Source organism: Thalassophryne amazonica, chromosome 10, assembly GCF_902500255.1.
Source record: "Thalassophryne amazonica chromosome 10, fThaAma1.1, whole genome shotgun sequence".
NCBI classification, from domain to species: Eukaryota; Metazoa; Chordata; class Actinopteri; order Batrachoidiformes; family Batrachoididae; genus Thalassophryne; species Thalassophryne amazonica.
In genome coordinates this window covers 69,105,723-69,249,901 of record NC_047112.1, presented here as the reverse complement: position 1 = coordinate 69,249,901, position 144,179 = coordinate 69,105,723, and the positions used below count along the sequence as shown (strand labels likewise).

The 144,179-nt window shown below is 42.0% G+C and overlaps 4 protein-coding genes across 5 annotated transcripts; 2 read left to right on the top strand and 2 right to left on the bottom strand.

Annotated features, from left to right (window-relative positions):
• Window positions 1-22,344: 22,344 nt before the first annotated feature.
• Window positions 22,345-64,193, bottom strand: tmem59l (transmembrane protein 59-like). Its single transcript, XM_034180214.1, is given in 9 exon segments — window positions 22,345-22,679; window positions 24,576-24,708; window positions 25,671-25,753; window positions 25,755-25,786; window positions 25,999-26,104; window positions 35,538-35,690; window positions 35,901-35,995; window positions 62,952-63,057; window positions 63,967-64,193. Coding segments are annotated over 9 exon segments (972 nt in total). The 5' UTR covers window positions 64,135-64,193; the 3' UTR covers window positions 22,345-22,583.
• Window positions 64,194-72,099: 7,906 nt separating this feature from the next.
• crlf1b (cytokine receptor-like factor 1b) lies at window positions 72,100-111,973 on the top strand. 2 transcript variants are annotated; one of them, XM_034180211.1, is made up of 8 exons: window positions 72,100-72,249; window positions 81,778-82,056; window positions 86,134-86,263; window positions 86,349-86,521; window positions 92,290-92,447; window positions 109,064-109,226; window positions 111,241-111,419; window positions 111,891-111,973. In XM_034180211.1, exons 1-8 carry the CDS (start codon window positions 72,159-72,161, stop codon window positions 111,912-111,914), a joined length of 1,197 nt encoding a protein of 398 aa, XP_034036102.1. In that variant the 5' UTR covers window positions 72,100-72,158; the 3' UTR covers window positions 111,915-111,973. The 2 variants fall into 2 exon arrangements, with proteins under 2 accessions (XP_034036102.1, XP_034036103.1); XM_034180212.1 differs by having other exon boundaries at window positions 111,241-111,423.
• Window positions 111,974-112,953: 980 nt separating this feature from the next.
• On the bottom strand, window positions 112,954-121,076 carry rex1bd (required for excision 1-B domain containing). Its single transcript, XM_034180213.1, has 5 exons — window positions 120,941-121,076; window positions 117,531-117,613; window positions 115,167-115,371; window positions 113,780-113,868; window positions 112,954-113,627 (listed from the first exon to the last, which is right to left on the bottom strand). Exons 1-5 carry the CDS (start codon window positions 120,941-120,943, stop codon window positions 113,555-113,557), a joined length of 453 nt encoding a protein of 150 aa, XP_034036104.1. The 5' UTR covers window positions 120,944-121,076; the 3' UTR covers window positions 112,954-113,554.
• Window positions 121,077-137,271: 16,195 nt separating this feature from the next.
• LOC117519543 (protein FAM78B-like) lies at window positions 137,272-143,935 on the top strand. The gene is made up of 2 exons (XM_034180840.1): window positions 137,272-137,627; window positions 142,859-143,935. Exons 1-2 carry the CDS (start codon window positions 137,362-137,364, stop codon window positions 143,379-143,381), a joined length of 789 nt encoding a protein of 262 aa, XP_034036731.1. The 5' UTR covers window positions 137,272-137,361; the 3' UTR covers window positions 143,382-143,935.
• The last annotated feature ends 244 nt before the right edge of the window (window positions 143,936-144,179 follow it).

Sequence of the window (144,179 nt, the reverse complement as noted above, 5' to 3'; positions counted from 1 at the left end):
AAGAGAACAGGGAAAAATATATAAAACTAAGGATACAACCCTAAGTAAAATAACTACTTTAATATCAAAACAAGTAAAGAAAGCAAATAAAGAAAGCAATAATTAAACACACAAATATATCGAACAGTGCCCAAGGGATGCTATATAAAGGGGGAAAAACAGGGGGCCTATGACAGACCCCTGTGGAACCCCAAATTCATGTCACTAAGGTTAGAGGTAGTGTTATTGTACAAAACACCGTGAGATGATGGTATGAGGTATGATGTCAACTATGCAAGAGCATTCCCAGTAATTCCAAAATGATTCTCCAGGTTAATGAGAGATTAATAATGTTGGTCCATATGGGCAAAAAATATTTTCTCATTTTTTTTTTAATGTTCTTTGACATCATTTACACATAACCCACATGGCAAATGTATTTCTTAGATGGGGTTAGTTCTGGTGTAACCTTCCATATTTCTGTTGTGTTGGTTATAATTTAGCTGAACCGGAACATAAATGAGTTGAATAATTTGATGGCATATAGGGGGGAAACATATTTATTGGATTTAACTATTTTGCCTTTCTCTCCATCATATTGAGCCTGCACACTGCTATATAATTCCTTCTTATCGGCCAGAGGCTTTAGTTATTTACTTTAAAATGTACTAATTTCTTATTCCAGCGGAGGGAGGACCAGCCGCTGACTTCAATAGCTGCTTCATGACCCAAAAAACTGTCAGTCTTTCCCTGGAATAAATTGTGGAACGTACCATTTGTCGGTGCAGGGGAAACGGACACAGGAGAGACTTCGACACTGGCTGAAAAAAATAGCTATCCCTCTGTTTTGTTAAAATTATACTAATTAATTTCATCTCAAATCACGTCCAGTTGTGCTTTTATCAGACATGTTGCTGGACGGAGCCTCGGGGGGCTCGGAGTTGTTTCGCTCTCACCCCCTCCTGAGAACAGCGCTTCATGTGGGCTCATAGTAGAATCAATTCACAGAAAGGGCAGCTTGAAACCGTCCGTCCTGTGCCCGTGCGCGCTTATAGTGTGGAGAGCGTGTCGGGAGTTTAACAGTCCGCGAGGCGTCCGCGTCCGTGTCCGTGCGATACCGACACGGCTGTCTGCCCGCGTGGACGTGCACGGCCGTAAAAGAGAGGAGACATGTGCTCGGAATTTCGATTTGGCATGTTTTAAAGGTCTGACTGAATCTGTGTTCATGCGCACGCGGAGGTTTATGACATGTGGAGAAATAAACTGACTGTCTCTCTTAGCTTTCTAACGCGCGCGCGCGCTCCCTCTGTGCGACTGTTTTCAGTTTCCCTCCACAGACACAAAACTTTTTATCACGTCGATCTGAAACAGAGAAACATTCATGTTGACGTTTGTCACACGAAGTTGGCATGACTTCGAGGGCACACACATACACACACACTATATATGTGTGTACAATAATATTTAATGAGTTTGTTTGTTAAAAATTATCACGTCATAAACCCTTTTTATATTTAAAAAAATGACGATTTCTTTGCTCTTCTGCTTCCTGGTACATGACAGCACAAAGATACTTGACAATACACTTAAGAATTAAAAGAATATCAAAAATATTGTGAATTACAAACAGGTTTTATGAAAAATTGCAGAAAATGACCCAACAAATCATTTCTATGGTGAAAAGTGGTCACACACACAGACACTCACACGTGACATAAATAGTGAAGTCAGGAAAAAAAAAACTAAATGATTGATTATCAAAAAGAAATCCAATTTGATTCAAATTTAGATCATTTGTCAAAACGTGATTTGTCAAAAACAATAATTTGTCAAAACACAATTTGTCAAAACATCCAAGTGATTTTATTTAATAAGTCAAATTAACAATCAAAATATATTGGAAGCGTTTTAATTAGAAGGTTATGATATGGTTAAACTTCTTCAAAGATTCTCTTTAAACCAGCTCCAGAGTTGTAAATGCTCACATATGTCTGTCTGTGTAAGAAATAAATTGCAAATGAATGACCAGCTTTTTCTCAAACTTGGTAGGAATATTCCTTGGGTGAGTGTGTTCCAGTGATTAACTTCTGGAGCTCATCAGTCAAAGTTTTACATCAAGATCATCAAAAAATATAGTCAAGAAAAAAAACTTTGTTTTTCACTTCAAATGTTAAAGCTTTGCTTATTTTATTTTATTCAACTAGGCCTATTGACTCAGTATCTCATGTCTTCTTAGGAAGTTGTATTTTAAATTTACCATCTCATATTTTTGCTTGAAAAAAAAAAATCATTCAGTGCTTTAAGAATCACCATTTTTATCATTTTCAGTTAAGCTTTAGACATAATTGTGAAGATTTTTTAAAAGTAACCTTGGTGGAAATGTTCTTCGATGTTCTCTGTCTTATGAGAGAAAGACTATATTGTCAACACCTTAACCCTTTCTCCTGATTCTTATACATTTTATTTCTCATCACCAAAATAAATAAAAACTTTCATAGTTTAATCTTAATTCTTTGAGATTAAATTTTTCATTCGATTGAATTATTCACAAATATACAGTGTGGCAGACTGTCTAATCAGTGGCAGTGATGAGCCGTCTGTGAGTGTGGCTCTTATTATTCTGTTCATTTCCACAGTCAAGACTGCAGTCACACTGTGTGTGTGTGTGTGTGTGTGTGTGTGTGTGTGTGTGTGTGTGTGTGTGTGTGTGTGTGTGTGTGTGTGTGTGTGTGTGTGTGTGGTGTGTGTGGTGTGTGTGGTGGCTTGTTTAATGCACTGCAGGTTTGGCTCCTGCAGCAGGTCTGGTCAGATAAGAGGAGCAACTCAGAGAGAGAGAGAGAGAGAGAGAGAGAGAGAGAGAGAGCGAGCGAGAGAGAGAGAGAGAGAGAGAGAGAGAGAGAGAGAGAGAGAGAGAGATAGAGAGAGAGAGAGAGGAGAGAGAGAGAGAGGAGAGAGGAGAGAGAGAGAGGAGAGAGAGAGACATTCTTTCCCTCACATAAACCATTAAATTCTAATAATGGGGTTTCCAGCATTTAAATCTGGATGAACAGCGCCCCCCCTTTGGGTGAAAAGCTGCTGTACAACCACAGTGGCAGGGCTGTGGTTGCTGCTGAATTAGCCCACCGGTGACAAACCATTGGGCTTTAACATTCAGCACCTTTATTGCAGCATCACGTCCAAGCAGTGACCGCCTCACCGTCCTCATGGTGTGCAGTACGTACATGGCCACGGTCTGCTCGGTCTTCCTTGCGGCGTGCCGTACGTACAGGCCACGGTCTGCTCGGTCTTCCTTGCGGCGTGCAGTACGTACAGGCCACGGTCTGCTCACCGTCCTCATGGTGTGCAGTACGTACAGGCCACGGTCTGGTCGGTCGTCCTCGCGGCGTGCAGTACGTACAGGCCACGGTCTGGTCGGTCGTCCTCGCGGCGTGCAGTACGTACAGGCCACGGTCTGCTCACCGTCCTCATGGTGTGCAGTACGTACAGGCCACGGTCTGTTCACCGTCCTCATGGTGTGCAGTACGTACAGGCCACGGTCTGGTCGGTCGTCCTCGCGGCGTGCAGTACGTACAGGCCACGGTCTGTTCACCGTCCTCATGGTGTGCAGTACGTACAGGCCACGGTCTGGTCGGTCGTCCTCGCGGCGTGCAGTACGTACAGGCCACGGTCTGTTCACCGTCCTCATGGTGTGCAGTACGTACAGGCCATGGTCTGCTCGGCCGTCCTCACGGCGTGCCGTACGTACAGGCCACGGTCTGGTCGGTCATCCTCATGGCATGCCGTACGTACAGGCCACGGTCTGCTTGGCCATCCTCGCGGTGTGCAGTATGTACAGGCCACGGTCTGGTCGGTCGTCCTCGCGGCGTGCCGTACGTACAGGCCACGGTCTGGTCGGTCGTCCTCGTGGCATGCCGTACGTACAGGCCACGGTCTGGTCGGTCGTCCTCGCGGCGTGCCGTATGTACAGGCCACGGTCTGCTTGGCCATCCTCACGGCGTACCGTACGTACAGGCCATGGTCTGCCCGGTCGTCCCCGTGGCATGCCGTACGTACAGGCCACGGTCTGCTCAGGTCATAAATGTCAGCTGGCATGTGTTGACTGAGGCTGCAAAGGCAGTAAAATCTCACTTTATCTTCTCTGTGTCAACGCAGGAAGACAGACTGAGGGGAGAGCGAGACAAACAATGCCCAAAAGCATTAAATGAGTTGACGTGTCAGTGCGAAAAGTACAATCTGTGTCTGATACTGAAACACGGAGTGTATTTTTAGCCTGATCACAGGCCTCCCCTTCGGTCTCACTGTTGTTATTAATGGAGGCCAGTCGGGTGCCAACAGAGTGTAAGCCGACGGTTCACGTTACTGAAGTGTCACTATACCAAACAGGTTTTCTCTCTCCATCTGAAGTGTCTGAATGTATGGGACACCATTCGACCGGTGATCAAACTCATAGTGCTGATGAAAGAGAAAAGTCAGACACACACACACACACACACACACACACACACACACACACACACACACACACACACACACACTAGTCAGCAGAAGACTAATCATCATTTCAGGGAAAATGCTTGCTGGAAAATTCCCCAGACTCCTGGACTTACCTGCTGTGGTGAGTGTCACATTTCAGACTCCACGATGGCAGGTTGGATTGGCACGGCGTCCCCGAGGCTGCAGACAAAGACCTTGTCTCGGCTCTTGACTGATTTCTCAGTGATGAATGAGATTTCAGTTCCATACACATAGAAGTGAAACCTGTCCAGCACTTTCTGTCTTCTTCAGCAGCCTAGAGAGGTTGTCCCCAGAATCTCTGATGGGGCTGTCGCATGTCAGACTTGGACAGAGGGCCTGGCCCCGGTTTCTGCTGTCTTGATGACCGTATTCATGGTAGTTGCTCCGAGAATATCTGAGATAATGAGCCCCGCTATAATCCCCTATTTAAGGCAGGACCAGTCTGATGCTTTGCTGCCAGAAGTGACCCAAATCCTGAAATTCCTGTTGTAGTTCAAGATGACATCCTTGATCTTTTTGGGCCCATCATGGTGGTCCAAGTCTGTGGGGAATTGAGCCATATGAATAGTCAAGGTTAAGCCAAAGCACTACTAACTCTCCATTCCTTTGATAAGTTTCCCAATCAGCTGAAGGACAACTCCATCGTGACCAAAGCAACAAGGATCTCCAGGAACGTCACCTCTCTGCACTAAAGTGATAATATAAATATTCCTCTGTGGGTGTCTGTCATCGTTTCTGGCTGGGACACTGAAGATCTCTCCCTCCACACTCTGCTCCAACTTCAGTGAGTTGTCTTCTTTTTGGTATCTAAACGTCTCCCACCTGACTGTGGTTGTCTGCTCTCACACCCTCACCTGCAATCACTTGCAATCCATGGACGGCACCAGGGGGGGCGATAGAGCTCCCCCTGGATTTGTCAAATAATTCCTCATTTATTATTTAAATTTAATTTCATCCCATATTTTTAAAGCCTTGTCAACACTGAAACTGAACGTCTACTATACAATCATTTCTTTGGCATTTTGAAAAAGTGTTCCATCCACAGGGTTTTTCAGAGCTCATATATTAATAATTTATTAGTATTAGCTGGTTTCCACCCTATACTCGGGCTCGCACATTATAATTATTTTGTAATCAATTAACCCAACAATTTTTTTTCATTCATTCAGTCTGTTGATCTGGTGTTTGATCATAAATATGTCAGGTTTGTGTGAAACCTGGTTGAGGCCCGGTGTTCTCTTTTGAATAAGTTTGGGAGTCGAGGTTAGGTGGACGGCGGCAGTGATATACGAGTTGGCCAGATTTTAGTTTAAAATTAAATGTAGGTTTTAAATTTCATTCTTTTGACTCACTGATTGTAGGTTGTTTTATTCTGAATAAAAGTGCTCATTTTAGAAGTAATCACATGTCATTTCTGTTTGTGGTTTTGTATCAGCCCCCTCAGTCTTTCTTTCATGATTTTAGTGATTTATTAATGATTTAAACACCCATACTGACAGTTTTAATTGTTGTGGATTTCAGTGATGCCGTTGTCCTGTCCAAGAGCCAATGAAACGGTTCTCTCCTCAGCTCCATTTATTGGACCCACAGCCTGAATAGAACTTGGTGTTGTGGAATGCTGGAGGTTTTTGGGCACATTTGTAGTGAGGGTGATTGTGTGGACGGTGTTGCTGATGATTTGAATTCAGCATTGTGTGGCTGCTGGACATGGCTGCACCTTTGAAGCCCAGATGATCAATCAATCAATCAATTTTTTTATATAGCGCCAAATCACAACAAACAGTTGCCCCAAGGCGCTTTATATTGTAAGGTAAGGCCATACAATAATTATGTAAAACCCCAACGGTCAAAACGACCCCCTGTAAGCAAGCACTTGGCTACAGTGGGAAGGAAAAACTCCCTTTTAACAGGAAGAAACCTCCAGCAGAACCAGGCTCAGGGAGGGGCAGTCTTCTGCTGGGACTGGTTGGGGCTGAGGGAGAGAACCAGGAAAAAGACATGCTGTGGAGGGGAGCAGAGATCGATAACTAATGATTAAATGCAGAGTGGTGCATACAGAGCAAAAAGAGAAAGAAACAATGCATCATGGGAACCCCCCAGCAGTCTACGTCTATAGCAGCATAACTAAGGGATGGTTCAGGGTCACCTGATCCAGCCCTAACTATAAGCTTTAGCAAAAAGGAAAGTTTTAAGCCTAATCTTAAAAGTAGAGAGGGTGTCTGTCTCCCTGATCTGAATTGGGAGCTGGTTCCACAGGAGAGGAGCCTGAAAGCTGAAGGCTCTGCCTCCCATTCTTCTCTTACAAACCCTAGGAACTACAAGTAAGCCTGCAGTCTGAGAGCAAAGCGCTCTATTGGGGTGATATGGTACTACGAGGTCCCTAAGATAAGATGGGACCTGATTATTCAAAACCTTATAAGTAAGAAGAAGAATTTTAAATTCTATTCTAGAATTAACAGGAAGCCAATGAAGAGAGGCCAATATGGGTGAGATATGCTCTCTCCTTCTAGACCCCGTCAGTACTCTAGCTGCAGCATTTGAATTAACTGAAGGCTTTTTAGGGAACTTTTAGGACAACCTGATAATAATGAATTACAATAGTCCAGCCTAGAGGAAATAAATGCATGAATTAGTTTTTCAGCATCACTCTGAGACAAGACCTTTCTGATTTTAGAGATATTGCGTAAATGCAAAAAGCAGTCCTACATATTTGTTTAATATGCGCTTTGAATGACATATCCTGATCAAAAATGACTCCAAGATTTCTCACAGTATTACTAGAGCTCAGGGTAATGCCATCCAGAGTAAGGATCTGGTTAGACACATGTATCTAAGATTTGTGGGGCCAAGTACAATAACTTCAGTTTTATCTGAGTTTAAAAGCAGGAAATTAGAGGTCATCCATGTCTTTATGTCTGTAAGACAATCCTGCAGTTAGCTAATTGGTGTGTGTCCTCTGGCTTCATGGATAGATAAAGCTGGGTATCATCTGCGTAACAATGAAAATTTAAGCAATACCGTCTAATAATACTGCCTAAGGGAAGCATGTATAAAGTGAATAAAATTGGTCCTAGCACAGAACCTTGTGGAAACTCATAATTAACTTTAGTCTGTGAAGAAGATTCCCCATTTACATGAACAAATTGTAATCTATTAGACAAATATGATTCAAACCACCGCAACGCAGTGCCTTTAATACCTATGGCATGCTCTAATCTCTGTAATAAAATTTTATGGTCAACAGTATCAAAAGCAGCACTGAGGTCTAACAGAACAAGCACAGAGATGAGTCCACTGTCCGAGGCCATAAGAAGATCATTTGTAACCTTCACTAATGCTGTTTCTGTACTATGATGAATTCTAAAACCTGACTGAAAACTCTTCAAATAGACCATTCCTCTGCAGATGATCAGTTAGCTGTTTTACAACTACCCTTTCAAGAATTTTTGAGAGAAAAGGAAGGTTGGAGATTGGCCTATAATAGCTAAGATAGCTGGGTCAAGTGATGGCTTTTTAAGTATTGGTTTAATTACTGCCACCTTAAAAGCCTGTGGTACATAGCCAACTAACAAAGATAGATGATCATATTTAAGATCGAAGCATTAAATAATGGTAGGGCTTCCTTGAGCAGCCTGGTAGGAATGGGGTCTAATAAACATGTTGATGGTTTGGATGAAGTAACTAATGAAAATAACTCAGGACAGAACAATCGGAGAGAAAGAGTCTAACCAAAAACCGGCATCACTGAAAGCAGCCAAAGATAACGATACGTCTTTGGGATGGTTATGAGTAATTTTTTCTCTAATAGTTAAAATTTTGTTAGCAAAGAAAGTCATGAAGTCATTACTAGTTAAAGTTAATGGAATACTCAGCTCAATAGAGCTCTGACTCTTTGTCAGCCTGGCTACAGTGCTGAAAAGAAACCTGGGGTTGTTCTTATTTTCTTCAATTAGTGATGAGTAGAAAGATGTCCTAGCTTTACGGAGGGCTTTTTTTATAGAGCAACAGACTCTTTTTCCAGGCTAAGTGAAGATCTTCTAACTTAGTGAGACGCCATTTCCTCTCCAACTTACGGGTTATCTGCTTTAAGCTACGAGTTTGTGAGTTATACCACGGAGTCAGGCACTTCTGATTTAAAGCTCTCTTTTTCAGAGGAGCTACAGCATCCAAAGTGTCTTCAATGAGGATGTAAAACTATTGACGAGATACTCTATCTCACTTACAGAGTTTAGGTAGCTACTCTGCACGTGTGTGGTATATGGCATTAGAGAACATAAAGAAGGAATCCTATCCTTAAACCTAGTTACAGCGCTTTCTGAAAGACTTCTAGTGTAATGAAAACTTATTCCCCACTGCTGGGGTAGTCCATCAGAGTAAATGTAAATGTTATTAAGAAATGATCAGACAGAAGGGAGTTTTCAGGAATACTGTTAAGTCTTCTATTTCCATACCATAAGTCAGAACAAGATCTAAGATATGATTAAAGTGGTGGGTGGACTCATTTACTTTTTGAGCAAAGCCAATAGAGTCTAATAATAGATTAAATGCAGTGTGAGGCTGTCATATCAGCATCTGTGTGGATGTTAAAATCGCCCACTATAATTATCTTATCTGAGCTAAGCACTAAATCAGACAAAAGGTCTGAAAATTCACAGAGAAACTCACAGTAACGACCAGGTGGACGATAGATAATAACAAATAAAACTGTTTTTTGGGACTTCCAATTTGGATGGACAAGACTAAGAGTCAAGCCTTTCAAATGAATTAAAGCTCTGTCTGGGTTTTTGATTAATTAATAAGCTGGAATGGAAGATTGCTGCTAATCCTCCGCCCCGGCCCGTGCTACGAGCATTCTGACAGTTAGTGTGACTCGGGGGTGTTGACTCATTTAAACTAACATATTCATCCTGCTGTAACCAGGTTCTGTAAGGCAGAATAAATCAATATGTTGATCAATTATTATATCATTTACAACAGGGACTTAGAAGAGAGAGACCTAATGTTTAATAGACCACATTTAACTGTTTTAGTCTGTGGTGCAGTTGAAGGTGCTATATTATTTTTTCTTTTTTGAATTTTTATGCTTAAATAGATTTTTGCTGGTTATTGGTAGTCTGTGAGCAGGCACCGTCTCTACGGGGATGGGGTAATGAGGGGATGGCAGGGGGAGACAGTTAACCAGGTTAATCACTGGTTAACTGATTCCATCTGCTCAAGTGATATTAATCAGTGAAATCACCTGGTGGAGTCAGTGGCTGCAAGAAAACCTGCACCCTCTTGGCCCTTTCTGGAACAAGTTGCCCACCCCTGATTTTGACCCCTGTGTAATTCTTCAGTTGACCCCTACTTGACTGCCTATTGAAAATTCAAGTGGCCAGTCAGTTTTTTTTTTTTTTTTTAAAGAGTTCATGTCTAAGGATTATTTGTGCCAGATTTGATGCTTGTATCACCATTTGCAGGATTCCACTCTAAATATTCTCATATCTGCTGCACTATATATGAGATGTAAGATGCTGCTCCTCAGTGTTTCTCAATTGCCCTCAAAAGTATTGGAACACTTGGTATTTCACACAGTTAATTTGTTTATTCCATTTCAAGTACATTTTTTTCTAAAATTATCTTCCATACCTCAAACTGAAAGCAAATCTCTACAACTTGATTAAAAATGTAAAATCCAGCTTCCTGATGAAGTGGTGTAGAGGAGGATTTTCTTAAAAAGAAGACCTGAAAGTTCAGCTACAATTTGACAGAAAGTACATTTGAGATGAAAGCCTAGATTTGATGTTTTGGTGAAATAAACTTTTGTATTTCTTCATAATTAATGTAAATAAAGTTCAAGACATGTTTCCATCCCCTGACTTGTCTAAAGAAAACTGGCAATAAAACTGATTATTATTTACAGGTTTTATCAAGTTTTAGAGATTTGCTTTCAGTTTGAGTTTGAGGAAGATACTTTTAGAAAATGTATTTATTTATTTATTTATTTATTTATTTATTTATTGTATTTGTAGTATTTAAAATGGGATAAACAAATTAAATGTGTGAAATTCCAAGTGTTCCCATACTTTTGGAGGGCACAGTATCCTAACCTTATGATGAGTGCAAAATGAGTGTGGTATTATTACTGTTTTGTTTAAGAATGTTTCATTTTCACTGTTGCTGCACTTTGTGTAAAATCACAGTCATATCGTATATTGATATGAAAATTCAGTAAGGTATGTCTTCTATATACATTCCAACCTAAGGTGGAACTCTACTAGAGTTTACTAAGGTACACCGAAATATCTTTAAAAAAAAAATAGAGTAGAGCCACTTAGGTGGGTATAGTTGAGCAGCAGAGTTGGCATAAGTTTTGAGGTACCCAAACCCGAAAATTAACATTTGTTCATGTATTGGATTTTGATCATGGGTATGTCTGGGCATAGAAAATCTAATTTTCCAATGCAGGAACTGTGTACTAGCTGAAACGTTTGATATTTTACAGCCTAACCCCCCTGAAAAATAACAATTTGAAGTTATTGCAAATCTATTACAGAAAAAAGCATTAACTTTACCCCAGTTGGGGTTTTTAGCAAACATGATATGATATGAAGTACATCAAATGAGTTTTTAAAGTAAATAATACCAAAATATTGGAAAATTGTACTTTTAATCTTAAAATTATGCTAAAATTGACCCTCGTTTTGAATTTGATTTAACACAAAAAATTGTCTCTAGCAAAAACGAATAGAGATAGAACCTTCAGAAAGGTTTTATTTTTTTCTCAGACATCTACAACAGGCTACATAACCATGTAAAGTTAACAGAAAGCTCAAAGATTTCCTACAGACCTTCAAGGTCACCCCTCCCCCCTAAATCCAAAGAAATGTCAAATCATGGATTTGGATGTAATCTTAACTTTAACATATTGCTGTTTTTTAGTAGACAACAAAATGCAATAAATAATTCAAAAGGTGATTTAAACTTTATTTAAGTTTTATAATTATAATAATTATGTTCATGACCAAAAGAATATATCTCTAAACTTAGTCACATTTCAATAATCAATCAATCAATTTTTTTATATAGCGCCAAATCACAACAAACAGTTGCCCCAAGGCGCTTTATATTGTAAGGCAAGGCCATACAATAATTATGTAAAACCCCAATGGTCAAAACGACCCCCTGTGAGCAAGCACTTGGCTACAGTGGGAAGGAAAACTCCCTTTTAACAGGAAGAAACCTCCAGCAGAACCAGGCTCAGGGAGGGGCAGTCTCTGCTGGGACTGGTTGGGGCTGAGGAGAGAACCAGGAAAAAGACATGCTGTGGAGGGGAGCAGAGATCGATCACTAATGATTAAATGCAGAGTGGTGCATACAGAGCAAAAGAGAAAGAAAACAGTGCATCATGGGAACCCCCCAGCAGTCTACGTCTATAGCAGCATAACTAAGGGATGGTTCAGGGTCACCTGATCCAGCCCTAACTATAAGCTTTAGCAAAAGGAAAGTTTTAAGCCTAATCTTAAAAGTAGAGAGGGTTGTCTGTCTCCCTGATCTGAATTGGGAGCTGGTTCCACAGGAGAGGAGCCTGAAAGCTGAAGGCTCTGCCTCCCATTCTACTCTTACAAACCCTAGGAACTACAAGTAAGCCTGCAGTCTGAGAGCGAAGCGCTCTATTGGGGTGATATGGTACTACGAGGTCCCTAAGATAAGATGGGACCTGATTATTCAAAACCTTATAAGTAAGAAGAAGAATTTTAAATTCTATTCTAGAATTAACAGGAAGCCAATGAAGAGAGGCCAATATGGGTGAGATATGCTCTCTCCTTCTAGTCCCCGTCAGTACTCTAGCTGCAGCATTTTGAATTAACTGAAGGCTTTTTAGGGAACTTTTAGGACAACCTGATAATAATGAATTACAATAGTCCAGCCTAGAGGAATAAATGCATGAATTAGTTTTTCAGCATCACTCTGAGACAAGACCTTTCTGATTTTAGAGATATTGCGTAAATGCAAAAAAGCAGTCCTACATATTTGTTTAATATGCGCTTTGAATGACATATCCTGATCAAAAATGACTCCAAGATTTCTCACAGTATTACTAGAGGTCAGGGTAATGCCATCCAGAGTAAGGATCTGGTTAGACACCATGTTTCTAAGATTTGTGGGGCCAAGTACAATAACTTCAGTTTTATCTGAGTTTAAAAGCAGGAAATTAGAGGTCATCCATGTCTTTATGTCTGTAAGACAATCCTGCAGTTTAGCTAATTGGTGTGTGTCCTCTGGCTTCATGGATAGATAAAGCTGGGTATCATCTGCGTAACAATGAAAATTTAAGCAATACCGTCTAATAATACTGCCTAAGGGAAGCATGTATAAAGTGAATAAATTGGTCCTAGCACAGAACCTTGTGGAACTCCATAATTAACTTTAGTCTGTGAAGAAGATTCCCCATTACATGAACAATTGTAATCTATTAGACAAATATGAGTCAAACCACCGCAGCACAGTGCCTTTAATACCTATGGCATGCTCTAATCTCTGTAATAAAATTTTATGGTCAACAGTATCCAAAAGCAGCACTGAGGTCTAACAGAACAAGCATAGAGATGAGTCCACTGTCCGAGGCCATAAGAAGATCATTTGTAACCTTCACTAATGCTGTTTCTGTACTATGATGAATTCTAAAACCTGACTGAAACTCTTCAAATAGACCATTCCTCTGCAGATGATCAGTTAGCTGTTTTACAACTACCCTTTCAAGAATTTTTGAGAGAAAAGGAAGGTTGGAGATTGGCCTATAATTAGCTAAGATAGCTGGGTCAAGTGATGGCTTTTTAAGTAATGGTTTAATTACTGCACCTTAAAAGCCTGTGGTACATAGCCAACTAACAAAGATAGATGATCATATTTAAGATCGAAGCATTAAATAATGGTAGGGCTTCCTTGAGCAGCCTGGTAGGAATGGGGTCTAATAAACATGTTAATGGTTTGGATGAAGTAACTAATGAAAATAACTCAGACAGAACAATCGGAGAGAAAGAGTCTAACCAAATACCGGCATCACTGAAAGCAGCCAAGATAACGATATGTCTTTGGGATGGTTATGAGTAATTTTTTCTCTAATAGTTAAAATTTTGTTAGCAAAGAAAGTCATGAAGTCATTACTAGTTAAAGTTAATGGAATACTCAGCTCAATAGAGCTCTGACTCTTTGTCAGCCTGGCTACAGTGCTGAAAAGAAACCTGGGGTTGTTCTTATTTTCTTCAATTAGTGATGAGTAGAAAGATGTCCTAGCTTTACGGAGGGCTTTTTTATAGAGCAACAGACTCTTTTTCCAGGCTAAGTGAAGATCTTCTAAATTAGTGAGACGCCATTTCCCCTCCAACTTACGGGTTATCTGCTTTAAGTACGAGTTTGTGAGTTATACCACGGAGTCAGACACTTCTGATTTAAAGCTCTCTTTTTCAGAGGAGCTACAGCATCCAAAGTTGTTTTCAATGAGGATGTAAAACTATTGACGAGATACTCTATCTCCCTTACAGAGTTTAGGTAGCTACTCTGCACTGTGTTGGTATATGGCATTAGAGAACATAAAGAAGGAATCATATCCTTAAACCTAGTTACACAGTATATTCGCACTTAAACTTAACATTCATCTGGCTCTTCAGTGTTGTCAGTGTCACTGTTTGTGAATGCTCCAAATGCTCCAAATGTAAATCATTTGTGCATGGTTCCTCACATCAAGTGAGCCTTCACAGTTGCATGCTGCAGTACATGGCTGATTGTGTTGCAAGCAGGAGCATGTTGCATCACAAGTATCACATTCGCATACTACCAGGTTCAGCAGTTCTGGAGCTGCAACAGCTTGTGTGTCATCTTGGGTACTAGTGCTCCTGTTTGTGATAGTTGCTCATATCCATACTGTGTAGGAGATGGCAAATCAAGGATGGGGCATGTGCATGCTTCCATTTGAACAATGGTACACACACCGCTGCAGGTGGAGCCCAAAGCTATCATCTGTGGAGGAAGCTTCTTTGCAGCCACACCTTCATTAGCTTCCAGACATCGAAATGAGTTCAGTGTTTCACATTCAGTTCCATACAATGTACTGATAAACCTGGTCGCTGAAGACACATGGTGGCTCTGAAGTTGTAGGTCATCTCCCATAGTTGCCATTTCTTGGAACTGCTTGCTTTCTTCTTTACTAAGTTGAAGGCCTTCTTTTTCCCCCATGTTAAACATCGCACTCACGGTATCGCAGCCAGTTAGACAGTATACTGGAAGTAGAATGTTGCGCTGAGGTTGGGACAGACATATGTACAGTGAATGCACAGGGATGAATCTGGTAAGGGTAGTGTGTTTGCCTTCTTTACCAGTCAGAAAGAACAATGTGTATTGAGAAGTGGCCAGTGGCAGAAAAGAAGAGGAAGGACATCAGTGTCTGGGCTACAGACAACTATAACTTTGGCACCAGCATTTGCAGCTGCACAAGCATGAAGGACAAGTCTAGTATCAGCTTCCTCGTGATCGGATATGATATCCCTTGCAGGCACCACAGATGTCTTTTGTAATTATCACACCATCCTTCTCTTCTCCTCCACTTACAAACAGTGTGATGTTTCCAAAACGTGCTTCTCTCATGTCCTTGAAGTACTGAGTGTAACTCAGTGCTAGTGAGACTTATTCTGCGGTACACTAAGGAATTGTTTCCAGTTTGGTGGAACTTTGGTTTCAGGTCTGAACTGTATGTGCGACCACTGGTTGCTGATGTCCTCTTTCTTTGTTTGTGACTATGTGGTATCTTCCTTGTAGATATTGAATGCTATGTGGATCTGGGCAACATCCTGGGAGATTTCTACAGCATTACGCATGATGTATGAAAGGAATCGATTTGCCCATGTCTTGAAATGTCAAGGGGAGTGGTGTGCTTGGGGGTGGCAAGGCCTGAACAACTGCATGTCCATCATAGATCACAGCATTTACTGGGCAGTAGCATAAAGCATAAAGTAACATAAAGCAAATAAAGATCAATAAATAAATAAAAAACAAAGAACCAAACTTGAAAACTTACTGAAGTGCATAATGTCATCTAGAATACATCAATAGCCAATGACAGAAGCAGAGGTCAATAGGCCAAATCAGCAATCGCAGATACTGGCATACCCTAAAACTTATTCATTGTTGTCCTTTCAAACAAATATTGTTATGTCCCCAAGAAAACTTGGATATATTATAATGGCATCAATAATGATGACATGCTTATAATACAATAATTATAAATGTTGATCCTGATAGAAATGTAAAACATCTGAGAACATTTAGCTGACTTTTAATGCCTCAGTATGATGCAATAAAGTTCTTGGAATATTTTAGAACTTACAGGAGTGTAATATATTAAAGAAAAATAACAAAAAAAAATAACAACAAAAAACAAACCAACCAAACAAAATTTCTTTAAGGAAGGAGTCAGATTTTTTTGTTTCACCAAAACCAAAGCGATGGTCAATTTGGGGCATATTTTTCACTATTTTATGGTTTTAATTCATAAAATTAAACAGCTTAAAATATTAACCTTGTAAGTATCTCTATAATACAAGTCAGTATAATATAGAACCATAATAGGATATATTTCTAATAGAGAACTAAACATATGATGTTCTTAATGATCCCTCAGCAACGATTTGTTGATATTTGAAGTTTAGGGGGGAGGGGTAACCTTGTGCAATATCTAAAACATCTGAGAATACTTAGCTGGCTTTTAATGGCTCAGTATGATGCAATAGATGTCTGGGCATATTCTAAATCTATTTGAAAGTGATATTCTAAATCAATATTGCTGGAGACAGATTTTTGTGCTTCACCCAAAACCAAAATGAGGGTTAATTTGGGGCCTGTTTTTCACCATTTTATTCATATAATTTACAAATTTGACCATCTTTAAATGATTAAACCCTATGGATGTCTCTATCATACCAGTCTACATGGTTTAAAACCATACTGGGATATATTTTGTCAATCCATATCTCTGAGGAATGCAATATCTCAAAATAGACTATTTTAAATAAGCTGTGGTCACAAATTGTCAAATTTCTCGGCTCGTACACCTATCCTGCACTGGCAAAACATGTTTCCTTTGTCCAGACATACCTGTGAACAAAATCAGATATAGCAACAAATGTTAATTTTCGGGTTTGGGTAACTTCTAAAATAGAAGGCTGCAGCCCACTGCTGCAATGCTAGTAGGGAGAGTTCCTATGGGATAAAAAAGCTTTTCAACCTACCAACCCTGGTTCTCAAGACGAGGCACCGAAGTGACTCAAGAATATAGACAGCATGTATATAAGTGACATTTAATGTGACAATATTGAGATATGATAATTTGGCCATATTGTACAGCCCTACTATCAACTAGCTGAAAACTTAACTGAATAAACTGAATATTAATTTACTTCTACATTTAAAAAAATGCTTCAAGTGGCAGGGGGCTAAGAGGGCTGTAATTGGGGGGCCAGCTGAAAAGCAAAAAAGAAAAATGCTTAAAAAGGTGGGGAGTATGGGGGGGGGGGGGGCAGAGCTCCTCCAGAAGCTGAAAGGCAAAATAAGGAAAATGCTTAAAAAGGCAGAGCTTCTGGGGGGCTCCTGAAAGGTTTTAGTCATGCTCATGCTCCCAAGAACAAGTTTACTGAAAAAAGTCTGAAGGACCTAAAGTACACGGTTAGATGGTGAGGAGCCTTTCCAGGCATGTGAGAGGCAAATAAAGAAAAATGCTTAAAAAGGCGGGGGGTCTGGGGGGCAGATCCCCTCCAGAAGCTGAAAGGTTTTTTGCCATGCTAATGTTCCCCTGAAGCATTTACTCAAATAAAGTCTGAAGGACCTAAATGACATGGTGAGATGCTGACGAGCTTCGCCCATTCATGTCCACGATATATGCATATTATAAATATAACACAATGCTAAATTAATTAGCATTGTGTAACTAGAAGTGTTCAATTTATTTCAATTTAATTTATTTTTAATTATATAGCACCAAACCACAACAACGTTGCCCCAAGGTCTGTCACATGGGTAAGGTCTAACATTACCAATATACACCTCCTCCCCCAAGCAAGCCCCCTGCCTGAGGAAGAAACCTCAAGCAGATCGGACCTCAGAGGGGGGACCCACTGTTTGGCCATTCTAACAAGTGCAATGTTTTACAAAAGATGGTGAAAAAACAGAACAGAAACAGAAACGAACCCCCAGAAGAACAACAAAAACAGAGTCACTTAATGAGATACAAATGGTCCATCTTTATTTTATTTATTTTATTTTATTTATTTATTTATTTATTTCATTTAAAAGAAAAAAAAAAACAGAAAAGCAGAAATAAAGCATCTCCATTACCAGAATGAAAAGGAGCAGAGAGAAGAACAAGTCTTATATTTTCTGCCCCTTTTAACAATACAATCTTTCAATATCCAGCGTCATTTTTCAACATTATTTAACAGATTGTATTTCTTTAACTTGTCACATACCACTGACTTATTTCATAATTATGACCATTATTAAATAGATTACATCTCTGACAGGTTACATTTTTAAACTTAAACATTTTATACATTATTAACAAATTACATTTTTTTTTTTTTACCTTCCTTACAGCCCACTAACTATTTTATAGTTTCATACTTACTTAATACATCTAGTTTAATATGTTTTTTAAATAATTTAAGCGACCTTAATTCTTTAATTTCTTTGTTGAGATTGTTCCATAATTTTACACCATTACTGCAATACTCCGTTCTTTTACTTTGGTTCTGTATCTTGGTTTTCTAAAGACTTCTATTCCTTTCAGTTTATAACTACTTACTCTTTTCTCAAACATATTTTGAATGTTTGTTGGTAAAGCATTTTTATTAGCTTGGTACATTGTTTGTAATATTTTCAAATCGACCAAATCACGAAATTTAAGTACCCTGTACTTAATGAACAATGGATTAGATGGATCTCTAAAACCACTGTTGCTAATCACCCTTAAAGCCCTTTTCTGCAGAATAAACAAAGGTTGTATATAAGTTGTATATGTTGATCCCCAGATTTCTACACAATAAGTTAAATATGGGAAAATCAATGAATTGTACAATGTTAATAAACCATAACTATTTAATGAATATTTTACTTTATGCAAAACAGCAATGGCTTTCGCTATTTTTTCCTTTTATGTAATTTATGTGTGACTTCCATGTAAGATCTCATCAATTATGACTCCTAAAATTTCATTTTCTTTTACCCTTTGTATATCCATTCCATCTATTTGTAATGACACGTTATTTTTTTTGCTCTGTCATTAAACAATATGAAATTTGTCTTATTCATATTGTTTAATGACAGTCTGTTTATATCAAACCAATGCTTAACCTTTTCCAATTCTGTTTTTATCACTTGTGCTACTTCCTGTATATCTGATCCAGAGTAAAACAGCGTTGTATCATCAGCAAATAAAATGCTACCAAGCACATAGATACATTCACAAAATCATTGATATACAAAATAAATCTTGGTGCTTAGTCTCTGTATTCAGGTCTTGAAGACGTCTGGTAGCAGAATTAAATTGTCCTCCTACCTCTGCCAGGCTGGTTCTATGAATCTATAATAAGAATACTGAAAAAAAATCAAATTGATAAGTAAATTATCTTTTCTCTTATTCAGACAGATCAGTTAGCTGAAACAAGTAAATGAAAACACCCTGAAAACCTCTTAAAAATAAAAGAAAGAACAACTATGATTTTTTTTCAACTATTAACTGCCAGTTCATTCTCTGATCTTTAGCTTCTATGATGCCAACATTAAAATGTTGTAAGTATAATGACAGGTTGGACTTTGACTGGCAGTAACAGTACTACAATCAACTTCAGTTACATAAATAAATTCTCTGCCTAAACTCTGCTGCCACCAAGTGGACACAAATGGTTACTACAGGTTGGATTTTATGGACCTAGACAGAACATTAATTTAAGAAAATGATGAGCAAAACAACACAGTGAGACAGAAAGAATGAACGCTTTATAAGTGCACATTTGTTCATATGTGTCTTCCTGAGATTTCAGCAATAATTCCACACCTTAATGTGTTTTGGGGTTTTAAAATGAATTATTCAGTCTATTCAGCTGTCTTGCTATTAAATTAGGGGCCTGACAACACAATTTTTCTTTCTGTTATTATTTATACACAGTTCATGCTAATGGACAGAAATGAACATTTACAAATTTGAACCATCGGTCTCTGTCACTTTTACTCCAGCTGATTAATATTATTCTTTCATTAAAAACACAGGAAAGTCTAATTTATTTACAATGAAAACATTTTATTCATAATATTGAATCATTTCACTGAAAACAAAGAGCCCAGTAAAAATGAAACAACACAGGTTTCAATATTCCTGCTGATTACCTTCTATGGAACCAGCACAGATACTGAATTGCTTTTTAAATGAAGTCATTCTTATTCATTAAACATTCTGTTCAATGCTTACAGTAAATAGTAACACAAAAATGAAAATAAATAAATCACACACAGCTACAGGCGGGTTTGCCACACTGGCTGAGCGGTTAAGAAGAACTAGAGAAGCATCACGTGCATGCGCGGTTTACTGTCCACATATCCTGGATTAAGATAAAGAGAGAGCGTTACATGACATCAAAAGCACTGGTAGGAAATAAAAACACATCTAGAAGGAAATCTTCTTCTAAATCTGTGCCACTTTGTTCGTGAACAAATAACTGTGTTAAATCTTTGCATTACACAATGCCACAGAGGTTTTCCTTCAGCAGTGGTGGGCACAGGTCAGCTAACTGCTAATTAGCAAAGCAAGGCTAACTTTTCTGTTAGCAGATGAGCTTTTTGGCTGACTTTGGAAAAAACCATCAATGGACTGATGAGCTTCTGCTAAATTTAGTTCCGCTAACTTTAAGTCAGCTATGTATTTTTAAGATAAAGTTTAACAGTCAAGAATATTTGAAAACTGTAAAATCATATGTTTGTTCCTGTTGGACACAAATCGTCCAGTAAGCAAAATTAACACGCGTGATATGCATGTAAATAAAAAGGTTAGCAGTTAGTGGTTTATCGTTTACATGATCACAATTAACTTTTTAGTTTATGGATTAGTGGTCATTAGAGAAAAGTTAACTTTGCCCACCACTGTCCTTCAGTCTGTGCTGCTAGAACGTACAAAACAGTCAGCGATTAGAAAGCATACGGCACATTTAACAGCTAAGAATGCTTTAAGTGCTATAAGAGCAGTAATAATCAGAACATGTTAGTAGGAATGCAGCCATCTGTGTGTTTCCTAGTTATGTTACAATGCAAACGGGTGACTTATTAAAGGAAAAAACGGTCAAAATGTGTGGAAACATACAATGAATGCCCCCATCCAGAGTGTGCGAGGGGTCACCGAGTGGTTTGCTGAGTATGAAATCATATCTGGTGACCTCTGTAGTCACCACATCTGAACTCAGCTCAACAACTACTGGAGATTTTCCACCATCATCTACAAAGCACCAAAGAAAGTGCATATGTTTGTTTCATCCCTCCAGCAGAAATCCAGGACTATTGGAATCAGTACCAAGGTGCACTGAAGCTGTTCAGGTGGCACATGTTGGTCCGACACCTCAGTAAAACACACGAATCATTTCTCCTTTAATTACTCACCCGTCTGCATTTTACACCTACAGATGTTGAGGATGCATTAACTGTACATGGCACTTCAAAAGCATGATTTAGCAGATAACTTGTGGTAATATGAATGAATGAATGGTGACTTTATTGTCATTACAAGTGCAACAAAATTATCTTCATCACAGAAAGAAGGAAGTAAACATCATGTCTTTGCTCAGTCAGGCAGATCGTCCTGTTTTAAATCCATTTCCAATTTCATCTGTTTCAAACCCCTGTTTCTTATTGTGTGCTGCTGCAGACAGACAGGAGGCACTTTCTATTTTTCACAGCTAATATGCTTGTGTGTCACTCAGAACTTTAATACTTTTAAAAGAGGAAGTGATTTGTGGTGTCTAAATGGTTTTAGTATTTCCAGACAACTGTTTAATATATTAAAATCAAAGAGCTCACCATGCTGATTATCTTAAATTGTGACATTATTCTTATTATTTAATAATAAAAACTTCATTATTATCATTAATACTGTTATTATTGTTGTTGCAGTAGTAGTTGCTGTTGTACTACATTATGTGAGTATACCATAAACCAGTGATTCCTAAGCTAGGAGGCTCAATGTGAACAACTTGGAGAAGACACGAATTTTTAAAATTCTGGTGGTGTTTGCAAGTTTGCAAGATTTATTCAGATATAATAACAAAATGAAAACAGACACATTTTTGATAGTGAAGACCTGTTTATGGTTAATTAATTAATTTAACTGATCATACCATGATGGTGAATCCATGATCTTAGCTTCCCAGTCAGTGATGTCAGAATCAGAGTTTGTTATACAATCTCACTTCATGTTTGACAAGTTAACCTTTTAATTTTTCAACAGCATCTTGTCCAAAAGTCCAAAATGACAGTCTGGGAACCACTGTCATGCTGTGCCATGTATTTATCTTTTATTCATCTCTTTTTCCTGCCTTCCTCTTTCCTGACCCCGTTATCATCCCTCCCTTAATTGATCCAAATGTGTCTATACAGCTAACAAAGGCTATAATCCACATTTTGCTGTTACTCTGAGCCATCAGTATCCAGTCGTTTCAGATGACTCAGCTCTGGAGATCAACCTCTAAAAGCATTGTTGTGCAAGGAAACGAATGAAACAACAACTGATGAAGAAGATGCAATGGAAAAAGATTTTTGAAAAGACTGTGAGTGAGTGGGTGGTGTGTTATGTTGGCATCACTGCTTTCACTAACAGTCCACTGTAGACACGGTGACTGTGGGAAACCAGACAGCTGTTCTCCCTCTCATCCTTTCTAAACACGCGTGTTGTTCAGGTCAACTTTGACAGGCAGCATCCCCGCCTCCTCCCTCTCATCCGCTTGTAACATGGTGAAAGCAGCCATAAGGTTCTGGTAGTCCGGGTTGTCTTTCGAGATGTTACTCTTATAATAGTAATTACATCATCCATTGTCAGGTTTTTTTCGGGTGACATCATCCAGAAATGGGTTGGCTTTAACGGTGGACAGGAGAAACTTTTTGTCGTCTTGCTTACTCATCTAAAAAGACAAGAAGAATTGGTTGATAGCAGGTATCATGTAGACTGATGTACATGACTTATTCTAGGACAGACGTTAGGCATTACAGTGGTCACACTGTGCAAAAACCTTTCTTGTTAAACATTTGTTGGTGGTTTCATGTCACATTTACACAAAATTTCAGAAGTCTGGAATCTACACTGCTGTAAGCAGATAATTTGGTAACTGTTTAGATTTCTCAGACGTCAGTCACACAGAGTGGGCGTGGCCAGCAGTAGTATTCTTCCATTTAAAGAAACAGGCACATGAAGAGATACCGCTGGGTACTTGATATCTGTTTTTAAGACAACTATAATTTACCGTCTGCTACATCTGTATTTGGACAGTGGCAATTTTTGTAATTTTTCCTCTTTAGCAGCACAGTGGAGTCAGCAATCAAGAAGAAACTGTGGCACAGAATAGTGCAGGTTTTATCTGTTGCAGTATCAGTCACGGCTTCATGATGGAGTGGAACAGAGAAAGAGCTTAATCCAAGAAAACAGACCAAATCTATGCTCATGAATCCCATGTGCCTTCTGGCAAACTGTAGCTGAAAGTTTGTCTTTGTTTGAAGAAAACTCCTTCTCTGGTCCACTCCACCATGAAGCTGTATAACCACTGATGCACAGATGAAGTTAAGATACACACAGTTCCTCCAATCACAGCCACAGAAATTTATAACTCAATTCAATTAATGTTTTTATTGTATTGCGCCAAATTGCAATGCTGCCTCACTAGGTCTAACCTTACCAACCCCTCTGAGCAAGAACACAGGTGACAGTGGCAAAGAAAAACTTCCTGAGGAAGAAACTGTCAAGGACTGAGGTGGCGTGGCACAGAAGATGGTTCAATACATATGCAGAACTCATAGCTCAGAGGTAGGAGTAAAAGGCTTCATCTAAAAAATCAGGCTGGGGTTCGGTACACAGGAAGACAGTCAGAGAGGCGGTGGTATAGGCAGGAGTCGAGCAGAGGCGTGGTCAAAAAACAAGCACAGTTCCAAAACACCAGGAGACTAAGTACATGGGCTGAGGCAGGTACGAGGTCAAAAACAAAACACAAACACAGCAAGGCAGAACAGAGCAAAGACAAAGGCTGGAACGTGGACAACAAATCACAACGAACTGGCGGGGAAGTGGTGAACTCAAAGGGCTTAATAGGGCAGGTGGTGAAGACCAGACAAGAGAGTGCAGTCAGACAAAAAGCAAGTGAACAGGACCCAACTAAAAGATTAACCTAAAGCTATAGTGATCAAAACCAAAGACGAACAAAATCCAAAACCTAATAAAAATAAGAAATAAAATAAAGACCCAACAGCAAGGAAAGGTCGTCCTGCACTGCAATTTTGAGGTCATTTTCTCTGACAGCCTTCAGAAAGCATAATAAGCATGAAGCTGTTGCACAGAAAACCTCCTTTCTTTGGATGACGCAGAGCGGAAATGGTGGGAACGGACTGATTTCTCTGATGTGAAGAAGAAAAGTTTTTCATTGTGAGATGATTTTTACCAAATATGGTAAATGAGCTGTGTTTATTCAGCACGTTTGTGCTCAGCGATGATTCATGTTGGACACTGATGTCAGGGTGCTGCCACGTGAGGCACTCGACTGCACAAGGAGAACAACTTGGAGATGAAGGATCCTGCCCAAGGTCCTTCAGTGAATTTCTGATTGGAAGGATTTGAACAGAGGGTTTTCTGGTCACAAGCCCACTTCTTTAACCTCTGGATCACGATCTCCCTACAGATGGTCACTTGTGTAAATTATGTCATCTGGTTGAGGGTAAGACCCACAGAGAAAGTCAGTTCTCCAACTGGCTCCAGATAAACTAGGACAGGGTGAGGTCTACTAGTTTGTGCATGTGTGTGTGCATGTGCTCACATGTCTGTAGGCACCGTATGAACTGTAGTGGTCCGGGGGTGCAGTGACTAAGGTGGCACAGGTGAGCCACAGCATGGCCATAATGGACAGGAAGAGACACACGGCTAAAATCCAGCGTGGAAGACCAGAACGTCTGAGGAACAAAAGGGTGAAGGAAGGAGAACAAAGGAAGAAGGAGACAAGCAAGAGGAGAGAGGGATTCAGAAAGACAACAAAATAAACTGCCATTAATAGACTGGATCGGACAGGTGGTGGCTTGATGTGATGTAATGTGGACCAAACACACCGCATGTCAGTGAGAATGTCAGTCCAGCTTTCTCACACATTGTCACCATGTCACACGACCTTAAAACCTTGTGGCCGTGAGCCGACTGCAGCGCCCCCATGATGACACAACCCTTCCCTGACTGGCTTAAGGCTTCACTGACTATTTATATTTGATTTATTTAGTATATTTTAATATGTTTTCCACATTCCAATTCCAATGTGTGCATATTTTTAAGAATTAAACGTTTATTATTGTTATAAAAGGTTGTATTTGTATTTTCAGATGCATAAAACAGTATTAAAATGGCAAGAATACAGTTTATCAAAATTCATTCCAGGCCAATATATTGGCCAAAAAAAAAAAAAGTTATAACTACATAAATTCCAGAAGACAATTTTTTTCTGTATCTTGCAATATTATTTTGGAGCATCGACTGTGTTTTACTGATCATCCGGATTACTGTGCGTGTAAAAGTCAACCTGCAGAGACATGAACACTTCATTGTGGCAGTAAATCTGCCCACGTTTTGGTCAGTTATATGTTTGGTGTGATGGAGCTGATGGCATTCCACTGTAATACCAAAAAAACAAACAAACAAACAAACTACCTTTGAAACTTGATGAGCACTAACCGTAACACTACCTTTGCCAAAACTGAACAATTTCCGACGGGTCTTTGTTGCTCATATAGGAACAAAAAGGAAATGAAGACATCAGAGGTTGACCCGCTATGAATATGTATCCTGGTCCACTGATTCTGGCTCATCTCCCAGAAGGTATATTATGGTTCATTGATGAGTGATTTACTGCCTGTGCTGTGACTCTTACCTGGACATACAGCCGAGAAAGTCATTCTCCTCCGTTGGGTCGTCTGCGTGCTGCACAGGGTGCTTCCCTTTGCCTCCTACTTTGGGACGCTCCCCTGTCTCCATGACCTTTAACTCCTGGCAAACAATTCATGTTAAGTGGTGAAATAACATTAAACCAACATGAGCTGAATGATGATCACTATGACAACAGGCGGCACAACATTATGAAGCGCAGAATCTGATGACGGTGTGAGTAACACCATCAAGGTGAAACCGACGTATCTGTCCATGTGTCGGTGTGTGTATGAGTGTGCACACATGTGATCTGTCAGTGGTGTGCGTCTCACCATGGGGTCTCTGAGTGTGAGAGTTGACGTGAGGCAAAGGGTCATCATCCACACTGGATGGAGGAGCCTGCAGCTCGGGCAGAGAGTTTTCCATCTCCGGCTGACTCTAAGGAGTAAAATAAAAACCCGTCAGCCATCGTGGTTACGGCAGAGTGTGTGGCTCAGTCATTCAGAGGCAGAAGTGTTCCAACGACAAAAACAGTCTGGAAAACTGGAACTGAATAGAAGCATTTATCAAATCTAGATATAGTTTAACTCGCTGCACAGTAGGTGGTTGAAGTTGAGCGGTAGACAGTGAATGTTCAGCTACTTCATTAAACCCATACCTGATATTTGCCACTGCAGAGCTGTTTGACTACCTCCAGGGAAACTGACTATACACCCCCTATCAGCTTCCAGCTCTGTCCCTACTATAGAGGGCGCTCTGGTCTGTTGCAGGACTTCCTCAAAGTGGTCCTTCCAGTGGTGGATTACATCCTCAGCTGAGGTCAACAGAGTCCCATCTTTACTGTAGACAGCTTGGATGGTTCACCGTTGTCCTCTCCTGAGGTGCCTCACGGTCCACTAGAAACACCTTGGTGCAGACAGACAGTCCTTCTCCATGGATGCTCCGAACTCCTCCCACACTCGCTGCTTTGCCTCCCCCACAGCAGAGTCTGCTGGCCTTCGGGCCTGTCGGTACCTTACAACTGCCTTCAGAGTCCTCTGAGATAACATATCCTGAAAAGACTCCTTCTTCAGTCAGACGGCTTCCCTGACCGCCAGTGTCCACCACAGTGTTCCAGGGTTGCCGCCCCTTGAGGCACGTAAGACCTTCAGGCCACAGCTCCCCGCTGCAGCTTCAGCAATGGAAGCTTTGAACATTGCCCATTCTGGTTCAATGTCCCCAACCGCCACAGGGATGCTAGAAAAGCTCCACCAGAGGTGTGAGTGAAATATTTGTCGGACAGTGGGCTCCTCCAGATGTTCCCAGTTCACCCGCACTATCTGTTTGGGCTTACCAGATCTGTCCAAAGTCCCTCCCCCATCCTCTGATCCAACTCACCACCAGATGGTGATCAGTTGACAGCTCTGCCCCTCTCTTCACCCGAGTGTCCAGAACATGCAGCCTCAGATCAGATGATACGATCACAAAATCGATCATCGATCTTTGACCTAGGCTGCTCTGGTACCATGTATACTTATGAGCATCCTTATGTTCAAACACGGTGTTTGTTATGGACAGTCCGTGACTAGCACTTAAGTCCAATAACAAATGATCGCACGGGTTTAGATCGGGGAGGCTGCTCCTCCCAATTATACCTCTCCAGGTGTCTCTGTCCTTGCCCATATGTGAGTTGAAGTCCCCCAGCAGAACAATGGAGTCCCCTACCGGAGCCCCATACAGGACTCCAGTCGGGGACCCGCAGAAGGCCGAATACTCCAAACTGCTGTTCGGTGCATACGCATAAACAACAGTGAGGGAAGGAGATCAGAGTCTGTGAGACAGCAAGGCAATCTTTTCCCTGTCTCACTGCTGTTGTGGTTCTGAATTGGTTCAATGTTTGTCTGCCCTCTGGGGCCCCCTGGTGGGCTGGAGGCCCCAAGCAACTGCCTGGCCTGTCTATTGGCACCCAGTGCCCCTGATGGCAACCACTCAGACAGACTGGTGGTCTATATCCCCAAGTCTCTAAAGGAACCATCTGTCTGCTGCAACCCAGGTGAAACATCAGTGAACCCTTGGCTGCAGATGTATTTTATTTGTTTAATTTTTTTTTTTTTTTTTTTTTTTTTTGCTGTGTTGCAATGCATTATTATGTATTGTATGAACTATGTGTTATGTGTGTGCCTGCTGGGCATGGTGTTATTCTAACTCTTGTTGTTGGCAGTTGGTGGCCACACGGGCACTTCAGCTGCCAAAAAACATGTTACAAAAAAGAAGAGCTCTCGATTCTGCACTCTGTGGAAGCAGTTCTCCAGCTGTCTTCCATTGGAGGGCAGAATGTTCCATGAAAGGGAAAGCAGGATGGAGCCTCATCTCTGAAACAGACAAAACCACAGCAGAGCACCAAGAGGATCATCTTTGGAAAATGGCGACTGGTGCAAAAGTTCTGAGATTGTTCAGTGCATCACCGTTCCCAGATCCCAACTCAAGGCGGTTCATGTGGGCAGACACCTGGAACATCCCTTCTATGAGCAAGGACAGCATCTTCCTCTCATAATACAGGACATAAATAATCATTATTCTTAATTGTTGAGACATGATTAGAGCTTGGCAGGCTGACAAACCCACTCAGAAAGTGCTGGCTACATGTCTGGTCCTCTATCCAAAAAACAAAAATAACAATGTGTAAGTTGATTCACTGACGCTCATGATTTTATTTTATTTTTTCATTCCTGGTTTCCAGCCTGTTTAAGATGCTGCGTGTCTCTGACACCCAAATACGTTTCAGTGGAAGTGAAGTCATTTCAAAAAGATGGCTTTTTCACAAGCACGCGCGCACACACACACACACACACACACACACACACACACACACACACACACACACACACACACACACACACACACACACAGCATTCAGTGCAGGTATCAACTCAGATACTTAAATGGATCACAGGGATTGAAATATTTGACCACATTACCACAAATTCGAGTCTTAATTTCAGACTTTCCAATCATTCATTTTTCAGTATTTAACAAATGATTTATGTGTTAGATTTTTTTTGGTTGGTTGGTTTACTTCGTACAACAAACTAAAAACTAAACACATCGAATGTTTTAGCAAAGGTACTTCACAACCTAATCAGTTTGATTTCCTCCAGCGAGTGAAGTTTTCTCTCAGACTTCATTGAAACCATATGTTATGGCCGTGTAAAGATTTTTGGGGCGGGTGGGGGCTCTGGCCAGGGGTGGCTCATAGGCACGTACATGCGAGCGCCTCATTCTCATTGGCTGCAGTCTGAAGTGATCTGCATCTGTCCTGCATTATGACAGGGATCCCAAGGCACGGTCTGGTTTTGAGGGAGCAGGACAGGGTGATGGGGGTGACGGGGGTAATGGGGTCATAAAGAGACATTAAGGTGGAGGAACAGACACACAGATACAATAACATGTCACTTAAATATGGATTCAAACACAGTGTCGGGTGATTGTGCTTGTACTACTGAGTAACAACATAATTATTTAACTGACAACACATTCAAAAAATACTCAAATAAAAATGCTAATCGTAATTTTAGATTATTTATGTTGTGACACCTTTGTTTGAGTCCCCGTCAGATAAAAACAAAAAAACATCCAAGTTGTTCCCAGTGTGCAGTTAGTGATGTGTGTGTGTGTGTGTGGGGGGGTGTTTGGTGTTGGAGTGTCTCAGCAGTGTTGGAGGTCTGAAGACCAGCTTCCAGGCAGATTTTTTGATGCCTTAGTCTTGGCCTTCTTTTTGCTTATTATTTGCTCTTCTCACCACACAAAATGACGTCTTCACGGTAACTTTAGGCATACGATGGTGGATGCACGCAGTGCCTGAATGCATTGTTTTCTCATCACCAGAGTCCTACATGCAGACACATGCTACACTACGCCGTGTCTGACAGCAGTAAGGTGTAAAAATCTTCTGAAACAGCCTTGTTGCTACCCAAGAATGACTATATTCCTTCACACAGGTAACATAATAATTCAATACAATTTATTTTATTTGTACAGCGCCAAATCACAACAATGCTGCCTCAAGGTACTTCACACGAGTGAGTACAGTCTAACCTCACCAACCCCACATTAATGTCTGTATAATCTTTAGCATGCTTGTATGATGCAGCGTGTTGGGATCACAAAGTCGTGTCTGACTCACAACTACAATAGACTTTGTTTAATACTCGAGTGGTTGTGACTCGGTCTTGGTCTTGACCTCGGAGACCCAGGATTCAGACTCAAGAAAGGCAATGGAATGGCATAGAGGAGGAGTTTCTTAAAAAGAAGACCTGAAAGTTCAGCTACAATTTACTAGAAGGTACATCTGAGATGCAAGCCTGGATTTGATCTGTTTTAGTGAAAGAAATCCTCCTCTGTACTCTGTACTACTTTATACTTTCATCATGAAGCTGTATAACTGGTGAAACTGTGCACAATAAAAAACATCACAGCCACAGAAGACTATAACTTCTGGGTTGTCTGGGTGTCTTGGTGGCTTTCCTCACTCTTCTCCTTCTTGCACAGTTACTCAGTTTTTGAGAACTGTCTATTCCACACAGATTTATCATAGAGTGCCATAATGTTTGTATTTAAAGTTCAAGACATATTCATTGACTTGGAAATGTTCATGTATCCATCCCCTGACTTGTTTGAAGAAAACTGGCAATAAAGCTGATTATTTACAGGTATTCTACCAAAGCGTGCCATTACCCAGACAGCAAATACATCCTGGCCGGATGTAGTCCAACATCTGGTACCAATCCTGAAAACAGATCCGGTCCCAGACAGTTTTTTGCACCCTGGCCCAGATCCGGCACGGCTCCGCTTTACAGTTCTGGAACAGATTCGGACCAGATCTGAACTGGATCCGCAAAAAAACAGCCGTTTACAGACCATATCTGGCATGGATCTGGGACAGATGTGGTCCGCATCACAGCACCATGGCAGGAACATGGGGCATAACGATAAGCAATTTTATCTGCACTCGCAGAAACTATCCATTAGCGGTTATAAACTCTGTACTCTGTAATCGTGATCGTCACTGAGGCTTTTTTAAATGCTTATTTCAAAGCGGTTTGTTTCTTTACGACAATTAAGTTTTATAAGTCCAGGGACACTGATCTGTGTGTTATAGATACAAATCAGTTTCCTCGGATCCACGAAACTTACCCCTGTAAAACTTGTTCCTGCCACGGTGCTGTGATGCGGTCCACATCTGCCCCAGATCCGTGCCAGATATGGTCTGTACATGGTTGGTCTTTTGCGGGATTCCAGTTCAGATCTGGTCCGGATCTGTTCCAGAACTGTAAAGCGGAGCCGTGCCGGATCTGGGCCAGGGTGCAAAAACTGTCTGGACCGGATCTGTTTTCAGGATTGGTACCAGATGCTGGACTACATCCGGCCTGGATCTATTTGCTGTCTGGGTACTTATGCAACCCATCATCTTGGCTTTTATTATTTTAATTAATTTATAAGTTGTAGAGATTTGCTTTCAGTTTGAATTTAAGGAAGGTAATTTTATATTTTTTTATATTTTTTATATTTGAAATGGCATAAGAAATTAAAATGTGTGAAATACCAAGTGTTCCAATGCTGTTGGAGGGCACAGTGTATGTGGCATTGGCTTCAATCATTCATTATTTTGAACATGTGTATTACAACATTATGAGTCCCGGCTGTGATCTGTGCAGTGCACCAGTAAAGTCGTCCCTGATATGATCTCCTCCTGCAGTCAGCATGTGCTGTGGTGACTCAGATTAAAAACCACAGCAGACACAAGGTAACATTTTTCCACTTAGCCAAAATGGACAAATTTGGCAAATTTGGCAAATCTGGCTAATCAAAATGGACAAATTGGAGCTAAAAGGCCTCATTCAGAGTACATGGACAAAATTAAGGATGCCAAAAATAAAAATGGAGAGAATCTTATGACAAACAGATTCCTTTTTCACTTGTTACACTGCCGACACTCTCTGTTCCCCCAAAGATGATTTTGTTTCTATGAAATGTTTTCCAACTGAATGACTCATGAAATTAGAAAATAAAGAAGCAGGGTGGAGATCTTTGCACACCACATTCATTTGACTCTGCAGTCCGGTACATAAAACACAGAGTGGAACTCATCTGGAGGACGTCTGTGATCAGCTGCACTTTCTGCTTTAACAATGTTAAACTCTGACAGACTGATTTGTCTGAACAAGGCGTTGGTGAGACAAGAACCAGCAGCTAAAAGGGCCATCTTTACCATGTTACATTTTCATGAGGAATTTCAGCGGCATTTAGTCACTGGCAGCTTCCCTCATGGAGACTGAGTCTGAATGTAACTCGTTATTGTGACTGATGAGTGTAAACTAACAGCTTGTTATGGAAACCCACAGCTGCACTGTTCTAACTTAGGCCTCGTCAGCCACTCTGTCCCGTTTCTAAACTCAGCTTCTCAGCAACGTCCTTTAATAAACTTATGTTTCGTATCTCTGCACATCTTCTTAAAGCACTGCTGGATGGACCGACTCAAACCCACGATGGAAGTCATGCTGCACTGAGGTGGTTAGTCAGGGACTGAGCCAACTGGTGAGCAATAATCCACATGGGAGTGGAAGTCTTCAAAAAAAACAGCACTGAGGGGGAGAGGGGAAAGAGGAAGGAGGGAGAGAAAGATCCTGACCGGGAGACGCTTCCTACAGCAACCACATGTAACGTCAGTCAGAAACAGTGCACTCTGAGGCTGGACCTGTCCACTGTCTCCCATCTGGGAATTCACTAAGAGACCACCTTACCACGGAGGGAACGCCACAATGACGAAAACTGTGTTTTCTGATCAAAGGTCAGCAATCACGATCAGACACCAGCAATCAAAATCAAAGTTTATTGATGAATATCAAAGGTCAGAGACATGATCATATAAACAAAGACAAGCGACAGAGGCCAAACATCAGGATCAAAGATGAGTGGCCGTGACCAAATATCAGGATCAAAGACGAGTGACCGTGACCAAACATCAGGATCAAAGAAGAGTGACCGTGACCAAACATCAGGACCACAGGTCAGGAGTCAGACATCAAGGTGAGTGATCAGGACAAAGGTCACAATCAAGATCAAAGGTGTCCAGGATCCCAAGATCACCTATCCATAAATGTTTGGTGTGGCTCCAGATAATGATCCAAAATGTCATTTTTGGGACAGGGTTGGCTCATTACAGTGGACAAGGATTGGGAATTAGTTTGATCTTTTTTTTCTATTTTTTTTTTATTGAATTTATTTATTTTGGCACACAAACTCGACAATAACAAAAACTGATACACAAGACAATTCCACAGTGACATGTGTGACCAAAAAGGGGGTGAGCAGAAGCAAAGCTTATAAACGCCCACCCCATATATACATACATCTTAACTTAAAGGTGAATGCCGGGCCTTGGTACAGCAGAGCAAACTAGGTGGCTCTGTGGGATAGGACTTGAACATCCACTTTATAGACCAGGGGTTCGGTTCCAGAACCCATCTGTGTCCTTGGACAAGAGCCTTCATCATCTGCATTGTCTCATTCCACCCAGCTGTAAATGAGTACTGGTCAGCTGGGGAAGTAGCCTGCAACGGACGGGCATTCCTTCCTGAGGGTCTTGTAGTATCTTTTCCACCTCACGGTATCAGGGGATAAGAACCGGCTCAATGTTAGTATCGACCTGTAGTGGACTTACTTCTTTTGTGGTATGGAGGCAGCAGGATGAGCTCTACCAAAGGCTCTTCTAATTTAAAAGAAATAATCTGACTGAGATGGATGAACATTTAAAAGTTGGATGATAGAACTGGGGAGTCTAGCAGTCAGCTCCATCATATTTTCATGATATATTTTCCATCAAATCCTTGTGCACAATCCAATGCTTCCTGCTGCATTCCAGATGAAATGGGAAGCCCAAATGTCACAATTCAGAATTCCCATTATTGGTCTCAAAGCTCCTCGACATCAAACGGAAGAATGGGCAATGGCCAAAAGAGTGTTGTGACTTTAGAAAGAAATGCTTGTGTATAAGAGTTGATGTTTTAAAATTTCTTACACTGAGGCTCTTATTTTCCACAGTGGTTTACGCTGCTAATGTCACCGACGGTCATCAGCTTTGACTGAGGAAAACAAGGGAAACAAATACAAGCCGTGGAAATTAGGGTCCTCCATAGGACATCTGTGGCCTATGGGTCAAGTCTGGGAGCATGTGCTGGTGCCGCGTTTCACGACATCCATGATACCACGGAACCACCTTGGTTCCTGGATGACAACCACCCAGACACAACAACACGGTCCATCCCTGTATCTCTAAAATAACTATCTTCTGCAACCAGGTGCAGTATGAGCATCCCCTTGCCCTCCTCCAGCCCTGTGGTCTTGAACACTCAGGCACCTGTGTACTGGTCCTGCATGGGAAACATGTCACATATAATAATCATGTTTTTAAAATGAGAGATTAACATGAATAAACAGTATTTTTAAGTTGTCTGACATAGTGCAAAACAAATATAGTGTCACAGGTATTTTGAGTTTCATATTTTATATTCAGCCATAATCAGAATTACCAGCACTCCTGTGTTTAAGTTCATATTTTAAAATATGTTCAGAAATAAATGCAAAGTTATTGAACAAAAATAACAAACAAAATGTTTTTCATGACGAAATAAAAAATACAATATATCCTGGACAAGTAATATTTATAAATTGAAAGAATGCCACTAACTATGTCCAGCAAACATTATCTACAGTTTTTATTTTATTTTATCAAAGCATTTTAGCTTTGTTGTTTCTGTTCAATAACACTATGTAACACAATTTTTTGTTCCTGGCTTCTAAGTGTTATATTTAAACTGCTTATGTCTAAAGTCTATGGAAAAATGACTACATTCAGCACAAACTTGATTTTATTTTTATAACGTTCGAGAAAGTTCTGAAAGTTTCTTGAAATTTCTAGATTATTCTGGAAACTTCTAGAAAATTCTGGACAGTTCTAGCAGTTCAAGAATATTCTAGAAGACTACTCAGTATAGTGAAGGTGAATCGAGATATTCTTGAAAACAGACAAATTTCAAAATATCATTGTCCTGATCACAGAAGCAAAGTTTCTGTGGAATATCAGCTATTTTCTATTTATTTAAGGCATAACAGGTTAGGAAAACACACTGTGTACCCAGGAACAAACAAAAATAAAAATTTGTTACATAGTGTAATTTTGGAATCTTGTTTCTTTTTTAAAATTTCATTAAATCTCAAATTGGTTTGTTTGCATTTATTTCTGACACATATTAAAATGTGTACTTAGAAGTAGCGTGGCGGTAATCCTGCCCATGATGGTATGTTGTGCAAAAGAAGGAAAAAAAAGACACTTTTTGAGGTTCTCTGAGGTAGTGAAAAAAAATCCTCAAAAACAATGTATTTATGTGTTCCATGTAAGACAACAAGCTTTAATATGTTACCGTGTGCTTCCATATTGTTTTATGAGTTCATTCAGTGAATGCAGTTTTTGAAAGTTTCCAACATGGAATTTCCAAGTCATCATGAACACAGCATTAGTGGTGACGCTCTCAGTGGAGCTGGAAGTCGCAGCTTCCACAGGACGCAGCTCTTAAACACATCTGAGGGTTAACTGAATGAGGAAAAATATCAATGTGGTAAATGAGTATCTTATCAGATATCAATTTTTAGTATCGCTTATAGTATCCGAGTACCAAATGTTTGGACAAACCAAACACCACAGCTTGGGGTTTGCTCATCTGACTTTAGTGATTTTCTTGCCTGGAGGGGAATCGGGGTCTCTGGTCTTGAATCCAGTGCTTAACCTCAAGACAATCACCTGCCCTTTGCCATACAAAGGCAACACTGCTCATACCTGAAAAACAACAACTTTTCCATCATCAGCCTGCAGGTAGAAGGTCCAGGTGGAAGAGATGAAGCTCTGAGCAGAGCTGACGATGTCATTGCACCAACTGGACACTGCCTCCATGACAGTGGGATGCTTTGGGCGGAGCGTCATGGCCTTCAGCTGCAGAACAGGCATCACAAGGATCAGTATAAGTATGCGTGTGTGTGTGTGTGTGTGTGTGTGTGTGTGTGTGTGTGTGTGTGTGTGTGTGTGTGTGTGGTGTGTGTGTGTGTGTGTGTGTGTGTGTGTGTGTGTAACACAAGTGTCTAAACACTCATTCACATTGTTGCTTCTGGTTGTTGTTTGTGTGTGCAGCTGCTGAGTTCTCACCTTCCTCCTCTGGATCTCGGGTTCGGACGGTTGGCTGGCACAGCCAGTGCTGCAGGCCTCCTGCTCCAGCAGCTTCATGTAGGCCTCCTGGCAGGCTGGGGGAGTCGGAGTTCGATCCACGGGAGAGGAGCAACAATAAATAAATCAATAAAAATGAACAACCCCCCAGCAACACCAAGCACATAACAAGACACTTCTGTAGAGAGAAATGAAATAGATGCCAGATGTTTCGGGAGATATTCTATTTGTTCGCGCCCTCCTGTGGGAGATGATTTCACTGCGTGTTATCGATATTAAAATAAGCATAAGTCGATTATCTGCTGTCTGGCCAACAAATCACACCAGTGATTTTCAATAAGGTGATCGAAGCCAAGCCAGCAGCGTCATGTGCCCAGAAAATACCCAGCAGGTCTGCCAGCCTTCAGCGACACCAGTGACAACATTCAACACATGTCATTTAACATCTCTGCAAAGACGTCAGAGGAGCATCTGCCACAGTTTATTCTGTAAGTTCTACCAAGAAAGTGAAGTGTAGCGGTTTGCACTCAAACCAAGAAGGTCTTGGGTTCAAACCCTGCTTCCTATGCAACAGCATTCTGCATGTTCTCTGCAGATTTTCTCTGTTTAAATAACTGCAGATGAGCGTGAATGTCTTTCTTTCCACAAACGTTAGCGCCGTGAAAGGCTGCTGACCTTTCCAGGTTTCCACCCTTATCAGGACACGTACAACTAGGAATGATGGGAAAACTAATGATGGATCATCCCAGCAGGGTGAATCGACACCCCCCCCCCCCCCCCCCCCCCCAAAAAAAAAATCAGAGAGCGACCTTTTGAATTAGAAGCATGACTATTTGAAGGGAAAGTGGAGGGATTTATTCTGAATACTCACACAGTCTTTGTCTTCATAATTTTACTAAAATTAATTTTATCCTTAGAGAGATGGTGTTTCTCCCCCAAACTGAAAGGGGTACATAGCAGAAGACGTATCTCCACAAGTGGGCATCAGACTTCAAACCATACATCCAACCATCCGAAAGTATTCACAGCACTTCACTTTTGCTATGTTACAACCTTATTCCAAAATGGATGGAATTTTTTTCCCTTAAAATTCAACTCACAGTCCCCCATAATGACAATGTAAAAGAGTTTTTTTTAGATTTTTGCAAATTTATTAAAAATGAAAAACAAACCCTTAAGAATTCACACGTACATAAGTATTCACAGTCTTTCTTATGAAGCTCAAAGTTGAGCTCAAATGCCTCCTGTTTCCACTGATCATCCTTGAGATGTTTCTACAGCTTAATTGGAGTCCACCTGGAGTAAATTCAGTTGATTGGACATGATTTGGAAAGACACACACCTGTCCACATATAAGGTCCCACAGTTGACAGTCAGAGCACAAACCAAGGATAAAGTCAAAGGAATTGTCTGTAGACCTCAGACACAGGATTGTCTGGAGGCACAAATCTGGGGAAGGGAACAGAAACATTTCTGCTGCTTTGAACATCCAATGAGCACAGTGGCCTCCATCATCTGTGAATGGATAATGGAGGTCTTTTTTATTTATATTTATTTGCTTATTTGCCTTTTGCACATTGATTTATGCTGGAGGTATTTTAGTGGTTTCTCTTGATGCCTGTTTGATTTTATGCTGGAGGTATTTTAGTGGTTTCGCTTGATGCCTGTTTTTAGTCCTTTAGTAAGCTTGTGAGTGCCCGGTTGTGTCTGTGTCACATTTTTGTTTTGCATATATTCTTTGTTTGTGTTTTTAGTGTTTTTGTTGTTATTGTTGTGCCTGACTAACACAGACAACCTTTTGTGTTAGCTGCTAGACAAATCGACCTACGGGTACAAAATAAAGTCACCCAAACCTGATGGAAGAAGTTCAGATCCACCAGGACTTTTCCCAGAGCTGGCCACCCATCTAAACTGAGCAATCTGGGGAGAAGGACCTTAGTCAGGGAGGTGACCAAAAACCCCGATGGTCACTCTGTCAGAGCTCCAGCATTCCTCTGTGTACAGAGGAGAACCTTCCAGAAGGACAACCATCTCTGTAGCAATCCACCAATCAAGCGTGTGTGGTAGAGTGTCCAGACGGAAGCCACTCCTGAGCAGTGTTGCCACAGTTACTTTGAAAAAGTAATCCAATTACTGATTACTGATTACTCCTTGAAAAAGTAACTTAGTTACTTTACTGATTACTCAATTGTAAAAGTAACTAAGTTAGATTACTAGTTACTTTTTTAGTTACTTTCCCAGCTGTCGACAACAACCCTCTGCCACCTCAACATGACAATGATACCTGTTTTGCCAAAATTCACTTTATAGTCACCCTTTCTTGACTTCAATGAAAATAAATACTTGTTTTATAAAAAGTAAAATAAAGACGTCTTTCTTGACCTCATATTTAACTGTTGACAGCACTGTAACAGTAAAACTTGCAATTTCGAACCTACATTTTTTATAAATGTAACTATTAAATTCTAACATTTTTCTAACATTTAAATTCTCTCTAACATTTTACTTGTCGAAATTATTATTATTTTAAGCAATATTAGTAGTTGTAGTAAAAACGGCTTCAAAACTGGACCTTTAATCTAGGGGTGTTGTGAGGGGGGCACATCCTTGCCCCACACCCCCATCCCATCTGGATTCGCCCCTGCTTTGGCGTTTGAGCACAAAGAATGGATTAGATTTATTTATGCAGAAAACATGACCAGATTTACAGGTAAGAAAGTTTTGTTGCGTTTTCACATCATGTGGTCCTCAGAAAGAGAGTTTAGGTGCATTTGAGTGGAGAATAGTGTTAGTTGTTGACGCGTCGCGGAGGATCAGCTGTTTTTAACGACCAGATACAGAGCGGCTCAGCTCAGAATTCGAGCAGCTGCAAAAAACGCGGATGAAAAGTTCACAGCTCACTTAAAGTGGGACGTTCAGTCGAACCCCGACCTCCTGCCCACAGACCAAGTTTAATGCTGCTATCGACCCACAATGAAAAATAATAGTAACGCACAGTGACTTGGAGAAGTAACTTTAATCTGATTACTGATTTGGAAAGATTAACGCGTTAGATTACTCGTTACTAAAAAAAGTGGTCAGATTAGAGTAACGCGTTACGCGTTACCGGCATCACTGCTCCTGAGTAAAAGGCACATGGCAGTCCACCTGGACTTTGACAAAAGGCACCTGAAGGACTCTCAGACCAGGAGAAACAAAATTCTCTGGTCTGATGAGACAAAGATTGAACTCTTTGGTGTATGTTTGGAGGAAACCAGGCACCATCCCTACAGTGAAGCATGGTGGTGGCAGCATCATGCTGTGGGGCTGTTTTTCAGCAGCAGGAACTGGGAGACTAGTCAGGATTGAGGGGAAAGTATGTAGCAATGCAGCAATGTACAGAGACATCCTGGATGAAAACCTGCTCCAGAGTGCTCTTTTCCTTAGACTGGGGCGACGGTTCATCTTTCAGCAGGACAATTACCCTAAGCACACAGCCAAGATAACAAAGGAGTGGCTTCAGAACAACTGTGAATGTCCTTGAATGGCCCAGCCAGAGCCCAGACCTGAATCCTATTGAATATCTCTGGAGAGATCTGAAAATGGCTTTGCACCGACGCTCCTCATCCAACCTGATGGAGCTTGAGAGGTGCTGCAAAGAGGAATGGGCCAAACTGCCCAAAGATAGTTGCACCAAGCTTGTGGCATCATATTCAAGAAGACTTGACGCTGTAATTGCTACCAAAGCTGCATCAACAAAGTATTGAGCAAAGGCTGTGAATACTTATGTAGACGTGATTTTTTAGTTTTGTTTGTTTTTAATAAATTGCAAAATAAAAAAAAGTTTTCATTTTATCATTATGGGATGTTGTGTGTAGAATTTTGAGTGAAAAACTGAATTTACTCCATTTTGGAATAAGGCTGTAACATAACAAAATGTGGAAACAATGAAGCGCTGTAAATACTTTCCGGTTGCTCTGTATATGAACTCTTTGATTTACAGACGTGTCACAAAGCAGAAACAGACTATTTTAATGGCCACATTGATCTGTTTATCTTGTTCTTCATTTATTTATGTATTTTTGTCCATCTGCACCAACATCTTCAAACAAAACAAATAAATTCCGATGAACTTGTTGGATAAACTCAGTGGTCTGTCCTCTCACAACACAGATCATTTGAAGGCCAGGTCAAGGCCAAGGTCAAGGTTCATCATCTGTTGTCTGTGATGATAGTTTCAAAACACAACAAGAAGTTTCAATCCAATTTGGTGCATAAACTCAGTGGACTTTCCTCTTGTAATATGGGTTATGTCAAGGTCATAGATCAAAGGTCCTGGTCAAATCAGAGGTCTTCATTTTCTGGCTAAGGCGGAATCATCGAAGTGCAAAGAGCAACTGCTTAAGGAGAAAGAGGCTGGCGAAAGATTTTTAGGATAGTCGATGAGATGAAAGTAGACAGGAGTACAAGGAGATGCAGCGTAAGGCAAAAAGAGAAGTGGCAAAAGCTAAAGAAAAGGCGTTTAGTGAGCTGTACAAGAAGTTGAATTGTAAGGAAGGAGAAAAGGACTTGCACCGATTGGCCAGACAAAGGGTTAGGGTGGTAAAAGATGCACATGGTAATGTGCTGACATGCGAGGAGAATGTGTTGAGAAGGCGGAGGGGATATTTTGAGGAGCTGATGAATGAAGAAAATGAGAGCGAGAAAAGGCCTGATGATGTGAAGAGAGTAAATCAGCAAGTACAAGAGATTAGTAAGGATGAAGAAGTGAGGGCAGCTATGAAGAGGAAGAAAAGTGAAAAGGCAGTTGGTCCACATTCAGGTGGAGGCATGGAATTGTCTTTGGAGAGATGGCAGTGGAGTTTCTAAACAAATTGTTTAATACCATCTTGGAAAGTGAGAGGATGCCTGAGGAGTGGAGACAAAGTGTGTTGGTTCCTATTTTTAAGAAGAAGGGTGATGTGCAGAGCTGCACTAACTACAGACACATAAATCTGATCAGCAACAGCATAAAGTTATGGGAAAGAGTAGTAGAAGCTAGGCTTAGAAAAGAGGTGAAGATCTGTGAGCAGCAATATGGTTTCCTGCTGAGAAAGAGCACTGCAAATGCAATGTTTGCTCTGTGAATACTGGTGGAGACGTATAGCGAAGACCATAAAGTTACATTTTGTGTTTATGGATTTAGACAAAGTTTATTACAGGGTGCCAAGAGAAGAGTCGTGGTATTGTATGAAGAAGTCTGGAGTGGCAGAGAAGTATGTGAGGGTGGTACAGGACATGTACAAGGACAGTGTGGCAGTGGTTGACAGGCTGGAATGGGTGGACACAAATGCAGGGCTCACACAGACAGCTCTGGTTGCAGACGGGTTTTAATGTGTGAAGCAGTGGTCGGTACACGGGAAGGCAGTCCAAAATACGCAGCAGCAGTACAATGATCATCAGGCTAGTCGTAGTCGTAACAGGCAGGCAGGAGGTCGAGAACACACAAAAGCAGGCAGGACTAGATAACACGAACTCGAGAGCTGGAAAGAAGGCACAGGGCACATCAGTTTGGCGAGGAACAGACACAAGCAGTGAGCATATATACTCCCGGGAGCTAATCAGTAAATCCAGGACAGGTGTGCATGGACAGGACCGGAAACAGGGCGTGGCCAGAGACTGAGTGCAAGAAAGCAGCAGACACCCCACAAGAAAAGGAACACAAAGAAAGCATACATGAACAAAGAGGAAAAAGGCAAAGCTAAGCAGAAACAAAGCAGAAAACCAAACCCCCCATCAGACCCTGACAGTAACCCCCCCCGCTATGGCCGGTGGCCCAGGGGAAGAGGGATGAGCAGCATGGAAGTCGCGGACCAGACCAGGGTCCAAAACAAAACGGGAAGGAATCCACGACCGCTCCTCGGGGCCGTACCCCTCCCAATCTACCAAATACTGGAACCGCGATGGCGAGAAGCCAAAAGCCGGCGCACCGAAAAAATGGGGCCACCATCCACATACCGGGCGGGTGGCGGGAGGACGGCCAGGAGGGCACAATGCACTGGATCTGGACGGGTTTAACCTGACTGACATGAAACCTAGGGTGAACACGCATGGACCGGGAGAGGCGGAGATGAACAGAAACGGATTAATGACCTTGGACACAGGGAAGGGACCAACAAACCTGGGGCCCAGCTTTTTCGGCATGCCCCTAAGGGCAAGGTGGCGCGTCGATAGCCAAACCCTCTGTCCCGGAGAGTAAGACGGGGCTGCTGACCGACGACGATCAGCTGCGGACTTGTACGCCATCAAGGAATGTAACAAAGCCGCACGAGCCCGGTCCCAGGTCTGCTGGCAACGAAGAATCAAACTAAGGGTGGAGGGAACCGTGGAATTGAGGTTAATAGCGGTAAACAGCATGGGTTGGTGACCAAAATGACATGTAACGGGGCGTAACCGGTGGAACGTGAAGGCAAACTATTATGAGCCAGTTCAATCCACGGAAGCTGTTTAGACCATGATGCGGGATGGCGAGACGCGAGAATTCGGGGCCCCTTTTCTAGCTCTTGGTTAAGCCGTTCCATTTACCCATTGGCCTGTGGATAGCCCGAAGTTATACTACTCGTCACCCCGAGGAGACGGCAGAACTCCCTCCAAAAATGAGATACAAACTGTGGACCCCCGGTCAGAAACTATATCTTGCTGCAAATTGTGTAATTTAAAAACTTGGTTAAGCATAACTTCAGCCGTTTCCTTGACGGATGGTAATTTTTTCAACGGTATGAAATGAATCATCTTGGAAAGATGATCTACCACAGTCAGCACAACAGTGTACCCCACTGAAGGTGGAAAACCGGTTATAAAGTCTAACGTGATGTGGGTCCATGGGCGAGTCGGAACCAGCAACGGAAATAAGGCACCAGCCGGCGGATGGTTAGACGATTTGTGCATGGCACATATTTGGCAGGCAGAGACATAATCAGTGACATCCCTCATGAGCCCAGGCCACCAGAATCTTTGTTGTACTACGTACAGGGTCTTTTTAAGACCAGGATGACAATATATGCGGTTGTCATGGCACCACCTAATAGTCTCCCCTCTAAGGGAAAACGGAACGAAGAGCTTATCTTGTGGACAACCTGCGGGAACCGGTGCATCACGGACCGTATTTTAGATTCAATATACCAGGTGAGCACCGCAATAAAACATATTTTGGGAAGAATGGTATCCGGATCCGAGGTCTCTTTTACTGAGTCCCCCTGACGGGAAAGTGCATCCGGCTTACCGTTCTTTGTGCCTGGATGATAGGACAGGATAAAATTAAAACAACTAAAAAATATGGCCCAACGAGCTTGGCACGAATTGAGTCGTCTAGCGGTTTTAAGGTATTCCAGATTCTTGTGGTCGGTGTAGACGATGAAAGGTAGCTGTGCCCCCTCCAACCAGTGCTGCCACTCCTCCAAGGCCACTTTTACCGCCAACAGTTCGCGGTCAGCCGATGCCATAATTGCGCTCTGATGCGGACAGCTTCTTTTGACAAGAAGGCACACGTATGAAGCCTTATCAGAGATGCCTCTCTGGACAGGACCGCCCCTACTCCCCCATTAGAGACATCGACCTCAACCACGAACTGTCGAGTGGGGTCAGGGAGGAGCAGCACGGGGGCCGTGGTAAATCGATTTTTTAGGTGTTTGAATGCCATCGTCACACTACCGGTGGTCCACGCAAACGGCCTGTGTGACGAGGTGGTGTTATGGCAAAGGAGCTGCGATCATACTGAAGTTCCAAACAAATTTTCAATAAAAATTTGCGAACCCCAAAAAACCGTTGTAAATCCTTGCGGGTTGTGGGTACAGCCCAGTCACGTACTGCAGAGATCTTCTCTGGGTCCATCCTGATTTTCCCTTTCGAAATTATGAATCCTAAAAAGGATACAGTAGGCTTATGGAACTCACATTTCTCGGCTTTCACATAAAGATTATTCTGGAGCACCGTCTGCAAGATGGAGCGAACGTGTTGGGTGTGAGTAAGCCAATCAGGAAAAAAAATAGGATGTCATCAAGGTACACAAACACATACCTGTCAGAAATCCCCGCAACACATCGTTAACAAGATTTGGAACATGGCGGGTGCATTTGTCAGTCAGAATTGGCATTACTAAGTATCGTAGTGTCCGGATGGAGTATTAAAAGCTGTCCTTCCCACTCGTCCCCTTCTCTAATCCGGACTAGATGATATGCGTTCCGGAGGTCGAGTTTGGTAAAGATGGCCTGCACCTTCTAATAATTCAAAGGCAGATGAGATTAGAGGCAATGGATAGTGGTTTTTCACAGTAATGTTATTCAGACCGCAATAATCAGTGCAAGGATGAAGAGTCTTATCTTTCTTTTTTACAAAAAGAACCTTGCCCCTGCGGGTGAAGATGCGGGACGAATCAGACCGGCCGCCAAGGACTCCTGGATGAACGTATTCATTGCGTGACGTTCTGGTGCTGACAAAGAGAAGAGTTTTCCCCGTGGGCGGACTTGGCACCGGGAGAAGCTCTATAGTGCAGTCGTATTCACGGTGTGGCGGCAATGATTTGGCCCTAGCTTTGCTAAACACTGCGGCAAGGTCATGATAGTCCTCAGGTACCCCAATGAGATCCAGATTAGAACCCCACGGGGTGCCTTCGGTGCTTTGCAACAATGGTCATACAAGCCGGGCTCCATGAAATTATTTCAGCTTTAACCCAGTCAAAATTAGGGCCCATGCCTTAGTAGCCAGGGGTGCCCCAGAATGATTGAGTGAGTCATATTTTCCATAATATGAAAACTGAGTGATTCTGTGTGAGTTTGAAAGATTTGCAATTTAACAGATTGCGTGCCGTGAGTTAATTGGCCCAGTACATGGCCGTCCACAGCAGTACCAACAGGTGGACGAGGTATCTTATGCGTTTTTAAGTGTAGGTCCCTGGCGAGAGAAAATAAAATTAGATTTGCATCAGAACCTGAATCAACAAAAGCCGAAACATCAATGGCGGTGTGTTCAGTAATTATTTTGGCTGGAATTATGTTCTGTGCTGAAACTGAAGAAATGGAATTGAGATTCCACCCGCAACTCCGTTCTTGACCGCGCGGTGGCACCCCTGCTTGACAATCAGCAATCAAGTGTCCTGACTGTCTGCAGTAACAGCAGAGGTAGTCTACACTGCGGCGCAGTCACTCTGCTGGAGTCAGGCGCATGCACCCCAACTGCATTGGCATGTCGGTGTTGTGTGGAGGAGGGTCGGGTCGGGAGTGAGTGAAGGAGGTGGTGCGGCTGGAGGAGCGGTGATCCGGTAATCTGGATGACTTCCCGTGGCGAGGTCGGTCCTGCAGCCTTCGGTCGGTGTGGATGGCCAGGGTGATCAATTCATCCAGATCTTCTGGCAAGTCAACGGCGATCAACGTGATCCTGGATTTCTGCCAATAGGCCCCTGGAAAAACACGTCAAGTAGCGCAGCTGGATTCCACTCACTTTTTGCCGCCAGGATTCGAAGTCTAGGCGTAGTCTCTAACCCGGCGGCTGCCCTGCCTCAGCTTCATTAAGGAGCGCGCCTCCTCTCGTCCCGGAGCCGTGTACTGGAACACTTGCTTGAGGGCTGTGGTGAACGCCGAGAGTGAAGAACAGGATGGTGACTGATGCTCCCACTCGGCTGTGGCCCAGGCAGCGGCTCGTCCAGACAGGTGAGTTATGATGTAAGCGATCTTTGTTCTATCGGTCGGGAACATGGCTGACATTAATTTTTCAATTTCAATTTATTTTCATTTATATAGCGCCAAATCACAAAGAGTTGCCTCAAAGCGCTTCACACAGGTAAGGTCTAACCTTACCAACCCCCCAGAGCAACAGTGGTAAGGAAAACTCCCTCTGAGGAAGAAACCTCAAGCAGACCAGACTCAAAGGGGTGACCCTCTGCTTGGACCATGCTACAAACATACATTACAGAACAATTCAGAGAACAATTCACGGACGAATATACAAGAAATGCTATTGGTGCACAGGACAGGAGGATCGCCAACACGAATACAACTCCCATCTCTGGATGGAGCTGCACCTTAAACAGAGAGAAAAAACAGAATCAGGCATCAGAAAGACAAAAAAATACTGTATAATTTGCCAGCATTAAACAAGAAAAACAGAGAAATACTAAGGTGATCGCCGGCCACTAGCGCTAAACTTCACTAAAAGACCCAGAATTTAGGTAAAGTTGAGGCCGCAGCCCGCTCCAATTACTAATAAATGAATTAAAAGAGTAAAAAGCATAAAACAAAACTGTACCAGTATGCTAGCCATACGAAAGGGAAAATAAGTGCGTCTTAAGTCTGGACTTGAAAATCTCCACAGAATCTGACTGTTTTATTGACGCAGGGAGATCATTCCACAGAACAGAGGCACGATAAGAGAAAGCTCTGTGACCCGCAGACTTCTTATTCACCTTAGGGACACAAAGTAGTCCTGCACCCTGAGAACGTAAAGCCCGGGCCGGCATGTAAGGTGTAATTAGGTCAGCTAGGTAGGTATAGACAGGATGGGACAAATCTTCGCTATATTTCGCAGGTGGAAGAAAGCAGTCCTAGTAATATTTCTAATGTGCAGGCCAAAGGACAATGAAGGATAAAAAATTACCCCAAGGTTCCTCACTTTGTCAGTGTGATGTATGACACACGAGCCGAGGCTGAGCGTTAACTGGTCAAATTGATGCCGATGTCTCACTGGACCAAGAAAATCATTTCAGTCTTATCAGAGTTTCAAAGTATGAAGTTTCTAGACATCCAACTTGTCACTGCTGCAAGGCAATCTTCTAAGGATTTTATGTGAACAAGATTACCAACAGTTATCTGCATGTATAACTGAGTATCATCTGCATAGCAGTGAAAGGTAATCCCAAAACGCCGCAATATGTGCCCAAGGGGTGATATATAAAGGGAGAAAAGCAGGGGGGCTAGACAGACCCCTGTGGAACCCCAAATTTCATGTCACTAAGGTAGAGGTAGTGTTACTGTACAAAACACTGTGAGAACAACTGGTCAAGTATGACTTCAGCCATGCAAGGGTACTCCCAGTTATCCCAAAATGATTTTCCAGCCTATCAAGTAGAATATGATGATCCACTGTATCAAATGCAGCACTGAGATCTAACAGCAACAGAACCGTAGTGGTGTCCGAATCCATTGTAAGCAGAAGATCATTCACTACTTTAGTGATAGCCGTCTCTGTGGAATTATATTTTCTAAAAGCAGACTGATTGATTATTTTTTTTCTGTCATTTCAAATCTTTGAGCAAATATTGATGTCAAAAATTTACTGACTTTGGAAATATCCTGTGTTTACTTAAGTTTTTAACTTGCATTTCAACTAGGGATGGGTATCGAGAACCGGTTCCTTTTGGGTATCGTTAAGAAATGATTCACCACCAACATCAATAAGCTTTTTGCTTAACGATTCTGTTATCTGTCCTTCAGAGTGGCCGTTGTTTTGGGGGTGTTTGTCAGGAAAATTATAATTTCTCTACATTGAATACAGACCCTGCAGCGGGTCCGTAATCAACTTTTCTGCAGCGCGGCTTTGCTTTGAACCTTGAACCAATCAAAGCAGTGGTTCGCAGATTGAAGCAGTGCTTCAATCTATTGCTTCTTTACTAAAACCCTAAAGAGCATACGTCTGTGAGTATTATTTACCTTTTTCTCAGTAAGATAGTCTATGAGCTGCTGTGACACCACTTTTTCCGGAATTTTAGAGAAAAATTATAGATTTGATATCGGCCGATTTGTCACAAGATTAGGTTTCTTAAGTAATGGTTTAATCACTGCAGATTTGAAACATTTAGGAACAGATCCAGAAGTTAAAGAAGGATTAATCATTTCCAGCCCAGTCAGCCCAAGAATGGGCCACAGGTCCTTAAACAGTTTTGTTGGTATAGGATCAAATAAACAGATTGTGCTTTTTGTTGACATTACGAGTTTTGTCAGCATCCCTAGTGAGATACTATCAAATTATGTAAATCTAGAATTTCTGATTTACTTCTGTAAATCTAGAATTTTACTGAGGTAAATCTACCTCAGTAGTGGCACCCACCTCAATAGCAGGGTGTAGTGGCTGATTTAAGGCATGCTGGGATATGTTTAACCTGATGTCTTCTATTTTATTCCCAAAGTAATCCAGGAAATCTTGTGCTGTAAAAGGACAGTAAACTACAGGTGGTTGTCCATGCATAAGTGCTGCCACCGTGTCGAACAAGAACTTTGAGTTATGCTTGTTTTTGTTGATCAAATCAGAGTAGTAAGTCCACTTTGTAGCCAATAATGCATGCTTATAGTCTAAGATAGCATCACGCCACGCAAGGTGAAATACTTCTAATTTTGAACGACACCATTTCCGTTCAGGACCTCTTGCTTTATGCTTGAGGTCACGCAGATAATCATTGAACCAAGGTGACTGTGATTTGGGGGAGCGTGGTTTAACACAGGTGGTGCAATCATGTCGAGTGCAGTTTTGAGCACTGAGTTTAAACTATCCACAAGTCTGTCTACTGACTGGGTATTTGTCAAATGTGAAACTAAGACATCAGGCAGTCTAGCTTCAAGTTCAGTCTTAGTTGAGGAGTTGATGCATCGCCATAATGATATATAAGGGTGTTGTTCCACTAAACACGGCAGTGAAACTGTAAACTTTATAAGTGAGTGATCAGACACCACTGATGTAAGATGCATGATGTCAATATTCGTGACAGCAATACCACGTGCGAGAACCAGATCCAGGGTATTTCCACTAATGTGCGTCGAATCCCGAATGCATTGCCGAAATCCTAATGCATACACAATTTCCATAAATGATTTGCAGAGGGGATCAGAAGGCTTATTTATATGAATGTTAAGTCACCAATGATCAAATGTTATCTACACTAGTTGACAAGTTAGAGATGAATGCACCAAATTCATCTAAGAATTCAGAATATGGGCCAGGAAGCCTATATACAGTGACAAAGTAATACGACTGATTTTTATTCTTCTGACCTTGGCAATGTGTAATATCCTGAGCAGAGCAATATCCTGAGAATCAGATGCTCAAACGAGTGATATTTGTAACCCCCTACAGCTAATAGGCTAAACCTAGATTTATAAATAAGAGCAACACCCCCGCCTTGCTTCGCATCACGAGGGACGTAACTAAATGTATATGCTGGTGGGCAGGCCTCATTTAAGGGGAGGACAGCTGTAGGTTTAAGCCAGGTTTCACATAGCCCAATCATATCTAAGTAAAAGTAAGTCCCTTCGGCTGCTCCCTTGTTTGCACTCGGGGTTGCCACAGCAAATCCAAGGTGGATCTGCATGTTGAATTGGTACAAGTTTTACGCCAGATGCCCTTCCTGATGCAACTCCACATTACATGGAGAAATGTGGCAGGGGTGGATTTGAACCCGGAACCTTCTGAACTGAAAACCAAGCGCATTAACCACTTGGCCACCACCCCTACTCCCAATCATATCTAAGTGATGATCAATAATTAGATCATTGATCACAATGATTTGAGGACAGTGATCTTATGTTCATGAGACCCCGTCTAAGGACCTCAGTGAGGTTGACAGTTGAACTGTTTGGGTTTAGGGGTGGTTCAAGAGTAGCATATATAAGATGCCTAGAAGTAGGTTTAGGTTTGAGACATTCCACGCGCATTGTAGGTAGCAGACACGAAATCTTTGCTATTGCTGGAACAACCACTGGGCCATCCTCAATTTCAACATCATCCAATATAGTAATGGGTATTAAGTTTGGAAAGCATATCTCTCTATGATTTTTATCACATTACTTCAAAATGTAACTCACACTGAGTAATAAATGGTCTTACGTCTCCTGATTCGCCTGAAAAGTGTTCTGGGCGCGACAACTGGTTACACACAAAAGGGGAGAGTACAGGAGCCGACAAGACAGCTGGCGGCTCCGGCAGGGTGTTTGGACTCCTGGTGGCGACGTCTGACATAGCCTGAGGATCCAGCCGGGACAGTATTTGGTTCATCTGGGCGCTCAATGAAGACATAAACACGTCCTGGCGTTTAGAAAGTTCACTAATCCCGGCGCTGAGCAAAGAAAGCTGGTCTTCCTGTTGGGCAAGCTGCTGACTATGGTGGCGTACCGCCAACTGAAATGGATCTGAGCCCGAAGTGTCCATCGTTTGCAAGACTGATCTGACAGGCTGGAATGGGTGGACACAAATGCAGGGCTCACACAGACAGCTCTGGTTGCAGACGGGTTTTAATGTGGGAAGCAGTGGTCAGTACACAGGAAGGCAGTCCAAAATACACAGCAGCAGTACAATGATCATCAGGCTTAGTCGTAGTCGTAACAGGCAGGCAGGAGGTCGAGAACACACAAAAGCAGGCAGGACTAGATAACACGAACTCGAGAGCTGGAAAGAAGGCACAGGGCACATCAGTTTGGCGAGGAACAGACACAAGCAGTGAGCATATATACTCCCGGGAGCTAATCAGTAAATCCAGGACAGGTGTGCATGGAGAGGACCGGAAACAGGGCGTGGCCAGAGACTGAGTGCAAGAAAGCAGCAGACACACCCCACAAGAAAAGGACACAAAGAAAAGCATACATGAACAAAGAGGAAAAAGGCAAAGCTAAGCAGAAACAAAGCAGAAAACCAAACCCCCCGTCAGACCCTAACAGTGGTGAGATGTGCAGTAGGAATGACAGACTCATTCAAGGTGGAGGTGGGATTACACCAAAGAATCAGCTCTGAGGCCCAGTGGAATAGTGCGGTTACAAGGAGTAGAGGTGGTGAAAGTAGATGAGTTTAAATACTTGGGGTCAACTGTCCAAAGTAATGGAGAGTGTGGTAGAGAGGTGAAGAAGAGAGTGTAGACAGGGTGGAGTGGGTAGAGAAAGATGGCAGGAGTGATTTGTGACTGAAGAATATCTACAAAAGTGAAGAGGAAAGTCTACAAGACAGTAGCGAGACCAGCTATGTTGGATGGCTTAGAGATGGTGGCACTCTTTGGGAGTGATGAGGATGGACAGGATTATAAGATGAGATGAGATGAGATATACTTTATTGATCTCACAATGAAGCAATTAGTCCACAATTATTACTTGTTACCGTAATAATGGCACACATCGGAATTAAAGACAGCACATACACATTTGACATTGTTTATGTGCACTAAGTTTGAAGAAGTCCGTTATTCGAATTGAGGCAAGTGGGTGAAGGTCACACAGCAACCCTGAGTTGTGCCACCGTCAGCTTGGGGGGGTGGGGGTTGTTGTAGCTAAAACTGCACCGCCCCTGCAGAAGGGAAGGGATGATGTGAGCAGAAGCCGGAGTGGGGAGTGTGTGCTGGGGGTAGGAGGGGGTGGGGAGAGGGAGTGGAGCATGCTTCAGTCCTATGAAAACAGTTTATTGTCTTTGTGAGTTGAGATAAGAAAACAGCCAAATGTTCACCAAGGCCGAAGACATTCCTCTAGAGGAAAACAGCAGGGTAATTTGTCCTTCAGGCTGATAACCCTGCCGTGTTGTGGTTTGAGCAGTGAAAAAAAACACTTTTTACAGCTTCACTTGAATAACCAAATCCCAATTATGAATTAAGAATATTCCCAATTATGAATTAAGAATATTTCCGGCCTCCGAAATCTTCATCTTCTTCTGCAAGATGTCATCCAATTTGCGTCTGAGTTCAAGAGTCATCGCAGTCTGAGAATGCACTGCCTTGCCCACCTCGTTAATCATGATGGACAAGCGAGGGGCCGTGGTTCTTGATGCCACCGTCTTGCCAATTTCCGGTAGATCAGGGCAGCACATAAGCCAGAAAGTACCAGCCCTGCTACCATAAGACCAAATATGAATAAATCCTTTACGTCCTCAACAGAGAAAGGCGCAAAGCATGCAACATGCCACTACCCCCAAGAGTCAAGGGCATAGCCCGCAGGATACATTCCATCTGGGCAGGTAGGATCCCCCGGTCCTAACCTTCTTGTAGAAAAGATGGTGTCAATAGCATTCAGAGACCAGCTGATCAATTCCATGGTTAATCCAGTAGTAGTCCAATAGATCCAGTATCCAATATACACTTTTGGTTTTGCTCCCATTTTGTATGAGATGAACTCAAAGATCTAAAACTTTTTCCACATACACAATATCACCATTTCTCTCAAATATTGTTCACAAACCAGTCTAAATCTGTGATAGTGAGCACTTCTCCTTTGCTGAGATAATCCATCCCACCTCACAGGTGTGCCATACCAAGATGCTGATTAGACACCATGATTAGTGCACAGGTGTGCCTTAGACTGCCCACAATAAAAGGCCACTCTGAAAGGTGCAGTTTTATCACACAGCACAATGCCACAGATGTCGCAAGATTTGAGGGAGCATGCAATTGGCATGCTGACAGCAGGAATGTCAACCAGAGCTGTTGCTCGTGTATTGAATGTTCATTTCTCTACCATAAGCCGTCTCCAAAGTCGTTTCAGAGAATTTGGCAGTACATCCAACCAGCCTCACAACTGCAGACCACGTGTAACCACACCAGCCCAGGACCTCCACTCCAGCATGTTCACCTCCAAGATCGTCTGAGACCAGCCACTCGGACCAGCTGCTGAAACAATCGGTTTGCATAACCAAGAATTTCTGCACAAACTGTCAGAAACCGTCTCAGGGAAGCTCATCTGCATGCTCGCCGTCCTCATCGGGTCTCGACCTGACTCCAGTTCGTCGTCGTAACCGACTTGAGTGGGCAAATGCTCACATTCGCTGGCGTTTGGCACGTTGGAGAGGTGTTCTCTTCACGGATGATGCGAAGGAGATGTGTTGCACTGCATGAGGCAAATGGTGGTCACACCAGGATACTGATGGTATCCCCCCCAATAAAACAAAACTGCACCTTTCAGAGTGGCCCTTTTATTGTGGGCAGTCTAAGGCACACCTGTGCACTAATCATGGTGTCTAATCAGCATCTTGATATGGCACACCTGTGAGGTGGGATGGATTATTTCAGCAAAGGAGAAGTGCTCACTATCACAGATTTAGACTGGTTTGTGAACAATATTTGAGGGAAATTGGTGATATTGTGTATGTGGAAAAGTTTTAGATCTTTGAGTTCATCTCATACAAAATTGGAGCAAAACCAAAAGTGTTGCGTTTATATTTTTGTTGAGTATAATTTGAGGAATTCACAGTCTGGTGAAGAAGGGACTTGAAGGTTAAAGCAGAGAGCAGCGATAAGGGAGAGTGGAGGAGATGCGACCGCCCTCGTCGGAGTCCCAAGCTGATTAGGAATGAACATATCAGAGGAACAGCTCAGGTGGGACAGTTTGGAGACAAAGTCAGAGAGGTGAGACTGAGATGGTTTGGACATGTGCAGAGGAGGGACCCAAGGTATATAGGGAGAAGGATTTTTTTTTCAATTTCAATTTCAATTTATTTTCATTTATATAGCGCCAAATCACAACAGAGTTGCCTCAAAGCGCTTCACACAGGTAAGGTCTAACCTTACTAACCCCCAGAGCAACAGTGGTAAGGAAAAACTCCCTCTGAGGATGGAGCCACCAGGCAGGAGGAGAAGATGGAGGACAAAGAGGAGGTTTATGGATGTGCTGAGGGAGGACATGCAGGTGGTTGGTGAGATAGAGAAAGATACAGAGGACAGGGTGAGATGGAAACCATTGATCTGCTGTGGCGCCCCCTAAGGGAGCAGCTGAAGAAAGAAGAAGAAGCAAATAGCAATTTCAGTCCAATTTGGTGGATAAACTCTGGACCGTCCCCTTGCAAGATGGGTCATGTTGAGGTCGTAGGTCAAACAATAAGGGAAGTCTGACCCCAAGTATTTGAAGTTGCCTTGAGGCAACTCTGTTGTGATTTGGTGCTCTATAAATGAAAATAAATTGAAACTGAAGTCCTATGCAAGCCATGAGGCCCGTTAGTGCCAGTGGTTATCCCAGGATTCCACAGCATGGGCTAATTTCCCGGCCATGGCAGCTATCTCTTTATAATGGGGTGGACTGGGACATTGCAGCTGCACTGTCTTACAGGTGGCATGACTGGGACTCAAATCCGTGTCTACATATTGATTGCCCAAGTCCTTACCCCACTGAGCTCCCTGCTCTACACTGGTAATATGTCTGATGTCACTGACATTAATGAGTGAAGCTTTTCACTATCGGAGTATTTATCATCAAATAATAATTTAAAATGTAATAATTGTTGTAGAACCTCAAAGTAATGATAGGCTACTTCCCAAATGTCTTTATGATTCTTTTTATGACAATATTGTAATAATGTAAAGAAAGAAGTTTGTGCCATTTCTGGTTTGTGGCTTCGTCTACCATTGAGCCAGCTCGTGAGATTTTCTGTGCCATTTCTGCTCAACGTGATTTCATCTAGTGGGCAGATTTTTTGTACCATTTCCGGTTTGTGCCTTCGTCTACCATTGAGCAAGCTCTTGATGTTAGCTGTGCCACCGCTTTGCTCATATAAGGCTAAGGCACACACATCTGCTCTTCTGGAGTTAACAAATGTATCAGACCTCTGATGATAATGACGTCATGTGACATCAAGCCAAACTGAAAATTTAGCTGACAGTGGTGATCCATTGCAATCATCTTGATGCCTTGTTTCATGACTGGGGTCAGTGCACATACAGACCCTATACTGACTGTAGCTTTTCAATAAATCATTCAGTTTTTACTTATTCTTCATAGTTATTGGATTTACGAGGTCTGTGAGAAAAGTATCGGACCTTTTTATTTTTTCAAAAACCACATGGATTTGAATCACATGTGATTGCATCAGCCAAGCTTTGTTGGGAAAGTGTAGTGACACGGACCCACAACAGGGGGCGTAAATGAACGGACGATAGAAGGAGTTAAATTTGAACACTTTACTGTTGTGAATGCCACAACCAAACACAGCAGATTACAGAATGAATACAATTCAATCAATAAAGGTGTCGTGTGGGCAGGCTCGACGATAGGAGACGCCCGTCTGGAGACAAACCAGAACCACACGATTTCCACTGCCACCGAACCCGAGGGATACTGGAGCCGCCAAGTCCCGAAGTCCCCAGTTGGCCACCATCTCAGCGTGTCGGATCTGGTACTGCTGGCGGAAAACAAAGACAGTCAAGTGTGGGTGTGTGTACACCCTGTAACAATAATGGTGGGAATTCCACCTCCACCTCTCATCCACACGTGCAGCTCCTGTCACAAAGTACTTATCTGGCAGGGTGTGAAGCGAAGCTGTCGCCGGTCACGCCAATCTTCAGACAATGCACTCCACAGGAAAAAACAGCTGCAAAAATGAGTTCAGACTAAACACAGTTAGTTACTCGGCTGAGAATATTACCTCTCACTGAAGTCGATATCTCGGCGATGTGGTGGAGGTGTCTTCCTGCTTTTATTCCAGGTGAGATGCAGATGATCGGTGACAGCTGTCATGGTTGATGAGTGACAGCTGTCACCTCGGCTGTTCCTGTAGGCGGCAGTGCCCTCTCGTGCCTGAAGCCCGCACTTCAGGCAGGGCGCCCTCTGGTGGTGGGCCAAGCAGTACCTCCTCTTCTGGCGGCCCACACACAGGACCCCCCCCCTCAACGGGCGCCTCCTGGCGCTCCGACCAGGCTTGTTTGGGTGGCGACGGTAGAAATTGGCCAGGAGGGCCGGGTCCAGGATGAAGCTCCTCTTCACCCAGGAGCGTTCTTCGGGTCCATACCCTTCCCAGTCCACCAAATATTGAAAGCCCCGGCCCATTCGACGGACGTCCAAGAGCCGGCGTACTGTCCAAGCCGGCTCCCCGTCGATAATACGGGCAGGAGGCGGCGCCGGACCGGGTGCACAGAGGGGTGAGGTGTGATGTGGTTTTACCCTGGAGACGTGAAAGACTGGATGGATCCGCAGTGAGACCGGGAGTTGGAGCCTCACTGCGGTGGGACTGAGGACCTTGAGAATGCGGAATGGCCCTATGTAATGGTCTTTCAACTTTGGAGAAGCCACTTGGAGGGGTATGTCCTTGGTTGATAGTCATACCTCCTGCCCGGGCTGGTATGCGGGGGCCGGGGACCGTTGACGAACGGGCGGTGCGCCACACCCGACGGCATCTCCGCAGGTGGGCCTGGACCGAGGGCACACCGACCTCTCCCTCCACCACAGGAAACAAAGGGGGTTGGTACCCAAGACACACTCAAACGGGAGAGGCCGGTGCAGAGGACACTTGGCTGTTTATGCGCGTACTCGATCCAGGCCAGGTGTTCACTCCAAGCCGTCGGGTGTGCGGATGTAGTACAACGTAGGGCCTGCTCCAACTCTTGATTGGCCCGTTCGGCCTGTCCGTTAGTCTGAGGGTATACCCAGACGAGAGGCTCACGGTGGCCCCCAGTTCCCGGCAGAAGAAACTCCTCCACACCTGCGAGGAGAACTGGGGACCGCGATCCGAAACAATGTCTGTAGGTATCCCATGCAGCCGGACGACATGGTGGACCAGGAGATCCGCCGTCTCCTGGGCCGATGGGAGCTTCGGGGAGGGCCACGAAGTGGGCCGCCTTGGAGAACCGGTCCCCTATCGTGAGGATGGTGGTGTGCCCCGGGACGGTGGGAGGCCCGTGACGAAATCCAGACCGATGTGGGACCAGGGGCGATGAGGCACAGGAAGTGCTGCAGGAGTCCCTGTGCCTTCTGGTGGTCCGCCTTGCCCCTGGCGCAGGTGGTGCAGGCCTGATGTAAGCCCGGACGTCAGCCTCCAGAGACGCCCACCAGAAGCGCTGCCGGACCACTGCCACGGTCCTACGCACCCCTGGGTGGCAGGAGAGCTTGGGACCCTTGACAGAAGTCCAGGACGGGCAGCTCTGGCCTCTGGTGGGACGTACAGTCTGTTTCTCCGGTCCTGTTCCGGGATCCGGGCTCCGTGCCAGGGCCTCCCGGACGGTCTTCTCCACGTCCCAGGTTAGGGTAGCCACGATAGTGGACTCTGGTAAGATGGGTTCCGGTGGATCCAACAGCTTGGTCTTGACTTCTTGTTCGTGCACCCAGGACAGGGCATCCGACCTCTGGTTTTTGGTCCCGGGGCGGTAGTGATCCGGAAGTCAAAACGGCCGAAAAAACAGTGACCAGCGGGCTTGCCTGGGGTTCAGTCGCTTGGCGGTCCTGATATACTCCAGGTTCCGGTGGTCAGTAAAACCGTGAAAGGCACTGACGCTCCCTCCAGCAGGTGTCTCCACTCCTCAAGAGCCTCTTTCACCGCAAGGGAGCTCTCGACTGCCCACGTCATAGTTCCCCTCTGCTGGGGTCAACCTGCGGGAAAAATAGGCACACGGGTGAAGAAACTTTATCGGTCTCTCCGCTCTGGGATAGCACGGCTCCTATCCCTGAGTCAGATGCGTCCACTTCAACCACAAACTGGCGACTAGGATCGGGCTGCACCAAGACAGGTGCAGTCGAGAAGGCTGTTTCAACTCCCTGAACGCGGCATTGCACCGATCCGACCAGGTGAAGGGAACTTTTGGTGAGGTCAGGGCTGTCAGGGGGGCTAACTATCTGACTATACCCCTTAATGAACCTCCTGTAAAAATTTGCGAAGCCGAGGAACTGTTGCAGCTTCCTACGGCTCGTAGGTTGGGGCCAGTCTCTCACCGCTGCGACCTTGGCCAGATCCGGAGCGACAGAGTTGGAGGAGATGATAAACCCCAGGAAGGACAAAGAGGTGCGGTGAAACTCACACTTCTCGCCCTTCACCAACAAGCCGGTTCTCCAACAACCGCTGCAGGACCTGACATACATGCCCGTACATGGGTCTCAGGATCTGGAGAAAAGATGAGTATATCGTCCAGATATACGAAGACGAATCGGTGCAGGAAGTCCCGCAAGACATCATAACCAAAGCTTGGAACGTTGCGGGGGCGTTTGTGAGGCCGAACGGCATGACCAGGTACTCAAATGACCTAACGGGGTTGTTGAATGCCGTCTTCCATCGTCTCCCTTCCGGACCAACTAGGTGGTATGCGTTCCTAAGATCCAGCTTTGTGAAGATTTTGGCTCCATGCAGGGGGTGAACACCGAATCCAACAAAGGCAAAGGTATCGGTTGCGAACCATGATCTCGTTCAGCCCCCGGTAATCAATACATGGACGAAGACCGCACATCTTTTTTCCCCACAAAAAAGAAACCTGCTCCCATCGGAGAGGTGGAGTTACGGATCAGCCCCGGCAGCTAGGATTCCCGGAATGTAGGTCTCCATCGATTCGCACTCAGGTCGGGAGAGGTTGTACAGCCTGCTGGACGGGAATTCACGCCTGGCAAACAAATCGATGGCACAATCGTACGGACGGTGCGGGGACGTATGAGTGCCCGATCCTTGCTAAAATCGTGGTACTCAACCGGCACCACCAACAGATTGGGGGGAACTTTGACCTGCTCCTTAGCCTGGGAACCGGGAGGAACCGAGGATCCCAAACACACACGATGGCAGGTCTCGCTCCACTGTACCACCACCCCGGACGGCCAATCAATCCGGGGATTGTGTTTTAGCATCCAGGGGAACCCCAGAATCACACGGGAGGTAGAGGGAGTCACAAGAAACTCAATCTCCTCCCTATGATTCCCTGACACTACCAGAGTTACTGGTAGTGTCCTGTGTGTGATTAAAGGGAGTAGGGTGCCATCTAGTGCTCGCACCTGCAATGGTGAAGGAAGCGCCACCAGAGGGATCCCTACCTCCCTGGCCCATCTGCTGTCTAGCAGATTCCCTTCTGACCCTGTGTCTACCAGTGCTGGGGCCTGAAGGGTTAAATCCCCGCTAAGGATTGTAACTGGGAGCCGTGTGGAAATGTGTGTGTGTCCCACGTGAATTTCTTGGCCCACCCTAAGCCCAGTTTCTAGGGGCGGGCGTTGGTGTTTAACCGTTCGGGGCAGTTACTCAATTGGTGCTCAATTGAGCCGCAAACAAAACACGCCCCGCGGGGAAGCCTCCTCTGTCTATTCGGTGGTCTGAATGTGGCCCTGCTTGTGTCCATAGCTTCGTCAGCAGGGGAGCTGTCGCCCCACGGGACGTAGAGGCCAGGGAGCGTGGGAAGGGCGGACCTTTTTCGGACCCGGAAGGAAGAGGGACGGCGCGTGCCCGGCCATGCCCTTCGTCTCGTTCCCGACGGCGTTCTTCCAACCGATTGTCTAACCGTATAACAAGATCGATAAGCCCATCTAATTCCCGCGGTTCATCCTTGGCCACCAGGTGCTCCTTCAGGACCGATGACAGTCCGTTTACGAAGGCAGCGCGGAGCGCAGCATTATTCCAGCCGGACCTCGCAGCCGCGATGCGGAAGTCGACTGCATAAGCGGCTGCGCTCCGGCGTCCCTGTCTCATTGACAGCAGCACAGTTGAAGCGGTCTCTCCCCTGTTAGGGTGATCAAACACTGTTCTGAACTCCCTCACAAACCCAGTGTACGTGTGAAGGAGCCGTGAATTTTGCTCCCAAAGTGCCAAAGCCCAAGCGTGTGCCTCTCCCCGAAGCAGAGTAATCACATAAGCTATTTTACTAGCGTCTGACGCGTACATGACGGGACGTTGTGCGAAGACGAGCGAACACTGCATTAGAAAGTCCGCGCACGTCTCCACACAACCTACGTACGGCTCAGGAGGGCTTATGTATGCTTCAGGGGATGGTGGGAGGGGTTGTTGAACCACCACTGGAACATTCATATCCTGCACAGGGTCGGCAGGAGGAGGAGCTGCAGCAGCGCCCTGAGCGCTCGCCGCCACCTGCGCGGAGAGAGCCTCCACCCTGCGGTTCAGGAGGATGTTTTGCTCGGTCATTTGATCCAACCGAGCCGTAAAGGCGGTGAGAATGTGCTGCAGCTCACCAATCACGCCTCCTGCAGACGCCTGCGCTCCCTGCTCTCCCATTGGTCGTTCAACAGCCGGGTGACGCCCCTCGGAGTCCATGACGCTGGCCGAGATATCCTGTTGGGAAAGTGTAGTGACACGGACCCACAACAGGGGGCGTAAATGAACGGACAATAGAAGGAGTTAAATTTGAACACTTTACTGTTGTGAATGCCACAACCAAACACAGCAGATTACAGAATTAAAATACAAGTCAATCAATAAAGGTGTCGTGTGGGCAGGCTCGACGATAGGAGATGCCCGTCTGGAGACGAACCGGAACCACACGATTTCCACCGCCACCGAACCCGAGGGATACTGGAGCCGCCAAGTCCCGAAGTCCCCAGGTGGCCACCGTCTCAGCGTGTCGGATCTGGTACTGCTGGCGGAAAACAAAGACAGTCAAGTGTGGGTGTGTGTACACCCTGTAACAATAATGGTGGGAATTCCACCTCCACCTCTCATCCACACGTGCAGCTCCTGTCACAAAGTACTTATCTGGCGGGGTGTGTTGAGAATGCTCTGATCTGCTTGGAAGGACGTCAGGAGCGCTCCGATCGTAAATCGGGGATATTCAACATTTTGGATTTTCTTGGCCTGATATCACAGCGTGTGTTGTGTTCTCCGACCAAAACAAGTACGCAGCCTGCTGAATGTGACGTTCAGCCAATCAGAAAGCGAGGTGATGGATGCACGGAGCGGAAAATAAAATCAAAACAGCTGTTCTGACTTACCAGAAAGTCTGGTGGTCGCGCTGTCCCCACTCCTTTAAAGAATGCCTTTTCTTTTTCTTTTTGTATCATTTTTCCCTCTGTTTTAAATAGTCCACAAAGTACCTCCGTTTGTTTACTCTGAGGTCACGTTTAATCTCGAGAGATTTTGCGAGATTTCCTGTCTGACCTGTGAATGTCCGTGCGTGAAATCTGTTCGTGTGTGGTGTTGTTGTCCTTACCATGTGGCTGAACACCACACACTGTACGACCAAACCTGTTAGAGCTATGATTTTTTATCTTCACGTGTGTGGTCTCTCAGGTTTTGGAAACCTAAGATAATTTTAAAATCCTGTTGTGTGAATCAGGCTTAAGAGAAGATAAGTTCCAAATTAAGCCTACAGTTGTAAGTGCTTGAAACTGAAGTGTAGCCTATGTTCCTTGACTGTAGGCATTAATGATTATCAAGATTCCTAGTACTTTTTTTTTTTTTAGGAAAAAAAAAACAGATTCAGCATTCAATAGGCTATCACATTTTTGTTTGAAAATAAAGTTTAGGTGTATCCAAGAGTTGTAAATGTGCTAAATGTGCTATGTTTTAATTTGTAAATGCACTATGTTTTGCTGTATTCTTTTACTTTTTTTTTTGATCAGCAAAGAGCACTTTATCAATGGCTCACTGTTACTGACAGGCCTTATTCCTTTAGCAATAATGGTACTTTTTGCTCTCTTTCTTTGTTCTTTGGAATGAACAGAACACTAAGCCTGTACACTGAATGGCTTTAAGCTTAACATTTCAGTGGTGTCCTCTAAGTGTGACTATATTCAGATAAAAAAAATAATGGTAGAAGTTATTGCCTATGTTTTATCTTACTGTTAAGGAAAGGAAATACACTGTGCAATGGTTTTCACTGCATTATAATGTACAAGCTGATGATCAGAGTAGGATTCAGTATTTGGTTTCGGATTCGGCCAAATCTTAAGCAGTGGATTCGGTATTCGGCAGAACCTTAAAAATCAGGATTCGGTACATCTCAAGAGTGATGTCAAGAGTGGCGTTATGTCCTGGGTTTGGGAGCTTTAACGAATACCCTACATTATGGATTAAACTGAATTTTTATCGGAAAGCTTCCAAAGGATCACGGTGCCCATGGAGGAGCAGCGCCATCTAATGGAATAAAGTTTAAATGTGTGGACAGACTGTGCACACATACTGGACGTGTACTGTTTGGCCACAAAGGAGCCGATCCATCCAATAGAATTCTGTTGGCCACAGAGTTGTCGCACGAACCGGATTTATTGTACTTTTCTCTTTTAATGTATTTATTTATCTGGGGACCGCTGTGGAAATAAGTCTAATGCTGCCGGGCCTGTGACACCCCCCCATGCATGCAGCCACCGCGGCCTTCACCTGTGTGGAGAGTTTTCTGGGAAATGCGGGTATCCGCTTTTTTTTTAAATTTTCCCCAAGAAATCTGATCACTAGATCTCTGCTCTATGGCTCCACCATGAATGACTACCTTTGTGCTCTTCATCAGCCAGTGTGGCATGGATCAATAGCAGCGCTGGCTCTCTTGGGTGTCTAAAAGCTGCATTGGCATGTTCACATGTAGACTGCGACATTTACTCAGCGCTGCGCATGTGCACTCAGAATGTAACAACAGTCCATTTAAAGTTTCCAATTCACCTAATCTGACTGTCTCTGGACAGTGGGAGGAAGCTGGAGCACCCAGAGGGAACCCAGGGAAAAACATGGGGACAAACATGCAAACTCCACACAGAAAGGCCCCAGGTGGGAAGTGAGCCCACGACCTTCTTGCTGTGAGGTAAGAGTGCTAGCCACCATGCCGTCCCAGTCCTTTGGGCTACCACAAAGTTGCTTTTGGAATTCTTTTGGTGCATCAAAGTTCACCACAAACTAATCAGTTCATCCTCATTATGTGCTTTTAATTTGGTGAGTTACAAGATGAGAGTTTTTATTGATTTTGAGTTATTGTATAAGCAAACTGGCTGGTATTGACTCACTCACTCACTCACTCATCTATGCATTTGCAGTCCAAAGTCTATGCTGCAACCAACACTAAGTCCCCTTCAGCTGCTCCCTCGTTTCATCACTCAGTGTCACCTCAGCAGATCAAGTTGCCATGTTGAATTGGCACAAGTTTTACGCCGGACGCCCTTACTGACGCAACTCCACATTACGTGGAGAAATGTGCCAGGGGTGGGGTGAGAACCAGAAACCTTCTGCACTGAAACCAAGTGCACTAACCACGTGGTCTGCAAAACTCTATGTTGCAGCAACAAGTCCTGAGAAACTGATAAACCTGCAGGAAAACAGGCATGTGCCAGTGCTGGTGCGGGCAAAGATCAGAGTGAATGTTGGTTCTTTCTTCACCCATGTGTGTCCCACCCCTTCGTCACCTTTGTCACCCATTTAATCCAAACAAAATAAACCTCCTCCAGTCCAGCGGTCCTGACTCACCTCCCTGACACTCCTGCCTGCTGCTGTTGAAGCCGGCGTCACCATTGACAAACTGGCAGATGGAGTAGAGACGGCAGCCGCGGTGACAGGCGTTCATGATAGAGTCCTGCAGAAAGGGACAGCACATAGGGGCATGCTCTTAAACAGCCTGAGAGGACTTAATCACTGCAAAACAATCCCACAGAACATGTGCATTCATGCACATTTTGTTCACACACACTGGCCTAATCAGAAAATGACGAAATAGCGCCTACTAGTGACCGGTAAGAGAATAGAGACAAAGAAATGTCCTTTTTTACTTTTAAAATGTGTCGCTCCAATTTTCGTTTAATGGGGCTCAGAAAAAGAAACTGCCTCTCTGTGAATGTTTGACGTGAGCAGATAAATCCAGTAAAACTGGGCTATAGGAGCCTAAACGCACTGCGCTCTTTTTCCATCATCATCTCCATCATCACCTCCATCATCACCTCCATCATCATCTCCATCATCACCTCCATCAGCAGCCGGTGATGCTGCAGATCTGCAGGATGTCCGGCACACCTGAAGACAGCAGAGGGGAGTTGTTGGGGGCTCTCGTGTGCACGAGGCCGCTGCATGAAGCGTCTCGAACAATAATCTGATTTAATTCAGTTCCATCACATGTCGCATGACGCGCGCGCGCTAGGCCCGGCGGCCCACGGATTAAACTATTCAGAGCAGATTATTTCGAGACGAAACGATCTGATGCATTTCAAGACTTGTGTGAGTATATACCTTGCAAGCATTTGTTTTTTTATGCGCCCATTTTTCTTCTTCATTGTTGCCGCATCCGAACACGAGGATGCAGGGCGCGCGCGCGCGTCATGACGCGCAGGCCCAGACGTTTATCTCATCCTCTCCGAGCCACATTAAAGAGCTGTTTTGAGCGCAGGATGGATCGCATTAGCTCGGGTTCTGTATTTTCCTGCAGGATGTCTATCTGTCAGCTGTGCGCACACACGCACACGCACGGTGCTCCGGCTGCAGGATGACTTACTTTGGCGGGGCTTTTGTTTTTGATGGTCAGCTGGCATTGCTTTTTGCAGTAATTGATGTCGCCCAGTTGGTTGTCAAACACGTCCGAAGAGGTCGACGCGAACCCGGCGAGGAGCACCGAGAGCAGGACCGAGGAGGCGGCGCGCATGGTGCCGCCGAGCACGAGCATGTGAAGGCGCGGACGCAGGAACCGAGAGGAGAGCAGAGATCCTTTGTGGCGGCGCTGCTGCTGCTGAGGTCCGGGGCTGTGGCGTGACGTCACATACGGCATCATCACGCACACACCTGCAGAGCGGCTCACTGCTGCGCAAAATGTCCCAGCAACAGCGCGGAGGAAAGTGGGTAGGAAAAAGCACAATATTTGCAAGCTTTAGCCACAGATTATATATTTAACATTTCAGAAATTTCATCATTATTATAACATTATCCACAAAGTGTGATACAAAGTAAGTCATTTTTTTCTGCACAAAATGCTTTGCAGAAAATATTAAAAAATAGTAAATAAAACATACATCATAAAACATTGTTTAGTCATTCATTTACTTTCTGCAACTTCTCTGGGTCCAGGTCACAGAGGCAGGAGACCAAGCAGCTCAGTCCACACTTCCCTATATCCTCTAACTCTTCCTGGGGAATCCTGAGGCCTTCCCAAAACAGCTGGAAAATATAATGGCTCCAGCATGCCTCTAGGTCTTCCCCGGGGCCTCTGATCAGCTAGACATACCTGGAAGACCTCCCTAGCAAGACAACGGGGTGGGGGGATGATGACATCCTTGGTCGATGCCGAACCACCTCGGGGGGGTCCTTTCGACTCGGAGGAGAGTCACTGCTTCTTTGCAGGTGAGGAGGCAACAAAGGGTGACTCAAAAAGACCCTTTATCATGTACAGATGGAGTCAAGTCATCGATTTAGGGAATCTGGGGTCTACTGGAGCTAGGCCTGAGGGGGCAAGTGCGTGGTGGTTGGGTCTACAACCCTGGGGCTCTGTCGGGTTCAGCTGGAAAAAACAAAGTAGTGTCACCTCCATATGGGCTCACCACCTACAAGGAGAGCATAAAATGTCAGGTGCACTGTCCAACTACTAATGAACAGGGACAAATATCCACACAGAATCAGAAAACAGAATAAAAAGTAGCTGAAATAAATAACACAAATGCAAGCTTCAGCAAGCAGGTGTTGAGCACAAAATGTGCCAGCAGCAGCACAGAGAGAAACTGGGTCAGAAAAGGCAAAATATTTAAAGGCTTTGGTCATTGTTTAGTCAGATTATATCCTTAACATTGTACAATTTTACAATTTGATTACCTTTTAAGAACATCATTATAACAACATGCACAAAATGTGGTATAAAGTAAGTAATTTATTTGTGCAAAAAGTGTGTCACAGAAAAATAATAAATAAAACAAACATAATAAAAAATAAAGTAGCGTGTTGTCCGTGGGGATCCATGGGCTCTAGATTGGGTCATTTTATGAAATAGGTTGCTGACATTTTTCAAGGGTGGTAATAAATTATGCAAAGTTTCTATAATGAGTTGGAATGGTGTGTGAGTCCAGAATGTTTTTAGAACCTTAGACCGCAACAGTTTTTAGAAGAAGAACTCAACCCTTTAATTTTCTGTTAATTACATCAATTTTTAATGTTACTACTGTCTTAATGTATTTACAAAATTGTTTAGGTTCTTGCTATCATAAACACACCATTATGATGATTATTATTATCAATCAATCAATCAATCAACTTTTTTCTTGTATAGCGCCAAATCACAACAAACAGTTGCCCCAAGGCGCTCCACATTGCAAGGCAAGGCCATACAATAATTATGAAACACAGTCTACATCTAAAGCAACATAACCAAGGGATGGTCCAGGGTCACCCGATCCAGCCCTAACTATAAGCCTTAGCGAAAAGGAAAGTTTAAGCCTAATCTTAAAAGTAGAGAGGGTATCTGTCTCCCTGATCTGAATTGGGAGCTGGTTCCACAGGAGAGGAGCCTGAAAGCTGAAGGCTCTGCCTCCCATTCTACTCTTACAAACCCTAGGAACTACAAGTAAGCCCGCAGTCTGAGAGCGAAGCGCTCTAATGGGGTAATATGGTACTACGAGGTCCCTAAGATAAGATGGGACCTGATTATTCAAAACCTTATAAGTAAGAAGAAGAATTTTAAATTCTATTCTAGCATTAACAGGAAGCCAATGAAGGGAGGCCAAACACGGGTGAGATATGCTCTCTCCTGCTAGTCCCCGTCAGTACTCTAGCTGCAGCATTCTGAACCAACTGAAGGCTTTTTAGGGAACTTTTAGGACAACCTGATAATAATGAATTACAATAGTCCAGCCTAGAGGAAATAAATGCTATGAATTAGTTTTTCAGCATCACTCTGAGACAAGACCCTTTCTGATTTTAGAGATATTGCGTAAATGCAAAAAGGCAGTCCTACATATTTGTTTAATATGCACTTTGAATGACATATCCTGATCAAAAATAACTCCAAGATTTCTCACAGTATTACTAGAGATCAGGGAAATGCCATCCAGAGTAACGATCTGGTTAGACACCATGCTTCTAAGATTTGTGGGGCCAAGTACAATAACTTCAGTTTTATCTGAGTTTAAAGCAGGAAATTAGAGGTCATCCATGTCTTTATGTCTGTAAGACAATCCTGCAGTTTAGCTAATTGGTGCGTATCCTCTGGCTTCATGGATAGATAAAGCTGGGTATCATCTGCGTAACAATGAAAATTTAAGCAATACCGTCTAATAATACTGCCCAAGGGAAGCATGTATAAAGTGAATAAAATTGGTCCTAGCACAGAACCCTGTGGAACTCCACAATTAACTTTAGTCTGTGAAGAAGATTCCCCATTTACATGAACAAACTGTAATCTATTAGACAAATATGATTCAAACCACCGCAGCGCAATGCCTTTAATACCTATGACATGCTCTAATCTCTGTAATAAATTTTATGGTCAACAGTATCAAAAGCAGCACTGAGGTCCAACAGAACAAGCACAGAGATAAGTCCACTGTCCGAAGCCATAAGAAGATCATTTGTAACCTTCACTAATGCTGTTTCTGTACTATGATGAATTCTAAAACCTGACTGAAACTCTTCAAATAGACCATTCCTCTGCAGGTGATCAGTTAGCTGTTTTACAACTACCCTCTCAAGAATCTTTGAGAGAAAAGGAAGGTTGGAGATTGGCCTATAATTAGCTAAGATAGCTGGGTCAAGTGATGGCTTTTTAAGTAATGGTTTAATTACTGCCACCTTAAAGGCCTGTGGTACATAACCAACTAACAAAGATAGATTGATCATATTTAAGATTGAAGCATTAAATAATGGTAGGACTTCCTTGAGCAGCCTGGCAGGAATGGGGTCTAATAAGCATGTTGATGGTTTGGATGAAGTAACTAATGAAAATAACTCAGACAGAACAATCGGAGAGAAAGAGTCTAACCAAATACGGCATCACTGAAAGCAGCCAAAGATAACGATACATCTTTGGGATGGTTATGAGTAATTTTTTCTCTAATAGTCAAAATTTTGTTAGCAAAGAAAGTCATGAAGTCATTACTAGTTAAGTTAATGGAATACTCAGCTCAATAGAGCTCTGACTCTTTGGCAGCCTGGCTACAGTGCTGAAAGAAACCTGGGGTTGTTCTTATTTTCTTCAATTAGTGATGAGTAGAAAGATGTCCTAGCTTCACGAAGGGCTTTCTTATAGAGCAACAAACTCTTTTTTCCAGGCTAAGTGAAGATCTTCTAAATTAGTGAGACGCCATTTCCTCTCCAACTTACGGGTTATCAGCTTTAAGCTACGAGTTTGTGAGTTATACCACGGAGTCAGACACTTCTGATTTAAAGCTCTCTTTTTCAGAGGAGCTACAGCATCCAAAGTTGTCTTCAATGAGGATGTAAAACTATTGACAAGATACTCTAACTCCCTTACAGAGTTTAGGTAGCTACTCTGCTCTGTGTTGGTATATGACATTAGAGAACATAAAGAAGGAATCATATCCTTAAACCTAGTTACAGCGCTTTCATTATTCATATCAATAATAGTTATTATCATAACTATTATTTTATTTCATTATTACTTACTTAATTATTACTATTTTGTCATTTGATTTTTAAATGGGCCACAATGGAAATAAGCGTTTTCACTTTCTTCTGTCATCCATGTATTTTTAACTGATTTAACTGAACCCCTGGCAAAAATTATGGAATCACCGGCCTCAGAGGATGTTCATTCAGTTGTTTAATTTTGTAGGAAAAAAAGCAGATCACAGACATGACACAAAACTAAAGTCATTTCAAATGGCAACTTTCTGGCTTTAAGAAACACTATAAGAAATCAAGAAAAAAAGATTGTGGCAGTCAGTAACAGTTACTTTTTTAGAACAAGCATAGGAAAAAAATATGGAATCACTCAATTCTGAGGAATAAATTATGGAATCACCCTGTAAATTTTCATCCCCAAAACTAACACCTGCATCAAATCAGATCTGCTCATTAGTCTGCATCTAAAAAGGAGTGATCACACCTTGGAGAGATGTTGCACCAAGTGGACTGACATGAATCATGGCTCCAACACGAGAGATGTCAATTGAAACAAAGGAGAGGATTATCAAACTCTTAAAAGAGGGTAAATCATCACGCAATGTTGCAAAAGATGTTGGTTGTTCAGTCAGCTGTGTCTAAACTCTGGACCAAATACAAACAACATGGGAAGGTTGTTAAAGGCAAACATACTGGTAGACCAAGGAAGACATCAAAGCGTCAAGACAGAAAACCTAAAGCAATATGTCTCAAAAATCGAAAAATGCACAACAAAACAAATGAGGAATGAATGGGAGGAAACTGGAGTCAACGTCTGTGACCGAACTGTAAGAAACCACCTAAAGGAAATGGGATTTACATACAGAAAAGCTAAACGAAAGCCATCATTAACACCTAAACAGAAAAAAAACAAGGTTACAATGGGCTAAGGAAAAGCAATCGTGGACTGTGGATGACTGGATGAAAGTCATATTCAGTGATGAATCTCGAATCTGCATTGGGCAAGGTGATGATGCTGGAACTTTTGTTTGGTGCCATTCCAATGGGATTTATAAAGATGACTGCCTGAAGAGAACATGTAAATTTCCACAGTCATTGATGATATGGGGCTGCATGTCAGGTAAAGGCACTGGGGAGATGGCTGTCATTACATCATCAATAAATGCACAAGTTTACGTTGATATTTTGGACAATTGAAAGGATGTTTGGGGATGATGAAATCATTTTTCAAGATGATAATGCATCTTGCCATAGAGCAAAAACTGTGAAAACATTCCTTGCAAAAAGACACATAGGGTCAATGTCAACGAGCAGATGTGATTTGATGCAGGTGTTAGTTTTGGGGATGAAAATTTACAGGGTGATTCCTTAATTTTTTCCTCAGAATTGAGTGATTCCATATTTTTTTTCCTCTGCTTGGTCTAAAAAAAGTAACCGTTACTGACTGCCACAATCTTTTTTTCTTGATTTCTTATAGTGTTTCTTAAAGCCAGAAAGTTGCCATTTGAAATGACTTTAGTTTTGTGTCATGTCTGTGATCTGCTTTTTTTCTACAAAATTAAACAACTGAATGAACATCCTCCGAGGCCGGTGATTCCATAATTTTTGCCAGGGGTTGTATATCCTTACATTGAACTTACTAAATAAAATCACGCTTTCAATATATAGATAATTTACCGTCCCCTGCTGGAATGGTGTGTGACTCCACAATGTAATTATCAACATCCATTGTCCAGTGTTGTTAGGTAATATATGTAGTTTCTCCAAAAATATTTGTCCTATCAACTTTCTGTTGTTTTCGCAGTGTTCATCCTTGACCCAAAATACATAAACATACCAAACCACACACACACACACACACACCACTTGGCTATCTGTTGTTTATTCTCAAAACCTCAGTGAACATGCATTAAGGAGATGAGTGAGGGAAGCCAACAAGACATTCACAACAACTTTGAGGAAGTTATAGGCTTCTGTGTCTGTGCTCAGAGGAACTGGGGATGGTGCAAGTTGATAAGGGAGTGGCACAAAGAACAGCTTTAAAACAAGGAAACATATCAGAACTACCCTTACCAAAAAATAGTACTGATAAGTATATAAAAAGTAAACTGGAAGTACTTGAAACATACTTGCATGTGCTTTTTGGTAAGGGTAGGAGTGAGTTTCCCATGTACTTTCTAGAAAAATGTGGCTGAATTTGCACTTTTTAAAAGAAAATCCTTCTCTTCACTCCATTGTGAAGCTGCACAACTGGTGGTGCAACAGACAAAGTGTGGTTTCTCCAAACACACAAAGAAGCATTTAATTTGTCTTGGTTTCACAACTCTCAAGGTCACATATCTGTCCCACCTCTGACAGATTTACCATACAACACCCACACACTCACCTTCAACCGCTTACTCCACGTAAGGGTCGTGGGGGGGCTGGAGTCTATCCCAGTCTGTCACAGGGCGTGAGGTGGGTTCACCCTGGACAGGATGCCAATCTGCCACATACAGACAAACAGACACATTCACAGGCTATTTAAAGTTTCCCGCCCCTCTAACCTGCAGGTCTTTGGATGTGGGAGGAAGCCGGAGCACCTGGAGGAAACCCACACAGACACAAACTCCACACAGAAAGGCCACAGGTGGGAATTGATCACATTACCTTGCTGTGAAGCAACAGTGCTAACCACTAATCCACTTTGCTGCCTCAAAAGTAATCCTTGTATTTAATTTATCCAATCACTTACGTGCTGTAAAACAGACTGTAATTCTAACTTGATCTCAAGTATCTGTCCTTTTCCTCTGAAATTAATTATTTCTCCCATGCAAAATAATTTATGTTAGTTCATTATCCTCTGTTTGCTGTCTTTATGGAAAGACATACTGAGGTGGAAACCAGTGTTTGATTTAGCCAAGAAGGTCTGTAAATGTTTTTAAGAAAGTCGACAAATTGCAGCTGACATTTACTGACAAAAACAAGAAAATGTCACTCCACTTTTTAGTGTGACAAAAACTTTTGAAAAATTGCAGAAAACATGGTATCTGATATGTACAAATATAAACACAGAAACTGAGATCATTTTTCACTTTTAATTTAATTTTATTTTATTTTGTGATGGTGGTCCCAATAATTTTAAAAAACAAATCCTGCCCTGTATGTATACCTTATCAGATGTCTGTTCCTCACGCCCTAATATATTAGATATATTATATCAGATACAGATATGAGGTACAGTGATGTCGGCTGGCTACTCTCTTGACTAAAATAATCCAACATGGTGGAAAACCCTGTGAAACAGCTTATTTCTCCATAAATGTAATATGTTTCTCACATATTTTGCAAAGGTTAGTGAGAAATAAACACTGTTTTTGAAACCAGATAACACCTCTGAAGTCATTTACAAGACATCTCAGGGATGTCAGCGTGAACACCCCGTGTATGTGCACCATGCAAGGTCAAAGGTAACTTCCAGTAATTTCAAAACCTCATGCATGTGCACGCGCGTGCGCACACACACACACACACACACACACACACACACACACACACTTCATCCTGCAAACAGCATTAAAAGGAAAATAAAATATTAATCTGTAATTCCTCCCGATAAATATGTTCTCTTCATAAAAATTTGATTTGAAAGGATGTTCAGCTTTAATGTCTGTGTGTGTGTGTGTGTGGGGGGGGGGGGGTCAGTATACAGTAAAAGTCAAAACTTTTCCAAAGTGTGTCCAATGTTTTGACATCATTTTTCAAAGTCTGTATGAAAAAGAAGATAACACATGCTGAACACTGCCACTTGCTGGATGGATCTGGAATCTGTGTCAAATTATTTATCCATCCCTTTCTAAACCTACTTTTTCCAAGTTAAGGGTCCGTCTCATATTATGAATTTCATATTTAAAAATGATTAAAAATAAGCTCATCCAAGGTTCGATTGGTTTTATTTTATTAACATGTCAAACACAAAAGCTGTCATATCTGAAACTGCTGTATGGAGTCAGCCTGTCATGACTGATAAAATGATGTAACGGTACTTGGCTGTGATTTCTTCATCCACACAGGGACAGAGAGGTCTGTGCAGGGGAGGAGCGACAGAACCGACCTGCAGCACCAAGCAGAGCTCCTGCAGTCAGTCTGATGGCAGAGGAGGCACTGCAGCTCCTCACCATGTCCTCCTTCATCTCTGTCTGCCTCCTGCTTCCAAACCTCCTGCTGATGTGCTCCTCGCGTAAGTACCAAACTTTGACCAGCAGATCTGTTCCTGTGGTTCCAGCTGTGACTCCTTTGGACAAACCCACTTCACACAGTTGTTCTGGTGCTGCTGCGTCTCTCTGCAGAGTCCTGATGTGGAAACAGTTTTGGATTTCCTTTAACTGCAACCAGAGAACTGACTCATAGTTAGAATAAGTCAAAGGGGACTTTGATCCTGACATGTGCATTTTAAGTGCAGCTTACAAACACATTTAAACTGTGTTTCAGATTCATCACTATAAATGCTTTTCTCTCACTTTTTCACAGTACTTAGATTGATAACCGTAATGTTTCTTACTAAAACATTTTTATACAACACAAGTTCTTGTTTGTCATTTGAGTTTAAAAGGGTGCATGTGTGCATGGGTTTTAAACTGAACACACCAGAAAGACCTTTTTTTTGTTGTTTTAACTTAAAAGAGTTAGTGTCTGTCTTAAAATTTTAAGTTGACTGAATTTCTAAAGACAAGGTGAATGAGTGTGAAAGTTACTTCAAATTGAGTCAACTTTAAAAAATGAAGGTAACACAGATACTATGTTTTTAATTTAAAGTAGCTTTTAAAAAACAACCTTTAATTAGTTAAATATTTCATTAGAATTTTTTAGTAAATGCTGAATAACCTGTTTCACCATTTTTGCTACATATTTAAAATCAATAGCTAAATATTTAATTGCATCAAGCTAAATATTTAGCTACTGATTTGTAAAAAGTTATTTAGCATTTAATAAAATGTTGTTTAGACACGTGTGTAATTATTTAGTTAAATGTTCATCTAAATATTTAGCAGCACATTTAGTAAATTGTTACTTAATTGTTTTTCTAAATACTTAAATTAACTCTCTGTGTGTGTGTGTGTGTGTGTGTGTGTGTGTGTGTGTGTGTGTGTGTGTGTGTGTGTGTGTGTGTGTGTGTGTGTGTGTGTGTGTGTGTGTGTGTGTGTGTGTGTGTGTGTGTGTGTGTGTGTGTGTGTTTTTCTTTGTACTGGACCAGAATAAGAACTAATAACCTCAACTCAACTCAACCTTTATTTCTAAAGCACATTTAAAACGACAGTAGTTGACCAAAGTGCTGTACATAATTAAAAATGGGCACCAAGTTACCCCTGATCGTAAATAAATGAATTAAAAATAACAATAAAATTACAACAGGGAATAAAACAGATAAAAATCAAAGTAAAATAAAGAGTAAAAAGTATTAGGATTTAATTGAATTTAATTTATATAACACCAAATCACGACAAAGCTGCCTCGGGTGCAATGCACAAGTAAGGTCTAATCTTACCAACCCTGAGAGCAAGAACACAGAGGACAGTGGGAAGGAAAAAAATTCCCCCTGAGGAAGAAACCTCAAGCAGACCAGACTCACGGATGGAGCCGGTTTGATAGACAGTGGATGGAGGAAATGCAAACTGTGCAGTGAATCATTACCTCTGAGAGCTCATTGAGGGCAGCTGCTGTAGGAGACACTCTGGTTCAAAGGTCAGTCCTCACTTAGGACACGTCTCTTTGTAGTTTTTGTCCACATGAGGCTGGAAACCGTGCTTTTGTTCTAAAGCTCGTCCAACTGCCAGCTGGAGCCCAGCTAATAAAACTCAAGGCACGAGGCCTCGTATCTCTGCAGGAGAAGCAATGGCACGCTGCTGATGCTCACAGGGCCCGCGGGCTTTCTCACGGGCACCAATCAGAAGGGCAAAATGTTTAAAACAAATCTGCAAGGAGCCCTGATGTGGAAAATCATTGGAGGGTTTTTATCAACAGACCACGGTGACCTTTCTGACGGATCCCGCTGAGGCGTCATAAATCCAGTTCGGCAGCGGGTCATTAAAGAAGTGCTGCTCAGCGTCTCGTTGTGCAGAGTCCAAAGACATTTGTTCTCGTGATCTTTGTGCAAATGTTGCACTTTAAATTCATTCTGCAACTCTTATGTATTGTTCTCGGTGCTAGAAATGTATTCTGTTTGCTTTTTAATTTTCAAGTCATTCTGAGTTAAACGGTGAAAGTTTGGCAAAAACCTGAAACATAAACAGGATGTCAAACCTGTAACAGCCTTTTAGATCCGCTCTGTGGATTCAATCACGATTCATTTCATGTCTTAATCGACATATTTTACTGCTGTTTAGTCCAAACTTTGTGTCCTTCAGGAATTTCTTTGGTCACCTCATAATAACATTATATATGATTAACTAAAGCACACACACACACACACACACACACACACATATATATACCCGCTTACTCCAGTAAAGGGTTACGGGGAGCCGGCGTCTGTCTCAGCAGTGAGGAGGTGTGTACCCCCACCCCAGGGTCACAAACAGACGGACAAACTCATTCACACACACCTACACTCAGTTTACCGTCACCTGCATGTCTTTGGAAGTGGGAGGAAGCTGAACATGCAAACTCCACACAGAAAGGTTCCAGGTGGGAGGCGACCCCACGACCTTCTTGCTGTGCTATGAAGTATGAAGCATGTGCATGTGCACATGGGTTGTAAATTACCCATGAACAAAATACATTGCAGTTATTCTGAAGATTATACTGAACATGTTGACAGAAAAAAATTACAAAAGTTGGTGGCCAGTTTTGACCTTGTGCAAAAAAAAAAAAGTTATTTTATTTACTGTTTTTATGATGAGGGATTTTTTAATCTGGTTCCTGTTGTGTTTTGTGCTGTAGTGTATGTTCCCGTGTAAGGTGTGTGGCTCTAACAACAGTTTCTTATGCGCACACATTGGAAAACTGTTTTTCAGAGTTAAATTTGAATCTGTGACAGAACAGTAATGTCAAGCATCAACACTAGTATTCCTAGTGTTCACAGGAGTTGCTCATAGTCCTTTGGTATTTTAAAGAGTGGATTTTATTTAAGTTATCTTAAAATGTGGCTTTTCTGGAGAATGGAAATCTCAAAGTAGATTCAGCAGAAATAATGGAGAGAATCACAGCCACAGCTTGGAGCTATGCTTTGTATAATGTTTAAAACATTGTGTTTTGGATTGCTTTGTACCATATTATTAGAAAAAACAAAAAAAAAAAAAATAAGTGTGAATTGAGAATCTCAACAAAAAACTCAGATGTAGACGTAACACTCTGCATTTTAGTTTAATTTCTAAGTATCTGGACTTCAGAGTTTGATGTTTCTACACCACAGCCTGGTTATAAAACATCTCAAGATAAATAAAAATGTCAAAAAAAGCTGTGCATGTCTGAGAAATGTCAGCCATATATTGTGGCATCATCAGCTTTAAATTATTGAAATTATTGAATTATTATTAAAATTATTGAATTATTAAAAAAAATAAGTCTGTGAATTGAGAAGCTCAACAAAAAACTCAGATGTAGACGTAACACTCTGCATTTTAGTTTAATTTCTAAGTATCTGGACTTCAGAGTTGGATGTTTCTACACCACAGCCTGGTTATAAAACATCTCAAAATAAATAAAAATGTCAAAAAAGCTGTGCATGTCTGAGAAATGTCAGCCATATATTGTGGCATCGTCAAGTTTAAATTATTGAAATGAATAATATTTAGTCATAGTGGTTAATTACACGGCACAACAAATCAGTACACTGATGCTGCAGTAATGAAGGCATTAAATCCCAGAAACACCTCAGACTGTTTTACTCTGAGGGCTGGAAGCAACACAAATTAAAGGACAAAAATAGAGGTGATAAAAATGCAGCATTAAAAAATCGATGTGGAAAAAAAAAGAGGAGCATCGTAATTTCATTCATTTAAAGCCAGTTTGATTAAAACAGTTGTGATATAATGAAAACAGCTGAAATTCATAATTTTCTTTCATTGATCATTTATCAGTCACAGACAATAGAGCAATAACACCAGGGCCAACTCCAGCCCCGAGCCTGGGGCCTCTTACAAATTATAATAATTAAAAATTAGGAGCCTTGAAAAAAAAATGATTTGCCAGAATCATGATTCTTATGCTTAATGATTCAAAATCGATTCAAAATGTTCAAAAATCAATTCTGTTAAAAATAACATCTGTTTTATTTCAGTGAGTTGCTTCTGTTCCTCTTTCCTGCTGCTGAGGAGGAGTCAGTGTGTGCAGACTAAAAGCACACTGCAGCTGCAGCCTGCATCCTTCTGTTTGAAACCTTTGGGAAAAAAATGGAATTTGTTTGCTTACTTGTTTCTTCCAAACTACAACCCCTGGCAAAATTATGGAATCACCAGCCTCAGAGGATGTTCATTCAGTTGTTTAATTTTGTAGAAAAAAAGCAGATGACAGACATGACACAAAACTAAAGTCATTTCAAATGGCAACTTTCTGGCTTTAAGAAACACTATAAGAAATCAAGAAAAAAAGATTGTGGCAGTCAGTAACGGTTACTTTTTTAGACCAAGCAGAGGAAAAAAATATGGAATCACTCAAATCTGAGGAAAAAATTATGGAATCACCCTGTAAATTTTCATCCCCCAAATTAACACCTGCATCAAATCAGATCTGCTCATTGACATTGACCCTATGCTATGACATTGACCCTATGTGTCTTTTTGCAAGGAATGTTTTTGCAGTTTTTGCTCTATGGCAAGATGCATTATCATCTTGAAAAATGATTTCATCATCCCCAAACTGTTGTGTGGGCCGCTGAAGAGGAGGTACTGCTGGCCCACCACCACCAGAGGGCGCCCTGCCTGGAGTGCGGGCTCCAGGCACCAGAGGGCGCCGCCGCCCCACAGGAGCAGCCTCGGTAACAGCTGTCACCCATCACCTGAGACAGCTGACGGCAATTATCACTGGGGTATATCAGCAGGACGGCATCTCCACCTCATCGCCGAGATATCGTTTCTACCGGAGAGGTAACTTATCGAAGCATACAGAGTACATATTCTTGACTGAGCTAGTTTATTGGATTACTGTTCCAACGAGAGGTGGAGGTACCTTTCCTGCCGTTCGGAGTTCTGGGTGCAAACGCGCCCCCATCTAACTGTTCTTTTTCCCTCGCCAGCAGTACCAGGTCCGACACGCGGAGGCAGTGGCCACCTGGGAGTTCGGGACTTGGCGGCTCCAGTATTCCCGGGGTCCTGTGGCGGAGGAAGCCGTGTGGTTCCGGTCTTACCTTGGAGAGGCGTCTCCTATCTTCGAGCCTGCCCACACGACACTTTTGTGTATTGACTGTTGTCCATTTCTGTAATTGGTTGTATTCGTTGTGCACATTCACAACAGTAAAGCGTTGTTATTTTGACTTACTCCATTGTCCGTTCATTTGCGCCCCCTGTTGTGGGTCCGTGTTCCTACACTTTCCCAACACAAACATCCTTTCAATTGTCCAAAATATCAACATAAACTTGTGCATTTATTGATGATGTAATGACAGCCATCTCCCCAGTGCCTTTACCTGACATGCAGCCCCATATCATCAATGACTGTGGAAATTTACATGTTCTCTTCAGGCAGTCATCTTTATAAATCTCATTGGAAAGGCACCAAACAAAAGTTCCAGCATCATCACCTTGCCCAATGCAGATTCGAGATTCATCACTGAATATGACTTTTATCCAGTCATCCACAGTCCACAATTGCTTTTCCTTAGCCCATTGTAACCTTGTTTTTTTCTGTTTAGGTGTTAATGATGCCTTTCGTTTAGCTTTTCTGTATGTAAATCCCATTTCCTTTAGGCGGTTTCTTACAGTTCGGTCACAGACGTTGACTCCAGTTTCCTCCCATTCGTTCCTCATTTGTTTTGTTGTACATTTTTTGATTTTTGAGACATATTGCTTTAAGTTTTCTGTCTTGACGCTTTGATGTCTTCCTTGGTCTACCAGTATGTTTGCCTTTAACAACCTTCCCATGTTGTTTGTATTTGGTCCAGAGTTTAGACACAGCTGACTGTGAACAACCAACATCTTTTGCAACATTGCGTGATGATTTACTCTCTTTTAAGAGTTTGATAATCCTCTCCTTTGTTTCAATTGACATCTCTCGTGTTGGAACCATGATTCATGTCAGTCCACTTGGTGCAACAGCTCTCCAAGGTGTGTTCACTCCTTTTTAGATGTAGACTAACGAGCAGATCTGATATGATGCAGGTGTTAGTTTTGGGGATGAAAATTTACAGGGTGATTCCATAATTTTTTCCTCAGAACTGAGTGATTCCATATTTTTTTCCTCTGCTTGGTCTAAAAAAGTAACCGTTACTGACTGCCACAATCTTTTTTTCTTGATTTCTTATAGTGTTTCTTAAAGCCAGAAAGTTGCCATTTGAAATTACTTTAGTTTTGTGTCATGTCTGTGATCTGCTTTTTTTCTACAAAATTAAACAACTGAATGAACATCCTCCGAGGCCGGTGATTCCATCATTTTTGCCAGGGGTTGTAGTAACATAAAAGCCAAAGTGCACAGATCCATATTTGTGCATCAGGTCAGCCCACGCTGCACCTGCATTTAGACCACACTTGGGCATTTTACGGCCCGCGAGCCACATCTGGCCCTTTGGCTGACTCAGACCGGCCCGCAAATACCTGGAATTAGAGAATATTTTTTTTGTTTTGTTTTTTTTTACCAAGGTAGTGTTGTGTGTGACCTTCATCCACTTCCCAAGCCGTTTATGTTTGCGTGTGCGTGTCCTCCGGAGTATAGCAGAGGCTGGCACGGAGCGATCGCATGGCGCCATCGTGTAATGCACATAATGTTTCATATGAATTGGTGTAAGATTTCCCGGATGGGACGTTCGCCACATAGAAACACTGCTTACGATGATTTTAATCTGTACAGAGTGATTATTTATAACTTGCACAAAAATTAAGCAAACTTTAAATTGACAAAATATTGAAGGCGGTCTGGTGGGACACATCGTGCGACTAACAATAATAATAAACAGGGTGCACGTAACTGGTACTCATGGTGCTTGTGCATGCTAAAAATAAATTATGCATAGCAGAAAACACGAGGGAAGCACTTCATAAGAGGAAAGCAATGACAGATTGGAGGAAAGGTGTTTCCTCTGCTGTGCATCAATGGTGTTTAGCACACACAAGCATAATGAGTACCAGTTATGTGCACCCCGACAATGAAAACCTCACAAATCAAAGATTTTTACAGTTTTACATTAAAAAAAATCTGTGGCTAATTAATGTTATTTCCATATTAAACAAGCATACGATGCAAAGGTCCACTGGTTCACACAACAGAATCACTAAATAACAATATTTCCGTTACTGTTATGTTTTCATCTGAAAATCACTTTATAGACAGGTGCATCTATAATAAAAAGTTTTTAACAGGTGTTTTGACCCGTGTGTGATGGTCAGCAGAACAGAAAATGAACAGCTTTGATCATCACAGCCTCAGAGCTGTTACGATGATCTGAGCTGCAGATGCTCCAAAATGATTGATTTTTGCAAACTCATGGTGCCATTAGTTATTTATTGTATTCAGGTTTAGTTTTGGCACCATATAAAAAAAATTTCTGTCCTGGCAGAGGTTCTCATTGGCGTATTTCTGTCAGTATTGTGCAAGCCATCATGGAACACTATCACACCAATGGAGACAATGGAACAAAGCATCCAGAAAGTATTCACAGCACTTCACTTTTTCCACATTTTGTTATGTTACCAACTTATTCCAGGAAGGATGAAATTCTTTTTCCCCCTTTAAATTCTACTCACAGTACCCCATAATGACAATGTGAAGTTTTTTTTTATTTTTGCGAATTTATTAAAAATAAAAAAAACCCTAAGAAATCACATGTACATAAGTATTCACAGCCTTTGCCATGAAGATCAAAATTGAGCTCAGGTGCCTCCTGTTTCCACTGATCATCCTTGAGATGTTTCTACAGTTTAACTGGAGTCCACCTGGGGTAAATTCAGTTGATTGGACATGATTTGGAAAGACACACACCTGTCTACATATAAGGTCCCACAGTTGACAATCAGAGCACAAACCAAGCATGAAGTCAAAGGAATTGTCTGTAGACCTCAGAGACAGGATTGTCTGGAGGCACAAATATGGGGAAGGGAACAGAAACATTTCTGCTGCTTTGAAGGTTTCAATGAGCACAGTGGCCTCCATCATCCGTAAATGGAAGAAGTTCAGATCCATCAGGACTCTTCCTAGAGCTGGCCGCCCATCTAAACTGAGTGATCGGGGGAGGACTTTAGTCAGGCAGGTGACCAAGAACCCATGATGATCACTCTGTCAGAGCTCCAGCTTTCCTCTGTGGAGAGAGGAAAACCCTTCAGAAGGACAACCATCTCTGCAGCAAACCACCAATCAGGCCTGTGTGGTAGAAGGAAAGAGACAATGACCCTAAGCACACAGCCAAGATATCAAAGGAGTGACTTCAGGACAACTCTGTGAATGTTCTTGAGTGGCCCAGCCAGAGCCCAGACCTGAATCCAATTGAACATCTCTGGAGAGATCTGAAAATGGCTGTGTACTGACGCTACCCATCCAGTCTGATGGAGCGTGAGAGGTGCTGCAAGAAGAAATGGGCCAAACTGCCCAAAGATAGGTGCACCAAGGTTGTGGCATCATATTCAAGAAGACTTGAGACTGTAATTGCTGCCAAAGGTGCATCAACAAAGTATTGAGCAAAGGCTGTGAATACTTACGTGCATGCAATTCCTTAGTCTTTTATTTTTAATAAATTTGCAAAAAAAAAAAAAAAGCCATGTTGTCATTATGGGGTGTTGTGAGTAGAATTTTGAGGAAAAATATGAATTTCATCCATTTTGGAGTAAGGCTGTAACATAACAAAGTGTGGGAAAAGTGAAGTGCTGTGAATACTTTCTGGAAGCTCTGTACCTCTGCATCGGCCACTCCTAACCCTCATACATGCACACGCACAACACCACAAAAGAATGAAAGTGATTCATACCCATGTATGTTTTTGTCAAAAAAAAAATCTATAACACATACATAACTTTAATTACTCCGTCTGCCTTTTTTGTTCTTTGCTTCATCCAAAGAAAACAGCATTCTTAGTGAGATATTATGTCTCTATGTAATGTGTGTACTTGAATTTTAACATCAGAGCAAAGAAAAATCTTGCAACACCCCTATGTGATCGCCGGTGACTCAGAGATTTCCTGATGCCAAGTTAGAAACCAGGGTTTTGAAGTCTGCATGTTACTGACAGATTCTACAGTGAGTTATTTCACTGAAGAGTCATCTATAGCTGCAGTGATGATGACCAGAAGAAGTATTTGCAGGTCCAGTTGACGCACACTCGCTTCCTGGTGGGTTGGGCTGGACTATCCATGAACTGGAGGGTCAGTGAACCAATGCCTGAATTCTCCCGTCTGTGAGGAGAAGCAGTATTAAACAAAAGCTTGTCTTTGTCCAGAGCTGGGCTCAGAACTTTGCATGGCAGCTCCTTGTATTCCAGGACTGTTCTAAGTTGCGTTTGGGTTCAAATGTCTGTAAACACATTTCATCATCATTAAAAGTGAAGCTTGACTTGATGTAAAGAAGAGGAACAAAGGTCCTGCTGGTCTTCAGCGGAGTTTGACATGTGCCTTTGTTCTTCTTTCCCACACAGAGGTGGCAGTGATCTTTCCACAGGATCCCGTCCTGCGTATCGGCTCCAGTCTGGCAGCCACATGCACGTTGAGCCCTGAGCTCGGCCTCCACGCCAGCACACTCTACTGGACCCTTAATGGGAAGCGTCTGGCCATCAGCGGGTACAACGTGGTGAGCCCCAACGTCCTCAGGGTCACCCTGCACCACCTCAACGGCTCCCGGCAGCAGTCCGGAGACAACCTGGTGTGCCACAGCGCCGACGGCCACGTGCTGGCTGGATCTTGTCTTTATGTAGGCAGTGAGTGACACACACACACACACACACACACACGCACACACACACACACACACACACACACACACACACACACACACACACACACACACACACACACACACACACACACCTGTGTGTAAAGACCTCCTGTGTCCCTGAGGTCACTTCTTGGGCATCTGAGCTCAGATTTGAAGATTTTATTAACATTTAAAGACTGAACATTATCGTGCCTTTTTTTATCTCACAGAACTGATTGAACATTTTAAAACCCTCTGAGGTGAAAGTTGAACAAGAAGTCAGCAGGCGTCGATCCCTTTTCTTGTCATGCGCATTTTTTTAATTGAGACTTAAAACATACGTTATATTCTTTCTTAGTTACAACTAGTTATACAATTAATATCTTAAATTATTTTATTCCTTTTAGGGGTTATAATCATGTACAATCAAACAATGTAATACTTTAAATTTTATCATTTCATTTTCATGTTGTATCCTGCATCTATTTGTGTGTTTTATTGTTTGTAATGTCTTGAATTTGTAAAGTGCGTCGTGCCGTGCGGTGGGACCCACGACTCTACTTTATCACACAAACCTCAGTTATTATCAGTGGCTGGATATTTGTGAAGCACTTTGTGACAATTGATTTGCAGGTGCTGTACAAAATATATGACTACATAATAACAACAATGACATTTGTATTATAGTAGAATGCATCTGAAATAGCTACATACAGCAGATATTAAATTAGTAGCTTCATATGCTGCATTTTACAATATTTAATAAAGAGAGTTACAGTCAAGAATCAGCACACTGTAAAAAATTATCTCATGAGCTTTTAAAAGCATTTCCACTGATCCATTATCATTTTTTTTACTCGTTTGCACTTTTCAGTTTTCCTATATTTAATTGCAAAATAAACATTTTTTCTTTATACAACTGTGAGTTATAATAAAAATTTTAAGTAAATAATTATCAGGCTGGATGGTCAGCAATTGCAGGACACAAATGCACAGCTCAAACAAACAGCTCTGGTTTTTAGAAGGCTTTACTGAGAGGGATAGCAGAGGTCGGTACACGAATAAGCAGTCAAAGATAAGCAGCAGCACAAAAAACATCAGGCAAACGGCGAGGTCAAGGTCAGGAACACACAAGAAGGCAGGCAGGACAAAGAACACAGGAACAGAGCTGGAAGGAAGACACAATAAACACACCCAGTGAGCTTATATAACCCCAGGTGGTAATCAGCAAATCAGGAACAAGTGTGTATGGAAAGCACCAGAACAAGGGCGTGGCCAGAGAGAGAGAGAGAAAAACACCCATCACCAAGAACCAAGAGAAGCAGAGACAGACAGACCCAAGCAGAAAAACCCAGCAAGAGAATAAACATACCAAAACCAAAGAAATGCAAAAATGACCCACAGATCAAATAAAACAGAAAAACAAACAAAACTCAAACCCCGACAATAATACTTTTATGTCATTTAAATTATTTCAAAATAAAGCTATAGTTAATAGGTTTATGGTATTGTCTAATAATGCTTAAAAAGATTTTCAGCATAAAGAATATGTGCGTATCACTAATTTATATATATAAAAAAGTCTTTGTAGATTAGAAATGTTTCAAAAAGCCAATTTTAATAAAAGTTAAATTTTAAACTTCGAAGGTGGCATGTTATAATTTAGGATTATTTGGTAAATTGATTACAATTGATACATTTCTCACATAGAAACTGCACACATTTATACATACATGGATTCCTTTTCTGTACCCACTTATTCCAATTAAGGGATGAGTAAGAGCTGGAACATAGTCCAGCAGTCACTGGGCAAGAGGCAGGTTCACTCTGGACAGGACGCCAGTCTGTCACAGGGTCACATACACACGGTCAATTTAAAGTCACCAGTTCACCAAACCTGCATGTCTGTGAAAGTGGGAGGAAACTGGCACCCACATGAACACGGGAAGAACATGCAAACTGCACACAGAGAGGACCAGACAGGAAGTGATCCTTCTAACTGTTAGTCAACAGTGATAACTGCTAAGACAACTACCATCCCATCCCATGCATCATGGCATCACCAAGAGTCAATTAATCTGTGACGTTATCACCAAATGTGGGGTGACTGCGGAGCGGGGGGTGTCTTTTGTGATGCAACATGCAAAAACAGTAAGACTGTGCACAGTGAGATGTCACAAAAAAATAAAAAATAAAAAATAAATATATATATATATATATATATATATATATATATATATATATATATATATATATATATATATATATATATATATATATATATGTCACAAAAGACACCCCCCGCTCCGCAGTCACCCCACATTTGGTGATTAAATAATTCACAATCTGTAATGATAATTTACAATAGAAAGGAGACAAGCAGTGAAGTGAGCTTGTTTCAGTTGTGTCAGTTTCCCTGTTCAAGAGTCCAACCCCCTTTTTTTTTATTCTTTTTGGGCTGTTTATTGTTTTTTTTAACATTTCAAGAACACCTTATAAACATTTGCACTACATATTTTCAGATATTACACATAACGCAGTAGTAAATTAGTAAATTAATCAAATAAACATTCATGGAAACGCATCTAAAACAAATGTTAAATAATATTAAATGAAAAAAAGAAACTGTTTATTTCATTACTTTATTTCATGTGTTTTTACAGATACAATCCCATGGAACTAATTAATACTAATGAACTATTGCCCCTTTTGCTTTCTGAGGTATCACTGTGGCCTGATACCTCCAGGCTCATCCAAATCTATCATCTTTAACACGGGCCTCATGTTTAAATATCTTCTCCCATAATAATTTGTGTTCTTTCATGTGATTGGCTCGGTCTCTGTGTATCAATATTTACATGAGAACACTGAATCAGATTTTGATTCATTTGTTTGTGCACACTGGGACGATAGCAGGGAAGAAGTGATGAGATGTTGGGACCAGTCACCAATCAAGGTCAGAGGTAAAGGTCAAATAGTGGAACAGGGTTACTTTCATGGAAATGATTTCAGTTGTTTTATTGTTTTGTAAAGTTGACCGTTTTAAAGCCTGTGTAACATTGTCTCCACATGCTGATACTCTGAACTTTGGCTGCAGCATCACTGTGCTCTCTGAGGGATTTTCACCAACTTATTTCTTTTTAATTACTAAATTTCAAATTTGGTCTTTTCCTGACAAACTAATGAAGACACAACATCAACAACCACATTTATACAGAAACACTGAGGTGCCTCAGATGTTTGCACGTTGGGATTATCCCGTCCTAACGGTTCTTGCTCCTCTGGTAGGAACAGTTTGGCAGCTTTGTCTCAACTCATGAAGCACATAAATGACTGACTGGGGCCTCTTTTGGACCAAACAGCCATTCCAGCCTTTACACCAAGACATTTATGAGACTTTAATCACCCAACATGTGCTGTGAACTTTTTCATTTCCCACCGTACTTCAGAGGCTTTTTAAACACGCTGTCTTTATGTCACGCACTAATAATATTTTATCCAGTCTGAGCTACTCTCGATGCTCACACTGGACAGATGTTAGCAAATGACAAACTGCACTTAGGCTTTGGTTTTTGGAAAACTCTAAATTAAAGCTGCAATGTGTCAAATTTAGGGTGTTTATTAAACAGAATTGGAATATATTCATAACCATCTGTTCATTACAAATCAGTGTGTTTTCATATATTTACACCGAGTCTGTCCCGTTGATACCGTGAACCAAAACGGAAATACTTACTCCATCTGTCACATGTTGTAGTGCGGCTGGAAGACTGAATAAAAAAGAGGAGTCAGCAGTTGCTCCCCAGGTCCAAGATCACTCAGTTTTGTGAAATGAAGGATCATTATTTATGATCCTTCATTTTATTACAAGAGAAGGTGAGGGAGCATGAACGGCTGTCGCTAAAGAAATGAAAAATTGAAGGGATACAATATAACGGCTGGTGATGGCATAACGCAATCTGCAACCTCACCACTAGATGGCACTTTATCCTACACACTGTCGCTTTAAAATGACACGCCATTGAATGTAGCTTATTTTGTTGAACTTTTTTTGTTCAATTTCAAATTGTGTTTCCATCAGTGCCTCCAGAAAAGCCAGTTAACTTAACATGTTGGTCGCGTAACACCAAGGACCTGAGCTGCAAGTGGAGCCCAGGAGGTGCTGGTGAGACCTTCATCCGCACCAAATACACCCTCAAGTACAAACTGAGGTCAGATCTCCAAACCCACTGCAGCTCTCCTCGCCCAGCACAACAAATCTTAATATTTATCCTGTCATGACGCCTGTTTGTGTAGGTGGTATGGCAAAGAGAAATGGTGTGAAGACTACAGCACCGTGCAGCAGCGCTACTCCTGCTACATCCCTCGTGACCTCCCGCTGTTCACCCCTTATGAGATCTGGGTAGAGGCAGCCAATCAGCTGGGCTCGGCCACCTCTGACATCATCACCTTGGATATCTTGGATGTAGGTGAGTGAGCATGTCTGATGTTCATATGGCCAACACACTTCTCCACAGAGGGGGGGATTTATTCTTAATGGCCCGCTTCAGGCTGCAGTGATAAAAAGTTTTGTTGTAAAAGTGAAGTGCACCCGGCCTGCTCCTCGGGGCCCCACTGGGCCCCTCAGGTGGCAGCTCCACTGATTTCACAGTGTTGTCAAATGGATGATGCATTATTGTCTGCATCCTCAAAATAATTCTGGGAATATTTCTTCTCTCTTGGCTCACGGTGAATGGAGCAGAGCCAACAAATAATACCTGAGAAGAGACTGAGGACTGAGGAGTCCAAGTCTTAATTAGTGGGATCAGGACCCCCGGTATCCTATGTAATTAAAACTATGCATGTATGTCGGAATTAAATATGGGCTTAAACTTAAAATAAGCAACATAGTCCTTTTAACCATTTTTTTCTGATGCTGCTGGAGGGTTCTGCTCTGGTGCTTTGGTCTGTGCAGCAGGTAAAACAAGAAATGAACATGTCACCATTTTCCTCAGTAAATATATTTCTAAAGTGCTAATGGTGTGAAATTTCCACCAGATGTTAATAACAGCCCAAATAATAAAAACATATAAAGAAACCAAAAGTAATAAGTAGAGAAATTAAATTACAGAGCATCCAAATTCACAGCACTTCACTTTTTCCACATTGTTATGTTGCAGCCTTAATCTTAAATGGAGTAAATTAATTTTTTTTTCTCTCAAAATTCTACTCACAACACCCCATAAGAAGAAAAAGGGTTTTTTTTGTTTTGTTTTGTTTTTTTTTGCAAATTTATTTTAAAAAACTAATAAATCACATGTCCATAAATATTCACAGCCTTTGCTCAATACTTTGTTGATGCTTCTTTGGCAGCAATTACAGCCTCAAGTCTTCTTGAATATGATGCCACAAGCTTGGTGCACCTGTCTTTGGGCAGTTTGGCCCATTCCTCTTTGCAGCACCTCTCAAGTTCCATCAGGTTGGATGGGGAGCATCAGTGCACAGCCATTTTCAGATCTCTCCAGAGAAAAAGAAAAAACACGAGTTGTTTTGTGTTTTTTTGTACATTTACATCCAGAGATGTTCAATCGGATTCAGTTCTGGGCTCTGGCTGGGCCACTCAAGGACATTCACAGAGTTGTCCTGAAGCCACGCCTTTGATATCTTGGCTGTGTGTTTAGAGTTATTGTCCTGCTGAAAGATGAACCGTCACCCCAGTCTGAGGTCAAGAGCACTCTGGAGCAGGTTTTCATCCAGGATGTCTCTGTACATTGCTGCATTCATCTTTCCCTCAATCCTGACTAGTCTCCCAGTTCCTGCTGCTGAAAAACATCCCCACAGCCTGATGCTGCCACCACCATGCTTCACTGTAGGGATGGTGCCTGGTTTCCTCCAAACATGACACCAAAGAGTTCAATCTCTGTCCACCATGTTTGGAGGTCAGATGTCACTGCACATGACCTCACAAACACCAGACCAACAGTGAAGTTTGGAGACGGAACATTATGGTGTGGAGGTGTTTTTCAGCATACGGCACAGACAAACTTCATATAACTGAAGGAAGGATGAACGGAAGAATGTACAGAGATAAAAATCTACCAGGATGATGAAGATGAAATGAGGGTGGAAATTTCAGCAAGACACACAGTCAAAGAAACTCTTAACTGGTTTCAGAGAATGAAAATAAAACTGCACAAAAAAAACTGGCATTAAATACATTTTTGTGTTGCATGTTATTAATGTCCATACAATTCATGTTGTAAAATAATATAATTAGAATGAATGTATAAATGTTGTGAAACACAATTCTGCTCAAACAATAATATTGAAAGATCTCTGAGGGCCTTTCCACCCCTGCACAGTTGTACAATGGTTTAGTCCAGGCGCACAGGTGGCACACTGCCCGCCCCCCCCCCCCCCCCCCACACACACACACACACACACACACACATCTCAAACGGGATCTGACAGAAAGAGGAGGTGTTTAGTAGAGCTGAAACAACTAATCGAGTTAATCGATTAAATCGATTATTAAAATAGTTGTCAACTAATTTAGTCATAGATTAGTTGCTAAATAACTTTGTTTTACTGCAAATGTTTAGTTTCTTCCATATAATCAACGGTTTCTGCAGCGTGGCTTTGCTTTGAACCTTGAACCAATCGAAGCAGTGATTCGCAGATCGAGGCAGTGCTTCGATCTGCTGCTTCACTGAGTCATTGTTTTGTTTCGCTTTATCTTAATTTTTCCCCGCTAAAACCTCAAAGAGCATATGTCTTTGAGTAATATTTACCTTTTAATGTTAAACTGACCTGTTATGATCTTCTGAAACAGTTGATAGATGTATTTTATAACTTAAAAACGGACCGATGCTAACACGTTAGCATGTCTATGGCGTTTTCAATGTTAAAGTTAGCATTAATCTGTTCGCATCTCAGCACGTTTGTGTGCATTTGTTTTCTGTATAATAATTAATGGCTCAGCATTTGTTGTAAGAGTAAAATATATTACAAATTGTAATATTTTAAAATTTATTTTTATTTATATATTAGTAATAGCAACAACAACAACAACAATAATAGTATAATAATAGCTAATAATGCTGCAATACAATTTTAGAGAAAGAAACAAAAGAACCTGATTAAACACAACAGAAAAGATAAATCCAACTAACAGTGAACATAAATAAATAAATATAGATATAAATAAGTGTTTCCTGTGAACACCTAGTGACTCTTAAACCGCCACTTAATCCCTGTTTTATTTAAGTTTAATGACAATTTGTTTCAGTCAAACCTCATCTAAGCTGTGTTTTTACACAAGAAAAAATAAAATGCAGTTAACTGCACATTTGTGTCTTTTTTCATGAAAACATGTTTTTAAAGATCACATATTACACTTTAGTCAGGCCTTTAAAATACTTTTGTGGACTCTTGCTGTAATATGTTGTCAGTGGTTAAGATAGTTGCTGTTGGCATCTAAAAATGCTCATAATCGGGTGAAGCCTGATGGAAATCTCTTTGTGGTGTGTCAGTGATGTATATGTGTAAAATAAAGCAAAACACTACTCCAGGTATGTTTTTGACGAGAATATAACATCATAAATTTGTTACAAGCTCAAACGTTGATGTTGTGTGACAAAGGCCTTTTAATAATAACTCACTTCAAGAAATAATGGCAAAACTCACATGTAAGTACAAAAAAAACAAAAAACAAAATGATTAATCGAAAAAATAATCGACCGATGAATTGATTGCTAAAATAATCGTTAGTTGCAGCCCTAGTGTTTAGGCTGAAATAAAACATGTCTTTCCTAAAAAATCAAAGTCCGGATTTTAAAAAAGAAAAAGAAATAAAAGGACAGGGAAAGAAAACTAAATGAGGGAAAACAGCTGCTAACCAAATTCTTTGAAAAGAGAGGTGAGCTTCAAAGCTAGCTATATTGAGTTGGGGGGTCTGGGGGACCAAATTGCACCATTTTCTAGAGAGTCAGAACTGGGAGTCAGAACCCTTTTTAAAGTTGGGGGAGCAATATTGAGTTGGGCGGACCAAAATGCACCATTTTCTAGAAAAATGGTGCAATTTGGTGCATTCCTGTGCATTTTTAGAGATGGGAATGCACCAAATTGCACCATTTGTCTAGAAATTGGTGCATTTTGGTCCCCCCAACTCAATATTGCTCCCCCAACTTTAAAAAGGGTTCTGACTCCCAGGTGTGATCTAAGGTATACATGATTTAGACCTGGTTTGACTACGCATTAGAAATTTGGGGTTTGCATTAATAAAAAAAGAATATAACAGTGTGTGTGTGTGTGGGGGGGGGGGGGGTGTCTTCAATATGGCTAGTACCTAGGGCCCAGAATTTGGTGCTATGCCCCTGGTGACAAGTTTCTCCACACGGGAGGCGTCTTGAAGCTTCATTACCAACAAAGACTTTTGTACGAAGTATTACATAAATTTCAGTTAGCGTGTTCAATACTTTTTCCCTGTGTCATTCCATTTTATTACATAACTTAATTTCTGTTTATTTGTTTTGCTTTCTTTGCATGTATGGATTATTTGGGGTGTGATTGACATCTGGTGGAAATTTCATTTTTGTTAGGACACTGTCAAAATTCAGGGTCAGAGGTCAAATTTCCAGCCTCATATTGAGGTATAGAAAGTAATAGTTGTAAGTCTTTTACAGGCACAGATATGTTAGCATGAAGAAGATGAGTGTCTACTACTACCCCTGGATGGAACGCAAGTGACTCCTCAGCCAATGTCTGTATCCATTAACAGCTGGATGGACTGGGACAATACAGACAAAGTGTTTTGTCCAAGGACATAGAAAGGTAGCGTGACTGGGAATCAAAACCAGATTTACATATTGGGAATCCGACTCCTCGTACTGAGCTTCCTGCTATAAAATGACTTATATTATGGACATGACCACATAAAAGTCATATTTTAACATCATATTATATGCTTAATTTAATTGATAAAGTTAAGGTAACTTTTTCCACATAACATTGTCAATTAAGTGCGAAACGATATTGTAGATGAAATGAATTAAATGAAACATTATTACTTAAATCCTAATATTGTTTTACACTTAATTAACAAAGTTATGTGGAAAAAGTTACCTTAACTTTATCAATTAAATTCTACATTTTATTTCTTAGAGTGACAAATTTTTATTTACTTTTCATTTATAGCCAGTGAAATATATCAGCTAATTAATGAATGTGTCAACATCTGAATGTCTTTGGGTTTAGGATTTTTTTTTTTTTTTTTTTGATGATAACAGCTTTCATTCTTGGAACTTCTTCTCACTGTGTGGTGGTTAATGGATAAAAGCCATGAAATAAAGATATAGTCACTCTTGCATCTCCAGACAAAAAAAAAAAAAAACTGCTCAGGGTGACATGTTGGTGTCAGAACGTCCTTGGTTCATGGCCACTGATGCCCCATTCTGCATGCACACCTAAAGTTGTATGAGGAAGCACATGGGGCATAAAAAGTGTCTGATCAACATGTGGCTCCATATCAGATCCACTCCAGTGACCTCACACACAACACAACAAGCCAAAAGAAATCAGTATCAAGGGCTCAACATTATTTTCTTTTTGCATCCTCCGAAAAACTAAGTCATGGTACCTGTGGGCCTGAAGACAGTGAGGGCTGCGGCACGCCCACCCCAATGACTGACCATTGATTAACCTGATCTCACCTGGGCAATTCCAGAGCTCACCTCATTATATGTGCCAAATTTGGTGGACATCAGAGTGAGAACAAAAAAAAAATCACAGATAATTGACCTTGGACCCCAGTGACCTTGACCTTTTCCAAAACAAACCATTTAAAGGTAATTCATGGTTGACCATTATCACTGTACCATTTGGTGGAAATCAGGCCAAGAATTTGGGAGGAGTCGAGGAGCAGACAGACAGACAGGCAGACAGAGAGACAGACAGGCAGTCAGACAGTCAATCAGACAGACAGACAGTCAAATGTTTCTCTCAAATTATTTTGTGACAAAGTGTGTTTTCAGCACATATTTGCAGATTGACTGAAAAATTCACTGCAAGTAAAATGTTTCTGGAGTTCAGACTTTCATCACGCCGGCACAAGGAATCTGAAAACATCCTTTGAGTCTGGGAGGAAATGATGGATAGATGTGATTGTTTTTTTAACTAATAAGAATAATCCTGCTTTTTTCATATTACTGTCGTCTTTGGTGGTCGGAACAGATCCAAAACCTTGTCTCCTTCTGTGTAGTGACCACAGATCCTCCAGCCAACGTGCACATGAGTCGTGTCAGGGACCTCGAGGACCAGCTGGTGGTACGCTGGGCCAGTCCCCCCTCCATCGAGGACTTCTTGTTCCAAGCCAAGTATCAGATACGCTACAGGGTGGAGGACAGCACCGATTGGAAGGTGGGTCCACTCACATCCTTTCAGCAATTTTTTGACCTTTGACTGAAGCAACTCAGGATCAGATTTGTATTAAAAGGCACAACAGGAGTTTATGGATATTTTCAGAGAAAATGTTCACTTATATTAAATAGTAACTTGGGCTCTTGCAGTAATGTAAAGCTGCAGTAGTGTTCAGAATAATAGTAGTGCTATGTGACTAAAAAGATTAATCCAGGTTTTGAGTATATTTCTTATTGTTACATGGGAAACAAGGTACCAGTAGATTCAGTGGATTCTCACAAATCCAACAGGACCAAGCATTCATAATATGCACACTCTTAAGGCTATGAAATTGGGCTATTAGTAAAAAAAAGTAGAAAAGGGGGTGTTCACAATAATAGTAGCATCTGCTGTTGACGCTACAAACTCAAAAGTATTATGTTCAAACTGCTTTTTTTAGCAATCCTGTGAATCACTAAACTAGTATTTAGTTGTATAACCACAGTTTTTCATGATTTCTTCACATCTGCGAGGCATTCATTTTGTTGGTTTTGAACCAAGATTTTGCTTGTTTACTAGTTTGCTTGGGGTCATTGTCTTGTTGAAACACCCATTTCAAGGGCATGTCCTCTTCAGCATAAGGCAACATGACCTCTTCAAGTATTTTGACATATCCAAACTGATCCATGATACCTGGTATGCGATATACAGGCCCAACACCATTGTAGGAGAAACATGCCCATATCATGATGCTTGCACCACCATGCTTCACTGTCTTCACTGTGAACTGTGGCTGGAATTCAGAGTTTGGGGGTCGTCTCACAAACTGTCTGCGGCCCTTGGACCCAAAAAGAACAATTTTACTCTCATCAGTCCACAAAATATTCCTCCATTTCTCTTTAGGCCAGTTGATGTGTCACAAAAATGGACATAGAGAGGACTTGTGACCTTGCCAGAAAGATGTGTCAGCATCGATTAATAGTCTCTGGTCCCTTCCCTTCCCGGGGTACTGATGAGGCGTTTAGCAGGCTGACATTGTTAAATAGGTGGCTGGCGCAGTTTTGTAGACAGCAAGGCTTTAGCTTTATTGATAACTGGCTTTCGTTCTGGGGCCGCCGTGGCTTGCTGATGCCGGACGGCCTCCACCCTACTGGGGAAGGCGCCGCCATCTTGTCTGCGAACATAGTGTTGGGTATTTTCTCCTCCAAACATTTTTAAAACCTTTAACAAGACAAACAGAGTCAAGAAACACCAGTGAGACAGAAAGTCAAATTTTACGCGCGGAGTGCGGCCAGGCTGTACACCAAGGCTACACTAAAGTCTGGCCTGCTTTTCCGCTCTTTTTATTAAGAGACGCCCTCATCACATAAACAAAAAACTTGTCCTAAGGGTGGGGGTGATGACGCAAGACAAGTTTCTTCCCGTAACATAAACGCATACGTCAATAAGTGCAGCTGTAAGGAAGGACACTTTCTTTTACACAGGTCAGCACATCTCGTTCGTCTGTTGCAGTTATCAGCTGTTCTGCATCTGCCTGAAGTGTCCTGTCCTTCACACTCCTTCACACTAAGCACCACATCACAACAGTCAAAACGTTCTCTTACTCCCAGTCGTTAAGAGGCTGCGAAAACAAAGTTATATTATAATAATAAGTACATCCAGCCCTTCATTCCCAGCTCAGATTGACCCCAGAGTGCTAAAACAAAATTGAATTCTCAGGCTTGGTTAAGACAGGTGCAAAACAGCACAACACCGTTCTCATGAGAAAGAAGACAAAGCTAAAACAAGGTTGAATAACACATACATTCTCAGGGTGAAGTGCAAACAGCACAACACCGTTTTCATAAGAAAGAAGACGAAGGTACAAATGTTTAACAGTGATAACATATATATATATATATAAAATCCTTAACATTTCCCACCTGTTTATCACCTGTTAAACATACAGTAGGCATCACCCAGCTTAGTTAGTTAGTTTATTAACTTAATCTATTCTGTCCACGTTTTTATTAATTGAACACCACCAACAGATGGAAGATTCGAATCCAGCTGCTATTTGATCAACCAGTTTATACTCAGTCAGGCACTCCTCTGGGGACTCCTATTGCGTCAATATATGTTGGATTTCCTACTCCTTTCCAATCTCTTTTTACTCTATGTCTGGCTATGCCTTTCTGCCAATCCTCAGGAATAAGAGAGGCTGCATATGTCGTAACGTCTTCAGGGGTCATGGGTAACAATAATGATATTAATGCACAATAACCTAACACATTTCGTGGCAGTCTGTCAAAGATTCTGTTATCACCACACCACCACCATACATCACTCCTACCGACTGGTATAAATGAACTGTTTTTTCTGTATTATTCGACTACACCACTTGTCTTATTACTTTTTCAGCTAAAGCTTCATAGGCTAAGAGTGTGTTAACTCATCACGTCAACAGTTCAAGCTTGAACTGGAGTTGTGAGCTTTTCAATATCATCATAATTCTCAGTACAGTCATTACAGTTTTCTCCACTAAGGTCTGACTGTTTCAATGCTTGATATTTTGGCATAGTTTGTTGGAAGGCCAGATTACACTGTACAAATGTATTTGACACCATTTTGCCAACCATTGTTTTGATATAAGGGATCACACAACACATGCAAAGTCCAATCAGAATTAGGACTATAATAACTGGTGTCACCATTTTCAATAGTAACTGCCAACATGGTCCTGAAGTCAACCAGGACCAGGGATTCCACCGGTTCACGGCTAGGGTGTCTTTATGCATTGCATCACGAAGTTTATTCAGCTCTTCCAATGCGTCCTGCATATCCACTGAATGAATGGAGTCTGGGATGAAAGTACAGCATGTTGTGTTCAGCAGAACACAAACTCCTCCCTGTGAACCAGTAAGCAAGTCTAAAACCATGCGATTTTGCATCACCATGGTACGTAAAGCATCTATTTCAGTGTTTTGAGCTGCTACTATTTTTTTAGTTACATTCATGAACAGACCCAATCGATAATTCAGAGTTTCAATCATTAATGAATTTTTTCCCACTCCTATCCAGGGGAACAATGAATGTGCTATTTTATCTCCTACAGACCACAATTTTTTGGTCCTTTAGTACATCCGAGCCCCACATGTGATCATGTGGTAACACATCTGGGTATATCAATCTCCTCCGTCTGGTGCTGCCATTCTTCTCTGTGGAGGTCCTACCACATATGTATGGTCAGTCACCTGGGTAGGTGCACACACACCACCCCAATTTGGTGGGAGACTCATGTACAGTCTGGAACCATAAAGCCAATAGATGTCATCATACACCGGAGTACCATTTATAGGTGGTAGCAAAAACTTACTAACATAAGCACATGATTCATCCGTTCCCCATGGACAGGAGCCTGTATAATTACATCCCCGTCCAATGTGATGAAGATAAGTACCATCCACATATTATGTTTTGATTAGGCTTAAATTATTTGATAAAACATACGTTTGGGTACACAGACGTTTCTTAATTTTACCTACATTTTTATTCCCTGTCCCGTAAAAGCAAATTGGGAATGGCCGTTGTGATGACAATTTAACGTGATGATATTTTTGCATTTCCCTTCAGTCTAGTCCATGGAGCAGCACTTGGGCACGCTTGTACGTCCTCTGTTGAAATCCCTATCATATAAGTGGTTGCACTGAGGCAAGTGGTGTTACATCTTATCAGATTTGCTGAGAACTGCTGCCCCCGAAATACAGTTTGATTATGCATCCGTATGATAAGACATTCTGTCACCCTAGCAGGGTACGGTTTAGCCGTCAGAGCTGGGTGTGTTGAGGATATAGGTATCTGTGAACAAACATAACAATTAGTAACGTAATTCCATTCCACCAGGCCAGGAATCCGAGGAGCACGAAACACACTAAGATCACAACGCAACCGGCTGCCCTACCAACAGTCCGGCAGCGGCGGCGCTGAGCACGCCGCTCCGGGGTCTGCTGTAGTTCAGTCATGATTGCTAGGATACAGTGTTGTTAACCACCTCACCTAATAGTGCAAGGATCTCCCTGCTTCACTGGCATTGAGACAATCTATTGCTAATTAAATAGACTCCCTTTGTAGCCAGACTTCCCCTTCCACTGTGGAGGCCGCCAACACACGCTGTATCTTACAGTGATGTATCCACGTTGATCTCTCCGCTATCTTTACTGCAGTTGGTGTTGTTAACAGCACTTGGTATAGACCTTCCCAACGAGGACTGGACTCTGATGAACACCCAGTCTCCTGGCTAGACTACTGGAAGGCCGTCCTGTGGAAGATCAAAATTATTCGGCAGTAAATGTGTTTAAGTTATCTCTTTCTGTGTTAATGTCTTTTTCATAAAATTTGCTAATGTTTGTTCCTCATCTGCTGTTTTAGTATCCATGTCAAAATTGGTAGACGATATGGTCGTCCATAAAGTATCTCAAATGGTGTTAACCCTGATGGTGTTGGTGTTATTCTCATATACAATTTTACTAGGTCCAACATTCAATCCAGGTTTGTTTTGTCTCTTCTATACATTTCCTTAATCTTATTTTTATTGCGCCCTTTTATGTGCCCTTTGTCCTTTCCACTAATCCGGCACTGTGTGGTTGATAAGCACAATGATTTTTGAGATTGACCTGTAGCGCTTCTCCTACGTATTGCACTATTGTATTAACAAAATGCGCTCCATTATCTGAATAGACTGTTTCTGGTATTCCAAATCATGGAATGATGTCTTTGCACAATGCCTTAGCCACTGTAAGTGCACCTGCATGTTTTGTAGGGAACAATTCTACCCATTTTGAGAAGGCATCAATTATGACTAAACAAAATTCCTTCCCTTCATGTTTACTCAGCTGTATATAATCCATATGAATCACTTGAAAGGGATATTGTGGTGTTGGAAATTTGCCTCTTTGGGGTCTCAAATTGCCTTGTGAGTTGTGTTTTGCACATGTCATGCATGCTCTACAATGCTGTTTTGCATATGCATCGAACCCATAAAGACAAAAAATAGATTGCAATTGCGATATCATACCCCCTGATGAGACATGCGTCACGCCATGGCTCATAATAGCTGCCCATTTAAACATATTTTTTGGCAATATGGGTTTCTTTTGTGGTCATATCCGGAGGGGTGTCATATAGGAGAAAAATAGAAAGAGCTGTTGCCGCCTTTGCGGTTTTGTCAGCAACGTCATTTCCTTTTGAAACACTGTCAGAGCCTTTGGTGTGAGCCGCACATTTGCATATAGCAATTTGTTGAGGCAACTTCACAGCTTGCAGTAGGGCAGTTAGGAGAGTGGCATGAGTCACTGGCTTTCCAGATGATGTCACCATTCCACGCTCCTCCCACAGTTTTGCAAACACATGCACTGTGCTGAAAGCGTACTGGCTGTCTGTATAAATTGATACAGCCGTACCTTTAAACAGATAGCAAGCTGCAGTTAAAGCAACTAATTCAGCTGCTTGTGCTGAAAATGACGATGGCAATGAAGCAGAATCCAATACTTCTGAATTTGTGACAACAGCATATCCAGATTGTGTTTGTCCATAAGTTTTGTCAGTGGAAGAACCATCCACATACACAATTGTACTGTTTGGGATGGGTGTGTCCTGGAGGTCTGGGCGTGCTTTCGTACAGACCGTAGCTACATCAAGACAATTGTGCGGCTCACCATCCTCAGGTAAGGGTATCAATGTGGATGGATTCAATGTCGTACAGCGCTCTACCGTAAGGTGTGGTTGTGATAATAGCAAGGACATGCACGAAAGATGTCTTGCTGGGGACAAAAGGCTCATTTTTGTCTGCAACAGAAGTGCAGAAACTGCATGTGGAACTTCCAGTGTCAACTGATGGAATAGAACAACATTACTGCTACTTTGAACAGCCATAAAGGCTGCAACAACAGCCTGTACACATGGTGGTAGAGCACTTGCCACTGCATCCAATTTAGATGAGTAGTAGGCAACTGGCCTTAATTTTGAGCCATACATTTGAACCAAAACACTAGTCATGGACTCATTCTTACAATCAGCTGTTTGAATGAATGGTTTACTATAATCTGGTAGTTGTTGTGTGGGCCGCTGAAGAGGAGGTACTGCTGGCCCACCACCACCAGAGGGCGCCCTGCCTGGAGTGCGGGCTCCAGGCACCAGAGGGCGCTGCCGCCGACGAAGGCTGCCAGGGTGACAGCTGTCACCCATTACTGGACACAGCTGACTGCACTCAGGACGGAGGTATATCAGCAGGACAGCGTCTCCACCTCAGTGCCGAGATATCGCCTTGAGATTAAGGTAACCTTCTCTGCAAGCTCATATTGAAGACTCTGATAAACCTTGGTAAACCTTTTCAGGACAGCTGACTACAGAAAGCTACTTGCTTGGATAAGTACTCACCTCTCCTGCTTCATTGTAACAAGAGGTGGAGGCGGCTTCTCCCCTCTCTGTCTACTGGGTGCTGTCGCACCCATACCTGTGTGTTTGTGCTCTTTCCCGCCAGCAGTACCGGATCCGACGAGCGGAGGCAGTGGCCACCTGGGAATTCGGGACTTGGCGGTTCCAGTACTTCTGGGGTTCGGTGGCAGAGGAAATCTGGGTGGTTCCGGTTCGACTAGGACGGACGCCTCCTACCTTCGAGCCTGCCCACACGACACCAGCAGATTTCGGCTTCAAACTCCAAATTATTAATTGTTGTATTGGTTGTGCTCTTTTCACAACAGTAAAACTTGTTATTCACCTTTCTCCATTGTCCGTTCATTGCGCCCCCTGTTGTGGGTCCGTGTACCGACACTTTCACAACAGTAGTGCCAAAACTGTGGATGACACTAATGTTTGTTTTACTTTTACAAAAGCTTCCTCAGCTTCTTTGTTCCATTCCAACACGGTTGACATTGAAATATCATCCTTGTACATCAAATCAGAAAGTGGACTAGTCAATTCTGCATAGCAGGGAATCCATGCCCTGCAGTAATTAGTCAGTCCAAGAAATGACATCATCTGCTTTTTGGTTTGTGGTTTTGGAGCGTGCAAAATTGCTTCCTTCCTGTCAGACAGGATAGTACGCCCTGTGGCTGATAATTCATGTCCTAAATATTTTACTTTATCCCTACACAACTGAACTTTGTTTTTACTCACTTTGTGGCCATTATCAAATAAGAAACATAATAATGCTACTGTGTCAGTTATGCAGTTTTCTCGTGTGTCAGAGGCAATCAAAATGTCATCAACATACACTAACAGTTGGCTATCTGCCGGTGGAACAAAATTGGCTAAACATGCTGACATGACTTGAGAATAAATAGTTGGACTCTCTGCGTAACCCTGCGGTAATCTGGTAAATGTATATCGTTGTCCTTTAAAGGTAAAAGCAAACCAGAATTGACTATCTGGGTGTACTGGTACAGAAAAAAAAAAATGCATTACTGATATCTATTACAGAAAAACAACTAGAATTTAATCTCAATGAGCTTAACAGTGTGTGCGGATCTGGTACACATGGTGCTCTTTTAATCACAGCAGCATTTACTGCCTGCAGATCTTGAATCTATCTCCATCCCACTGAGGGCGGAGCCTTTTTTTACAGGAAATATGGGTGTGTTACATGGTGAATCTGGACATGGCACTATTACTCCTGCTGTTAATAAATTCTCTATTACCGGCCTGATTCCTTCAATTGCATCAGGTTTCAATGGATATTGTCTTACACATGGTCTGTATTCTGTTTTTGGTCTTATAACTACAGGTTGTGCATTTTTTATCAGTCCTACGTCTGAAGGACCTGTTGTCCACAATCCTGATGGTACAGAAGAGAGAAGATCATCCTCTTCAGGACTCAACTGAAACACTCAGGATTGTGAAGTGGACACATTAATGTGTGTTCCAGCTGTCAGCACCAATGAGACATTAACTGGCACTTTATACAATTTAGTTGATGGACTGAACTCCGTTCGTGGTCCAACTCTGCTCCAATCAGTGGCTGACAAAGCTGTTATGACTGTCAGTCCCAATTCTTGCCATTCTGTCAAATATGGTTTACAAAGTGACACATGTAATGGCATACCTGTGAATCTCAATTTTAAAACATCTTCAGTGGCACCTGTTACTGTTATGACAGCTGTTGAGTTGCCATCATGAATCAAATCGGTCATTGTCAGCTTCACAGGTGAAACATTTTTCAATTTGTTTTCATACACTGGTGTTCCTGGCAATATGCCACTATGGACTCTAAATACACTCTCAAATCTGCATCTAAACTCTGTCCATGGCTCTCCTTCTTTCTGAGTTGTCCTGGTAATTTCAGTATAATTTATCTTTGGTCCTAACACACCTTTTGCACGTGTAATCATAGCTTCCACTCTTGTTTTCAAGACTGGATCATCATGTGGCAATGGTACGCCATCCTGGTCTGCAGGATTCCAGTCTCCGCGTATCTGACTCCATTTTAGGGCCACATGCTTTCATCCACACCTGTTGGACTTCAGGTCCACTAAGGTGGTAAGAACTTCTAATGTTTTCTATATCCTGCATAAATCCCTCGATATCGACATGTGGCGATGGTATCATGTTGACTGCTGCTTTGATATTATCAGCATTCCATGTTCGATATACGAGCATGGTTGATCGCTGTCCTGCTGTTCCTGCACGAGGATTTGGTACTTCTATCATAGGATAGGCACCTCCCTGGTCACTGTGTTCCACCATGGGAGGGGCTGTGGGCACTTTCGCTTGACTGCGTGTTTGTGGTTTTCTGGTTTTTCTGGTTTTTCACTTTTTACCTTAGGTTTTACTGCCAAATCATACTGTGGTGGCGGTACATCGTCATCCTCTGGTAGAGGAGATAAAGGTGTTGTTGTCACCGACGATCCAGCCAGCGGTGATTGTTGAGGCTGTTCTGGTTCTCTGTGCTGAATTATCACATCTTCTTCTGCCTTACCTACAGCTTTCTTTTTCCTTGCTTTCTCTAATCGTCGCTTCTCTGCTCCCTTCTGTCTGTTCTCTGCTTCCTCCTCCCAAAATGCCACTAAATCTGCCCCTACTTTCTGCATCTTTTTCTCATCACCTTTATGTTGCTGTTCTAACTCCTTCTTTAGCTTCTGTATACTGATCAGGTTCAGTCGTCCGTCAAAGTCATGTTTATTAATCCAGGTCTCCAATTTTTTGTTGTTTTTGGATTTTTTTTGCTTCCATAAATTTCCAGTCGTCAGTTGATAAATTTTCCTTATTTATAGACGTCTTACCCCCCATTTTTATTATCCCTTGTTATAATTTGGACTTCAGACGGGGGCACACCTGGGGTGTTCTAAATCTGAAGTTTTCACACTTTCTTTGGACGTGACAATTAATTTGCCGTCGTGTGGTTGATTCCTTTCACCTCCCCGTAGGAAGCGGAATCACTTGCCTCTGCTTCCACACGCACGGTTGTCACTAACGTTGTCCAAAGTATTACACTTTCACACAGTTATTTACACTTACACAAAACACTATTTACACATAGAAACACTTTTAATAATCGTACGCGTATTCTTATGCCAGGGGAGCTCGCCCTCCCGTGAAATTTAACTAATGTCCTGCATTAGGGGACTCCGCCGTCCCTGCCAAATTTAACTGCTTTTTTACAGTGCACGTATTTCTACCCGGGATTTCCTTTACGTATTAAAACAGAGGAGTCCGTATCCTCCTTCCGGAATTTAACTACTTGCGTCCCTCGCAACCGTAGAGGAGTCCGCCCTCCTTACAGAGTTTAACTGTGTTTCATTAACAGACGATTCTGTATCATCGCTTACGGAGTTTAACTGTTTTATGTGATCACTTTTATCCCCTACCGGTACGCGTATATAAACAGAGGAGTCCGCACCCTCCTTACAGAGTTTAACTGCTTTGCATTAACAGACGATTCTGTATCATCGCTTGCGGAATTTAACTGTTTATGTGATCTGATCACCACTCACTCAGTACTGTTTACAAAGAAATTCTACTCACTGACTCGACTTCCTGTCTGTCTTCTTCGGGAAAATCTCGTCAACCAGACGATGCCAACGGTGGTCGACAATTGCAGACACGATCAATCGATCGGACCTTGGCCAAGGATTTACGTCTGGACTTGACGACCTCCGCTGGACACCTCCGGTATTGTTGAGATCCCGGACGAGCCCCCAGTCAATGTTGGGTATTTTCTCCTCCAAACATTTTTAAAACCTTTAACAAGACAAACAGAGTCAAGAAACACCAGTGAGACAGAAAGTCAAATTTTACGCGCGGAGTGCGGCCAGGCTGTACACCAAGGCTACACTAAAGTCTGGCCTGCTTTTCCGCGCTTTTTATTAAGAGACGTCCTCATCACATAAACAAAAAACTTGTCCTAAGGGTGGGGGTGATGACGCAAGACAAGTTTCTTCCCGTAACATAAACGCATACGTCAATAAGTGCAGCTGTAAGGAAGGACACTTTCTTTTACACAGGTCAGCACATCTCGTTCGTCTGTTGCAGTTATCAGCTGTTCTGCATCTGCCTGAAGTGTCCTGTCCTTCACACTCCTTCACACTAAGCACCACATCACAACAGTCAAAACGTTCTCTTACTCCCAGTCGTTAAGAGGCTGCGAAAACAAAGTTATATTATAATAATAAGTACATCCAGCCCTTCATTCCCAGCTCAGATTGACCCCAGAGTGCTAAAACAAAATTGAATTCTCAGGCTTGGTTAAGACAGGTGCAAAACAGCACAACACCGTTCTCATGAGAAAGAAGACAAAGCTAAAACAAGGTTGAATAACACATACATTCTCAGGGTGAAGTGCAAACAGCACAACACCGTTTTCATAAGAAAGAAGACGAAGGTACAAATGTTTAACAGTGATAACATATATATATATATATATAAAATCCTTAACACATAGATAGAGCTCTACAGGGAGGGTAACATTAGGAATCTACAGCAGGCCACGGGGCATGTGATTAGAGACCCTGCAAGGCTTATGACAAATGTGGGTGTGGAATCCATTAGCTTAGCGGGGAATTTAGTGCAGAAAATCCACTATGGTGATAGTGCAGTTTATTTGCCAGGGAGGAAATTTCAACAAGTTGAGACTGTGGCCTGCTTCCGTAGTCGTGTCCATAAAAATCATAGAGTGATATGCTTTCCAAACTTAATACCCATTACTATATTGGATGATGTTGAAATTGAGGATGGCCCAGTGGTTGTTCCAGCAATAGCAAAGATTTCGTGTCTGCTACCTACAATGCGCGTGGAATGTCTTAAACCTAAACCTACTTCTAGGCATCTTATATATGCTACTCTGGAACCACCCCTAAACGCAAACAGTTCAACTGTCAACCCCACTGAGGTCCTTAGACTGGGTCTCATTAACATAAGATCACTGTCCTCAAAATCATTGTTGATCAATGATCTAATTATTGATCATCACTTAGATATGATTGGGCTATCTGAAACCTGGCTTAAACCTACAGCTGTCCTCCCCTTAAATGAGGCCTGCCCACCAGCATATACATTTAGTCACGTCCCTCGTGATGCGAAGCAAGGTGGGGGTGTTGCTCTTATTTATAAATCTAGGTTTAGCTTATTAGCTGTAGGGGGTTACAAATATCACTCGTTTGAGCATCTGATTCTCAGGATATTGCTCTGCTCAGGATATTACACATTGCCAAGGTCAGAAGAATAAAAATCAGTCGTATTACTTTGTCACTGTATATAGGCTTCCTGGCCCATATTCTGAATTCTTAGATGAATTTGGTGCGTTCATCTCTAACTTGTCAACTAGTGTAGATAGCATTCTGATCATTGGTGACTTTAACATTCATATAAATACGCCTTCTGATCCCCTCTGCAAATCATTTATGGAAATTGTGGCTGCATTAGGATTTCGGCAATGCATTCAGGATTTGACGCACATTAGTACCCTGGATCTGGTTCTCGCACGTGGTATTGCTGTCACGAATATTGACATCATGCCTCTTACATCAGTGGTGTCTGATCACTCACTTATTAAGTTTACAGTTTTGCTGCCGTGTTTAGTGGAACAACAACCTTATATATCATTATGGCGATGCATCAACTCCTCAACTAAGACTGAACTCGAAGCTAGACTGCCTGATGTCTTAGCTTCACATTTGACAAATACCCAGTCAGTAGACAGACTTGTGGATAGTTTAAACTCAGTGCTCAAAACTACACTTGAAATGATTGCACCACCTGTGTTAAAACTGCACTCCCCCAAATCACAGTCACCTTGGTTCTATGATTATCTGCGTGACCTCAAGCATAAAGCAAGAGGTCTAGAACGGAAATGGCGTCATTCAAAATTAGAAGTATTTCGCCTTGCGTGGTGTGATGCTATCTTAGACTATAAGCATGCATTATTGGCTACAAAGCGGACTTACTACTCTGATTTGATCAACAAAAACAAGCATAACTCAAAGTTCTTGTTTGACACGGTGGCAACACTTATTCATGGACAACCACCTGTAGTTCGCTCTCCTTTAATAGCACAAGATTTCCTGGATTAATTTGGGAAGAAAATAGAAGACATCAGGTTAAACATATCCCAGCATGCCTTAATCCAGCCACTACACCCTGCTATTGAGGTGGGCGCCACTACTGAGGTATTACCTAGATTTACAGAATTTGACAGTATCTCACTAGGCATGCTGACAAAACTCGTAGTGTCAACAAAAAGCACAACTTGTTTATTTGATCCTATACCAACAAAACTGTTTAAGGACCTGTGGCCCACTCTTGAGCCGACTGTGCTGGAAATGATTAATCTTTCTTTAACTTCTGGATCTGTTCCTAAATGTTTCAAATCTGCAGTGATTAAACCATTACTTAAGAAACCTAATCTTGACCCTAGTGTATTGACAAACTATCGGCCAATATCAAATCTGTCATTTTTCTCTAATATTGTGGAAAAAGTGGTGTCACGGCAGCTTGTAGACTATCTTACTGAGAATAATCTCTTTGAGCCACTGCAGTCTGCTTTTAGAAAATATCATTCCACAGAGACGACTCTCACTAAAGTGGTGAATGGTCTTCTGCTTACAATGGATACGGACACCAATACAGTTCTGTTGCTGTTAGATCTCAGTGCTGCATTTGATACAGTGGATCATCATATTCTACTTGATAGCTGGAAAATCATTTTGGGATTACTGGGAGTGCCCTTGCATGGCTGACGTCATACTTGACCAGTCGTTCTCACTGCGTTTTGTACAGTAACACTACCTCTAACCTTAGTGACATGAAATTTTGGGTTCCACAGGGGTCTGTCTTAGACCCCCTGCTTTTCTCTCTTTATATAGCACCCCTTGGGCACATATTGTGGCATTTTGGGATTACCTTTCACTGCTGTGCAGATGATACTCAGTTATACATGCTGATAACTGCTGGTAATCTCGTTCACATAAAATCCTTAGAAGATTGCCTTGCAGCAGTGAGAAGTTGGATGTCTAGAAACTTCCTACTTTTAAACTCTGATAAGACTGAAATGATGGTTCTTGGTCCAGTGAGACATCGGCATCAATTTGACCAATTAACGCTCAGCCTTGGCTCGTGTGTCATACATCACACTGACAAAGTGAGGAACCTTGGGGTAATTTTTGATCCTTCGTTGTCCTTTGGCCTCCACATTAGAAATATTACTAGGACTGCTTTCTTCCACCTGCGAAATATAGCGAAGATTCGTCCCATCCTGTCTATGGCTGATGCTGAGACCCTGATCCATGCATTTATCTCTTCTAGATTGGACTACTGCAATGTTCTATTTTCTGGTTTACTGCAGTCTAGCATTAGGGGTCTCCAATTGGTTCAAAATGCTGCAGCCAGACCTCTGACACGAAGCTGAAAGTTCGACCACATTACACCCATTTTGGCATCCCTTCACTGGCTTCCTGTCCCAGTGAGATCAGATTTTAAGGTTCTGCTACTAACCTATAAAATTATTCATGGACTGGCACCTCCCTACCTAGCTGACCTAATTAAACCTTACGTACTGGCCTGGGCTTTACGTTCTCAGGGTGCAGGACTACTTTGTGTCCCTAAGGTGAATAAGAAGTCTGCGGGTCACAGAGCCTTCTCTTATCGTGCCCCTGTTCTGTGGAATGATCTCCCTGCATCAATAAAACAGTCAGATTCTGTGGAGACTTTCAAGTCCAGACTTAAGACGTACTTATTTTCCCCTTTCATATGGCTAGCATAGTGGTAGTTTTGTTTTAAGCTTTTTACTCTTTTAATTCATTTATTAGTAATTGGAGCGGGCCACGGCCTCAACCTAAATTCTGGGTCTTTTAGTGAAGTTTAGGGCTAGCGGCCGGCAATCACCTTAGTATTTCTCTGTTTTTCTTGTTGTTTAATGCTGGCAAATTATACAGTATTTTTTGTCTTTCTGATGCCTGATTCTGTTTTTTCTCTCTGTTTAAGGTGCCGCTCCATCCAGAGATGGGAGATGTATTCGTGTTGGCGATCCTCCTGTCCTGTCCGCCAATAGCATTTCTTGTATATTCGTCCGTGAATTGTTCTGTAATTTATGTTTGTAGCATGGCCCAAGCAGAGGGTCACGCCTTTGAGTCTGGTCTGCTTGAGGTTTCTTCCTCAGGGGGAGTTTTTCCTTACCACTGTTGCTCTGGGGGTTGGTCAGGTTAGACCTTACCTGTGTGAAGCGCTTTGAGGCAACTCTGTTGTGATTTGGCGCTATATAAATGAAAATAAATTGAAAATTGAAATTGATGTGTTCTTTGGCAAATTGTAACCTCTTCTGCACATCTTTTATTTAACAGAGGGACTTTGCGGGGGATTCTTGCAAATACATTAGCTTCACACAGGCGTCTTCTAACTGTCACAGCACTTACAGGTAACTCCAGACTGTGTTTGATCATACTGGAGCTGATCAGTGGGTGAGCCTTTGCCATTCTGTTTATTCTTCTATCCATTTTGACGGTTGTTTTCCGTTTTCTTCCACACGTCTGTTTTTTTTGTTTGTTTTTGTTTTTTTGTCTATTTTAAAGCATTGGAGATCATTGTAGATGAACAGCCTATAATTTTTTGCACCTGCGTATACGTTTTCCCCTCTCCAATCAACTTTTTAATCAAACTACGCTGTTCTTCTGAACAGTGTCTTGAACGTCCCATTTTCCTCAAGCTTTCAAAGAGAAAAGCATGTTCAACAGGTGCTGGCTTCATCCTTAAATAGGGGACATCTGATTCACACCTGTTTGTTCCACAAAACTGACGAACTCACTGACTGAATGCCACACTACTATTATTGTGAACACCCCTTTTCTACTTTTTTTTTACTAATAGCCCAATTTCATAGCCTTAAGAGTGTGCATATCATGAATGCTTGGTCTTGTTGGATTTGTGAGAATCTACTGAATCTACTGGTACCTTGTTTCCCATGTAACAATAAGAAATATACTCAAAACCTGGAGTAATCTTTTTAGTCACATAGCACTACTATTATTCTGAACACTACTGTATAATCTCCTCTGCAGCTTCAGGAGCTGCTGAGACACGGTGAGAAGGTCGTTTTAACAGGGTCAAAGGTCCAAACATTCAGCTGGATCAAACTGGAACTTGGAGTCAGTGAGTAATTTAAAACGGCTCTCCAGCCGACTCTTTACTGAGACCTGAGTAGTGAGTAAATTTTGTTTTGCTGACTGATATGGTAGCGATTCAGTTTTTGATACCGTTTTCCATTTGAGCCAAACAGATACTTACATCTTATAATTCACTTGACACCAAAATTAAAACCACGTGAGCAGCTCAGAATCCACAGACCCGCACACAGCAGAACACACCGCACTGTTCAGTGGGGCCGGTGCTGCTCCCCGGGTGCAGAGTCTACGCCTGTCTGTGGACAGAATGCCGGCCCACTGCACGTTACCTGAACATTTACAGCTGGCTGGGCTGAGATTTACACATAGAATGTGTTGTCAAAGGACACAGAGCAGGTAGCATGACCGGGAATCAAACCCAGGCCTCCAGATTTGCAGCCCATTCATCCCATTGATCGACCTGATCTGCACACTGTCAGTGTCATTTTTATTTATTTTGTAATTATTCATTTGTGCACGTATTTTTTTTTCTCCAATTTGTGAATTTGACTGTTCATTAGTCAGTCATCAGTCAACATGCAGCTTTGTACTGCTGTGAAACCTGATCAAGGTTAATGAAAGAAATACACACAGAACAACAAGGTGGTGCAGAGTTTCACTCTACACACAGATCTGGAGTCGTTTTCAGGGACTTAAAAGTGAACAGTGATTTTTCACTCTGGCTGCACACTGGTAGGGTACGAACAGGATAACACGGTACCGCTGAACATGTGAACAGTGGACCATAGTTACCACCTTCAGGTGCATTTCTGTACCTTATAGCATACCTTTCTGACAAATGGGCAATTCTACGGTAACGGAATTACAATCTGAGCTAATCTGTCATGGTTAGATGCCATATGTCCAGATTTTTCTGCTGTTGTAATTCCGTTACCATAGAATTGCCCAAATGTACCTTTGAGTACAGCAGTGGTACTCCTGTGAAGGTACTGGGGTTGACCTAAAGGGATAAAGAAGCTCCAGATCTGTGTGCGTGTGTGTGCGCGTCTCTTCCAGGTGAGGGACGATGTTGGCAACCAGACGTCGTGCCGTCTGGGAGGCCTCCAGCCGGGCGCTGTCTATTTTGTGCAGGTGCGGTGCAACCCTGTGGGGATCTACGGCTCCAGGAAGGCCGGCATCTGGAGCGAATGGAGCCACGCGATGGCAGCCTCCACACCCAGTAGGAAACACTCAGCAGACACACTGTGGCGCGTCTCAGTGTTACTTATTTTATGCACCCTGCAGCATACCGGTAACAATGAAAAGTGTAAAAATCATCAAATGGATGGACTGTGCTGCATCTCCTCCAAGACTCAACACTGATCCTCGAATATCTTAAACTTTTAATAATCAACCTTTTGTTAACCATAGGAGGAAAAAAAACCCAATCCATGTCCAGATTCAATATCCTGAACCCACAGATCCAAACCGCATGTGACCCAAGAGAAAGCAAACTTCAGTCAGCTAAATACCTTGGCAGAGATCTGAGTAGATGATTAGAGGAACTGCAGAGAGCCAGAGGGACGTTTGATAGGTTTTTGTTGTCGGCTTCAAAGATTGATCAAGTTAAAATGCTGGTTTTGTGTCGGCTCCACACACAGTCTGGAAAGTTTGAGTGGAAGCAGGTTTGTGACCAGGAGAAGCAGATAATGAGCTGCATAGGTCACAGAGGGAGGAAGTCCTTATCAGCTGCCACCGTTTGACAACAACTGATTGTGGCAGATGTTTGACTTTCGGTAACCATCAGAGAACTGGCAACCCGAGGAGATGAGAACCAAAACTATTATTGAAGTGAAGCTAAGTTAATCATTGTAAAGGTTTGCTGAGCAGCTGCTTTGTTCCAGAAGCTTTTTCCCCCACAATAAAATTAGAGTGAACCTTATGGCCAAAGGGTCAACGGTTCAATCCCCTGACCACACAGGAGATCAGCAGATGTTACTTACATTACTGTCACTAAGGTACGCTTGTGCAAAGATCTTAATCCCCCAGCATGCACCTGACACGTCCTGGGAGCGTGTGGTTTAAAAGTGCTGAAGAAATACAAAATACACTGCATTTAGTTTTATACGTATTTTAGAACTATTATATTTTCAGAACTGTCTTTTTTTTTTACTAGTTTGGGAGGTCCTGCAACTTATATATACATATATATGCAGGAAAATCATGTGTCCATTATTATTATTAAGAATTTTATTTATATAACACTTTCCCAGGAATTAAAGCACTAAAGAAACACCAATAAAAACTAGAGCACCGAGTTCATACAACGCAAACCTCCGCTGACACCAGTTTCCAACTCCACAAAGTTTTACCTTGGTAAAAATGTTCAAGGTTAAAGTCCTGTTAGAAGTGACTTTTCATAAGATAAATTAGATATGATCAAATGTCTGGCAGATGTATTTAGTTCATGCACTTGAAGCCGTTTTTTTTTTCCCCAGGGATTTTTTCTGCTTTCTGAATTCTTTTTCAGATAATTTTCACAGAACATTGCTTATCTCTGCTGTGCACAATGTGTCGCTGCTTTTTGGCACTTGGTTTCTGACTGATAACTGGAAAATAAACAGGCATAAAATTGGAACCTTCATCCAGTTTTGTAGGTGTAGGTAAATCCAGAACAGAAAAATGACAGTGACTGAGGCACTTTTTATTAAGATTTAATGTTGTAAAATATACGTTAAATGGGGTTTTCAGTGTTAAATTTAAATGGCCACAAAATCTGTAATCTGGATCTGATCCAGATCAAGCTTTGTCCGTTGATAAAGGATACCATCCTACATAACACTCTCAAATATGAAAGAAACTTGATCTTTTTTGACAGGAATTTTTGAAAATTCTTGCAATGTTAGATTTTTCGTGACTTTGACCTTGAAGACTGAATCACTTCTTGCCTATCAGGATATTAATGTTCAGTAAAAATTTCATAATGACATAAGAAAAAGTGTAGGTTACAGGCTGTTCACAGAGGGGCAAAACAGAATTTCCTCCAACTTTGTTGGTGGAGGTAATAAAGGTAAAATACAAATATTGCATATGTAGCGCAAATTGGCACTCTGTAAGTGTAGCAGACATTGGCAGTAAATCACACTGCGTGTTGCACTTTGCCCCCGAGGGAACGGAGACAAATGTCCTGTACAGACTGTAAAATGTTACAAAGAGAACCACACTAGTCATAAGGTGTGCTTGTCCCCACCCAGGCCGGCTGCAGACGGGATGTGACCCCAAACCCAGCGAGAAGAACTGCACCCTGCGGCGGGAGCTGAAGCAGTTTTTCGGCTGGGTCCGCAAACATGCGTATGGCTGCAGCGGCATGTCAATCAAACTGTATGATCAGTGGAGGGTTTGGCTGCAGAAACCACATAAAACCCGCAACCAGGTAGGTACACTTCATTATCCACGCATTCAAAACCCGTGTGGGGCCGCTTATCTGAGCAGGTAAATGTGCACTTTTCTGATCCAGAAAATGTTCTCGTGATCTTCAGCCCATGACCACAACAAAGGGAGCTGGGTGTGTAATGTGCTCCTTCTGTTGTTTTGGCACAAGGAGCTCCTTTCACAAACTTAACTTAGGCCAAATGCGAAGAAAGCCACCGTCTGTGTGCCCGGCTTTGTTAGGAGTTCAAATCCACCAGATACGTCCTTCACCCACAAAAAACCCCTTCACGCCACCTGACTCTGTTCTGAGCAGCCTGTTCCGCCTTTAGAGGACATATTCTGTGGGCTGACTCATGTCACCATTGATTATCCAGAGAGAAAGGGCAGGAAGCTGGAGAGAGAGAGAGTGAACCTTCAGTCACGGTGACGTTGACTCAATCGTCCCAGAAGTCATTTGCTTTTGTCTTTTCAGAAGCTGCAAGACGATAATTCGTAGCACAGCCGCAGCTGTCCAAAAACAGATGATGAAACACAAATGGACATCGGCCCCGAGGATCCCAGACCCCCCCCCCATTCCGCAGGGTTTGGGCCTCATGTCTCAAAGTTACCAGCAAGATGACTGAAGTGAGACGGTGCAACACGTTTCTACCACTATCACCATCCGTATCAGTTAAATGTAGATTACACATAAATGATTTTTCAGTTTCTGTGAACACATACTGACAGAATCAGACTCAAATTTATTGCCAAGTTCACACATACAAGGAATTTGATCAGGTGTTATTGGTGCAGAAACAAGAAAAGAAAAACACTTCTGTAAGAAGCAAAAAGCAGTCAAATCGACAAAACTATAATGACTGTTAAATAAATAAGGGGTTATACAGAAGTTTTTTGTATGCCTGGTGGCTGATGTTAACTGAAAATCCTACAAAAATCTGTGTGCATATAAATCCTCTGCTGCTGTCAGCAACATTTTGGCCAGAAACAGTTCATTTTAGGCTCCTGTGACATACGTCACAGAGGTATATTTGTGTTTGTCCTGTGAGGCCAGCCCACAGAGGGTCTATGGGCATGTCACAGTGCCCACTGGTGTTCTGATGAGATGTCATTCCTGTCGAGAGACCAGCCCTCCATGCAACTGCGCATGCGGTTTTCTCTACCCAGACTTTCACCCCCCACCCCTGTTGGGTTGACATGCCTCACTTTACCACGTTGAACTCCCCGACCAAGCGACCAAGGAATGAAATTATAACAGCGTTGTGTCTTTTCAATTTTAAGAAGTTAAAATTTGCATGTGCACGCTGTAGTTACAGCACAATATTGTCGGGACGCGGAACTATCGATTTATGCAACGAGATGCACATCTCAACAGAACACCGGCCCACTGAGCCGGTCTCATGACGTAGATACTAAACAGAGACCACCTGTGCACAGCTTCAAGGCAGCTGATGAGTGATGACAAACCATTTAATTAAAAAAATTAAATACATAAAAAGCCTGTTAGCGTTATTGAAATAAGACACAAAGGTTTCAGATGATTTAAACATACTTAGACCCCTTTTTTAATAAATAATGAAAACCAGGCTGTTCAGTATTACACTTTGGTGTATTCTGCAAACTGTAAGAAAATCAGCTTGTATTTTCATGATTATCAGTTGCTCATTTATTTCATAATGAAATGTATCAAATGTATGTTTTTTGTTGGAATGGAAACATCTGTACAACTGAACACATTCAACTGTGCAGAAAACCTCGGCACAGTGTAATGGCAGTAATGGAGATGTCAGTACGATGTGTACTTTGTAAAATGTGTACACGGCCCTGTGTTTGAACACATTATTCTGTCAGATATTTTGATTTTTGTGCAGTATTTTTCTGAAAGCACCACATAATTAAAGACCAATTTTCTCATCATGTTTAAATTTACTATTTTACAAGTTTGAACATATGCAGATCGTCTTTGAGAGGTCGATATTTACAAAGAACATGTAATCAAGCTGCAGGCTGGAGCCAGAGGAGGAGACACAGGTGTGGCTGAAAGGTGCCAGAAGGAAAATCCATCAGAATTGAGTAGAAATGTCAGTCTGCCGCCCAGCAACCTGAGTGGATGCCTGCAGGTCTTCTGGGAGCCACTTGTCAATCACACTCCTCTGAGTCATATTTAAAATCCTGCATGATGTCACTCAGAGCCTCTCTATTCTTGATGATGCTGCACAGGGGGAGAAGAGAGGACAGGAACCACGTCATGTTAGAGCAGTAAGAAATGAGGACGCCGCAGGAAGCACATGAGCTGCTGTGCAGCGGTTTGCTCGGCGGGGAGGGAACACAGCACAGGTGCGGGGGGGTAAGAACAGCTCTTACTCCTGCTTGATCTCCTGAATCTTTTCTCGACAGCCTTCGTCCTCTGGGTGATCCTGAGCCTGCTGCCTGGCCAGCTGCAGCCTGGCTGTCTGTGAAAAAAAAGCAGATCAGATAAGATTTATGGAAACCAGTGAGCAGAAGGCCAGAGGATGCACTGAAACACTGCTGGCTGAAATGAGCTGAAACTTGCACCCTGACCACCAGATGCCCAAAGTCTGGATGGTTCAAGAATGCAGGAAGCACCGAAGTCGTAAAGTTTTAACACCAGCCCGCTCGTGATCAGTCACAGACTGCAGCTTTCACATCACTGATTGGAAACAGAAGCACTTACAAAACATGAGAGTGCACGCTGCACTGGGCAACGCACACGCGCACACACACCTTAAAAGCAACATATAATGTAAAAAATAAAATCTATACACACACAGTATATATATATGCTGACTTTTAAACATGAATGTGCCAAATGTCCAAGTGAATCACGCCTCCCTCTGGTGAAAAAGTAGAATTGTCTCAACAAGATTTGAGTGCTGTGAACATATTAACTATTTGTTTATTAGCTCAAGTGTCAGTTTCTTCCGAACCATCAACAAGCTGCTTAAATTGGCTGAGGTGAATGCATTTAAACATCTTAATCCCTGTTTTGGGAGAGGACTTGTGCTGAAAAATAAGACCACTTTTCTGTAGCCTAAGTCACAATAAAACAGTTTTGACAATCAAGCTGCCAAATGAAATGAATTGTTTAAAAAAACTGAAGTTGATACCTGGATGCCAATAGGGTCCGCAGAACTTGAAACAAATTCAAATGTCAAATTTTAACTTTAAGAAACTCAAACAAATGTAAATTTTTTTCCAACCGCTGAAACTAAAGAGTGCTGGGATTAACATTATTGTGCATTTTATGATTATTTTCAACATATACCGCTGGTGTTACTAAATTAATATGGGAACTCCTTAACATGTGCTACAACTGCCACAAACTGACCCCAGATAAATACAGTATTGATATTTAAACCACTTATTTGACGTTAAGACATTAAAGTTCCACTAACACTGATGATTTAATAACTGATTCTGTTGCCATTTTAAGCATTCAACTGGTTTGTTTGGTCACAGTTTAAAAAAAGAAAAAAAATCATTAAAGTAGAGCACTTGGGTGATTGATTACTAATCATGATTTTACACAATTAAGCCTGTACAAAAGTAAACTTTTCCTTAAAAAAAATAAAACTGGTGACTAACTCCACTCACACAACAAACCCTAGAATACAAACGCATAAATAATAAAAAAAAACAGCTTCTTATAACAGCTTGCAAAACCATTTCCTCGTATACATGCTGTGCTTCCGGAGCCACAGAAAAGACAAACACAGGTATTGTTTGGTACCAGCTGAAGCTTGTCCTTCTCTTTGCTCTGCAGCTTCTCAATGTGCTCAGAGAGGTCTGGCCTGTCAAAGCTGTGGTGCAGCTTCCCTTTGATCTCCAGAACTTCTTTGGAGATGCCACAGAAGGCTTGTGTTATCTCGTGGACCAGCTGCCTGTAGCGCTCAAAGTCGTAATGAGGTCCCGTCCTTAAGTAGGCCTCGTGCCCTCTAGAAGCCAATCCAAAGCAAAAAACACACTTACAGCCAAGAGCAGATTTATGAGACTTACAAATTAGATTTGTATGTTTGTGGGCCTGGAATAAAGAACTAACACTGCTGGACATGAGACAAAACCTGAACATATAAAAGTACACAGCTGCATGCAGTAACCTCAACATATTTGTTTTTCTTCAAGTAACGGTATTTAACCATTTTTGGCTTCATCACACTGTTTTATATCAAAGTGGTAGAACATCTGAAAAAGCCATTGTGGATTAACAGTGAACAGAAAAGACTAAATATTTGATGATGTAAGTAAAAACGCTGTTCCTCCCGTATGTGCATGTTTGGCCGCTAGGAAACGTCTCCGTCACCTTCCAACATTTGGTCTTAACAAATTTTCCTTGTTCCTCAAAACTTTTTGAACTCTGTAAGGTGATGTTATTAATGTGAATGAATGCCAGCTTTCATGTGTAATCCACAAGCAATAGTGGCCTACAGTTGGCAACGAGCCTTCATTAATCAAACCTAAACATCAGACAGACTTCACAACATACCTGAACAAACCCAGATGTGTCCCACTGTGCCAACATTCCACAAGGACCCCCTTTTTTTTAATGAAAGTTGATTAAACACCCACCCTAAATTAATTTCATGACCCCCACACATAGTAAAAAGCAAAAAGTAATGACTTTTCACAAGGTTTTTCTCGCCATTTCTGCGTCGTACCTGTGATGTCATCAGTGAGCACAGGTCCTTCCCAAGTTCTGTAAATGTACCAAGCGACCCACAATATCTTTTTTTTTTCCCCATTAATGGTAGACGCAATGTTTTTTTTTGTTTTTAAATCAATAACAGTCACATGACAAATATATCAATTTGAGATTTTTCTGTACAAGAGTTGCACACAAAGCGGAGCAGTTCTGGCACTAAACAAGCGAGTTATCTGTGATGAAATCACACATTTTATTAAAATATGCAGGACTGGGCCCAGGGCTTTCCCATGCACAGATACCGTAATATATTAAAGAATAACTACACATTATGTTAAAAAACATGCCAACATAGACCAAAACAGGAGGTTCACTGGTTCTCATCTGTATCTGTCAGATTCAAAATTTCAAAACTGAAAATGTAGTTTTTAAGTTATGGATGGAAACTCTGCAAAGTCACTCACTCATTCCCTGACTTGCTCATTGTCCATTGTACCTATGCATGTTCTGCTAGTCACAGGCAATGTGACCTCTGACTGGCTCACTCCAGGACATTACCACACTGGTCCGAATACTAGATACAGTACAGGAAATACATGTGATGAAAAAACAAACAAGTCGTCTCATATTGAGGGTCTAGACTCCAGACTGTTACATGCCAACAGGTGAAGCCATATAGCCATGAAATTTGAATGCATCCCAGGAGTGAAGCAACCTGCACCCTGAGCTTACAGCACCAATGGGCCTGCACCACAGAGACAGGCACAGTATTTGTCAAAAGTAAGCAGGTCAAACGTTGAGTAAGTTAACCAGCAACTGAGAGGAAGTTAGGATGCAAACTTTATCCTCATAGTGATAAATACATCCAAGTCTCAAGCAGTCAAGCAATATGTTGTTCCAGAATGTAATATCTATCCCAGAAAGACTCTGTTAAAAATGTGTTTGACAAGCGAGTGTGTCACTCAGTATGTGGTTAAAAAAATAAATAAAATGAGGGACTGGGACAGGGCATCATGCGTATTTCATAAAGTTTTCCTCCATAACTTCCCTTCATTTTGCTTTATTATTCCTGTGGCCTTCCTCACAGGGCTGTTGCGGAAAAGCATCCACAGAATAATGCCGTCACACCCCGCCTTATTGTTGGGAAACCAAGTACACAATGATGTGAACGGTTTGCTTTACCTCAAACACAGCTTTTAGTCTGCGAGTCATGTTGGGCCTCATTAAACCACAGAACCTTCACCTTATTCAAAGCCAAATCATTAAACAGACACGGAAATGGGAAAAAAACAACAATGTTCCCATTAAGCCCACCACAGGTCTGCTTTCTTCTATATGAAGGACTGTGACATAAAGCTAAACCTTCATGAATTGGTTTGTGTTCTTGCGGAGGCTCTCCTGTTGCTGCTGTGTGCAGGAACCAAAATTAATGTAAATTACTAGATACAAACTTACTCTTCAAACAGTCTGTACGTCTCTAGACGCTCTGACTGAAGGTGGTAAAACCTCTGAATCAGAGTTTTACAGTCTGAAGGTGCCTAAAAGACAAAAAAAAAAAAAGAAATAAACTTAATGAGAGCCAACACTAAACAAAATGGATATCCAGTAATACTTTTGCATCAACCTGCCAGATTTGTAGTCTAAAAAATTTAGGAAAAACAGGAGGGTGGTGCAATGGAGAACAAAATATGTATTTAAAACTTGTTTCTGACTGCGACACAGATGATGACTGTTGCCGACGTGTTGGCACAGATCTTGTTACACAAAACAAGCTGTTGAAGATTTGTGTGTATAGAATAGACACAGGTTGGCTGCCAGTCTGTAGACTTCTAGTTAAGCAGTTGAAAATATGGATCAACAGGTCACTAGATAACACGTAGATCTGCATGCATACTGCGGGAGCAAAAAAAATTCTACGTCGTCAAGTGGGGTGTAACAATGCATCATGAATCGTGATAATCATTGTGAAACCTGTATCGAATCTTATTACTATCATGATACCATGAACCACAGCGGTAATGGGCTAGTGGTTATTGCACTTGGTTTCAGTGCAGAAGGTTCCCGGTTCAAATCCCACACCTGCCACATTTCTCCATGTAAGGTTGAGTTGCATCACAAAGGGCATCTGGCGTAAAACATGCCAAACAAGGGAGCAGCCAAAGGGACTGACTATGACACCATGAACTATCAACTACTGCACAGAGGCAAGAAGGACTTCCTGCAAAAAAGAAAACAACAAATTATTTAGAAAATATACAAACAGGAACATGATGGATCACAGTTTATACTTCAGAATAATTTTTTCTTTGAAGTTAAAACATTCACAGATTACTTTTGACATAATCAGCAGGAACAGTGATGTAATTATGTATTGTGACATGAATCAAATTGTGATACATGTATCATAACAAGAAACTACTGTATCGTTACAACCTAGCATCAAGCAGCAGTAAAAGGGCACAGGCAATGAACGCGGCAGCGTTACCAGCAGGGTGCAAGGGTGCAGCGCCCTGTAGTGGCTTACAGGGATGAAAGTGGTGAAACGCAAAAAAAAAGCTGAAATCCCAAATTATCCTTCTTGAAAATTTTTGAATTCTAGAAGCTCTGAAATGCAATCAGGGTCTATTCCAGACAATAAACTGTAGTGAGTGCAGCACCCATTTTGGTGAGAAAAAACCCAACTTTCCCTTTTCAAAATCACTCGTCTAGTACTATTTTGCCCTTACTACAATGCAGCAGTTTTCCTATCTTGGCAGATAGTTTTGGAGGAAATGCTGGAGGAAATCACTGAAGAAATGAACAAATTGTAAATATCCGAAACAAATTGCCATTAAACTTAAATAAAACAAAACTGTTATTTGGAAACTGCAGAAGGAATGAGCAAGTACAAATACAGATAGATGAGGTGTAAATTGAAAGGGTTAATGAAAATAAATTCCTTGGGGCAATAATAATAGATGACAAAATCAGCTGGAAACCACACATCAAATAAAAACAAACCAAATTATCAAGAAGCATTTCAGTGTTTTTTTAAAAAAGCAAAACATGTTCTGGATCACAAAACACTGTGCTCAAAATAAACCTTCAAATAAACAGTTCAACAGTAAACATCCAGGAGTCACCAGGTAAGTTTGAGATGTTCACTGTGAGGATCACTGTGAAACTACAATATCTAAATAAAAATAAATGAAAAAATATATTACAATCTGTAATGCATTTGACTCTTTTACATCAACAAAGGCCAAGTCGTTAATTATTATACTGAACACAAATACACAAACGTGCTGACAGGTGACAGCTTAATGCTAACTTTAACATAGAAAATGCCACAGACATGCTAACGAGTTAGCATCGCTCCAGTTTTTAAGTTATATACAGTGTTGCCACAGTTACTTTGAAAAAGTAATCCAATTACTGATTACTCCTTTAAAAAGTAACTTAGTTACTTTACTGATTACTCAATTGGAAAAGTAACTAAGTTAGATTACTAGTTATTTTTTTAGTTACTTTCCCCAGCTGCCAAAAACAACCCTCTGTCACCTCAACATGACAATGATACCTGTTTTGCCAAAACCCGTTACTAAAAAAGTGGTTAGATTAGAGTAACGCGTTACTGGCATCACTGGTTATATAAACATCTATCAACTGTTTCAGAAGACTATAACAGGTCGGAAACTAAGTAAATTCTCATTTAATAAGTAGAATTTATGTAATTTTGTGTTCGACACACATTCTCAGGCACAGTGTGTATCATTCTGCATTAGAATGGATCCAGCCAGATGCCAGGAATGCCCCAAAAGTGACAGAGTGTCGTGATCCAGAACCGGGCAAAGTGATCCATTTCCGGCATATATTTGCACCACACATAATGTTTCTGTGTAGGCTCTCAGTGGTCCAGGTGGTTTCCATAGTAGAGAAGCTTGAATCTTCGACTGGACTGGGTTGCTTGATTTGAAGCGAAACGTCCTCACGTCAAGCAACCCAGTCCAGTCGAAGATTCAAGCTTCTCTACCACACATAATGTGGCTTCACACTTTAAGTAGAAGGGCTACCCCATCCAGACTTTTTCAGTGAGATATCCAAATACCCAATACAACAATACCCAATAAAGGACATTCAGTTGCATTATGGCTCTGTATAGCGGGACTTTTAAAAAAGGTGATCCGGAACTGGGCAACTGTCTGTACCTTTAAAGCTTTAAATAATCGAAAGATCTTAGAAACTGAAACCCATTTTTCCCTGTGTCTCATTTGTTGTCTGTGTCAGAGTTTTAGGTATTTTTTCCAAACAGTGACTATCATTTGTCCAGTTTAGCTTGTTTTGAATTTGCATGCTGCCTCAGAGATACAGCAATGAAGTCCAGAACATTCATACGTCTCAAACAATCTGTGACAATCAGAAATTATGCTTAAATTAGAGGTCCATCACAGAGGAGCAACTTGAACCTGTGATTTTCTGATTTTTTTATTTTTTTTTTTGTTGTTGTTGTTGTTGTTGGAAGTTGTTAATTCAAAGTTTCCACACCTTTTTTTCTTTTTGCTTTTGTACAGTACCATTGTTTACTCTGTTTTTGTTCCATATGCTCTTTTCTTTTCATGCGTCAGTTTTTTGTTTGTTGCTCTTTTAAAGGACAACATCCCTGATATTACTATCTGCCATTAGAGGGGTTTGCTTTGGGTGTACTTATAATATAATGTAATACAATGTATTATATTCATGGAAAGGTGAATATAATACGTTACGTTACATAAAAGCTCAGGAGTTTTCTTTTAATGTCACATTAGGAATCATGATGTTAGCGTCAGCTACTTTCGCTTAGCACGTGGAATTTAAATCTTGTTTTGGCTAAAATACCTGATACTCACCATAATAATCTGTGTGAAAACACTGCCTCCGAGTTTCTACAACTTACAATAATAACATTTTATATTTCTAACAAAGAAATAGGTTTGTTTTGTCTTCTGTCAGAAGCATCAGCATGACGGCGCACCCGGAAATGACTCAACACTGTGCCGGTGCCTTTTTTGCTTTTCAAAATAAAAGTGTGCAAAGACGCCAGAATTTCTGCACATTGACAAAGATAAAAACGTATGCTTTGATTTCTTTGCTTAAAAAAAAAAAAAAAAAAAAACTCGAAATGACAGAGCGCTCAAAGTTTAATTTAATGCTTGATTTTTGAACAAACTCCTTATATTGTGATTAATCTTTCCATGGGGTCCTCAAATCAGCACATTCTCAGGTCACCATCTTTGTTATATTTCCTCCTGATGATCTTCAAATTTATCAACAGGTCTGGCGAGACAATATTTCATACTCTGACATAGTGACCATCAAGTTCTTGGTCACCTCCATGACTAAGGCCTAAAAGAAAAAATCTCGTAATTATGAGAGCTGGAAAGGTGCACCATTGACCGTGTGATAACAGGTTGGGGCCTGGGTTTGCGTACAGGTGTAGTCTTAGGCGAGTCCATACATTTCAACCTATACGGATCGTCCATAAATTATATGGATTTTTCCGAGTTTCAGAGTCATACGGACGTACCAATAAAGTCTTACAGATATTCAGGGTTTGGTATGCAGCGGCACTGTAATCAACCGTTTCTGCAGCGCGACTCCACTTTGAAGCGTGAGCCATTGAAACAATGCTTCGATCCACTAGTTTGTTGGTTCTTTGATTCGCTGCTCTTCAGAAAGGGCAAGTCCGCTTCTTAACCCCTCTCAAAGCCATTAAAATACCGTGAGTCACTTTTGTGTGGAATAAAGTCACTAACTGGGACTCTTGTCTTGTTGCAGTGAAGAAATGAGAATCGTCCTCCGTTCCGTTGGCACAGCTCCAAACGCTGCACGGCTCTCTGCTGAGACAGAGTCCGGTTGATATTAATAACTTCAAAACGAATCACCGCTTTAAATAAAATGACGCCTCTTACAAACGTTGTATTACAGACAAGAAACTACAATCCACTAAAACGTTTTTTTTCCCTCCCAAAATGAGACGTGCTGTCTTCTTTATAAATTACATCCTGACGTGCAGCACAGCCAGCTGCAAAAGCTCAGCTCAGATGTATGGAAACACATTCATGCCAATAATGTCTGAAAGGAAATGCTTTTTACAAAAACTACAGATTTTGTTTATTCCTATTTATGTCCAGAGATCAAGGATCCACCATGTAGAGTTTATTATGTCCAAAGTTTAAGGATCTAGTGTTGTTCAATTTCAATTCAATTTTAATTGAATCAACTTCCAAATCACAACAAAATCTGTCTCAAGGCACCTCACATAGAACAGTTCAACATAAAAAATTAAAATAAATAAATAAAAATTAAAAAAATTCAAATACATAATTAAAAACAGAAGTAAAAGAATAAAACAGATACAAAATAAAAACTATTCATAAGAAAGAATAAAAATAGGCTTTAAGTCTTGACTTAAAAATGTCCACGGACTCCAACTGTCTCACGGGCGCAGGAACACCATTCCACAGAGCGGGTGCACGATAAGAAAAAGCTCTTTGACCTGCTGACATAGAAAAGCTGTAAAGCCTACTTTTAGTACACAAAAAATTCACAAGAGGTATCAAGGGAATTGATAAGGAATTGGATCGATAAGTGGAATCGATATCGATAAAATCTTATCGATACCCATCCCTAATAAACACAGGGGTGAAGTCGAGGATCATCGACATGCCCATCTGCAACATCAGCACTGGCGAGGCAATTGTCGATCCACTTGATGAAGTTCTGAGGTATGTTTTATTTTGTTCATTATATTTGATTTATTTTTCATTTTATTAATGTATTTCCACTAGTGACACACAGTTCTTGTTTCTGTAAAAAATAACTAAATTTGACACATTCAGTTCTATAAAATTCAGCTTGATGCATGAATACTAGATCTCTATTGTTTCAAATTCAACTGAAGAGGAAATACTCGTCTGAAAGTCTTGTCTGAAGACCCACTTTTATTCTCTGGTTTTTAACACTGAGTGAGTTGTGTGGTCCTCTGTTTTATTGGTTTTGTTTTTATTTTGGTAGATTTTATTGGTTTTATCTTTTGTATGCTGTATGCATTTATTTATTTATCTTGCACATTTTAGTTAATTTTATTGTTAATTTTCTTATTTTAAATTTTTGACTACTGGGGTTTTATCTGTCGTGATTCTATTGTATGTGCAGCACTTTGGAACATTTTTGTTGTTAAATGTGCTATATAAATAAAGTGGATTGGATTGGATTGGATACTAATGATCCTGACTTTAATGTCATTGTGGCAACTCATAATATGTGGACAAAAACCCAGTTACAGTGAGGAAAATAAGTATTTGAACACCCTGTGATTTTGCAAGTTCTCCCACTTAGAAATCATGGAGGGGTCTAAAATTTTCATCTTAGGTGCATGTCCACTGTGAGAGACATAATCTAAAAAAAAAAAAAATCCGGAAATCACAATGTATGATTTTTTTAATAATTTATTTGTATGTTACTGCTGCAAATAAGTATTTTAACACCTGTGAAAATCAATGTTAATATTTGGTACAGTAGCCTTTGTTTGTAATCACAGAGGTCAAATGTTTCCTGTAGTTTTTCATGCTTCACAGTTGGGATGGTTTTCTTGGGGTTGTTCTCATCCTCTAAACATGGTAAGTGGAGTTGATTCCAAAAAGCTCTATTCTGGTCTCATCTGACCACATGACCTTCTCCCATGCCTCCTCTGGATCATCCAGATGGTCACTGGTGAACTTCAAATGGGCCTGGACATGTGCTGGCTTGAGCAAAGGGACCTTGCTGCCCTGCAGGATTTTAAACCATGACAGCATCATGTGTTACTAATGTAATCTTTCTGACTGTGGTCCCAGCTCTCTTCAGGTCATTGACCAGGTCCTCCTGTGTAGTTCTGAGCTTTCTCAGAATCATCCTTACCCCACAAAGTGAGATCTTGCATGGAATCCCAGACCGAGGGAGACTGACAGTCAACTTGTGTTTCTTCCACTTTCTAATCAAATCAAAATCAAATCAAATTAAATCAATTTTATTTATATAGCGCCAAATCACAACAAACAGTCACCCCAAGGCGCTTTATATTGTAGGGCAAAAGCCATACAATAATTACAGAAAAACCCCAACGGTCAAAACGACACCCTATGAGCAAGCACTTGGCGACAGTGGGAAGGAAAACTCCCTTTTAACAGGAAGAAACCTCCAGCAGAACCAGGCTCAGGGAGGGGCAGTCTTCTGCTGGGACTGATTGGGGCTGAGGGGAGAGAATCAGGAAAAAGACATGCTGTGGAAGACAGCAAAGATCAATCACTAATGATTAAATGCAGAGTGGTGCATACAGAGCAAAAAGAGGTGAATAAAAAGAAACACTAATAAATAATCATAACTGCTGTTGTCTTCTACCAAGTTGCTTGCCTGTTGTCCTGTAGTCCATCCCAGCCTTGTGTCCCTGGTGTCCTTAGACAGCTTTTGGTTTTGGCTATGGTGGACAGGTTGGAGTGTGATTGATTGAGTGTGTGAACAGGCGTCTTTTATACAGGTAACAAGTTCAAACAGGTGCAATTAATACAGGTAAAGAGTGCAGAATAAGAGGGCTTCTTAAAGAAAAATTAACAGGTCTGTGAGAGCCAGAATTCTTGCTGGTTGGTAGGTGTTCAAATACTTATTTGCAGCAGTAACATACAAATAAATGATTAAAAAAAAATCATACATTGTGATTTCCAGATTTTTTTTTTTTTTTTTTTTTTTTTTTTTTTTAGATTATGTCTCTCACAGTGGACATGCACCTAAGATGAAAATTTCAGACCCCTCCATGATTTCTAAGTGGGAGAACTTGCAAAACCGCAGGGTGTTCAAATACTTATTTTCCTCACTGTATGTGATACCACTATGCGGTTGTGTGTACTGTAATAAAACTGATTTGGGTGTGATTTGGAGGTTATAAGGATTTTGTGTTGATTTTATGGATTTTCTCACTTGGTTATACAGGTGGACCCTCAAAGGGGTTGACATGTATGCGGTTCCGTTGCCTCAGCTGTACCCCTTCAGGATCTAGGCTTTTTTAGCAGGTGCCACACAGTTCTCTGAGTGAACCCGCCTCACACCCTGTGACTGCTGGGATAGGTTCCCGCCCCCCTGTGACCCTTAACTGGAGTAAGCAGTTGAAGATGAGTGAGTGAGTGTGAGTGAATGCAGTGTGCTTCTGTATGTGTGACCTCCTTGACAGAGGTTAAAAAATCAGCGAGACATGTTTGGCTAACTTGTACTTTGAAAACATTTTCCTCAGATCTTGCAGGCTTTTGCACTCTCTCTCTATATTTACCTTAAATTTTCTCAATTCTCATGTTCAATTAGAATAAGAAGTACAACTCGGCCCAGAGGCCACGGTTTAGCCCCGGATTCTATAGTGTGAGTCAGATGAGAGTCTACAACGCCTCCTAGATAGAACGCCATTCTGACACCCAAGGCCGCCTGCTATGCATTTACAGCTGATGGTAGTCTGAGACAATGTACACAATGGTGAGAAAGACACAGACAGGCATCGAATCCAGGTTCTCTCCCATTGAGCCTCACATAGCACTGAAGCCCTTTGGGGCCAGTGCTTATCTCAGGACTCCATGACGTCAAGTGGATCAGAATCTATTTCTCCAGCTGAGGCCATGCACCCATTTACAATTGGGTGGACTAAGAGAATGTACGAGATCTGTTAGAAAACTATCCGACCTTTTTATTTTTTGCAAAAACCATATGGATTTTAATCACGTGTGATTGCATCAGCCAAGCTTGAACCTTCGTGCGCATGCATGAGTTTTTTCACGCCTGTCGGTTGCGTCATTCGCCTGTGAGCAGGCTTTGTGTAAGCAGTGGTTCACCCCCCTCATTGGATTTTTATTGCGAGTAAAATGTCTGAACGATTTGGAGCTTTGCTGCATCAAATTTTTAAGGAGTGTTACAGCCAGTTTAAAGACCACCCACAGCGGCTGAGAGCGCGCCGCACTCCGAGCGGTGATCGACAGGCTGAAACGACCAGATCATTTCCAAAGTGAAGGCTGTGTTGATCCGGGACGTCGTCTGACTACCACAGAAATGGCAGAAGATGTGGACATCAGCACTTCGGCACATTCCACTGTTACAGGAGTTTTTGTCATGGAAAGAGGAGCGGAGGAATGCGCCACAGAGCCGCAAATGGCGCGGGACAAAAGCACCTCCATGTTGGTCTTACAGAACGGCTTTCAGACGGCTTTCAGATGGCTTTCGGTGGCTTTTCAGTCGTGTGACTATCCGAGAAATTGTGGATGAGCTGGACATGCCAGAACATGTCCTGTGAGGCTTCATCACGGCATTGCTTTGCGCCATGCAGCTCCATCCCGACGCGCGAATTCCTCCGCACATCTGTCTCAATGTGCCGAAAAAGTGCTGATGTCCACGTCTTCTGCAATTTCTCTGGTACTCAGACGACGTCCCGGATCAAGCGTTCAGTTTGGAAATGAACAGCACATTCCACTGTTACAGGAGTTTTTGTCATGGAAAGAGGAGCGGAGGAATTTGTGCGTCGGGACGGAGCCGCATGGCGCAAAGCAACGCCGTGATGAAGCCTCACAGGACATGTTCTGGCAGCTTACTGTGTGGGCTCAAGAACACTTCAGAAAACCTTTGTCAGTTAACATAGTTCATCGCTACATATACAAGTTAAATCTCCATGCAAAGCAAAAGCCATACATCAACAACATCCAGAAACGCCGCAACCTTCTCTGGGCCCGAGTTCATTTGAAATGGACAGACACAAAGTGGAAAAGTGTGCTGTGGTCTGATGTGTCCATATTTCAAATTGTTTTTGGAAATCATGGATGTTGTATCCTCTGGACAAAAGAGGAAAAAGACCATCCAGATTGTTACCAGCACAAAGTTCAAAAGCCAGCATCTGTGATGGTATGGGGGTGTGTTAGTGCCCATGGCATGGGCAACTTACACATCTGTGATGGCACCAAAAATTCTGAAAGGTACATCCAGGCTTTGGAGAAACACATGCTGCCATCCAAGCAACATCTCTTTCAGGGACGTCCCTGCTTATTTCAGCAAGACAATGCCAAGCCATATTCTGCACGTATTACAACAGCGTGGCTTTGTAGTAAAGAGTGCGGGTACGAGACTGCCTGCAGTCCAGACCTGTCACCCATTCAAAATGTGTGGCACATTACAAAGCGCAAAATACAACAGAGACCCCGGACTGTTGACCAACTGAAGTTGTACATCAAGCAAGAATGGGAAAGAATTCCACCTAACAAAGCTTCAACAATTAGTGTCCTCAGTTCCCAAATGTTTATTGAGTGTTGTTAGAACGAAAGGTGATGTAACACAGTGGTAAACATACCACTGTCCCAGCTTTTTTGAAACATATTGCAGGCATCCATTTCAAAATGAGCAAATATTTGCACAAAAACAGTAAAGTTTATCAGTTTGAACATTAAATTTCTTGTCTTTGTGGTGTATTCAATTGAATATAAGTTGAAGAGGATTTGTAAATCATTGTATTCTGTTTTTATTTACATTTTACACAACGTCCCAACTTCATTGGAATTGGGGTTGCACATTAAGTGTTTTGTCCAAAGACACAGACACGTAGCATGAACGGGGTTTGTACCCAGGTCTACATATTGTCAAGCCAGCTCCTTATCTGCACTCTTATTGCTTTAGATGAAGAAAACAACAACAAACAATTCTCAGTTATTATCCTTCAATATTGAGAGACATCTGGGAAGACTTCATGGAGTCATGAGGTTACTGCAGAAGAAGGGTCCTTGTCTTTACTGTGTGATTGAGAGGACTACATGTTTTTGGTTGTAGGTCACGTCAGATGATTGGTGGGAACAGACTGAGTGACTGTGTGTCAAACAAATGGTTACTTAGAGAGACACAGATGAGGAATATTACTTGTATTGTGAAGGAACTTTCTGTGGATGAGATCCAGCACATGCTGAGGACCACAGTGGCTGGAGAAAGCAAAGCAGGTGTCCACATTTCACCTGACTGCAGCAGATACAAGAGGTGGAAATGGACTGGTTGTCTAACTGGGCGGTTTCCATCCTGGAGCCAAAGCAGGTCCATGGTGTTGTAGATATGACAACACACAGTGACGCATGTCAGCAGCTCATTCTCCCAGGCTTGACCTGATTTCAGGTGATTGTGGCATCAGATGAAGAAAAAACAGCACTGAAAACACATAGTTCAACACACAGTCAGTTACAATACAGGTGTACTGTTTCAAATTATATCAATTATACACTGTGCGTCCAGAAAGTATTCACAGCACTTCACTTTTTCAACATTTTGTTGTGTTACAGCCTTATTTCAAAATTCAGTTCAATTTCAGTTTCAATTTATTTTCATAGCATCAAATCACAACAACATTACCTCAAGGTGCCCCACACAAGTAAGGTCTAACCTTACCAACCCCCAGAGCAACAGTGGTAGGGAAAAACTCCCTCTGAGGAAGAACCCTCAAGCAGACCAGACTTGGGCAATGCTACAGACACAAATTACAAAACAATTCACATAACGAATATACAGAAAATTTTGCCGGTGCACAGGACGGTCTCCGGAACAGATACCACACCCATCTCTGGATGGAGCTGTGCTTCACACAGAGAGAAAAGAAAAAAGCAGAATAAAGCATCAGAAAGACAACAAATACAGTATAATTTGTCAGCATTAAGCAACAAGAAAAACAGAAGAAATACTAAGGTGATCACCAGCCACTAGCCCTAAACTTCGCTAAAAGACCCAGACTTTAGATAAAGTTGAGGCCACGGCCCACTCCGTTTACTAATGAAATTAATTAAAAAGAGTAAAAAAGCATAGTAACATACTATGCCAGTATGCTAGCCATGCGAAAGGGAAAATAAGTGTGTCTTAAGTCTGGACTTGAAAGTCTTGACTTGAATCTGACTGTTTTATTGATGCAGGGAGATCATTCCACAGAACAGGGCCATGATAAGAGAAAGCTCTATGACCTGCAGCTTCTTATTCACCTTAGGGACACAAAGTAGTCCTGCACCCTGAGAACGCAAAGCCCAGTCCAGTACGTAAGGTTTAATTAGGTCAGCTAAGTAGGGAGGTGCCAGTCTGTGAACAATTTTATAGACTAGTAGCAGCACCTTAAAATCTGATCTCACTGGGACAGGAAGCCAGTGAAGGGATCCCAAAATGGGTGTAATGTGGTCGAACTTTCTGCTTCGTGTCAAAAGTCTGGCTGCAGCATTTTGAAACAATTGGAGAGCCCTAATGCAAGACTGCGGTAAACCAGAAAATAGAACATTGCAGTAGTCCAATCTAGAAGAGATAAACGCATGGATCAAGGTCTCAGCATCAGCCATAGACAGGATGGGACGAATCTTTGCTATAATTCGCAGGTGGAAGAAAGCAGTCCTCATAATATTTCTATTGTGGAGGTCAAAGGACAATGTAGGATCAAAAATTACCCCAAGATTCCTCACTTTGTCAGTGTGATGTATGACACACGAGCCTAGGCTGAGCATTAACTGGTCAAATTGATGCCGATGTCTCACTCGACCAAGAACCATCATCTTACCATCTTATCAGAGTTTAAAAGTAGGACGTTTCTAGACATCCAACTTCTCACTGATGCAAGGCAATCTTCTAAGGATTTTATGTGGATGAGATTACCAGCAGTTATCGGCATGTATAACTGAGTATCATCAGAATAGCAGTGAGTAATCCCAAAACACCGTAATATGTGCCCGAGAGGTACTATATAAAAGGAGAAATGCAAGGGGCCTAAGACAGTCCCCTGTGGAACTCCAAATTAAATGTCAGTAAGGTTAGAGGTAGTGTTACTGTATAAAACACAGTGAGAATGACTGGTCAAGTATGACGTCAGCCATGCAAGGGCACTTCCAGTAATCCCAAAATGATTTTCCAGCCTATCAAGTAGAATATGATGATCCACGGTATCAAATGCAACACTGAGATCTAACAGCACCAGAACCATAGTGGTGTTCGAATCCATTGTAAGCAGTGGATCATTCACCATTTTAGTGAGAGCCGTCTCTGTGGAATGACATTGCAGTGGCTCAAAAAGATTATTCTCAGTAAGACAGTCCACGACCTGTCATGACACCACTTTTTCCAGAATTTTAGAGCAAAATCATAGATTTGATATCGGCCGATAGTTTTTCAATACACTAGGGTCAAGATTAGGTTTCTTAAGTAATGGTTTAATCACTGCAGATTTGAAACATTTAGGAACAGATCCAGAAGTTAAAGAAAGATTAATAATTTCCAGCACAGTCGGCCCAAGAGTGGGCCACGGGTCCTTAAATAGTTTTGTTGGTATAGGATCAAATAAACAGGTTGTGCTTTTTGTTGACGTTACGAGTTTTGTCAGCATGCCTTGTGAGATACTGTCAAATTCTGTAAATCTAGGTAATACCTCAGTAATGGCGCCCACCTCAATAGCAGGGTGTAGTGGCTGGGTTAAGGCATGCTGGGATATGTTTAACCTAATGTCTTCTATTTTATTCTCAAAGTAATCCAGGAAATCTTGTGCTGTAAAAGGAGAGTGAACTCCAGGTGGTTGTCCATGAATAAGTGTTGCCACCGTGTCGAACAAGAACTTTGTGTTATGCTTGTTTTTGTTGATCAAATCAGAGTAATAGGTCCGCTTTGTAGCCAATAATGCATGCTTATAGCCTAAGATAGCATCATGCCACGCAAGGTGGAATACTTCTAATTTTGAACGACGCCATTTCCGTTCTGGACCTCTTGCCTTATGCTTGAGGTCACGCAGGTAATCACTGAACCAAGGTGACTGTGATTTGGGCGAGCGCGGTTTTAACACAGGTGGCGCAATCATGTCGAGTGTAGTTTTGAGCACTGAGTTTAAACTATCCACAAGTCTGTCTACTGATTGGGTATTTGCCAAATGTGAAGCTAAGACATCAGGCAGTCTAGCTTCGAGTTCAGTCTTAGTTGAGGAGTTGATGCATCGCAGTAGCGATATATAAGGTTGCTGTTCCACTAAACACAGCAGCGAAACTGTAAACTTAATAGGTGAGTGATCAGAGACCACTGATGTAAGAGGCATGATGTCAATATTCGTGACAGCAATATCACATGCGAGAACCCGATCCAGGGTATTTCCACTAATGTGCGTCGAGTCCCGAATGCATTGCCGAAATCGCAATGCACCCACAATTTCCATAAATGATTTGCAGAGGGGAACAGAAGACTTATTTATATGAACGTTAAAGTCACCAATGATCAGAATGTTATCTGCACTAGTTGACAAGTTAGAGATGAATGCACCAAATTCATCTAAGAATTCAGAATATGGGCCAGGAGGCCTATATGCAGTAACAAAGATTTTTGCTGATTTTTATTCTTCTGACCTTGGCAATGCGTAATATCCTGAGCAGAGTGGAGAATCCAATGCTCAAACGACTTTTATTTGTGACCCCCAACAGGTAATAAGCTAAACCTAGATTTTTAAATAAGAGCAACACCCCCGCCTTGCTTTGCATCACGAGGGACATGACTAAATGTATATGCTGGTGGGCAGGCCTCATTTAAGGGGAGGACAGCTGTAGGTTTAAGCCACATTTCACATAACCCAATCATATCTAAGTGATGATCAATAATTAGATCATTATTCAACAATGATTTTGAGGACAGTGATCTTATGTTAATGAGACCCAGACTAAGGACCTCAATGGAGTTGACAGTTGAACTGTTTGGATTTAGGTTTGGTTCCAGAGTAGCATATATAAGATGCCTAGAAGTAGGTTTAGGTTTGAGACATTCCACACGTGTTGTAGGTAGCAGACACAAAATCTTTGCTATTGTTGGAACAATCACTGGGCCATCCTCAATTTCAACATCATCCAATGTAGTAATGGGTATTAAGTTTGCAAAGCATATCCCTCTATGATTTTTATGGACACGTCTATGAAGCAGGCCACAGTCTCAACTTGTTGAATTTCCCTCCCTGGCAGATAAACTGCACAATATAATTAGTGGATTTTCTGCACTAATTTCCCCACTAAGCTAATGGATTCCACACCCACATTTGTCATAAGCCTTGCAGGGTCTCTTATCACCTGCTCCATGGCCTGCTGTAAATTCTTAATGTTACCCTCCCTGTAGAGCTCTATCTATGTTCACAGACAAGATGGCAGCGCCTTCCCAAGTAGGGTGGAGGCCATCCGGGATCAGCAAGCCACAGCGGCCTCAGAACGAAGGCCAGTTATCAATAAAGCTAAAGCCTTGCTGTCTACAAAATTGCGCCAGCCACCTATTTAACAATGTCAGCCTGCTATACCCCGGGAGGGGAGGGGACCAAAGATGAGGTTAGGTTCGTAGCAGAACCTTAAAATCGGATCTCACATGGAAAGGAAGCCATTGAATAGATGCCAAAATGGGTGTAATGTGGTCAAATTTTCTCCTTCCTGTCAAAAGTTTGGCAGCAGCATTTTGAACCAGTTGAGAGCCCTAATGCTGGACTGTGGAAAACCAGAAAATAGAACATTGCAGTAGTCCAATCTAGAAGAGACAAATGCATGAATCAGGGTCTCAGCATCAGCCACAGACAGGATGGGATGAAATGGATGAAAGTAATTTTTCCTTCAGAATTCTACTCACAACACCCCATAATGACAACATGAAAAAAGTTTTTGTTTAAATTTTTTGCAAATTTATTAAAAAATAAATAAATTTAAAAAACTAAGAAATCATATGTCCATAAGTATTCACAGTCTTGGCTCAATACTTTATTCATGCACCTTTGGCAGCAATTTCAGCCTCAAGTCTTCTTGAATATGATGCCACAAGCTTGGTGCACCTATCTTTGGGCAGTTTGAACCCATTCCTCTTTGCAGTACCTCTCAAGATCCATCAGGGTGGATGGGGAGTGTCGGCGCACAGTCATTTTCAGATCTCCCCAGGGATGTTCAGTCGGATTCAGGTCTGGGCTCTGGCTGGGCCACTCAAGGACATTCACAGAGTTGTCCTGAAGCCACTCCTTTGATAGCTTGGCTGTGTGCTTAAGGTCAAGGTCAAGGTCAACTTTATTGTCCCATAAGGGAAATTTGTCTTAGGCGTTGCACTACATGAAATGTGGAATGTAGTAATGTGGAAAACCTCTTTATGCTATTTCAAAAAAACTACAAACAATTCTTTGTAAATCTGAACATTATGCTCCAGTCTGCATTGTGTGTCTGCACTTATTAATAAAGATCTCCAGGTCATGGAACAGCAGCCAGAAACTTCTGTGGACTTGCCCAGAGGTGTTGAGTGGAAGGAGTCAGGGACCAGTTTGAATAAGGAAGCTGCCTAGGCAAAAATTTAGGTTGGGAGATCTATTTTTCTTGTCAATGCAGGAGAAGCTTGTGTTTCAGTTGTTCTGATCGGGAAAAAAGCTTTTAAAGCAAGACATTATGTTAATCTGACTGAAAAGTTAATTTATTGACTTGAAAAAGGTTATAAAGTAATAATCGCAACACAGAAAATTACCCAGTTACAAACAATTAACTTTTTCACTTCCAGCAATTCAATGAATTAGGTGATTTTCAGTATGTGTCTTGAATGATTTATGAGAGTGTTTCACATTATTACACATAACTTAATTTCTGTACTTATTTGTTTTGGTTTCTTTGGCTGTGTGGATTATTTGGGTTGTTACTGACATCTGGTGAAAATTCATGTCAATAGCACCTTCAGAAATATACACTCAACAAAAATATAAATGCAACACTTTTGGTTTTGCTCCCATTTTGTATGAGATGAACTCAAAGATCTAAAACTTTTTCCACATACACAATATCACCATTTCCCTCAAATATTGTTCACAAACCAGTCTAAATCTGTGATAGTGAGCACTTCTCCTTTGCTGAGATAATCCATCCCACCTCACAGGTGTGCCATATCAAGATGCTGATTAGACACCATGATTAGTGCACAGCTGTGCCTTAGACTGCCCACAATAAAAGGCCACTCTGAAAGGTGCAGTTTTATCACAGAGCACAATGCCACAGATGTCGCAAGATTTGAGGGAGCGTGCAATTGGCATGCTGACAGCAGGAATGTCAACCAGAGTTGTTGCTCGTGTATTGAATGTTCATTTCTCTACCATAAGCCGTCTCCAAAGGCGTTTCAGAGAATTTGGCAGTACATCCAACCAGCCTCACAACCGCAGACCATGTGTAACCACACCAATCCAGGACCTCCACATCCAGCATGTTCACCTCCAAGATCGTCTGAGACCAGCCACTCGGACAGCTGCTGAAACAATCGGTTTGCATAACCAAAGAATTTCTGCACAAACTGTCAGAAACCGTCTCAGGGAAGCTCATTTGCATGCTCGGCGTCCTCATCGGGGTCTCGAACTGACTCCAGTTTGTCGTCGCAACTTCGCACAGCCATTGAAGAGGAGTGGAACAACATTCCACAGGCCACAATTGACAACCTGATCAACTCTATGCGAAGGAGATGTGTTGCACTGCATGAGGCAAATGGTGGTCACACCAGATACTGACTGGTATCCCCCCCCCCCCCCCCCCAATAAAACAAAACTGCACCTTTCAGAGTGGCCTTTTATTGTGGGCAGTCTAAGGCACACCTGTGCACTAATCATGGTGTCTAATCAGCATCTTGATATGGCACACCTGTGAGGTGGGATGGATTATCTCAGCAAAGGAGAAGTGCTCACTATCACAGATTTAGACTGGTTTGTGAACAATATTTGAGGGAAATGGTGATATTGTGTATGTGGAAAAAGTTTTAGATCTTTGAGTTCATCTCATACGAAATGGGAGCAAAACCAAAAGTGTTGCGTTTATATTTTTGTTGAGTATATTTACTGAGAAAAATAGGGATGTGCTCATTACTTATTTTACTTGTGTGTTTTGTTATATTTTGTTACATCTGATTTACCATGTTGTGAATTTTGTGGCATTAATGAGAAAAATGCTTTTGTTATGGTACAAAACAAAAACAAGTTCACCGCCGGCTTTTTTTAGACTGCGTCCACTGGTCTGTTTACATAAATGTCTTCATCTTCTGATGTTGTAATCATTTGGACGTAGGTTCCATCATTTACCCCAATAACACCAGAGAAGCCTGTTGTATTCGGAAATGCTGTTTTCTGAGCCTGCAAGGTGTGAATGTCCAAAAAAAAAAAAAAAGTATGAATGTCCAGTGGAAAGGAAATGAACTGCAACAGAATAAGAGGTTCTTAAAGTGCTGCAATTATCCTGGGAGCAGGGTGCTGTTTTCACAGGTGTGTGGACAAGATAAATCAAAACTGACTGGACGGATTTCATCCAAACTTGGTAGGAATGTTACCAAAATAAATATCTAGAGCTGATTGCATTTTGAAGTCGCTTGGTCAAGATAAGATATTTCTTTATTATTCCCACATGGGGAAATTTGCAAAGTTCAAAGGTAAAGGTTATGCACTGTAAAAAAAAAAAAGAATTCTGTTAAATTAACGGTGAAATTCTGTGAAATCACAACATAAAGAAATTGTAGAAAGAAAAACAATGGAGTGGTGTTTAATTTACAGCAATAATGTGTAAAATGTGGAACCAAACTGAATTGTAAATTTAACAGTACAAATATGTTAAAATAATCATATACCATTGTATATTTTACAAATGACTGTAGTTTAAACACAGAAAAACCATAATACCAAAAACTGTCCAATACAGTGAGATTTTACAGATGAGAATTTTCACAAATACAGTAAAAAACTGATAATTAAAGGTTTGAAAAAAGAGGTGATGTGTCTGTTTAAACTACATTTTGAGGGCAATTAAACATAAGGTGACCGGTTTGCAGAGATTTTATCTTCTAAATAGACAATAAAATTACAACAGGTTTACAGTATAACATTTACATGTTTTATGTAAAGCCATTTGCATATTCCCTGTAATTTTTACAAAATTATCCTGGTAACCACAGCTGCCAGAATTTTTCCGTAAAAGCAAGGGAATTTTTTACAGTGTGGAAAACATGGCCTGCCAAACATGAGATTTTTTTGTTTGTTTTGTGCATATCTGAGCAACTAAGAAGCCCAGATGGACTATTAGATTTTGGAGTTTTGGCAAAGGTCAAAGGACAAGATAAACAGGCTATGAAAACAACCAAGATGCCTAGATGGATGATCTCTAGAGCCCACATTGATCATCAGTATAAGTCACCATAATGAAGTCACACTCCCTTGTCTCCTCTGCTTAAGAAGCTCTAAAGCTTCCTAAAAGTTCTCATCATTCTTAACAGCTTTTCACCTTTGGAGCTCTTTTAAGGGTTAAGATGCTTTATGATTAACTCTCATCATTACTAGGATTTACTCTTGGTTTTTCAGGGGAACTGACCATAATTCTAACATTTTTCTTAGAATTTTCGCATGAGGAGCAACTCTTTGTCCCAGGAGGCTTTGGGGCCCTGGAGGCTCCGTGATTGCAAGAAAATGAGCTGTATCAGTTCATCTGTTCCAGTATTTTTGCTGAACTAAAACTGTGCAGAGGTTGGTGTGTTCTGTGTTGTTTATTACAATAAAAGGTGACATTCTATGCTGTCGTCTTGTGTTCCTCTTTTGAACTCAAACCCAAATAATTCCTCGATCCTGTGGGGCTGTAAATGTAGTTTCCTCCACTGTTGTTGTTTTTGTGTTGCTGAGGTGATGAAGTTTTATTCTCACACCAATAGGTCGCGGGGCTCCTAAGCTGCTGCGCGCCTCCACCTCTGCCGCTCATTGGTCCACTGAGCAGCTTCAGCACCACGCAGGCTGAACAGCGACACTCAGCCGTGCACACGTTTCTTCTGCTTTGATGTCTTTGTTTCTTTCGGATGCATGTTTATAATTCAGTCCGCATCAGTCTGTCTGGTTCCTGACGGTGAGGAACCCTCCTGCGTCGTCTCCGAGGGGAGCCGGATCGTCCACGTCACGGATGCTCAGACTGCTCCCATTTGGTGGTTTGTCTCTTGTGCACTCGGCAGTCATGCAGCCCGAATCCTCGAACGCCGCCTTCAGCAGCCTCTCATGTGCAGCGCATCATCAGCACCGGCATCGGCTCCACGCGCCGGCGCCCCGGTCTGCGCCGGCCCGCCGATGTCTCCTGTGACATGACGGTCCAGGGACGAAAGAAGGGGGTTAAAGGTTACGGGCAGGAGCTCAGTAATGATGTTCGATCCGGTATCCGCGCCAAAAGTCATTGTTGTTCTCCGGAGGCCTGCCCGCCTCGCTCGCCTGTTGCCCTGAACGCTCCAACGGCGCAGCATGGGCTGCATCCAGAGCATCGCCTGCAACAAGTCCCGCATCAAACGAGAGAGCATCGTGGTGTACGACCTGTCCGCCACCATCGACAACTACCCCACAGTCATCGAGGAGAACTCGCCCATCGTGCTCCGCTACAAGACGCCCTATTTCAAAGCGTCGGCGCGGATTGTGATGCCGCCCATTCCGCGCAGGGAGACATGGGTGGTGGGCTGGATCCAGGCGTGCACCCACATGGAATTTTACAACACGTACGGAGACGTCGGCATGTGAGTCCAGTGTACACTCAGTGTCCCCGCTGCGCCCCGGAGGCGGGCGCGTAAAAGTGCGCGCGTAAAAGCAAAGTGTGGAGGGCGTGTGCGTCCCTGGAGATACTGTGGGCATGTGTGCGCGCTTGCGTGCAGCGGAGTGTTTGTGCACACTGCAGGTTAACTGCACTTGTCATCCTCCGTTCATTCAACCGCCCACCGTGAGATTGTGTTCCTGTGACTTTGGCACCGAAATATTAACCAAAAAAATAACTGTTCCAACACTCAGTGCGCCCACGGAGATATGCACGCGCGCGCACACACACACACACGTGGAAGCATATGTAAGAGTGTTTCGTGCCTTTGTGCGTGTGTGTGTGTGTGTGGGGGGGGGGGTCATCAGATTGACATGAAAACACTTGTGCGCAACAAAGACACGATGATAGATAATAACTGAGACAGAATTTTAGAACATTTATAAACTGTCTTATTATACCCACAACAAAACAACAAAAGCCATCAGAGGGCTGATGCACTTTATACACACTTTGAGCGACCACACACTTGTGATGCTTCTTATCTGAGTCTCTCGAAGTGACTGCTCATTTGATGTAGGGTCATTCCAGTGGTAGCCAAGGGTCCGACCTAGAACTACAGACATCTAGTTCTCACCTTAGGTCACTGGTTAGTGTCCAAATCTCCCAACCATACGGTAGGAAGTACCAGGACCTGAAAGACTTGAGTCTTCATTCTCCTGCAAAGGTACTGGTATCATCAAACACCTCTGTCCAGCAACATCACGACTCCATAAGCTCTTCACAGGCATTTTGCTGATGTCAAAGACCAAGTTCAACACTTTGGCTGCATACAGATACACTTCTGATGGTCAAGTCCAGGAAGTCGTTGAAGGACAGGATCTTAGCAATGATCCAAGACAATCACAAACTTAAATACTTCAACCCCTCATTCAGCTTCTCAAGTGCTGCATTAAGGGCATACAGTGATTTTTCAAACATCACAGCATCATTCACAAAGTCAACATAAGTAAACCTTTCTTCACTGACAAAGGCACCCACAGTGCATCCTGAAAGTATTCACAGCACTTCACTTTTTCCACGTTTTGTTATGTTTACAGTCTTATTACAAAATGGATGAAATTCATGTTTTCCTCAACATTCTATACACAATACCCCTTAATGACAAAGCGAATTCTTTTTTTTCTTTTTGTAAATTCATAAAAAACAAAACAAAACAAATAAATCACATGTGCATAAGTATTCACAGCCTTTGCCATGAAGCTCAATATTGAGCTCAGGTGCCTCCTGTTTCCACTGATCATCCTTGAGATGTTTCTACAGCTTAACTGGAGTCCACCTGGGGTCAATTCAATTGACTGGACATGATTTGGAAAGATACACACCTGTCTACATATAAGGTCTTACAGCTGACAGTCAGAGCGCAAACCAAGCATGAAGTCAAAGGAATTGTCTGTAGACCTCCGAGACAGGATTGTCTGGAGGCACAAATCTGGGGAAGGGTACAGAAACATTTCTGCTGCTTTGAAGGTCCCAATGAGCACAGTGGCCTCCATCATCCATAAATGGAAGACGTTCAGATCCACCAGGACTCTTCCTAGTATTGGTCTCCCGTCTAAACTGAGTGATCAGGGGTGAAGTACCTTAGTCAGGGAGGTGGCCAAGAACACGATGGTTACTCTGTCAGAGCTCCAGCATTCCTCTGTGGATAGAGGAGAATCTTCCAGAAGGACAACCATCTCTGCAGCAATCCATATCCTTGCAGCATCATGCTGTGGGGATGTTTTTCAGCAGCAGGAACGGGAAACTAGTCAGGATTGAGGGAAAGATGAATGCAGCAATGTACAGAGACATCCTGGATGAAAACCTGCTCCAGAGCGCTCTTGACCTCAGAGTGGGGCGACAGTTCATCATTCAGCAGGACAATGACCCTAAGCACACTGCAGCCAAGATATCAAAGGACTGCACTGACTGCACTGACGTTCCCCATCCATCCTGATGGCTGATGGAACTTGAGAGGTGCTGCAAAGATGAATGGACCAAACTGCCCAAAGATAGGTGCACCAAGCTTGTGGCATCATATTCAAGAAGACTTGAGGCTGCAATTGCTGCCAAAGGTGCATCAACAAAGTATTGAGCAAAGGCTGTTATATATATATATATATATATATATATATATATATATATATATATATATATATATATATATATATATATATATATATATATATATATATATATATATATACGAGGTCTGTGAGAAAACTATCCGACCTTTTTATTTTTTTCAAAAACTATATGGATTTGAATCATGTGTGCTTGCATCAGACAAGCTTGAACCTTCGTGCGCATGCGTGAGTTTTTTTTCACGCCTGTCGGTTGCGTCATTCGCCTGTGGGCAGGCTTGAGTGAGCACTGGTCCACCCCCCTCGTCGGATTTTTATTGTTTAGGAATGGTGGAGCGACTGCCGCTTTGTTCCATGAAAATTTTTTCATAAACTCTGCCAAACAGCCAGATGGAAACCATTTAGAAGATTCAGATGGCTTTCGGTGAAGATTCTATTGGTATCACACGGATTAAGGACCATTAAAACTGGATTAAAAACGGCCCATGGCGGCGGAGGGCGCACCGCGCCCCGAGCGGCCATCGACAGGCTAGAACGAGCAGATCACTTCCAAATTTAAGGCTCTGTTGATGCAGGACGTCGTGTGACTAGCAGAGAAGTTTCAGAAGAGGTCGGGATCAGCACTTTATCGGCACATTCCACTGTTAAAGGAGATTTTGTAATGAAAGACGTGCGGATGGATTCGCGCGTCAGGACGCAGCCAGTCATGGCGCGGGACAAACAACACCTCCGTGTTGGAAACCATTCGTAAGATTCAGATGGCTTTCGGTGGCTTTTCAGTCGAGTGAGTATCCGAGAAATTGTTTAACAGCTGGGCATGTTCCAACTTGTCCTGTGAGACTTCCAACACAGAGGTGTTAATTGTCCAGCGCCATGAGCAGCTGCGTCCCGACACGCAAATCTGTCCACACGTCTTTCTTAATCCATGTGATACCGATAGAATCTTCACCGAAAGCCATCTGAATCTTCCAAATGGTTTCCATCTGGCTGTCTGGCAGAGTTTCTGAAAAAATTTTCATGGAGCAAAGCGGCAGTCGCTCCGCCATTCCTAAACAATAAAAATCCGACGAGGGGGGTGGACCAGTGCTCACTCAAAGCCTGCCCACAGGCGAATGATACAACCGACAGGCGTGAAAAAACTCACGCATGTGCACGAAGGTTCAAGCTTGTCTGATGCAAGCGCACATGATTCAAATCCAGAATAGTTTTTGAAAAAAATAAAAAGGTCGGATACTTTTCTAACAGACCTCGTATATATATATATATATATATATATTTGCAAACATTAACAAAAAATTGTCATTGTTGTCATTATAGGGTGTTGTGAGTAGAATTTTGAAGGGGAAAAAAATTTAATTTACTCCGTTTTAGAATAAGGCTGTAACACAACAAAATGTGGAAAAAGTGAAGTGCTGTGAATACTTTCCGGATGCTCTGTAAACTGTTGGTTTCCATAAATCTATCCAGCACCCAGTCCATGCAAGCATCAAACAGTGGCATTCCTCTGAGAAGATATCAGAGAGACTCTGCCCGCAAGGAGCAACTTGAAGATCAACAACCCGGCTCAGTGGTACCCGAGTAAATTGCCCGTCTGACAGAATAGAATCAAGTATCCTGTGGTCACCCCCCCCCCCTCTCTCTCTCTCACACACACACACACACACACACACACACACACACACACACACACACACACACACACACACACACACACACACACACACACACACACACACACACTCCAGGCCATGTGTTAGAACCTCCAGTCCAATGTTCAGTTTTTTTTAAATAACAAAAACTTGCTGTCTGCTCTCACATGTGCATTGAGGTTAATAAGTGATTACAAGAATCAACTCTGGAACGGGCAAATAGATGAACCCGTGCCTCTCTGTTCGCCACTGGTCAAATCATTGCAATATTATGCAAATTCAAAAAGGGAATTCATAGTCAGCATTTCATTGGGGACAAATGTTAACGCAGGTGTTCCTGGGGAATGGCAAAAAATATATAATATATAATATCTGTTGTTACTGAAACAGCCATTTAACTAGGATCAAAGATCAGAATGTGTGTTTTCAGTCATTTTTAGAAAAAAATGGTTCCTTATGTCAAATAGAAACTGAGCTGTTTAAGCACAAAATCTGCTCTGCAGCTTCAGTGATTACTGAGATGTGAGCAGGGGGTGAATGTTGTTTTTGGCTCCAGTGTCTGATAAAGTGATCCATCAGAACACACAGAAACTTGCATCTTGCAAATAATCTGATACCAACATAGACCAGAAAATCATTGTTTCCTACAATATGGTGTAACATCCACTGAAAAACACATTCAAGGACATGACGTACGAGTGGAATATCTTGTTATTTATGGAATTGTTGGAGTCTTACACAAACAATATTTCATATGTGATTGTCCAACACACTGCTGCGAGATGGTTTATCACATCATCCAAATTAAAAAACATTTACAACTAGAACAGTCACTCAGGGAGCGCAGTGTCAGTGCCTTCCAGCTCTTTGATCCCCGCAAAGAGATTCTTTGTGATTCTGTGATTCCATAATATCTGGTTCTGTGTGGCTTTGACATTTGATTGGTTCTGTCCATAATAAAACCACTCGAACAATCCTTCTACCACATTTGTGACTTTACCCTTGACTTTTAAAGGTCATCCAAGGTGAAAGGTCATGTAACCAACAGAAAGGTGAGCTCTAACTTCATCTTAGTGTTTAAAAGCAACCTCAGGTCCATCTGTTACCAACAGTCATTCTAAAAGTTTGACCAGTCAAAGTTAAAGTTCATGTTGTTGCCAATATAAAACCACTGAGGAGGACGGTAACAAAACTTTGTGTCAGTGCTGTGAATCACAAAACCTTTTGAAACACCTGTGTTTTGAACATTGTTCCAGAGTTTAGATGACATGGAAGACATCATGTGCTCTATTGCCATCTAGTGAACACTGGCACCTGCTGGACAGTTCAGGAATGTGCTTCCATGTCAAATGATTCATTTCATACTTAAAGGCTGCACTAGAATATCTCCAGTCATAAGACAAAGCCACAGTCAGAGTGATGCAGTTTGTGTCTCCTTGCAGGTCGAGTTGGGAGCTGCCCCAGCTTCGTGAAGGCCTTGTGAGGGCCATCAGCGACTCCGATGGTGTGAGCTACCCGTGGTATGGAAACACAACAGAGACCGTCACCATCGTCGGCCCCACCTCCAAACCATCTCGGTTCATCATCAGCATGAATGACAACTTCTACCCCAGTGTCACCTGGGCAGTGCCGGTCAGCCAATCCAACACGCCCTTACTGACGAACATCAAAAGAGATCAGAGCTTCACCACATGGCTGGTGGCGCTCAATGCCACGTCCAGGCAGAAGATCCTGTTACATACCATCAAGTGGAGGATGAGGGTGGATATTGTGGTGGATCCATTGCTGCCTCTGGGCTCCAGGGCCAAACTGGTAGGCCCAGTCTACCAGGACCAGCCTCGGGTACTGACTCGCATGGAGCCCATTCCTCCTAATGCCACAGGGAGGCCTAATGCCAATGATGCCCAGGTTCTTATGTGGAGGCCAAGGAGAGGCCCTCCGCTTGTGGTCATTCCGCCTAAATAGCACGTTAGTGTCCATTTCATGTTACTGAAAAGTTAAACAGGCTGCATTTCTACAGGCAAGCGGAGATTTTGTGCCAAACTCTGCAATGCTGTTGTTCCACCAATAGGTGACAACTGCCTTAATTCCCAGCGCTGCCTTCAACTATCCAGAATTAGTGTCTACTGCTGGTGCTGCTGGACTCCTCAGTGTAGAAGCTTTTCCTCCAGCCTGGTTTAGGACTTTTAAAAACCACCAACAGTGCTGGAACGTAATACAAACCTGTAGCAGACCTGTAGGAGCAACCATCAGGCCAAAATACTCCTTTCACCTGTTTAAAAGGCTCAATAATTATACAACAGTTATGTGACATGGGAGGATTGTCGAGATAGACTGAGGTGACTGTTGTACAGGTACAAGGACGATGGAACTGTGGCAGCAGTTAATCCACGAGGACAACGAAAGAGGCTGTGGAGCCTGCAGGGTGGAGTCCAGGCCTGGTGCTTTATCACACCGTACTCCCTCACACAGCCAGGGGCTTCATTGGCTGCATCATAGTGAAATAATCAAGAATTAAAAATAAATCATGCATCCTCACAATCAAGTTTGTTATGATGTGCAGAAAAAACAGAAATGGTTATTCAGACAGTATTTATGCACTAAAGAAGCTGCAGTCGACTACAGGGCAGGAGGAACATCTCAGCACTTCATCAGTGGAAATAACTATTCAAGGACAAGTTCATATTTTACAACCACAGTCATGTTAAAATATTAAAACCAACTAGCGTGTTGTCCGTGGGAATCCATGGGCTCTATATTGGG

Excerpts from the sequence above, each read along its gene's own strand:
- crlf1b (XM_034180211.1), top strand. The coding sequence starts at position 72,159 with ATGGCAGAGGAGGCACTGCAGCTCCTCACCATGTCCTCCTTCATCTCT. Across the intron at positions 72,250-81,777 it reads CCTGCTGATGTGCTCCTCGC|AGGTGGCAGTGATCTTTCCA; the intron begins GTAAGTACCAAA and ends TTTCCCACACAG. Across the intron at positions 111,420-111,890 it reads CACATAAAACCCGCAACCAG|AAGCTGCAAGACGATAATTC; the intron begins GTAGGTACACTT and ends TTGTCTTTTCAG.
- rex1bd (XM_034180213.1), bottom strand. Across the intron at positions 115,372-117,530 it reads ACGTACAGACTGTTTGAAGA|AGGGCACGAGGCCTACTTAA; the intron begins GTAAGTTTGTAT and ends ATTGGCTTCTAG. Across the intron at positions 113,869-115,166 it reads AGAAGGACAAGCTTCAGCTG|ACAGCCAGGCTGCAGCTGGC; the intron begins GTACCAAACAAT and ends TTTTTTTCACAG.
- LOC117519543 (XM_034180840.1), top strand. The coding sequence starts at position 137,362 with ATGGGCTGCATCCAGAGCATCGCCTGCAACAAGTCCCGCATCAAACGA. Across the intron at positions 137,628-142,858 it reads ACGTACGGAGACGTCGGCAT|GTCGAGTTGGGAGCTGCCCC; the intron begins GTGAGTCCAGTG and ends GTCTCCTTGCAG.